The 114,736-nt window shown below is 32.8% G+C and overlaps 1 protein-coding gene and 1 long non-coding RNA gene across 3 annotated transcripts; both read left to right on the top strand.

Annotated features, from left to right (window-relative positions):
• Positions 1-16,174: 16,174 nt before the first annotated feature.
• LOC123674782 (zinc finger protein castor homolog 1-like) lies at positions 16,175-114,534 on the top strand. Of its 2 annotated transcripts, XM_045609863.1 has the most exons (17): positions 16,176-16,504; positions 51,863-51,939; positions 56,614-57,282; positions 83,541-83,863; positions 84,492-84,585; positions 105,351-105,516; positions 105,594-106,009; positions 106,106-106,799; positions 108,635-108,785; positions 108,863-109,066; positions 109,140-109,289; positions 109,469-109,940; positions 110,247-110,339; positions 110,678-110,787; positions 110,843-111,402; positions 111,619-111,842; positions 112,551-114,534. In XM_045609863.1, the coding sequence occupies exons 2-17, from the start codon at positions 51,885-51,887 to the stop codon at positions 112,823-112,825; spliced, it is 4,656 nt and encodes a 1,551-aa protein (XP_045465819.1). In that variant the 5' UTR covers positions 16,176-16,504; positions 51,863-51,884; the 3' UTR covers positions 112,826-114,534. The 2 variants fall into 2 exon arrangements, with proteins under 2 accessions (XP_045465820.1, XP_045465819.1); XM_045609864.1 differs by lacking the exon at positions 110,247-110,339 and having other exon boundaries at positions 16,175-16,504.
• LOC123674783 lies at positions 94,866-97,539 on the top strand. Its single transcript, XR_006746706.1, has 2 exons — positions 94,866-95,083; positions 97,352-97,539. It is a non-coding gene; the product is annotated as an uncharacterized LOC123674783 (long non-coding RNA).
• Positions 114,535-114,736: the final 202 nt, after the last annotated feature.

The following is a 114,736-nucleotide window of genomic DNA, read 5'->3' as shown; positions in this document are numbered from 1 at the left end:
TTATTATATTTTATTTGTTTTTTAACACTTTCGTAATATGTCTTCTTTCTTTCACTCGTCAACAGGACCATCGTAAAAATATAAGTTTTCTTCCAATTTTACTAACAAATATCCAGATATAGCAACGTCGAAATAAAGACGTTACCAATTATTTCACATGGAATAATATACCCCAAAATGTATCCTTATAATATTCCATCATACATCTGTGAAAACCTCAAAATAAATCATATAACATCGAATGTGATTAGTATAATGGGACTATTTGAGTATAATTACCAACTATTGAATCGAAAAATACACGAATTCAATGATTCAGTGACAAGGGTGCAGCGATAGTTGTAATGGATGAAAAAATTATGAAAAGATTCAATCTATTTTAGAATCCGAAAATTTCAAGAGACTACCCAGAGATCCCACTCAGGCATCACAAACAAAATGTAATAAATATATTGAACAACTAGAAAAACTGAAATACCTACATAACAAAAGAACAAATGGAGCAGATGATAACATACAACTCTGTTGCGCCAAGATTTTGCGGGAATCCAAAAGTTCATAAAGATGGTTATCCCAAGAGGCCGATAATATCAAGCATAAATAGTCCAATGAATTCCTTATCTAAATTCATTGCTGACATTTTGAAATCCACTTATGACGAAAGAAACCAATATTATGTCAAAGATACATTCCACTTTGCAACAACAGTCAACAATTTCAAATTACCAGAAAACTACACACTTATCTCCCTAGACGTCATAAATTTTTTTTGTAACCTAGACAAAAATGACATTATTGAAGTCCTAAAACAAAAGTGGGACATAATTAAAGAACATACAAACATCAATACGGAGCTGTTTATAGAAATAATTTTCTCTATTTCAGTATCGTAATAAGTTCATTACAGTTCTAAAAACAGTGCTGTAATGAACTCATTACAGAATTGTTTTTGAGTTATATTTTTCGTTTTTTGGTTGTCTACACAGAAATCCAATCCCACAGAACACTTATATACATCCAATCCTATCAAAATTTAATACACGTCAATTGTCAAGATAATAAAATTTGGATTTAGTGAAATGATTTGCGACATTATTCGCAATTTTTCTTAATTCTGTTAGTGTTTAATCGATTTCATCAGACATAATTCACGAATTTAATGCGTATATAATAAGTCCTAGTTATTTGGATATCGACTTAATTGTGTTTCTCTGCAATAAATGAGGGAAACTACATTTAAAGCCTCTATCACAATTATAAAATAAAACAGAATATCTTTTTGACAATTCTGAAATGTCAGTTATTGACATTCCAGGTAACTAGAAAACTAAAGGAAAGCACACTAATAAAATGTGGTTTTCTTCACACGTATTTATAAATTATTTCAAAATTCGAAATGTACGATTCATATTCAAAATCCGTAAACTGTCAATTTTCGTAACAGTGACACCAACTGCCAAGACACAATACAAATGTCACTAAGATGTAATAGTAGCCAGTAACAGATCCAAGTTCCTCTCCAACGGTAATTAGTAGAATGCATCAGATAATAGTAATAAAAAGCCTCGTGAACGTCAGCTACGACTCGGCTGGGGGGGAGAGCGGCGGCAGCCCCCCAAACACGAAGAAAAAAAAATACATTCAGTCATTTCCTCCCAACTGAAAATTTGTCGAATTGTAGCTAACCCAATATCTACACGAAAACATACAATCAGCTGGCTATAGCATAGTGTCAGCTGGTGCCTCAAACATGAAAAAAAATTTAATTTTCAATTCACATTCATGTGGGAGAAAATGACGTTTCTTTAGTTATTCTTATTATTTCTAAAGATCGAAGCATCACACGCCAGTGTTACATAGAAAATAGTTTGAGAGGATATCATTGAAAATATAATTTTTTTTTCATGTTTGAGACACCAGCTGACGTATAATACACTATGTAATAGCCAGCTGATTGTATGTTTTCGTCTAGATATTGGGTTAGCTACAATTTGACAAATTTTCAGTTGGGAGGATATGACTGAATGTATTTTTTTTTCTTCGTGTTTGGGGGGCTGCCGCCGCTCTTCCCCCCCAGCCGAGTCGTAGCTGACGTTCACGAGGCTTTTCATTACTATTATCTGATGCATCTCACCAAGTATCCCTCGAGAACAAATAATCAACCAAATTTGCACCTGGCTCCCGGACTATAAAGTCTGAATTTTTCATTGAATTTCGACAAAATTTCACAAAACTTGACTGAAATAGATAAAATATCGTCTAATACTCGTTGCAGAAGGCAATTCCAACACTCATGCGTTTAAAAACTTGCATTCGTGTTGAAATAGGAGCCCATTCTGCAACTTGTTTTAGAAAATACTATTGTTTATATTGAATAACAACTATTGCATATTCGAAGAAAAATATTACCTTCAAATATTTGGGTGTGCTATGGGTTTCAAACTAAATCCAAGGCTAGCCCAATATGTCATGGATCACTTAGTAAAATCATGTGTGGAAAAGTTAGCATTCAATATACCTATTTTAAAGAAATTCTTAGACGACTTATAATTATATTATATAATAATATAATTATAGTTCCAAAAACACATATACAGACTACGTTGGAGTGTTTTAACTATTATTCCAAAAACTTTAAATTCATTTGGAAGTAGAAAACTTGGAACAATGTGTACCTTTCCTAGACACAATAGTAGAAAGACAAGATGATGTTGTAAAGTTAAAATGGCATAAAAAAGAAACCCATTCAAACAAAATGATCCATTACAATTCAGACCATAACATAAAAATAAAAATTAACATTTAACAATTTGAAAAAAACTCATCTAAAGAATATTCTCTTCCATTTACCAGCTATAAAATCTTCTTCCAAACTGGAACTCCGATTCTATACTACTCGAATTCCAATTCCATTCTCTTTCCAATTCCAATTCGATCCCCTTTCAAAATTCTGCTCCAAATTCTATCTAAATCCAATTCAACTTTTCTCAAAAAATTTCTGAACTTCTCACATTTTTCTGCTTGACATCTCTCCTCATTTTTTTTTCTCGCTATCGTGGATTTTCAATTTCATTTCTCAATTCGATGATCGTCTATGAACTCAGTAATATCTATGGCACTGTCACTCAATTTCGAATTTTTTTTTTTCTTACTTAACTATTTATCTTTTATAACAAACTTATCACCTACTATTTCTAAATTTGAATATATGGTATGAAACCCAATAATTATCTATGAACTCAACAGAGAATTTTGAATTATTTAATTATATTTGAACATTAAAGACTACTAAATTTTTTTTATATACTTTTTGACCAAAACACAACAATAATTTAACTTACCTAACTAATTAGTTATTCAAACTCATCTTAAATTGTTTGTTATTCAATGTCCTTTTGAATTACGTCGATTGTACCTATTGATTCATTGATTATCCAAAATTTTATTTTCTTTCTCTTGCCTTCAATCAAACACATTATATATATTATATATATTTTCTTTTGTAATGCATTTTTTTTAAGTTTCGGTGTATTTTTTCATATATTTCAATTTTTGTGAGTTTATAGGCTTGGCCTCAACTCTTTACCTTGTAATAATAATAATAATAATAATTATATTCGTCTGCTTCCAGATTTCTATTACACCTATTATTTTTCATTAAATTTCTTCAATTTCCTTTAATTTTTCACAACCTTCAAACTTCTGCTATCCGGTTTTTTAAGCAATTCTTATTCACGTAATTCTTATGCTTTCAATTCACCGCAACTTTCTACTTCTGCCTTTTTTCGATTTTTCTTATTGATGTCGAGTTCGAATGTATTCTCGCCGCAATCGTCAATCGTAAATTTTTTTTCAGCTCTCGATGATCTTCATCTGCGTCATGTCTATGGTAGTCTATGGAATTGCTGTCACTTAAATTTTGGAATTTTCATCAATCAAATCTTCTTTGATGCGTCATACTCAATCAGATGTTTACTATCGAAACTTAATTCTAAATTGATTACAAAAATTTCAACTTTGATGAAATATAATTCGAATTTTTAATTAATGATCATAAATAACATAAAAACATTTTGTGAAGATATGTCCGAATTCAATTATTAAGGGAAATGAATGGCTTCAAAAGTTTCATTCATGTCTATCGATGTGATATAACAAAAAGTTTTTAAATTTAATATATGATTTCTGATGTCTTATTATTTCGAAAAAAGAAATCAGGGCTCCTTGAATCTTTTTCTCCTAGTCTTATTGTTCTCGATATATTCTAGCTCTTAGTATACCCTGTATTATAAAAAATGAATGACCTGTTACCGTCGAAGTTCCTTTGATTAGAAGAAAAAATTTGGACAATCCCTCTAGAGTCTAGAAGATACCGGTTCTTCGGAAATAAAATTTCACTTCAATTATTGCCAGTTCAAGGAATTAATAGGAATTATGTGTTACATCTTCAAACCGAATCGGTAAATCTATTTACACCTACGAATCAATCAGTCCCTGGAACACCTGGCCGCTTAGGTTAACCCCTCTCCTGCTCCGACCTACATCATACATTCTTAGCATATTTTTTAAATTCCGTCATGAGAGTCATCGAATTCTCGGTCTTGTATCCCTTTCAAGCCTCTTTAGTGCAATTTTCCGAAAGCGAATAATATTCAAATTAGTCCCAGAACCATCTCTGGTCGGAGGGCTGATACGACAGCTGTGGTACAACTCCTTCAGTATAGGGGAACCCCGAGGGGATCCCACGATTCCTACGTAATCCGCATTCGTGAAATTTGTACATGAGTTCCCAAAGAGTGCACGATCACTATCGCTAATGACTCTCGTGTCGTCGTTTGATTGATTGGAAAACTGATTCCGATTTTTTTGGGCTATTATTGAGGGCAAATACGAATATTAATATAAAATACGAATACATTGATAACTAACAGCTTTGTTCTTATTTTCCATTTTCTCTGAACGCCTGAAACATATAATGGATCATTTTCAGAGATGTAGATGCTTTGCCAGTAGAAATTTTTGTCAGAGTTCCTAAATTCAGTTCAAAAATATCATAATTTACTTGATAATTCGATTTTTTTCTTCAGTAGAAAGAATCGAGAAAAATCGAATATTCATTCATTTAACCATGAACTGGCATGCCATTTTACAATTATTAGGAAGTATGGAATAAAAATTAACAGAATTTCTTTGAGAAAATAAACAAGTAGAAATAAAACTCAAACCAAAAAAGCTTACAAACTAATGAAACACTTCAAAAAAACGTTTTAGTTGAAAAATTTTAACGTGAAACAAATCTATATCCACCGACCCAGCAGCACGTAGAGCTCTATTAAGTAGGTAGTTCATTAAATAATTTGTTCTTGTGTAATATTGATTTGAATAAAAATTCATCCTACAGCCTTGTATTCGATAGGTACACTGTTGTGTATTCTTCATTGACGACAATGATACACTGTGTAGCCATTGTAGCAATTGAAAATTGAGGAAGTTGCAATAAATCAAATTTTCCATTTTTTTAAAATAATTCTTTCGAACCTTTCAAAAGTATTGAATGAATACCATTCTTGATAATATAATACCTAAACTCAATTGTTCAATTGCGAATTTCTTCAAATCACCAGATTACAAGAACTTGGCAGGAGCTCATATGGGTAAAAAACATACATTTTTGAATTGAATAAAGAATTGAATTCGATCCAACACAGATAAATACGAATATTAATGTTATGGTTGTTAATTCGAAAATCTGGACAAAGGAATATCTACCCATTCTCAAAAGTAGAGAACGTACCCAATAGTATGGAAGATAAGCAATGAGACAAACTTCAAGTTCAATAGCATTATTCACAACATTCTACATCGATACTAAAATGAAGAACATAATAGAACAAACAATTTAGATATTCGTTATTCAGTTTACATTAGACGATATAGCCGAAAACTGTTTATTTTGAATTGTAACAGTAGTCCTTTTTGATGCAAGAATATTCTGTATTTTATTATTTTTCAGCAAAAAAGGAAATACATAGTAGGTATATTCATTATATATCAGGATCAAAGACAAAGAAACAAGAAGACTAACTAACTAACTAACTAACTAACTGCGTAGAGTCGTTTGAAATGTTGATGCTGACGACCCGATTGATATCCATTGGAACAAACGACTTTGATTCGGCGCATTTGTCACCTTACGAAGGATTACCACTACCACTACGTGGCTTTTCGTGAATCAATCAAATTTTGGTATAGTATATCAAAAATCACTTGGAGGAAGCTGAATAATTCGATTATACAAGGGTTGTCCAAGTTTCCAGAAATTCCTTAGGGGCCATTGAATTTATTGCCTAACAATACTTTCAAATGAACCCCAGTATTTAGCAGATCGCGGTATCCAATTCAAAGGGACATCTATGGCCAAGAGTTTTTATGGACTAGTTCAAGTGACTTTGGATATACTATACCCATTAATTTCCCCTCTGGCGCTCCTACGAGGACCAAACTTTTTTTTTTTTGTACGGTGTACAAAGTTGTACATTCACTTCATCTTCTTTCTTTTTTTCAAAGCAAATAATCAGTTCTTTGTACGAAGTACATATCATACAATTTTTTGCGAAAAACGAAAATTTACCAATTATTTTTTCATTCGAAATAAAAATATTCACTTTCTCTTATGCAGATTATAGTTTAAGTAAATTATGTGCAAACACCATAAAAATTTGATTTGTAAAAAGAAATATCTCTATTTTCGTTTTGAACTGAGCAGTCTTGTGGTGGTGTTCCTCATAATCATAATCATAATTCTAAATAATATAACAGTTTGAATGAAAACCTGCACTGAAAATTGTGAAAAACTGTAATATTAATTACCGTTAGGCGTTAATTGAATATTTCAGTGAAGTTATTCAACCAAATTAATAATTTGTAAGTCTTTGCATTCAGTAATAATTCTCAACCAACATTGAAATATTTTTTATAGCACATAATTGAACAAATTGATATTTGTGAACAGAAATTAATGAACTAATTGAATCATATTAGATTTATCATATTGTATCACTCTACTATTGAAGAAGGAAATATTTTTTTCGAGGAATGACAAAAAATAAATAATAATTTCTGTAATTACTAACAACAATCCAGGAAATCGAAGGGTTGATTTAGAATTGGAATCTTCAATTCTTTGGCGAAACTCCAAGCCTTTTGAATTTCGGAACAAAATGAAAAATTGATTTTGCACTGAATAGATCTTTCTTGAAAGTATGTAAGTTGATATCAATAGAACAATATGAAGTGAAATTATAGCTCTGTCTGTTTCACACTTTTTTTTTAATTTTTTTTGCCCTGAGGAGTGAACAATTTCTAACAGCCTTTCCTAGCAGCTGGGCTAGTGATGTAACGCTGCTAGGACTTGTGTGGGGCTCTCACCCACTTAATTCCCACCTCATAAGTATCGTAGGTGCAAAAGACATTGAGTCACTTTTCGGGAAAACATAACTTAAGAAAACGCAAGTCCCTATACATGGCGTTTTTTCAGAAGCAAAGCTCATTGAGTCATTAGCATTTCTTGCAGTGTCTTCTTCAATTAATATTATTTGAGATGAGTTTTTTTTACCTGATCTTTAGTAAAGAAGTAGGCTATCGGTTGTTTTCAAGACTTATGAAGTCCGGATATCATTATAACTAATGAATGATTAACAACTTCTACGAATCGTCCAAGATTTGAGACCAAATCTACATGGTCTACTACTTTACTCAAGGCCTAGTCATAATGTAAATCGTGAGATAAAGACATTTAATCAAACATTGAACAATTTGAGGATCGCACATCGATATTATGTGCAGAAGATTATCGGCAGCGATATATTTCATTAGAAAAATAAAATATATGTTTAATGAGGAAACCAGCTTTGCTCACCTACCATGCTCACTTCCATATCATAGCAACGTATGGGATTCTTTTGTGGAGATCCTGTTCGGAGGCAAACCGAGTACAACAGAAGACAAAAGAAGGCATTAAGATCGATATCCGAAGTGATTCCAAGAGAAAGTCGCAGAAAATTTTTCAAGAGCTATAGAATACTAACTATTCCCTCCTGCTTTATACCTGCATGTTTGGTTCATGTGCATGCAAATCTGCATAATTTTGTACAATACTCAAGTTTACATATGTACTCCACACGTGAAAAGGATCAGCTCGTTCCACGTAAACATAGAATCAGCAAGACACAAAACAACTACAACTACTTGGGAGTGAAAATGTACAATGTCCTACCTACGTGAATGAAGAAATGGAATCGAAAGATCTTCCAGAAGAATGTAAAGTCCATATTAATCGAGAATATATGTTATTCAACCGAATAATTCTTTGAAATCTTTATGTTGGTTCTTCAGCCATGTTGTCGAGTATATTTAATGTGTGTATTTTAGATTTCTGTCGATATTTCTGTAGATGTTTCAAATTGTTAACGTTAAATATTTTTGTTGACGTGCCCTGTAAAATTTTGACGCGGAAAAAATATTCCGACTTTAGCCTATACGCGTAGGATAGGAAAATCTCCTCGCCGTCGGCTTCTCACTTCCCGCTAAGGGCTAAGAAGAACAGGCGAAATAAATATTATTTTTATTTCAAAATGATCAGCCAGTCACCGCTTCTCCTCATTTTGATGAAATACAATAATTGCGCGTTATGTTGATATTCTATGAACTAAGTTAATACCTCATATACCTATCTAGATGGCTTTCCAAACGTTACCTCTAGTTAAATAACGCAGGTCTCATATTGTCCATTCTTCAACTATACGCTTTCTCTCTCCCTTTCTCTATCTCCAAGAAGCAGAAATCTCCAATTTCAGTGTAAACAAAGCAAAGAAGGAAAGAAGGAGAAATATGGAAATATAATAATACAAAATCGAAAGGAAGCCAAATTCTTGGTGTGATTCTGGACGAATATCTGACTTTTACTGGCCAGTGAGGAGAAAATGAACAAATAAAAATAAAGTTATACTACTATCAGATGGCATGGCATAATATGGAAAACTCCAAAAAAATAAAAAAATGCGTTACAAGGTTCAAATATCAAGTCCACCTCACCTAACTATAGAAGATCTTATAAGGGGATTGAGGCTCAGTTGGACCCATATATGTACAGTAATTTTTCGGAGAAAAAAAGTATAAAAGTTGTGAATACTGAAAAAGACAAGCAATTTAAGCATAAACTAAATAAGGTCAAGATTTCTAATTCGGGTTCATTCTCTTTAAATCCTACAACACCGCAGGAAATTATTGAAATCGTGAGATCCCTGAAAAACTCAACAGCTGTGGATTCCTACGGTATGTCAACGCGGATGATAAAAATAATAATCGATGTGATTTCGGAGCCCCTATCATATGTTATCAACATGTGTCTCACTGAAGGAGTATTTCCGTCCTCACAAAAAATTGCCAAGGTGATTCCGATATACAAAAGAGCTGGGGATAAACGGTCACCAGAAAACTACAGACCAATATCAATTTTACCATCGATGTCAAAAATTCTAGAGACTATCATAAAAAGGAAGCTGATTATTTTCTTGGAACGAATTAATTAAAATTAGAATTAATTAGAATGAATTAATATCAAAGGTACAGCATGAGTACAGAAGTAATAGATTAACTATTTCAGCTTTGGATATCGTTGAGCGGATGGTGGAGGCTTTAAATGATCGAAAAAAAAATACAACTGACATTGTGTGATTTATCTAAAGCGTTTGACAATGTTGTCTACTCAATTGTTACACAAAAACTAGAATTTTATAGCATTAGAGGTTTGCCGCTCAGGTTGTTTATTTCATTTCTGAGTAACAGATTTCAGTATACGTGGATTCAGGTAGAAAACAATCATCACTCCAAAGGGTACTCAAAGGAGTTCCACAAGATTCCATTTGGGTCCAATATTGTTCCTCATTTATTTGAATGATCTGCCTGCTAATGTGGTATGCGACTTGATTCGTAACAATGCTGACGATACGTAGTTCTTGAATAGCAGTGAGGATGATGTGACGCCAAGAACAGAAGCGGCTTTTAATGAAGCAGAGGACTGGCTAATGGCGAATAGACTGTTTCTGAATAGAGAGGAAACTGACATTTTATCTATTGACACTGGATTAGAAAGAGGAAGAACGAGAAGTGTGAAATTTCTATACTATCCAAGAAAATTTCAGATTCGATACCCAGGTGGAGAGCGTAGTGAAAAAATTATCTTCGGTGTTATTCCTCATGACCGAGCTTAGGAAGCTTAGGAGCGTGGATGTACCATGCTCAGTGCTTATCATGCTCTTTTCCACAGTAGAATGTCCTATGGCTTTTTGATTTGGGGGAATAGTCCACACTGCCATGATGTGTTCCTGAAGCAGAAGAAATCAGTACGCATAATTGCCGCCATAAGTAGTACAACCTCATGTCGGGACCATTTTCGGAAATTCGGAATTCTTTCATTTTATTCTCAATATATTTATATGTGTTGTTTGTATGTGCATGACTGCATGATAATTATGCGAAATATCTCACTAGTGGAGACCACCATCACTATTTCACTAGAAATCGAAATTCTCTGGAAACGCCCTTTCAGAGATTGAATATCTCCAGGAAAAGTTTTAATTATTGAGGGGTTGCGTTCTATAACCATTTGCCAGGTAGTTTGACAGATGATACTTTTTTCAAGAGAAGTCTTCGAAAATATTGAATCCAAGGAGTTTATTACAGTTCTGATGAATTCCTACTTTGATGAAAGTCACGGATTGATCCAGTACACTCAATGTTATCATGGTGTTGTTTTGTCTCTATTATGATATGTTTCTTTTATTGTGTTGTTGTATACATCAAATTTTTTTAAATTACTGTTACTACTATTTTTATAAATTGACTTTTAAATATTGCCTGCTGTTTGTTATACTTTGTTAAATAAATTAAATGAAAGAAATAGTAAATGAAAAACCATAAGTTTTTTTAGAATTGATGAAAGAGCATAGAATATTGGAAGACCCAGTCAAAAAGACTGACAAAAGAGCAGTCATAAGTGCAAATACCAGTAGAAAACACATAAGATCATAGTTAAGTTTACACCGACAGTAGGTAACTATAGAAGAAAATGCGACGAGAGGCGTAAGAATGGATTTTCGGTCCTCTCCCAAACATTAAGGATCTAGGATCTCCACATAGCGTAGAATAATCCGCGAATATCTAGTTAGTTAGAATAAGGTGAAAACAGACACAGAGCCACCGCCAGGAGCGGCATACCGAAGATTTTGCCAGGGCGCCAAATTCAGTTAATAAAACAAGACTTTTTGCACTTTCAAGACCTAAGTCGTCTGTTTACTATAGACTTATAAATAGAGCGTCGTTCTTTTAAACAATGAAGGACGTTTTTTGATGAAATCGACAAAACGTCGTTTCAAAAATCAGATAAGGTGATTTTATATTCATAAATACAATTTAATATGATATTCAAAAGATGTCTGAGAAGAATAACAGAGGTTCCTTCAAAGAGAGTTCATATAAATTAGCCAACGCAGTGTGGTGAAATTTTATTTCGCCGGGGCGCTAAAATGATTGGTGGCGACCCTGTCCAGACGTGTACATGAATGTACATTAAATTAACAAGCACACTTGAGTTACTTCATGGATTGAATGTACATTTTTCTGGTCATTAAATTATTATCATTTCTTTCACTCCACTTATGATGAAATCGAATACCTAGATATATGTTAGATATAAATAGTTCGGGAGCAAAATCTGAGATCTTATTCGGTTTTCTGTTCCTGTGTTTATAGTTGGAACTTCAAACATCCTACTAATTAATTCCAATCAAAGAAAGAAGAAAGAGTATAAATTGGTATTGAACTGATATGTAGTATGTGAAATCATCAATAGCCACGCCACAAACTATAAATATTCCCCGTTTTATTATTATTCATCGAGCGGCATGAGCACAGGGAATGAAGGAAGTTTGTGAATGCCGCTTTGCATATTTATCGAAAAATATGATGAAACAACAGCTATATTCCATTTGCTAGGTCATTTCCTTCTTTGAACCGATCATTTCCAGTTACTACAAAGGATATTTATCGAAAATAGTTGGTAAAGGTACGTTGAAACGTCTACAGTCTATAACCAAGCGATGCTTGGTCTAGCTACAATTGAAAATAAAAGTCTTCGATTTAGGAATTAAGCTAAGAATTAGAGTCTTAAATATGAGGCAGTGTAGAATGAAAACAATCGCTGACATTTTTTATTATTCTTATTATATCGCTTATTCTATTTTTTTTTCGCTGTCGTTTCCCAACTGCATAATTTAGAATTCTGATCTGGAAATGGACTGACGAGGAATTTGTGGTAAAATTAAATATTTCATGCTCATCGCTCCACCAGAACCAAATAAAACTCAAGAAGAATATAGAAGAAAAATATGTGGAGTTGATACTATGAAATGAGAATTCAATCAAATTCCGGGCCGTTCACATCTTAGAAACATATATCATTCAAAAGAAAAAACTAATATTTCTGTTACGAATGGCCGCAGCCAGTCATTTTAGCGCCCCGGCAAAATAAATTTTCACCGTCCTCCTTGGGCTAATTTATATGGATTTTCTCCAAAGGAGCCTCTGTGGTTCCTCTCAGGCATCTTTTCAATTTCATGTGAAATCATAGTTCGTAATTCGAAATCACCTTTATTAAATTCATCAAAAGACGTTTTTTCGATTTCATCAAAAAACGTCCTGCATTGTTTGAAAGTACGACGCTCTATTTATTAGTCTATAGTAAAAAGACGATGTAATTCTTGGACCTCTCTTTAGCGTTGAGCTAATACCTATGAAGGGTCATAGGGTTTTTCTCTTGTTGTCTCAATTTTCATCTTCAGATGAATTTTTGGAGGTCTCGACGTAAGTTCACTCTTCTGATGATTTTATTACTTCACTTATTCAGTAAGGCTCATTTAAGTCATTCAATCTTCAGTGGTACTTCTGCATCATATTGCATAAGGTTTGCTATGGTCGGACTGGAATGCATCTTTCCAGTACTCTTATGTTTCTCATCCGGGTTTGTTCTCTGATCGTCTCGATCTATAGCCTGTATGTCTCTTTTTGCTCTTTATGACCCCGAGAGACTCAGTGATTTGTTTCAGCATCCTATTTCTAACATTTCTAGAGTGCTCATGTGGAAGTCTATGGTTTGGCCCCAGAGTCGTGCAGTATTATTAGTATAATATATAGTATATTGTTTTGTGATGCGTTATTTCCAGGTTGAGTAGGCCTCGACCTCCTTCGTTCCTTGAGATATACAACCTGTTCACGGATGCGTGTAGTATATATATATATATATATATATATATATATATATATATATATATATATATATATATATATATATATATATATATATATACAGGGTGAGTCTTTGACTTGTACATATATTTCAACCGAAGATTCCTAAGGTCAAAAGAAACACTTTTTTCCTTTACAGTTTTTTCCGATTCGGCCCGGTTACAAAGATACAGGCTGTTGAAAATCGATAAAAAAATGTGATTTTCAGCTATATCTCGTAAATGGTTCTATTGAAAGAAATGATTTTTGGAATATAGCTTTTCCTTGATGTGATACATCTTATCCGAACACAAGATCCCCTACACATCCTTCAGTTTCTTCATTATGAACATTACATCACATAAAAATACCAGAAATTCGAAGAACCCAACTCTTAAAAATAATTTGAACGTTCATTGAACAATATTTGGCTAATTTGAAAAATAAAAGTATTTTTCATATTTTCTCCTACAAAGCGCCGTTTTCGAGTAACTTGATCTTAAAAAAAAAAAATTATCTGTGAAATTCGAAAAATTGGGTACTTTAGCTAAATGCAACTCTGTTCTGTTGTGGAAAAAAAACCACAGAAATGAATATTTACTATGATGTCATGTTCTCAGATTTTAGAATTGAAGTACTAGCCAACTTAGTTTGAAAATGAAGTTATTTGAATAAGCTCACCTCAACTCTTCTATTTGATTACAAATTACTGAACTTTGACACAGCTCTTATAATAAGAAGATACTTTATTAAAATCAACATTCTATTTTGAAAAGTCCAGATTTCCCATAAAGCCCATGTTTAAAAAAGTTTTCACAAAATAGTTCCATTATAATGGCAACAGTCAATATCCCACTAAAGACTGCTGCTATCGAACAATACTGTATTATTCGAGGGTCATTCAAACTCACATCGAAACATACCACTAAGAACATACTAGACAAATTTTCATGTGATTGAGATTAAATACTTTCATTCTTTTGCTTTTCCATAAATTCATCCTAGAGCATATGATTGACATACTTCCAAGAGTGCCATAATTGTTTTAATATGAAAACAAATAGGTGAGTTGAAAGAAACAGGATATTCAACTGTGGATATTTATATTGAATACTTCTCATTTATTTTCAATGGCAAAATCAAGATGAATCAAGTAGTAGAGTTGGCTATAATGTAGGTACATATTATAGAACAAATTTGATTACAAGTGGAGTCTAACATTTTCCATTGATTACAGAGCCATAAAACTTCATTTCCATATTTTCACACTAATGGCTTCAAAAATATTGATGCAGATCATTATTTTTATGAGATAGTTGGAACAAATCAAATGCTTCATTTCATAAAGGAATTACTTTCTATCAGAAGGCACATTTATTCATTTTGTATCCACACAATTATTTTGGAAACTGTTTTTAAATTTCTCGAAAATATGTATGGAACTTCAATATTCTGTTGGGATTCTTCAAATCTTCGATGATTTTCATTGCAAGCTAACATAATAACAAATATCATAATAACAACAACAGTGTAATCTGCAAATGAATATTTTAGGTTAGAACATAGATTATTCGAACTGCTGTGTTTAAATTTGCAACACTCGAAATTTAAGGTTTCAAACTTAAAACCACAGACAACTAGTCTGTGTTAAAAAACTTTTACAGATTATTTGAGAATGTGAGGTTAATTGTACGAATACGAAATGAAATAAACAACGATATACCTATTATAAATGCTATATAATAAATGAATGGATATGAATTATGACTATCAGAGCTAAGCTAATATGGGTGGTAGCGTGCTCAATTCGTTATGATTATCGAAAATGAAATAGACAATCATGAGAAAAATATTTAATCTTTATCGTCAATGAAATTGGAATAATTGTATTATAAATACTACTTTGTTCAACAAATGGAATGTTAAAAGTGAGTTTATGGTGGTTTTCCAATATAGTAGCTTATTTACAAGGTTCAAATTGTATATCTTATACTTGCCTAAACTTCAGTGTTCCGGTACCAGGGGTGAATTAGCTCATTATGAAAATTTAAAATGGCTATATCTTTTTAACAGGGCCGAATCGGAAAAAATGGTGAATGAAAAAAGTGTTTCTTTTGTGTATCTCACCTAAGATACATTTTATTTTGATCAACTTATTTTGTGAAGTAAATTTTAAATGTTTGTGTTTTTTTACAGGCTCAATTTTAATTAATTTAATTAAAATGATTTTTTAAGAATCCACAATTCAAACTATTTCGAACTGATCCTAAACTTCTTTATATTGTAGAATTATGCTGGTTTCTCTATAATTACATACAAAGAAACCATAAAAATTCTACATGAACAACTTGAAATTTCATGGAAATCAAAATTTTTATCCTCCTTATATCGAAATTCTTAACTATAATCGCAAATTCATCAAACTGTTCTATCTTTCGGAATTACTTAGATATCCAACAAAACAAATCAATCAGTCTAATTTCATTTCATGTAAGTTACACGCCCACTTTGTATCCGATTAAATCTTCTCGTCTGATGCCAAACTGTAGCGTCTCCTCGTCATCCATCAAAGAGGAAACGATCAACCTCTTGCCAAGGAATGAACGTATTCCCATGCTATGAATGAATTCATCCATTGAACGATAGAATACACTGATTTTCGCAAACTCTAATAAGATTTAGGCATGAAACGTCAAAAATCGCCCCTTTCTCTCCCCCTACTGGCAGCTTCGACCAACCAGAGCAGATGGTCTGCTCGAAAATCATGCCAGATGAGAGTAGAGGGGATAACACGCAACAGGGTGGGGAGGCATCGTCGTTGATGCTAAACCTTCATGAGATCAGTCGCGCTTAGTGGCTTCATGTGTTTCCTTATACCTGTGGTTGATGTTACGTAACTTTCATCCCCTTGCACGTTAACGAGGCGCTTCAGTACCCGTTTTTGCTGGACTCGCGTTCAGAATATTCACGTGCTTTGTGACGTGTTCCGGCATACTCTGTCGTTTGTTGGAATTTTTTGTGACCAGCCAATCGGGGTGGTTTTTCGCTAGAACTTTGGTGGTTCTGTAGTGAGAGTTCTCAAGGATATTCGTCGGTGTGGATAAAGAGTAACTCTTCGATTGTCCCTGGAGATGCTATATCTCATCAGAACAAATCTTTGAAGGTAGGCGAAACGTTTTAGTTATGTAGGAACACGAAGTGAACCAAAATTGAACTATAATACCAATTCTTCTTTGATTATATCATTTTTCAATTAAAAGAAAAATAATGAGCATATGGAATTTTGGGTTTGAAGATTCTCCGGATGATTGGTTCTTAGTTTTATATAAAATACTCTCTGTGTTACCTCAATATAGTTCCTTTCCCAAACAATTTTCTACAAAATATTCACTTCATGAATTGTCACCAATATGTTTTGACGTACCTACCTACCTACCTCTGTCTGTACCTATGAAGAAGAAAATTATTTCTACTTTGTATTTTTCGTGATGTTTTCGAAAAACTGAAGAAGTTTTGCCTGCTTTGAGACATTTTTGGTATAATTATGAAGTTAGAACTCGATAATGGGTGTATTTTTCTCATAAAAATTTCAATCACGTAAAAATAGTAAGGACCCTCTGTTGATATGAAAAATCAATTTACAATTCTTTCTTTCCAACAAGTAAGTAAGTAACGACGAATGCCAAAAGAAAAGAGGAAAAAAATTGTTATTTCCACTTTGAGTTCATTGGCGTAATACAACACCTAATTAAATTCATTAATCGCATCGTTTTACAGTCGATTACTCGGAAAATTTTTCCAGTGCAAAGTTCAAAACGGTTATTCGATTTCGGCAGTCTTTTTTCTACGAAAAAACTGCTTATTTCTGAGAATTGCAAAATACATTTGCCTGTTGCAAAATTCGATATTTCTGGCGCGTGTAAGGTAAACAAGAATTTGTTGTTTTAAATTCGGATATTATTTGTCAATCGCCTTGGTCCTTCGCTAGTTTATTGCCGGTATGTGCTTATTTCGCGCTTTTATTGATATCTTACGATACCAGTTCATATCGAACAAATAGTGTTCAAATCGTGTTAGAGAAATGAAATAATTTTTTTCGATCGTAGGTAGTTTTAAAAGCGTTTCCACATTGTCTGGCAGCCTTTTATATCAGACATGTCCAAATAAAGAAAACCCTAGTACCTAACTATTAGAAACTAACTTTTTTTTTTTTTTCAAATCACCATATAGGGCAGGTAACTCCTAGTGCCGGGCATTTTTTTTGCCAAAGCGCTTCAGAGGGACGTTGAGAACTTTCTCACAAGCCTCGTGTTTGCGAGGATTACTTCTTTCTGCGCTGTGCTTACAAGCTCTCTATCTAAGCCCAGTCTCAGCGTGTTCTCAATATATATATATATATATATATATATATATATATATATATATATATATATATATATATATATATATATACAATTATACTTTCTTCGATATGTAAAGTTTATTAAGAGAAATATAGACTGGGTCTTTTAGAGAAAATTCATAGGTATCTCTTTTTATTTCTTGAACAAGCTCTCGAATAACACTTTATTCTTCTTCATGGTCTACTACAATAAAAATAGAGTTACAAACATACATGAAATTTTCAATATTTTAAAATACTTGCACAATTGAGGTTTATTACTCCACCTCGATTGTGTATGTTTTTTAAAATAAGATATTGAAAATTTGATCTATGTTTGTAACTCTATTTTATATTTTAGATAGTAAACCCTGAAGAAGAATGAAGTATTATTCGAAAGCTTGGTCTTAAAACTAGAAGAGATATTATTTTGGATTTCTCAAAATTGAATTTTCTAAAATAGATGAGTAGATCCAAACAAATATAAAATTTCCAATTGAAAAAACTCTTGTCTCATTTAGGTTCAGAATAATTCATTTTCTTCTTCAAACAATAACCTTAATCTAATTCTGAACTATCAAACGAAATTCATGCCTAAAATTCAAAATAACTTATCTCAAATACCTACTGAGACTTCAATTCAACCTCCTCACTATTTTCACTTCATGTCCTGTTAGTATTCTATAGACCTATTCCAAATTCGAAACTTCTTCATTTTTTTTTCTCGTTCTCGATAGGTACTCACCATTCAATTGTATTCAAATTTAAATGTTTTTCTGTTTGACTTTCAACAATCTCGAATTTTATTTCTTCATAATAATCAATCTCAAAAAATGAATTTGAGATCGAAAACTCCACTCCTCACTTAATTTTTCAATCTTCGAAGCTCGATGAAACTCGATTCCGACCTCTTCAATTCTTTTTCTACAAATTTCTACTCGACGTCGTCCCTCTAATATTTTCTAATCTTATCATTTAACGGAATAATTTTCTTCCCAAATTACCTAAACCACTGAATAACTAGAGGCACTCTGACTTTAATGATGAAGTGATCGATTTCGCCTCGATTTATCAGTTCGATTATGCAAAAAAAAACTGTTGTAGAAAAATTAACTTAAACCGAGAATAAGTTGCTATACCTATACCTTTCTATTAGAAATGAAAACAGATGATGAAAATGAAATTTTTTATTTCCATTAATGTTTTCTGGTTCGAAAATTTGCCATTGACGTATAATTAATCACGTTTCAATTAATACTCATTCGAGTTGATTATTGGTAATTTCCAAGATCCGATCACAATCGATGTTGATTTAGAATTTTTTCATCATATCCGCCCATTCCACGTGGACTGACGCAAAACCGACTAAGGTTATACCTATAAAAAAAATTGTCAAAATGCACTGCAGACGTTGTTGCGATCACGGAATTCTTACAAATTTCGATCTGTTGTATTTCGAAATATTCAATCAACTCTAATTTTCTCAAAAAACACTTTCCTATCAATCATCGCTCGAAATCAAGGATTTACCCAAGATAATCAACGCTCGATTTCAAAAAACCTATTTATATCACTCGGAAAATTAATATATAAGATTTATGACCCGATCCAAGAATACGATTGTTTTCCATGTGATTTACGCATGAAAATCGTAATAATACCATTTTAATTGGACAAATAACAATAATAATATATTTTATACCTATAGGTATAGTTTGACGCTCTTAATCGCTAAATATTTGCTCATTTAGAACTCACTCATACCTGACATTTTGGAACAGCGCATCATGATCTTTCAGCATTGCATTGATTTTTTGAAATGAAAGTATGTAAATTGTACATAGCCCACCTGCACTTCGGAGTCGGTTATAATATAGGTATCTATTTAGGGCATCGTCATAACATTTCAATATGAGTTGCAGCATGTTACAATTTGAGGTTCAATTTTCACGTCATCATCTAGTTTTCACAAATTGAGGAAATTATAAATATTTCGAAAATAGGTACTACTACTCCAATAGATATAGAATTACTAGCTGCAGAAGTTTGAAAAAAAGTTTCCATTAAATGACGCCAAAGGTTTAAAAATCCAAAGTGGTCTGAGTAGGCCTCTCCAACGTTTCGTTCACTGCTGGTTTAACGAAATCTCCTCGGAAATCTCATAGAATGTGACTTTCTTGAAACCATTTCAGCCTCCCCTCTCCCACTTAATAGTCATTCATAAATATACCAATACCAAGTGGTAAAAATTTACTTACTGTGAAAACTTACGAGTACTCTGAATCAACTGGCATGTCGAATGGAAATTTTATTGCAAAATTGATGAAAATATGTACATAAATCCGAGCATAAATCCATAATCAACATATGGGGATATTAATTCACAAATGATATTTTCCGATCCAATAGTTCATATAAATATAGATCCGTTTTTTCATACCTAGGAATACAGCAGGTTGAAATTTCGACAAATCTTTTTTTGTAAACCTAATGTAGGTAACTCAAGTATTGCCGAGAGTCTCGCCGATAGTGTTGTCGATTTAGTAGAAATATAGGTACCCACCTAGCTTTCACAAAAAAAAAAAATTAATCTTTATTACCTCTAGTTACATGAAAATATCCTCAATACTCAATTTTTTAGCACGGCATTTATTAACATGAAAATACCTTCGATAAAAAGTGATAGATAATTCATTCCTTCTTTCAAACAAATTCTTCCTCTATTATTTAAAAAAAAAATAATTGAACCGTATGCGGTTTTCCCCAGAATACAGCTCGAGTGGTAAATTCTCATTTGAAGGGGGACATCTTGTGATTGCAAATTCATAATATACGATAATTCTCTTCAGCTTAAAAGGGTTAGCAACCCGCTCAAGAATCTTAAATGATTCTGTGGTCAAGTCGAGCGACATATAATTCTAAGGGTTTTGCAATTCAATTTATGAATTTGCTTAAAATCTATTCGGCATGCGTTTGGATACCTATTCACAGCTGGAAGTGATGAATAAAGTCAAGAGCCATTAAGTGATAGAGTTTCTGAACGAAGCCTAAGCAAGTTTTTCAATGTTTTACAAATTTATCAAATGGAATCGAATTTTCGATAAAGACCATGTTGAACAAAGAATATTACCTACCTACTGTATAGAAAGGTAATCAATTCCAAAATTTTATTAATTGAAATTCGTTCAGAATTGCACTTCATTCATCAATTATAACGAAACTTCGAATAAATGAATATCAAACAAACCTTTTTCAACATATTGATAAATAGAATTACCTCGAGAATTACAAAACCTTCGAAATTATTTATTAATAATACTCTGGAATTTGCAATCAATAGATACCCTCCTTAAAATAAAAATTAGCCTGTTTCTGCCATTTCCAAGAATACGTAGGGAAATAACATAACACTATTTATCACATCTATATCTAAATACCTATATTATTGTATGGTGAAATTTGATTTCAGGGTTGTTTCTGAATAAAAAGTGAACAGGGTAAATAATTAAATCAATAATACCTATATTGCTAATCTATTATCTTGAATCAAGATATAAATTTTTCAAATAGATTTTTTACCTTCCAAATAAAAAAGGTATGAAATTCTCAGATGGTCAATTCGTCGAACAATTTTGAAAATTGCTCTTGTGTTTCATGTACCTAGATCACCCGAAATTCAAATATTTATACTGAAAAAAAAAAAACTGTATGGGTAATTTTATACATTCTGTTTTTTCTTTTGAAATGAAAAATTTTAATGATAAAAACTCAAAAATAAGAAAAATACAATAGCCTGGATATGGTAATTAGTAACTTTTTCAAGTTGAAGCGTTGAATAAAGGTAAACGCTCGGGTAAACTGAGTAACCGGGTGACATACTCGTTAGATTTTCAACATATAACGTACCTAATCAATCCACCATGCCCGTAGTTGTGATGTGATTACAATGTAGGTTTCCATTTTGCTTCAGAAAAAACCGAAAGACAAGAGTCGTAATTTATCCGGGGAATTGAATCGTATATACGTTCAACGAGATAAACTAATAAAATAGAGGTAGAATAATAAAACACAACTAGTAACATTAAATCATATTTTCAATAAAATCCATTTTTCTTGGACACAGCGCAAATTTATTACACAAAACCCATAAAAGTTTATATCTGGGAAGATTGTAAATTCTCCATTCAATAAAATATAACATTTCAAACTAGTCGGACCATTAGTCGATACTTATCATCTCGGTACCATTAGTTGATACAGGATTGTGGGGAAATCGGACTGAACCTAAGAAAGATCGAAAAAATCAACCGTTCTCATTGTTTCAACGCTACGTGCCACGAGTAAGTAGGTATCACTTCTATTGGATTTCTTTGTTTGCTGAAGCGAAATAAGTGAATACGAACTTTTTTAATAGCTTCAACAGTGACGTATCCCTCAGGAGCAATGATTCATTGGATATTATTTTGAAAAACTAACTCAGAATAAAAAAATTAAACTATCAAGTCACCAATTATCATGCCCAATAATTGCCTGAAAACTTATGAAACAAATCGAAAATTCATTAATACTCAAAGTTGAATTTTACATATTATGCAAATTCTATGTATAAGTAGGTGTGCCTATATAATAAACAATAAAGCGATAAAAACTAAAGTGCCTCTAAATTTCATACATTTTCTGTCTATTTGTACCCACTTGCTATCTTCGAAAATATAGTGCAACCGACAGTTGAATTAAGATTAGACTCTGTTTCATGGGAGTGAAAGTTATCGCCCTTAGGGTTTCCAACAAGTATTTAATATGGGCCATTGATAATACCTATTTTCACGAAAAAAGTTTAAGAAAAACTCTGACTTGGTGGGGTCAGGACCTATTCTGATGACGCAGTAGTTTTTTTTCAATAGAAGTTGTGATGTTATTAGGAAAACAATATTTCGAACGGCCATGCTCAAGGAACCCTTCGTCGAATTTTGCCTATGAACGAACTTCGAAGTCCGAATCTAGGCTGATAGTTTTTATGGAATTTAAAATTTGAAAACTGTACATAACTCCCTAATCTTGTACCAAATCTGAAAGAGAATAAATTGTCATGTTCCATTCAATGAAAAATGGAAACAACATATCCTATGTGTATATGATTCAATTAGTTTTCAATTACAATTCAATTCTATTACACAGCAATAACCGAAAACAATGCGATGAAAAATTATTTTTATGGAATCCAATTTTTCTAAATAGTAATGTGGATATATTCAGTAGAGAACATTTATCTTAAAAATCATCAAATATTTATCTTATTATCTTTAAGTGACATGATAAGTTTACATAAAACAGGGTAAAAATCACAATTAACTCGAATCTGGTCAGCTTTCAAATTAGTTTTATGTTATAAAAAGCGAGCTCGATAAAGAGCTTAGTTTTCGAAGTGCATTATTATTAATATCTACCTATCATTCACAATTTTGCGCTATAATATTTATAATACATATGAAAACATAACACGTCACTCGATAAGTGGCGGGACAAATGGCCAGTGCTAATTCACTTTTATTTCTCGACTCTCGTTAGTTCGTAGCTCCAAAAGATGCGTGTAGGTAAATTATATATATATCGATGAGTCATAACAATTATCGAAAATCGAGCAGTTCACGGAAACAGCTGGTATAGCGACCGGTCACGTTCAAATTCCATCAATTTAATGTATTAAAACATCGAAATTCATTGGCTAATAGACTGCACAACCATGAGAATTATTCAATTTTGCATTATTATTATTTGAAACACGAGTATGTATATCAAACAATAAAATTCTTTGGCAGATAGTAATTCTAGAAATTGATCGTAACAATACAATTTTCATAATTATTATCGTGACAACGATGAAATATTGTCATTTCTGGGGAAAATTTTATCAACATTTTCGTGAAAAGAAAACCCCTGCATTTTATACCATGATAACATAAGATAACGAATGAGTGTCTGCAAAAAAATTCGGCAATAACATTGAACAACCACTATATTTTGTTGTCTAAAAAAGACATGGGCTCTAAAATGTGTATGTCTCGGGATCTGGAATCAATTTGAACCATTTTGAAATTTATGGTCATGGTGCGGAAGGCTCCCGAAGACAGACTCGTTCCGTCAATTATGATCACACGTTAATAAAACAATTTACAAAATAATGATGCGGCATAGGGGAGGATAGGGTGATGACATGCAAACCAGTCATCAAACATTGGAAGGGCGTCTTCCAACTGAGCCGAAACCTCGGCCGAAACAGATAAAGGTACGTCACCAATATGATCATTGTAACAAAAGTATTAGGAATTGAAAAAGGTAATGTTTCATTTCCTCACTATATTTGCGTCCCTTAGAAGCATCTTCATTAACAGTTAAATAATTTACATACGTCACCTAATTGATATCATTTTCAGAAAACATTGAATAAATATCGAAGATAAATATAAGTTTAGGCATTACCGTGGACACAGTTCGTAATGAATTCAATAAATTTCATCATTTAACCTCGTCTCGATGCCATCAACTATCCTTAATTACAATTATTAACGTTATGAAACTACAGCTCGTCTTAATTTTTTTCACGGTTGGGTGTTTCTCGTTTCTCGCTGAAAATATCATCTCCAACGTTCAATTATCATTTTCTCTCATCAGTATAGTTAACGTCAATCTAATTCCTTGGAATTAAGTTCTCGGGAATTAAAGTGACAAACCTTGGGTGTCACTATACAAGATGAAGAATCGCTGAAAAGACAGTTTGTGTACCTAGGTACTTTGTTTTAAATATATTCAAAATACAATATTCGTTAACGCTGGGTCTAGATAACAATTTTTTATTAATAAATTTTAAAATGCATGATTTGTATTTCAAAACAACACCGAATCTCGCCGCTTTATTTCTGTTTTATTCTTTTCATACCGATAGGTATTCATATAAAATTATAAAAAAGGAAATAATTGACCATAGGGAAAATTCCAACTATTTCAGATTCGAGATAGTCAACGAGATAGGAAGAAATGATTAACTGTTGTTTACAATTGCTTTTTTTTTCAGCTGAAAATATTGACTTTGTTTTGAGTAGTTTCTTGAAATCGTTTCTCAAACAATATCTGATGATTTTCAATCAACATCCATAAAAATATGAAAAGTCCGGCAGTATGAATAGACATCAGACACATGCCTATATGTCACACCAGCTCGCTAACAATTGGATTCGTGTCACAGAACAACCATTAACATCATAACCTCACTTTTCGACAAATGATGCAGAACATTGAACAGAACAATTGAAGTTTTTTATGTCCTGTCTACCATTGTCGAAGGACCAAAAATTCAGCATTCGGATGAATAATTTCCAAGGACGTTTTATCGTTAATGACTGCCGTCCGTAATTTGAAAATATTCCCGGTAATTCTCCGAATGAAATTGATGATTGTGCCCGACGGAGTAAAAATTCATTGTATTTAAATATGTTCGTTTCGAGTTTTCGATTTCGATCATTCGAATATAGGAGGCTGCGGCGCTCGATGATTAATGATATGCAAGCAACAATGACTATAATGCATCTCGCCACGGAACACAGAAGAATCCATTTTCGTTATTTTAATTTTTCCAGTTGGCAGAACTGGACTCGGGGCATAATTAATCCGAGATATTTTAATGATTTTCAATAAATCAAGCGGACTTTGACAATAAACTATTCGTCTTCTGGGGCGGATCCACTAAGGACGATATATCTCCTCTTTTTCTTCGCGAAAGAAAGAATCGCGTTTCGGACGGATATTTATTTCCCTTTACTGGCCGTCTTTCCTGACGATTTGAAGCGTTGAATATATGGTTTCAGGCTCTACGCTTTTTGTTTATTGAATTTCGTTCATTGTTTTCCTCTGAGGGAAGCTAGACGATGAACTGTAGATCATAGATTTGGACGCTACGTGTTCTAATGTCAGATCTTTCGTCATCGTTTAATGTTTGCCGGATGAAAACCGCATCGACCACAGAGTTTAATTATTTATTGTTATCATGTCGTCTTCTTCTTTCTCGAATCAACCTACTACTACCCATAAATTTCGGAACACTTCATTTCCAGTGTTTTGTGTTGAATTTGGTGGTGGATTCGACGTGGTAGAGTCTCTTTTTTCCAATACATGTTTCCATGAAAATTTCCAAGTATAACATGTAACCTATTAATTTATGATAAAATAAAGAGAATAACGGAAATTGATCAGCTAAAATGAACGCAGATATTCGCTAAACACACACAACTTCAATGTTCAGAGTATGAGAGTAATCTATCATTTAATTTACTCACAATACCGTATTCCGTTAACAGGCTAATCGACTTCGAAATTCACTTCCTGATGTAATATAGGAATACTTATAATACGTACTTCCGAAAGAACTGCATCTCTCGGCAAGAAATTCAGTTTCAAGACAAATTTTTTTCAATCTGATTCTACCGCGAAAACGATCGTAGATGTCATTTTGTCAGCATATCTCGTAAAATTTGAATAAACTTTCTCATAACCTTTTATTGTATATTTCGTGTCTACGCTGAACGAAGGAAGTTAACGAAATATAGATAAGTAGTGGATTTTTGGTTCATGCCTCGGTTCATGCTCATCACCAAATCTTAGTAAACCACTTTGAGCAAACCCTCGAGCAAACCTTTTTCAATTCGAATTCTCAATATTTGTTCAATCGTGATCTCATGATTTTATTCGTTTATTCAGTTCATTCGTTGATGTAGTATTTCGAAAGAGGCTTATAGTGAAGCCCATAAAACAAATTTGGATAAATTATTCACATTTTGTTTCACTGATTTATTTCAAGATACTATTTCGATATAGTACTAGATGTCGGATCAAGGTGCGCAATAAAAATTCCATTCAACATCGGTGGAAACAGACGTAATGGGCCGGTCTATAATTGAGAAATTAAACCGACTGAAAGAAACCTGAGAGGTATGAGGCAAAGGAATATTTTCGATTAAAAGCTAATTAGTTGACATTTGAGCTAATTCGAAAATATATCCGAGATCAATAAATATCCCGGCCACCTATGGTACACATCGGCTGGCTGCCGCCCATCTGTTGCCTCTTCTCCTATTTTATAGGTAGCTATCCACTGAGATCTAATCGCCACGATTTACATATAAATGGTACTAGTTTGAAGAATTGCGACGATGGTTTTGGGCAACTTTATCTCATTTAATGTACATTTTACAAGCGGAAAACGGATGAAGCGAGTCTATTATAAAAATATTCATTGGTTGTTCTTTACATAAACTGCTTTGCGAATGCCAATTTTCAGCATTAAATTATCACAGATATTTCAGTTCGATTTTGTAGCCTGTCATCTTCATCTTGTAGTTTAGTCATTCGTGCCAATTTTGGTGCTCTACATCTAGTTCTGCGGCTCTCTTATTCTGAATTCCTTTAGTAACATATTTCATGAGCCTTAGTAATTGAAGTTTTGCTGAATGATCTCTTATGAATCCGAATTTCTCGGGGTATAAGATTTCTGTTTTTCATTTTCCGGTGGTTCCAACATATTCTACTTCCTCTTCTAGACTTCCAATGAAGTCTACAGAGAAGACGATGAAAATTCATCGTATTCGCTGTAGTTCATTCAGGCTTTCATAGCGCTTCATCTTTTTTCAGCTTTGAATATTCCAGTACCTACTATACGTAGCAAATGCTTCGTATAAAGTGATCTATATACAGGGTGAGTCTTTGACTTGTACATATATTTTAACCGAAAATTCCTGAGGTCAAAAGAAACACATTTTTCCTTTATAGTTTTTTCCGATTCGGCCCGGTTACAAAGATACAGGCTGTTGAAAATCGATCAAAAAATATGATTTTCGGCTATATCTCGTAAATGGTTCTATTGAAGGAAATGATTTTTGGAATATAGCTTTTCCTTGATGTGATACAGCTTATCCGAACACAAGATTCCCTACACATCTTTCAGTTTCTTCATTATGAACATTACATCACATAAAAATACCAGAAATTCGAAGAACCCAACTCTCGTACAAAGCGCCGTTTTCAAGTAACATATTCATATTTCAAGGCTATAATGTAGGTACATATTATAGTACAAATTTGATTACAAGTGGAGTCCATTTTCCATTGATTACAGAGCCATAAAACTTCATTTCCATATTTTCACACTGATGGCTTCAAAAATATTGATGCAGATCATTATTTTTATGAGATAGTTGGAACAAATCAAATGCTTCATTTCATAAAGGAATTACTTTCTATCAGAATGCACACTTACTTTTTTTGTATCCACACAATTATTTTGGAAATTGTTTTTAAATTTCTTGGAAATATGTATGAAACTTCAATATTCTGTTGGGTTTCTTCAAATCTTCTATTTCTATTTTCATTTTATGCAAATATTATATCAAATATCATATAACAATAACAGTGTAAACAGTAAATGAATATTTTAGGTTAGAACATAGATTATTCGAACTGCTGTGTTTAAATTTGCAACACTCGAAATTTGAGGTTCAAACAAAGCACAGACTAATAGTCTATGTTAGAATTTTCACAGATGAATATTATTCATTTGAGAATGTAAGGTTAAATGACAATTCTTTTACGAAATGAAATAAATAACGATATATTATAAATGCGATATAATAAAAGATTGGATATGAATTATGAATATCTGAGCTAAGCTAATATGGGTGGTAGCGAGTTCAATTCGTTATGATTATCGAAAATGAAATAGAAAATCAAGAGAAAAATATTTAATCTTTATCGTCAATGAAATTGGGATAACTCATTCATTGTATTATAAATACTACTTTGTTCAACAAATGGAATGTTAAAAGTGAGTTTATGATGGTTTTTCCAATTTAGTAGCTTATTTCCAAGGTTCAAATTGTATATCTTATATTTGCTAAAACTTCAGTGTTCCGTTTACCAGGGGTGAATTAGCTCATTATGAAAGTTTAAAATTTTTTAACAGGGCCGAATCCGAAAAAATGGTAAATGAAAAAAGTGTTCCATTTGACCTAAAGAATCTTTGGTTAAAATATATGTACAAGTCAAAGACTCACCCTGTATATTCTCACGTCGCGACGTAAGCAAATGCTTTATCCACTCTACTAGTATCTAACCCCTTCGGTTTCAACCGTCTTTCTCCAGTTTTCTCAGTGCACCTTTCAGGACTTGGCTGTGTTTATGTAGTTCTTGTATTCTTCTCCATTTGAAGCTCTGTATTATTTTCAATTTCTCTTGATGAGTTCAATTGCTTTTGGGGTTTTACCATGTGGATTCTTCAGAGATTCAAATTCTGCTGCTGCTGGTATTTCTTCGAGGGCTTCTCTCATTTTATTTCCTCTTCTAATTCTTGAGGAGTTCTAATCGGTGGGTTTTCCGAGATTTTCTCTTGAAACGGTTCATTGTTCTAGTTTGCGAAGTTCTTTTATGAAATTCTTCTGTTATCTGTTTGTGTCCCAAACTGAGTTCTATTGAGTTGTGGTCGTCTTAGTAACTTGTGTGCCATCTTCTATGGTGTTGAGGGCGAATACTTGAGAAATGCTAAATGTACTTGAAATGATTTGTAGGGCCACTTATCCTCCTTAGCTGTTTGCTTCATAAGTTCTGTATATTTCATAGTTATGAAATAAAATTAAAACTATTGGTAGATAGTTTTGTCTCTTGAATGACTACAGTAATTAGTCTCAATCAATTGGCTGAATTTCTTTTCCATTTATAACTCTAGAAATTTTATTTTTTTTCTGAAATTATCCAGATCTTCAGTGGTTTCGGTTTGATATTTATATGTTGCTTTTTGTTTTGTTTTCCCATTCACTATTTTTTGAACGGGATTTTTTTGTATGTGGGAATACACGAGTCTTCTCTGTGTCTCCTTTTTCTGAGTGTTTTTTCTTCAAGTATTCTGTACGGATTTGGTTCTTTTTTCTATGGGTGATGACTTTCTATTCACTATATCCCTTGTAGCGGGCTGGGTGTCCTTTCTCACTGCAGAGATCACAAGTGGCATTGTGCAACTCATTTTCTCGTGCCGTCTTTGTTCTGTGGAATGGTACATTGCCTTTCAATTGACCATATCATTGACATATGCAAAACAGTGACTAGGTTCAATTCTCTTATTTTCCGATGCAGTTTATTCCATATTTGCGTTTCACCTCTAAGATGTTTTTATTTTGGATTTTGACCAAAATAAACGTAGTGGCTGATTTGTCTGCTGTACTATCATTCTAATGACATTAGCATCTTGAATTCCTTATACTGCTAGGTCCTCTTGTATCGTACTGTTGTAGGCAACTAGGGGAGATATTTGAGTACAGCATTCTACTTCTAACTGCGCCATGAGGATACAAGACAGAAGGCCTCGACCGAACTGAATGAAACTCTAAATAATGTTGAACTACTGCCCGGATTAGACGTGAATACTCAATGGAATTCCATTAGAGACCATGTAGAGCAGATATGCCATAATGATCTGAGATCGGAGGTAAGACCAAAGAAGAAGAAGTGGATGAACGAGGATATCTTGGAACTTTTCAAACAAAGAAGACTATCGAAGAACAAACCAGAAGTGTATAAGAACATACAAAAAAAGATCAGGAAAGAAATAAAAAGGCCAAAGAAAAATGGATGACTGACAGTAGAGCTGAGATAGAAGAACTGACTGTAAAGCATGACTTTCTAGAAATGCACAAGAAGGCAAAAGAAATAGCTGCTACTTTTCAAAAAAGGGCATATCTATGCTTCACTTAGAGACTCCTCAGACAAACTCATCTTACATCAGGAAAATCAAGAAGAGATATGGGTAGATTACGCCAAGGAGCTCTTTAAAGACACTAGAGAGGACATTATTATGGACGAAACTCTAGATGAAGGACATTATATCTCGGGAATGAAAGAAACGCTGTGGGTCTTGATGAAATTCCTATGGAAATACTGAAACTCATCGACGGGGACAGTGTGGATATAATTGTTGAACTATTCAACAACATACAGGACTGGTGTTATTCCTGACGACTGGCTCAAGTCCAAGTTCATCCCAGTACCGAAGAAAAGTAGACCAGAAAAATGTGGGGATTACAGACTCGTAATGAAGGGTAAAATAGAGAGCCGCAGAGGCGTAGGAAGAAAACAGATCTCCTGGTTGAAGAACATCCGTGAATTGACGGGCATACGCTGCGTCGAACAATTGTTTAGAGAAGCTGAAAGCAGAGATCAACTCGTCATCGTGATTGCCAATGTCAGGGGGATCTGACAGGGCACATTGGAGAAGAAGAAGAAGAAGACGCATCATGAGCCATATGCTGAAAACCTTTCTACGGATCATTCATTCCAGAATTAGAAGAAAGTGTGAAGAGGACATGGATGACTCCCACTTCGGTTTCAGGAGAGGTCTTGGAACTCGGGAAGCGCTGTTTTGCTTAAATGTACTGCTTCAGAAATGCAGAGATCAGAGAAAGGACTTATTCGTCTGCTTTGTCGATTTTGGGAAAGCTTTTGACAAAGTCACCATATTGAAATAATACAAAACAAGAGAGTAGACCGCAGAGATATACAGATTATAAAAAATCTGTACTGGAGACAGAGAGCAAATATCAGGGACGGAAAGAGTGACTTGGAGATTAGTAAAGGGGTCCGTCGGGGCTGCATACTATCGCCTCTTCTATTCAACCTTTTCTCTGATCGTATCTTCAAAATATCTTTCGAGGACATAATGATGGGAGTGAGCATCAATGGAGTACCGATAAATACGATCAGATATGCCGATGATACTGTGCTGCTTGCTGAGTCGGGTGAAGATTTACAGAGCCTCCTCTCTCGCCTGAACGCCATTTGCCGGGAGTTTGGCCTCAGCATCAACCTGAGAAGAACCAAAATGATGTTGTTCGGTAGAATCAAGACATCAGACTAACACTGGACAACCAACCGATTGAGCGTGTTGATCAATACTCCTATCTTGGTTGAAATATAGCGGAAGACACATCTTGCGACAATGAAATTAGATGTCGCATTGATATAGTCCGCTCCAGCTTCAACAATATGAGATATCTCCTATGCTATGACAACCTGAAGCTGAAAGTCCGCCAAAGAATGGTGAAGTACTACATATATGGTCAGTCTTGTTATATGGAGTGGAGACATGGACTCTCAAAATCAACACCCAAACAAACAAAAAAATTGAGGTCCTAAGAAGAGCTAATAGTGATAGGGAACTGTTGAAGAATATCAAACTTAAAAAGATTTCCTATCTGGGTCACGTTCTGAGGAGACGGCAGTATTCGATGCTACACCTTTTAATGAAGGGCAAAGTGGAGGGGCGTTGAGGACCAGGCAGACGTCAAATATCATGGCTGAAGAACATCCGAGATTGGACCGTAATCAGCAGCGTCGAGGAATCGTTCAGATTGGCAGAAGACCGACAAGCACTCGGTGATCGCCAACGTCGGTGGGACCTGATACGGCACTATGAAGAAGAAAAAAAAAGATTCTATTTTTGTCTTCTCTTTGAAGATATATTTCTTTTCGTTTTCTAGTAATTTTGTCATTTTCCATTGATCCTGTAGAATTTCTATGTAACTTTGATTCTGCCTCTCACTATTGTCACTCTTGTGTATTGCATGTTCTTTGCTGATATCGTCTTCGAAATTGCCATCTTGTTCATCTTCTCTTAGTTAAAAAAAAATTTGATCTACCTACATGGGAATATATGTATGGTGTCATCTCTACGTCCTTTGAGACAACCTCTGTTTTCTTTCTTCTTCTGGAATAATCCATCTCTACCGGGATTCTTATGTGTTGTTTTGTGCATGGGCTTCTCTTCGTGGGGGTCATCTCTTCTGTACCAGAACTCTTTCCTTGTGGGACTTTTCATGGACTTTTAGATCTTGAGTTTTCTCTTCTCAAATTATACTATTTCTCGGACATTCTGTGAAATTATTGATCTGCTTCTTGAGTTATTGGTTCTTTTTGACATTTTCGGAAGTATTGTCTTTTGATGAAAATTCCTCTTCGAGTTTCCATTCGTATGCCATCTTTGAACCTATAATTCAAAATTGATCAAGAAAATAATAATATTTTCATGTAAAACCCGGAATCTATTGATGTGGACTCAACACAAGATTTAAGGATATAAACATATCAAGATAAACTTACTCTTTTATGAATTTTGCAATAGGCAACTATAACTAAAATGTTCTGAGAAAAACAAGCTACGATTGTAACTATGGGCTAAAACTCGAAGACGTGTCGACGACGAGCACCCGAAATTCGAGAAATGCAGAAACTTGGCTGCAGGAGATTTACGACCTCGCGTGGGCGTGGATCCAAGCGTAAGCTCGGCATCTGCAAATATCCCTATGTGCCCTTTTTCGCATCTTACCGTAATTTAAAACGGCCTTTGGTCCGTTGCTATTCTGGAGGAAAAAAGGATGAAACCCGATAATTAAACATTTTTAGTGTTGCTGATAATTTCTAATAAATATTAATAGCGTAGTAAGTTATTGTTCTCGATTCTGAGGTGTGGCCGACTTCGATATGTGTTCCATTAACTCGGCAATGTTGTCTTGTATTCTACCTACTGCGGCGATGTCGGATTTATTGGTTAACAAAAAATAGTTCGACTTTGTAGCAAAGATATCTAAGAATTATCTGAAAGAGTATTACAGTATTTTTTCAAGATAATTAGTAAATGATTCTAATAAAAAGTTTTCAGAAAAGCATTGGTACCAGGTCATTAGTAGACAAATTAATTTAAGTGATCTTTCAATCCACTTGCAGGAATCTACAACCTACCTAGGTTATATTTCAAACAGACATCCGATTCAAGTTGTTTCCTTAATTGAATCTCCATGATCACCCAGTTTGATATCATATAATGTCATTCGTAAATAAAGGCGAGATATTTATTCATAACATGGACTAAGAACTCGAATGTAGTTTTCTGGAAAATATTATTCTTCTTTCTGATATATAAAACTAGGTCTTTCTTTCGAAAGTTATCGTGTTTACGGCCGGACGGATGAATTCGCTGTCTCAAATGCTCTGATACTATTATCGAATTCTGCTATTAATTCATGAACCTATAATATCACGTTAATCGAACTGTCGATATCATCTTTATTTTTTGTTATGAATTATGAGGTCTTTTTTTCGGTTTTTGTAAAATTAGAAATCATTCTCATACAAGTACGCCATCAAAAATAAAATACGTGCATAATGCATATGCAACATGTATTTTTGATGAAAACGGTAAGAGTAAGATGCCTAGAAGCCCTGGTGTGTGCAATGATTCGATTTTGTTTCAGACTTTTGGAGATAGACCACTTATTACTGTTGTCCAGAATTCTAGGGGCGGGAAATTCGCCAGGGTATCTATGCATCTTAGCGTCTTGCCATTCTAGCGCTTCGACTTGCAATTTTCCATTCGTAATACAACATTCAAAATATATTATTAGTTGCTCGAATATCATTCAAATTCAATTAATTGAAACTTAGCAACGTAATTATTTGACATTGTTTAAAATAACGAAGTGTTAGTTGCAATTCAATTCGGTAAGGCCATAATAAATCTTGGAAAAATAATAACTGAACATTTATTTCTGATTATCATCCACAGAAAAAACGTTCAAATTCGTTTGAAGGCTAATTATAGACTGAAATACACTTATTATGAGAAATGTGCGTTTCTGTATTAATAGAGCTGGTAGGAAATATAGGGTACCAATTTTCAATTATTTTTTTATCATATTGCAGGTCATAAAAATAGACTAGGCAACCATGTACCTACGTATTCCCTGAGTTTTCGATTAAACTTATGAATTCGTTCAAGAACATACATCTTCCATTCATTCACATTTATATCCACAACGATTGATAAATATAAACTACAACATAGTCTGTGCTGAATAAAATGTCAATTCAACAAATTGTGGCGTCATGTTTAGAAATCAATGAAAAGACGATGAAAAAGTCAAGAAATCAAATGCTCTTTAACAAATACTCATCTGACATTCCCTACTTGAAACCAACGGTTCTATAGTTAATAACACAATCCACTTATCTTTTGACATTTATCGCTTTCGATTTTAAGTAAATATCTTACTGGTCCGAGTTTGCTCAATTTATTAATTAGTTGATGAAAAATCCCCCCAACTGGTGCCGTTTACCAGGAATCTAACGCTGAAGGAGTTTATAGCGTTTAACGTTAGATTATTCACGAATCTAATCCTTTTCTCAGATTCATATTATAAAAAGAAATTTATTAACGGATCGATAATCCCAATTAAGATATAACAGAATCGCATCGACGTTTCATTGTCTTGTCATTTCACGAAATCAACCCATAAAAATCAACATATAGATCAATATTTCCATAGTATTTTTCTTCTGAAACGATATCAGTATTGAAAAAACAACTTGAACATGAACATAAATAACTGTAGGTAGTCTCCAATTTCTGCCATCCTAAGCAGTCTTTGCTATGCATATATAAGGAGTTACCTGATAGATAACCTATGAATACCGATAGAACCAGCATGTCTCCCAGCTATTGGATATCTAAGATGGATTTCTTCAGGTTATACCGGAAAGATTTCACGATACCTGTAAATAGTGTAATCTGTATAGTCTGACAGACATGCCCCCCAATTTTACCTTCTTGAATTGAGGATTGTGGCTTATGATTTATGTATTTATATTTGAGAGTGATCGGTTAAATGAAGTATCCAGTGAAAACTCCTTTGAAAAATGTTGAGCCTCTTCATTTTGTATTCATTACATCTGAATTATGTAGAACTATATGAATTTGATGATAGAGCAAATCTCCATATTTGGATTTTGTTCAAATAGTTTTTTAGACTGAAAATTTGAATTATGTTATATATGAGTAGAGATCAGAGGAAATCCAGTACAGCGACCGCAAGTCGGAAAGACATTGGGATTGCGAACTTTTACCTACCTTGCACCGGTTTCATATAGCTCTTACCTTCAAACCTAAGGGCAGTATATTTTCGAACAGTTTTCACCAGAGGAATCAAGACATGGATCAAGTCACAAGAAAATGAATTTTTCAACAGGGTTAACTTGGTCTAGAACATTTGTTTTGTTGTACTTATTTGTTTTATCTAAATTCATTGGTAGTTGTTTTTTTGGAGTTTATGGTTTTTATATTATTTCCCCACGAACAAGTATATACTTTTGTGGGTTGTAATTTGTTTATTGATGCGTACCTTACGAATTAATTGTATTTCAGAAACTGTTTTTGTTATATTTTTCTGCTTCAATAAACTTATTTATTTATGAATATATTATATAATACTATAACTAGATTGGTAGCAAGGGACATATCAAGAATATGAAATCCATTTCATCGATATCCCCAAGACTACTGCCAATTGCGAAAAAGAGGAATGGCAAAAAAAAAATTGACCATAAGTTGAATGATGAGAGTATCTTGAAAAATTGGCCTATATCGATTCCTAGTATTAAATTGAATATTACAATAATTTAATTATTTATTACTGATCATCAATAGTTTTTATTTACTCTTTACACTTTTTCTTTCCAGATATTCCTCCATTTTAGAGATTATCATTCTTACCTTCATTGAAATTCAGAAGAAATAAACTAAATGAATAATCGATTATAGTTCAATGGTAGTGAGCAGTACCTTTATTCACTAGTAGTGTAAATATTTTCCAATTTTATTTTAGACATGAAAGTAAACATTTTCTTTCTGCTAAATTATTTGGCCCGACCTATCTATTTATCGTTATAGTGTACATACACTGTGTCCGTAAAGTAAGTATCAAATTAATTTTCAGCTAAACAGACCATTTCAAAAATAATCCTGAAACACGTCGATTTTTGATTTAAATGTACCGTATTTTAAAATAATAATCTAATATACAGGGTGAATTACTTTCAAGTAATGACGTCACCGTCATTGTTTTTAAATGGAACACCCTCATTTTGTCTCAATTTTCCGATTACTCTAGCTGAGCTGATTCCACTTGTTGATTCCAATTGGTACAGGGTGGACAAAAATACAGTGGTTTTGTGTGTGCTCATAAAGTAACATTCAGTTCATTTATTTATTAACAATATTATATTTAAATTAAATATTTATTTATTTATTAACAATATTATCGAAAATACTTATTGTCTAGCAGCAATGAACAAATAATGACATTTCACAAAAAAAATAGACGACTATGTTTTTTTTTAAATTGATAAGAAATAATTTCTTTCATATTCTGTGTGCTAGACGACAAGTACCAAACATGTTTGGAAACAGCTCATTTTTATTTATCTAAAAATGTAACAAACTACAGGGTATTACATTCAAACCAATTGCCGCTAGTCAATAAGTATTTTTGATAATATTATTAATTTAACTAATAAAGAATGTTACGCATTACTTTATGAGCACACACAAAACTATTGTATTTTGTCCACCCTGTACCAATTGGAATCAACATGTGATACATTTTTGGAATCAGCTCAGCTAGAGTAATAGGAAAATTGAGACAAAATGGGGATGTGCCATTTAAAAAAAAATGACTGTAATGTCATCACTCGAAAGTAATTCACCCTGTATATTAGATTATTATTTTAAAATACGGTAAATTGAAATAAAAAATCGACGTGTTTCAGGATTATTCCTTAAAAGGGTCAGTTTAGCTAAAAATGAATTTGTTCCATACTTTACGGACACAGTGTATAGTTATAGTAATTAGCTTGGCCGTTTTTCTTAAGAAACTATTCAACTCATAGACAAAGATTTTTGGTAGAATTTTTTTTGAAAGTTTTAAGTGGGGGTTTTCAAGAGATTTTATTTGAAATATTATCGCTATCGTTATTTCAAAATGTACTACGTATTTCCCTTTTCAACCTTGATTCCAAAACGAATAATTGTAGATATTATTATTTATCGAAATAAAACAACAAATTTATTTAAATTATCAACAATGATACGTAGTCACCCACGGTATGCTGCTCCAACAATTCTGTCGATTTGAAATCTCGTCCGAATTCCTAGATTGTTAGAGAGAATAATTAACAATTAAGAGAATCTACTATTTTCAAAATAATTAATTCTAACAAGTCACTTACAACTTATCAATGGCGTTTTAGTTTTTTTTCGATTAGAGACATCCGCATCCCAAGCTGTAGGAGTCTCGTCTTGATAAAATATCTAATTTCCTATTTTGTAGAAAATTTCGGATTGATGTGTCAAATCTACTCCTTTGTTTGTTGCTGGGTTATCTCCATAGGAAATGGAAGCTTCCTGCGTTTGAGCCTCTTTCAGTTCTGACCGTGGAAATTCTCAATATCTCCGATAAAGGTAGAGAAACTTAAATAGACACACCTACAATAATAATACTTTGCATAATGATAACAATAATAACTTTGCATACTTTGCGTAAAGACGAAAAACAAAATCATTATTCGCCAAATCTTCTCCAACCGAACTATCGATGGTAAAAAACTCTCCACAAATTCTAACAAAACCACCTCTTAAAAGAATAACCAAATAAAAAATCCAATTACCGTAGAATGGTGTAAGTAAGGTTTTACAATTTAAGTTTCGCTTCCGTGTATAAATTTAGTACATTCTCTCTTATTCATAGCCATAGTTCTTGGTCCATTCCATGTTTTTCCTCTATTATTCACATCCATAGTTCTTGGTCCATTCCATGTTTTTCCTCTTATATTGATTCCAGTGTCAGTGTTATTCCACGTTTGCCCTGAACTTTCTCTTTGTTTCCTCTTCTGTATTTTGACATTCCATATTTGTTCAACAGTTCTTTCGATGTTCATTCCGCTTGAATATCCCCACCTTCTTAGTTGTCCTTTTTTGTATGAATTCGTGTAAAGTCTTTATTTTTTTCTTTAATCTTCAAAGATAATAATGAAATAACTGAATTAAACATCGGGCAATTTCCGGTTTGGTGTGTCTAAAACGGGTGTTCCTTGTCGACTCGTAATCTACGAATTTTTTTCTATTGTAGGCGAGTAGCGTACGTAGGCGAGTCATGTACAAATGAGTAAGTTTTCCTTTTAAAACATAATTTTCATTTAATTCCTTCACGATTCCAACAATTCATAATTGGGAGCGTACTGAATCCTAAGCGATAAATTATTTATTGGCCAGGCAGCGAAATCTACGTGAACATCATCGTGATGAGCTTTATTTGTTTGTGGAAGTGGCATTTCAGTCACCAGCTACGGTTTTATATCACTTCTGGTATACACAATGTATGTATATTATCTGGACACTTGGAAAATGCTTTCAGCATGTCTGATTTCCTACGATAATGAGAACGCCTGGTTTGCTTTAGTATTAAGTTCCTCGGCAAATCAATAAATAACTGCTTTTATTGTAGGTTCAGTAACGTGTAAAGTGGTACATAGCTCTGATTTTACGTCCACTTAGAACAAAATCATTATTTTGCATATAACTAATCTAACTTAATCTGAACTATTATAAACGAGCCTATTTTACCTGATGTTTTCATTCGAAAAATAAATAATTCGAGTGGTCAATGGTACCTTCCTGTATTAATAGATTTCAACAAGTAATAGATAAACTAGGACCCATCAGATGTTATATCCTGCAACAAATTCGCTTTTAGTTTCGAGTAGAAGTACAATTCACTTTAATTCCAAAGGACAAAGGACCATAATTACATTTGCATTGTTGAAAGAATAAACGCAATATAATATAAAAACTTTTCAGGAATGTGGACAATGTTTTATTTTTTCTCACAAGTTTACTAAACTAATAAACGCAATGTTCATTCTCAGTTAAAATCTCCAAATTTCCTATTATAATGAATTCTGACGCATGAAGAATTCCATATCAAAAATAATAATTTTTGCGTTCTTTAAATTGCAGAGCATTCTTTGTGAACGGATTTTGATCCACCCTCTTTCAATGATCGACAGCCAACATACTATTTATTAAACTGTAGATGTAGATTATCTTCGAGGAATTTACGGTCAGTAATATTTTCTCTGGTTTCTGTTAGTTGTCAGAATTTTCCTGAAAAGGTTGAATCTGAATTGATATGGTTTTTCTGATTTTCATTTTGATTTGCAATTTGTTTTTCGTGGATTTTTCCAATATTTGAATACAAATCCTATAGAAGGATTTATAAATATATAAACTTTCAATTCGGATTTCGGCAGAAATGTTCCCGGATTCGAATGCCGCCTCTAAATTTTCCTTTTTTATATTTATATATATTTTATGTAACACCAACGATCCATGCAAGATCTTCAAGGAATATCGGAGATTTAATCTATGATATCATTATTTTGGCTAATTACATTATGATTACAATTGTTCATTTTGGATTTATGTTTGCTTTTCCGAACGTCTTTTTGCAGTTCCGGAAAATCTTGATCTTAGACAATAATAATAAATTAGACATTCAAACCATTTCGTGGTGAACGGAAAAAAGCGGTTTCCTATTAAATTTCTGTAAATAATGACTTCCCTTCACACAATATGGAGGAGTTTAAACAAGTATCTATCTCAATTCAAATAAAAACGAATCACGGTAGGTAAAAACTAACAGAAACCGAGAAGTGTTTCGCCTTGAAGCATATAAAACCGATCATGAAAAACAATCATTGTTCAAGTATTAAAAGAACGCGTTAATCTCCTTATGGATTTTGCGAAGTTGGTTTATAGTTAAATTCATTCTTTGAAGTTTAACCGTCCGTAGTTCTATTTACTCTTCCGTATTTGCCCAACAGGTTTTCCGGATTTTCCTCGTTAATAACATGTAATAAAACTGGTAGCATTTGGTAATATGCCGCTCAACTATTGGTTGAGGATTAGATGGATCAAATATGTAGGTAGTATCACAACTGACTCGTTATCTGTTAACTTTTTGTTAAGCCCCTTTGTAAATTTCATTTTTACGATTTCTCGATTCCAATCTAGATTTTCGAGAAAAATTCTGTCGGCCCTATTTTATTTCGTAATATCATAGATTCAGTGTTATATCCAACTGCTAATGTCGTGTCGCGGAAAATCATTATTCTCACCGAAGAAAGCTGTGCCGACAATTGATGAAAAGTGCTTCGAAAATTAATGGTGGATTTCATAAAACTTTTATCGTGGTGATTTGGTCGACCAAATCATTTCTGTGTTCAATTACTATTCATTTTCACTTCCATACATTTTGAACTACAGTCAACGAGTTGATCGGCCAATCAAAGTTTTATGAAACCCGTCGTAAGTATAATAAAGTCGTAAGTATAATAAAGCTATACTGAAAAAAAAAACAGAATCTCGAACACTCAGGAAGTAATTGATTTTGGCAAGCAGTAAGTACTTTTCGGAGATCAAAACAATAAATAATCTATTTCGAAATAAAGGACTAATCTTTCATTATCCTGAAAAATTGAAAGCAGCCAAAGATTATTCAAGTACATAATATATCACATCATAATATCATTATTGTATGCATAATAAAACTATGACAATTAATTTAAACATTACATACAAAAATTATTCAAGTATAAAAAAATAGGATATCTTCTGGAGTGAACCATTAATTGTTCAAAATGCGATCTACGATGTATAATCTATGTACCTCTAATATCACGTGCAGACATTGTGACGAAATGAAAAGACCGAATGTCTCCCAGAACGAGCGTTCAAAAGGGGGGATTTATCGTTTTTTCTTAGTTTTAAATAACCTTGTGAATACTGCTTACGAATATTCTCTTCTTGAAAATATTAGCATTTTTTTTTGCAGTTTCTGAACAAAAACCTGACCACATTAAACTCATTCAGTTTTTGTCATATCCTTATATGTATTAACTAATTTAATTTACTATAGATAAAAGGAATGCGGATAAAAAATAATAATCATACTTTGAAATTCACGAACATATGCTAATGGAAATACCCAAAAAAAAAAAAATGTGAGTCATTGTGCGAGTTTTTTAATGGCAAAATTTAGAATTCAACACAGAAAACATTATTATAGTATCTAGGGAAAATATGTTTCATTGATAACGGTAGAGTGAAAATTTTGTTTTTACCTGCCTTTCAAATATCATTAAGAATAAAATAAGATGAGAATAACATGATGTTTTAACAAATATTTATAAATATTTTTCATAGTTATTGTGTGAATATTTTTTCATTGCTTAGATTCTACGCAACCCACTGCCGAATACATAAACCAACTCAAGAATGAATCAAATATGCCTTCATAATTGAGACTAACGTGCGATGCTTTCGTGTTACGACAAGTTCATTTTTCGAGAAGACCTTAGCTTCTTTGTAATTCCAAAAAGTTTCGGAAAATTCTTGAAACACTAAGCACTGTTTCAAAGTAGGGCTTTCGAGAACAGTGCCAAGAATGTTTTCAGGATCACTGAGAATATCGCTTTATGGCAGCTTTGCTACCGAATAAAATTTTTAACCACCCCTAAAATCAACCCTCAGTCAAAAATTTTAATATGAAACTCCGAATGCTGATTTATAGTGGTTCGTATTTCTCCCAACCACCCAAACAAGTTTTCCACCCCGTAAAAAGCACAAATCCTTCAGTTCGATATGTATCACATGCATCTTCTTTGCAATATTCAAATTTCTTTCTATAGGAGAGGGAAGGGGCAGGAGAAATAATGTAAATTTACATACGGCCATCTGTGCGTATCGTACGACCCCCTAAACAAGAAATTATCCCTTTTGGATGAGGAAAGGAACGGAATATCACAATTAAAGACCCCTTTTTATAGTTTTAATGGATTTATCACCCTTTTCAACTATGAAAAATGGAAAGTGTTTTGTTTTATTACAGTCTACCGTTGTGTGTGAACAGTTGGGAAATGACTGGTGTTTTTTGTGCCTTTAATCTGCTTTGATTTAGTAGGCTATAAATGTTGAACTTTAGTGCAGATGCTACGGTTGATTCAGCAAAAGTTTTGAGTATTTTTTAAATTTTATATAATTTTGGTCAATATATATGTATATATCTACTAAGAGATTTCTTCCGTTATACGCATATTTCAAATGAAAAAAATTAATCTAAATGCAATACTGCCAATTAGGTTGGTTCAAGCGATGTTCTTCATTCAACTATTATTACAAAATTCTTCATTTGTCGATTCAGATGTCTCAAATAAATTAGTAAATTATTTCGGAAAATCCCAACAGAACCATTTATTATAATATCTTGATTTCTAGCACTCCCAGATTAACATTGACGTCAAAACATTAAAAATGCTTCCTAATATCGTGATTTTCAACTTCGAAAATTTTTTTTGTTTTTCCTGAATTATTCAACATAAATTGTTCGGAATGGAATTAATTAATTTTTGATTGATGCTAGACTTAAGGAGGAACGAATGTTCCTCCGGTTAATTTAGGTTGTTAAACTGTCGTTTTTAACGTGGAATTTCAGTCTTGATGGATAAGGTTAACGGAAATGTTCAACAGGATGAAAACAAGTTGACCCCAAATCTGCTGATTCCTTCGGATAAAAAAATATACAAAGATTGTGGTCCTTATTTTACATACAAAATAAATGAAAAGAAGTACCAAAGCATTTTTCAATCATGGGATTGAAAAATGCTTTGGTACTTCTTTTCATTTATTTTGTGTTCTTCAATGGGAAGAACTCAAATATTACAGGAAAAATAAAGAAAAATGAAATACTTTCCAGGAAACAGGAAAATCATATATATTTCGTTTCATAAAATAGGTATAGAAGAGTTGAAATCGGGCAGCACGCCTATATTAGGCACGTAAGTACAATGGATTATTTTCGAATGATATTTAGGAAATAATTTATTCCGGATTTTCATTAATAAAGGACGTTTAGGAAACAAAATTTTTCGATCGATAAAATATCCAAAAATATTCCAGATCAAATCCCCAAAATCCGGATTGTGCTGTGGTGTTTTGAGTTGAAAAATATGTTAATTTGAAATACCTCGACGTCTATTTAAAGGTGAAACCCTCGACCAACAGCAACAAATTATGGAATACTGCGTTTAATCCGTAAAAATGCGATACAAATTATGAATTTATGGAAATCTGTATAAAATAATGAATTTCAATATGTTCTCTTAAGAAAGCGATGGAATTAATTTAGGATCAAATTCGAGGAGAAAAGCCTTAGGCGTTCGTCCTGCCCAGAATATATCGCCATAAAGTTCAATTAAAAACAAGTTTTTTTTTGGGATTCCGTTTCATTCATGCATATTATTAGCAGAAACTATGTATGTTTTTGTTATTTACACAAAACCATTTTTTTTTTCAGGAAGTGGTAGTCTCATTATTGTGAAAGACAGGTTTCAAGGGAAAGTGACATTCAAATATTCACCTCTGATATACACTGTTTCGTCCAAAAACAATGGACTCCGCTTTTTTTCACACTCCTCAAGTTATTTAACTCAAACTTATTTAACTTAAAACGAAGTAAACGAAAATTTTCAGAGGTCACATTTTCCTAAACTGAACAGAGCATTCTTATTGAGTCCTATCGAAAAGAATGCTCTGGAGACTCTAAAGACATCCACACACTTTTGACTTTGCCGCTGGCCATACACAACAATTCAATTGGAATAATTATTCGAAATCGATTGGGTGCCAAAAGCTTCAACCATTTTTAGAAATTTTGGAGGTATAAAACCTAAATAATGAAAAAAGGGCATATTTTACAGACTTTTTTTTATGGGACCGCATCCGAACACTTCAAGAATCTCACTACGAGAAACAAATGAGCATAAGTTGAAAACGTAATGAACGGGTGAAGACGATTTCATTCGGCTTTATTCATTTTAAAGAAAAACAAGTTTTTCTTGGAATTTCAAAGAAAATTTTCCATTTTATTGATTTATTGAAACGTATACGTTCTTTCAGTGCTAAGAACACTGAATGAACGTATACGTTTTGAAAGATCACTTGTCGAGAATACGGTGCGATTTCTGAATACGTAGAAATTTTGGGTATTCTTGGGGCAAAATCTGAACATCCGAAGCTGCTTTAATTTCAAACACATCAGGAATTTCACGACGAAAAATAAAATGAATATAAAAGTGAGAAACGTAAAAAACGAGACAAGAAGGTATCATTCGGCTTTTATTACTATATTTACTCCACGGGGTAGTAAAAATGATATTATCGCGGAGATATAAAAAAGTTTAACGCCGTTTCGGTCCCATAAAAGACAATACAACTCCGACTTTTAATTTATAATCTCTCTTGGAAGACCGCGAAACATTGGTCCTTTGATTATCGAATTGAACTGAAGAAAATTATCGGGATACTCTTTCATTTACAGGCGAGTGAGATATTTATCTCACCTGATTAATGTCTACTATTTTTTTGAAGGTATCGCAAGATATGATAATTTTTTGGAGCATTCAAATAAATGCAATAATATTTTTCGATAAAAGCTCTGAACAGGTATTGTGCAGGATTGAATATTTCCTAAGGACCAGTGAATTTATTGCCTAACAATACTTTCAAATAAACCCCGCTATTTAACGTGTCGCGGTATCCACTTCAAAGGGACATCTGACCAAACGTTTTTATAAGACTAGTTCAAGCGACTTTGGATATACTATACTAGAAAAATCCCCGTGGTCCACTAGATATAAGACACATGTGAGCAAAATTCAAGTACAAACTCCTGTTTACACGTAGGCATAGTATTTTCGTTCCACTACCGCCCACTCCCCAACTGCTTGCATCTTGAACATAAACTGCTGTACCTACCTGATTAGAAACAAAACACTTTGATTGTATTATAATTCGATGAATTTCTTCAAATCCATTCTACTTAACCGTGGATAATATTTATGAGAATCTATGATCGTTTACAATTTTGCAATGGAGTAAAGAATGAGGACCAATCCCCTATGGAATACATTATAAATTTTCATTTTATTCAAATTCGCTTACGTAGGTTTCAGCTCGGCTTTACAATGAGATTTAATACCGAGTTCGAATATTTCCTTGTACAATAAACTGGTATGTCGATTTTTTAAGTACGCGACTAGTTTGTATCAATTCGTTGCGGCCTCATTGAAGCGACGTACTGGATTGGCAGTTGTTGCTTTTATCGCTTTAGGTTTTTGGCTCATCATTTCCGATTATGATCCCAATGCAGCCTGCATTGCCGTTCGTACGATAATTATCGTTTCATACGATAATTTTCTGCTCAGTACTATGTACGATAAAAGCGTTTTGTACGATAATTTCAGAGTACCTACCATTTGAGCTAGAGTGTCCCATACTCAGAGGAAAGAAAAGATAGAGGTGCCTTATAGCATTTGTTGACATCGCTATAACATTTTGTTTACAAACACTTATAATGTACTGCGTTGCCATTCTGAGGAAGAAGTAATCTTTTCTCCGTTCTGTGGCATAGATGTTTTGCGAATATTCTGAGGATTTGGCAACACGGTTCTGTTGTTGTTATTGCACGTGTCAACTAGAGGTGCGTTAAGGGTTAACTGTTCATTTTAATTTCACGTTTGTAATCGGCGTTATTTCATACAAGTTTGTGAATTTTAAGTTACATATTGTTAATTTTAATCATGGTAAATACTCGAAAAACATGTATAGTGTGTAAAACATCGGAAATGAAAACCTAACCTATCATAGGTATGTTCACGTTTTGAGTCCATAGGCGTAGAATATATCTCGTCTATGGCGTAGTATTTGTGAGATATCGAAAACTTAATTCAATGCTAACATTTGTAGGTTTCCTTCAAATAGAGAATTTAGCAAAATATGGTGCCACGTATTAATAGGTATTGCAAATGAACAATTTGCCGAAATATGCATATGTTTGTTCCAAACATTTCAGCACCGAAAACTTAATAAGAGGCAGTAAGAGAACCATTGACTACGCCACTGAAATGTTTACCGCCCCTCTAGTTGTCAATTTTGTAGGTTTGTTGTTGCAATTGATTACAATACAACGCTATTAACTTCTAAGAGCACCTCTATCTTTTCTTTCCTCTGAGGTCTCATAGATACCAAAAATATAATGAAACTCAGTATGACCAGATTACTTTTTCAGTAGATTTTTCGCATTTTCATTAAGTTTTTAGTAGGAAGAAATCATTTGGTAGATTTTAGTAGTTTTGAAAAATCTAACCGAGACGGTTGGGAATGTCTCGACTCTAGAATGTTCCGATGAATCAATTCATTGTTCATAGGGGTTCTACGTTCTACGTGAATCTAGAAGAACGAACCTACTTAAACATATTAAAATCATAAAACTTCTTTGGTGGCTGTCGGCTGAAAATGAATACAAAGAATCATGGAATATCCGAAGGGTAGGTACCTCATTAAAAACAGATGGTGTTCAAACTTAAGTTGAAAATATACCATTATCTCACATTTGGTATTCTATTTAGTGAAAAAAAAATTGTTGTAACTGGAATTTCATTGACATCTTTCAGTGGCTGAATATTTCAGATTTTAATATATTCATTTCATATAACAAAATCTTTTCTTTGATGACCTTTATTTTATAGAGAATTTTTACGAAGATATTTCTTCGTATATCCAATCCATTCAATTATTTAGATTCATATTATTTTATAATATGTGGCTATGGTAGCAAATGTTCAATTGTTGAAAGCACATAACAAAGACCATCAAAAATATACTGCCATTTCAATTGAAAAGGGCGTATCTGCAGAAAAGCACATTAGAGATATTCAATTGAATTAATATAAAAAAGAAATACATGACAATGCATGTTAATTAAATTCATTAATTTTAATTCAGAAAGACTATTGAAGTCACTCATATTCAAAGAATTTTTTATTTGGTTATTTTTATTCGGTTTCTTCTACATCTTTGCCAATGATTGCATGTTTTTGGCAATATCCTAAGTTATTTGGGAAAAGAACTTTAATGGAAATGAGTAATTTCTGAAAAAAAAAACAAAAATAACAGAAACAATTTTCACGATGTCATAAGTGAAATTCGATCCATTCTTTCACGATTTCCTTGAAAAATTTCTTGTTTTATTTTCGAATCTGTACGCATCTCTACTATCTATCCTATTCATGAAGTAAAATTTAACCATAAGAGACATGAGAATAAGGTGTTTTCTGAATGAAGTGAAAATACCGACAATTTGTGAATAGGATAATGCAAGTTCTCTGATGTTGTCTCATAATTAATTAATTATTCATTAACCGCTAAATAAAAAATATATTACGTATTCGATATATTGCTCGTTTTTTCATCCTTGTCCAAATTATCATATTCTCGCAAAAAATTCCTTTATTTCGAATGTGTACGATAAAAATCTGTGGAAAACGATAATATGTACAATAAAATACGATAATTTTGAACACGCGGTACGATATTTTGGGTATGTCGACCTGGCAACGCTGAGCAGAAGTCTTTCGTTATCCAATAATCATCTCATTGACCCTTTGTAATTGTGAATGGTCTCGCCATTTTAAATAACTTCGACAATTTTCGAGAAAAGCTCTATACAGTGGACCTATATGGACAAAGTAAATCGCGCAGTAACTTTTAGGTTCGATTTTTGGATTACTCAGGAACCAAAAAAAAAAAAAGATTTTATTCGGAATGCTCATTATGATTTGTTGCTACTAGCGCAGAGTTTTAGCATCTCCTTTTATTCAGTTCGCTCACAGTGTAACATTATGTCAAAGTATATTTTGCTATAATATTTCAATTCTTGAATATAGGTATTGAACAAAGAATTTATCACAAATTATGCATTACAAATGAAATTTTGTGTTCCATAGGTCATGAATTATGTATAAATTGATTTGTCGAAAACATTTAATTTGTAGATAGAAATGTCATATAACACCCATATAACCCAAGGTACCGATGTGGCGTAGTACATACCTAAATAATCGAGGGAGTCTATAGATCTACCTGACAGGTAAATACATAATAGATGTACATAATCGGTCCATCTATGGAGCTGATAATTTTTTGTGTATATAGTTTTCGAGATAGATAATACTTGTTTTGCAATCTAATACATATCGCCAGCTAACACTATAACTAAATGGATAAAATTGATGGAATTGGATAATTTCTCTCGATTTGAATGCATATATTTTTGGAGTTTTGTTCGAAGAATCGCCAACAAAGAAACATTTAGACAAAACTTTGTCCATCGAAAATTTTCCTGTCTGTATATCTGAATTTCTTTGGTCGTCTCCAATTTCTACGAATTACTTGACAAAATACCTGATCCCGATGGAGTTGCTCCATGAATAATTTATCGCCGGGCATTTCTGGAAAAAATTGACCGAACCGTGAGGCCTCTGCGACTACGAAAATTGCAGCGGGTCACAGGCTCCAAGGCGAAGGAGTATTTGAATAACGCTGACTAGAGGCCCGAAACGAATAAATATTGATGCGGAATCGATGTGTAAGTTTTTATTTATCACGAAGTTATTTTATTTCAACCAACTATACTTTTACCGGCGCTTCGCCGTACTCAATTTTTTAAGTAAAACATTAATGTACCTACCTAGTAATGTGAAAGTGAAGATCGATTACTGTTGACATTCGTTGAATTTCTTGACATATAGGACAATACGTAATTAAATCACTAGCAAAAGTCACTATTGTTTTGTTTTCATGTTTTGCTCGCCAAATTATTCTCTTCGTTTGATATCATTACAGTAGCTGTCTTTTATTGACAAATTCCTGGTATTATCTCTTGTAGCATGGAGCTAACAAAATGGTACTACTAGTTGTACATAATGAGATTTTGATCAATAAATTATCCATCTTCAGCCTACTAGCTCAGGAAAAAATACTTCGCTGTCGGCTACTTCACTCCCTGCTAAGAAACATATTCAATCATTCCGAATACGTATTTAAAATATTAGGAAGATGATTCTTAGTTGTGGCCGGTCCTAGTCATCCCCTGGTTCTCGTCGTTGTGTTCCCGCATGTTCTTGGACCTTGTGTTATTATTGTTATTTTGAATATTTTTCCATCGAGAAATTAGGTACATTCTTTATTTTCAACTATTTATTTTGCTAGGGCAATCAATGACACATAAGTAGTCGATCTTTTTCTATTTTAAAACATCTCAAACAAAACTCAAGAAACGATAAAAAAGCATTTTGGATCAAGATGTTTCCTGAATCCGTTCTTGATGTAACACTATATTGATAGAGGAATTAAGTACCCTTGCGTGAATATTTTAATCAACTAGTCCCGTCTAGAAGGTTAACCGTTCGATTGAAATATACCAACATAAATTCCACTTCTATTTACAAGGAAATCCAACTCGGCCAATAATAAGCAACATATCGAATACTATACTCCACTAGGCTCTAATTAAATATCAATAACTCAAAATTTAATTGAAACGGACAATTCCCGAACACACCTACGCTAACCACTCTATTTCGGAAATCGCGTAATACCTGCCAGGCGTTTTCCAAAATTTGGCCAACCTTACAAGCCTCTCATGAATTATCGATATTGCGGCTTTGTACTGACACAAATTGGGGCTTTCGTAAGGATCGATGTGTTCATTAATGCAGAGAAAGATTACTTATCGATATGATCGTCTAGAAAATCGGGTCAGTTATAGATCACGATCCACGATATTCCATTAATCAACAACAATAAGATATTTGGGAAAGTTATAGCGGACATTGACAACGTGAATTCGGAAATCTGTTTTTGTTAGTTCAGCGTATATTTCTATTGAAATATAATTGGAGACCAATTTTTTTTGTAGGTATATAGGTATAATCATTCATTTAATGTACAAAATCTTCAAAATTTGTTGTTTTCCAATAAAGATGACAGCAATCTGCCTGTTTTCCTATTTTCGCATCAAATAAAATATGGACTATCGAAAAATTTCACCCCGTGTCTTGATCAGTGCCAAAAATTGGATGACTTGTAATCGTTCGCTGTTAGTAGTTTCAATTTACTGAGTGTATAATGTTGATTGATAATTATTATTTTTTTCGGTGCAGAAAATTCACTCAGTAAAAAGCTAGCAGTTCATAATCTTATTTCTCCATTGAATGAATCCGACTCCTACATTCAACTAGATATGTGTGGAAAAGTAAATCGAAAGTTCATCTCGCCCCGATATATTACCGTAACCTGCAGCTCTTCTTTCAAGAAGTGAAAACTGGGAATTTAGATCAGAACACAGATAGATTCACGTACTAGTACCTGGATGAATTTTTATATCCGTTTCTCTTGTTTAACTATATTTCTCTTCTTTTCTATATGTCGATTAAATTCTTGATTTCATTTCATTATATACAGAAATTCTCGACTTATGAAAAGAAATATATTTATTTTCAGTACCTACATATATTATTCTATGAGTAGTTTTATTGTTTAGTAGAACATAATCTGTAATAGTTCGAAGAATAAGGCATATATTTTTTTGAGCGATTCAATGAGTGATTCAATAAATGAGAAATAGAAAGTTTGGTATGTTTTCTTTTCGTACGAACCTATAGGTTCATTATTATGAATAAAAAACGAAGAAGAATACAATTTGCCATTTGTGGAAGAATTTCTTGCATCTTCCATGCACACACCAACGTTTTGCTGGAGTCTGAATAATAGGTGAAAACACCGATCTCATTGTTTCCTAAGGTGATTCGACATCAACAACATCATAAACTGTCGTCGAGCGCTCGTAAAACGACGTTTTCATCGCAAATACAATGATTTTAACGCGTTTATGAGAAATTTACACGTCGAAAAAAACCATCCTCATTAAATTTGAAGAAAGTTCAAAGAAATCTTAACGACCGTTTGTGTTATTGGCTTGAATGGGTTCTCGAGTGATCCGATCGGCCAATAATTCATTTAATGCATCTGGATAAGAGATTTTAGTTGAGTTTAATGCCTAGATTGAGTACACATAATTCTAGGAATTACCAATTTCAGATTCAAGTGGGTTCCGTGTAAGTGACTGGTTTCCCTCGTTAACGGCCTGTAATATACCTTTTTGATGGGATTTTTTTTCAAATGATCAGCTCATAATACAGTTTTTAGAGAAAATTGAAAATAATTTCAGCGAATGTATCTTATTTCAAACATCCATTTTTTTTCAGGAATGACTGATCTGGTGCCATCATGGCTACTGTCACTACCGGCTTACTATCACCAAACTCGTATGGACTGAATCCAGGTAAAATAATAAATTTTAATATTGAGACTATGAAAGTGTGTTCATAAAATTTGTGATTCAGACAACTCACAATAACTCTAACCTTTTGATCTTGGATCCCGCATAAATCAATTGATGTAGCACAAAAAATATACGCTTTCAATGAATATTGAAATATACAGGGTGTTTCATGTTATACCGGGCAAGCATATATAGTCACGTAGATGACACCGGGAGAATGATTTTTGCCTTACCTCGTTTTCGAAGCATAAGTGAGATACAGGGTATGCAACGTCATTTCTGACCAATATTCTATTGAGTGTGGTCAGTTATGCATAACCTCTGAAGTTATAATTTTTGGCCAAATCATAGAATTTTTGAGTGCTCAATTCAGAAAAGGTAAAGAACCTTGAAAAAAAAGATCTAAATGGCGGAAAACCTGCAAAGTTTGAATTTTTTTTCCTCGGTGGTCAAATTGAATTTCATTTTCTGAATCAACTGATTTTCCTCAGAACTTCTGTGAGAAATTTTTTTCAAAAATCGCCAAACATTTTTTTTACATGTCTACAGCGAAAAAAAAATTTTATCCGAAATCGATGAAATTTCTCACGATTATACTTTTTTTTATACTTAACACAAATATGAAAACAGAATCGAAAAATATCAAAAGGTTCCTTCTTACAGCCATCCAAATTTCTCCTTCAGTCCTTCAACATAATTGAAAAAAAAAACAACTGGTTGGGCTATAAGAGCCAAAATTTTGAATTGCACTGTCGAAACATTCCAGATGGTAGTATAAAATTATCACAAAAAAAATTTGCTATAATTTCAATGAATCTCTGTGGGGGAGTCGAACTCTCGACCTCGAGGTATTACCTGTGGAATGTAGATTTCAACTGAACCAACGATATTATTTTTCGTAACCAAGCATTGGTAATTAACAAAATTTGACAGTGTAATCGAATTTCACTGAATATTATTTTGCAAGTTCCTTGAAACGAATTTAAAATTGAAGCGAATTCCTCAGAAAGGAAATTGAGGATTATTAGCAGTTGTTGAGTACTTCAATAATCATTTCCCTAGATATTAATGGTATTTTATTATTGGAGACATTTTTAAAAATAATTGCATATTTAACGAACGTGAGAATAAACAGCACATAATCAGAAGAATTTTTCATGTGTTTTTTTCATTTAGTGTGTTTGAATCATTGTGTCAATTAATCTCAAGCGTGTTTCACGATTATTACAATGCAAATAGAATCAGACTTAAATTTCACATAGCAAATGAAATTTCATTTGTCCCTCACAGGTTTTTTTTGTTGTATAAGGACTGTAATTAATAATATTAATAATAATATTTCTCCAATTTCCTACTGTTTTCTATGTAATTAGGAGACTTTTCTCCATTCTGCATGTCAATTTTTGTATTCTATTTGGTTTTTTGAAAGAGCTATTTCCTCTTATCTGTCTTTCTTTAATTTATTTGTAGTATCTTTCTTAATTCTTTATTCTCGTGATCTGTCATCGTCTCTATATTGTCTTGTTTGTTTGTTAACTATTTCCTCAATAGTTTCAATTTTCAATTCTTCTCTGATTTTTTGGTTGCTAATATATCATGGAGATTGGAGCGTCAACCGCTCTTCTGATTACTGTATTCAGAGTACTTTGCAACTGATATTTCTTGCATACGTAATGCTTGCTGTTAGCTCTATTTTTTTATCTTCAGCTTGTTTTCTAAGGGGAGTTTACTTTTTGGGTTGAGCAGCGGGTAGAGCCTCCCGTGCAATTGCCACCCCTTTTTTCTTTTTTTTATCTGTTTGCTAAAGTTCATTCTTTCATCTAGAATGACTCCCTGATATTTCGCTCCCTTTTTCCATTCTATCGTCTGATTTTCTATTTTGATCTAGGTCTTCAGTTTTTCTAATCGTCGACCTGGTACTATCGATATTCGTTCTGAATTTTCTATTTGCCAGATGCGATTGTATTAATTTCATAAGTTCGGTTGAAAATTTCATCAACTTCATTTTTAATGTGAGACCTTGATGTCACATTTTATCAAATACCTTTTCTATTACATTCAATCAGAAATATTCTTCTAATATATATAGGTATATATATATATATATATATATATATATATATATATATTTTTTTTTTAATTCACCGACAAGCGGAATGGATCTAAGACAACCGGGTCACCACAGCGACCAAGGTTGTACTCAGGAGCTACTAAGAAATCGGTATATATATATATATATATATATATATATATATATATATATATATATATATATATATATATATATATATATATATATATATATATATATATATATTAAAAGAATATTTCTGATTGAAATTTTGCACGAAATTTTTATCTTATATACCCAAAATCTGAACTCCAACGTTGTGTGGGACGGAAATATTTGAAAATTTTTTAAATATATTTTTCTTGAATTTTCTACTGTTATAGATTATTATTATACTTTTGGTTGAGCGATAAACATGGATAATACAATTAAAATTTTAATTTTAAATCCAAATACAAATTTTGATGTCATTCGAATTTGTTGTTTTGAAATCATCAAGAACAAGATTTCAAACGGACATTAACGCATTCGAGATCCGAACCTATCCTGAAAATGTTGAGTTTCTTGGTAGTTCCATTCGGGAGTTATCGTTTTTACGGACGGAAAATTTCCAAATTACATACATTACACAAGCATGCTTCTAATTTTTATGACATCAATATTATATTGAATGTAAGATACACAGGCTCCCAGACATTTAGATCTGCAAAAAATCGATTTATAGTTGGACTGGACAACAAATCTTCTGCAGTGGGTATATATCGATCTTTGAAACCCTTTATAATTATTGAAAAACTAACTCATACTTCAAAAACTCGAGTTGGTAATTATTTAGAAATGAATACTTGCTGATTCTCCGGTAATACTAATTAATTATTGTTATTGCCGCTTGCTAATTAACTTAATGGGAAATGCATACAAGAGGAAGTTGATTACTACGACTTTAAGTAGCCAATATAATTCTTCGCCCGCTTAACAATTTTCATTTTGATCCATCATTGACACCAATTTGAGGACACCTAAATTTTCAAATAATAAATACCTAGATCTCATGGATTCATCTTATTATTACGAAGAATCAGTAAAATAAGAAAGATGCTCAGTAGCATTCTTCATGTTTAATGAACACATTTAATGATCGTTGATGGTAATTCGTCTGAATCACTTGTTCGCAGAATATGTATATTGTTTTTTTTTATTCTTTATTTATAAATGCTTATGAAATGCATCAGCAGATAATGACCATCAGAAAATAGTATTTTTAGAATTATAAGTTCTTAGATTGAGGACAACTCTCGGATCGATAAGTTTACGACAAAATGATTCAGAGCATAGTTGCATTGTCGTCACTTCAACCCTCTAGAGTTGAAGAATTATACTTAAAATATTCTTCGAAAAATATAAGGACAATAACTCCTGGAAAAGTCTCATAAATTTCTTCTCTTCTAAATAGGGACTCTCTTTCCCCTCAGCAGATTCGTTTAAAAACAGTCGATCTTGCCCGTGCGCCCAAAAAGTTTCACAATTCTCTTTTCGGTCAGCTTCTAAGAAACGTAAATTTAATTTGCAGGCCATGCGGATTCCTTCCACTTTTTTAAAAATTCTACGGAATCCTGTCACGTCCCTACATTTACAGAAATATTTCTGGCAAAAACGACGCCAGACTGAAGTGAATTTTTGACAGGCGAAAAAACGGACTCGTTCATCTAAAGGCCGGCATTATATACGACGTTGTCGAGTCTCGCTATTGATCAGCAATAATCGCTATCGATCAGCAGATACGCTCTTTTTATTTTCTCGCGATATGATTCACTCTCATTATTATGTGGTTAACCAATCAGGCACTAACGTTATTCGAATTCATTCTGTTCAGATTAGTTATTCTTTTATAAGTGCTATTTAATTCAACTGTAGTTTTCGCTTTGTAGTTTTTCAGTAATTCTCAGTAACAGCTGGCGTTTTTTATTCATCAAATGTTCATTCTCAATAGAATCATTGTAAGAATATTTTCAAATCACGATGAGAGTAACCGAAGTCCTACCTTAAAAGTCACACATGAAAATTGTTCTAAAACGTCTTTTGTATTTAGTCAAAATTGATACATTTCTTATATATTGTATAATTGTATAATGGATCATTATGAACTATGGTAGGTACTTTATTGTTATTTTAATAGTTCATGGATTAAATTTGAATGTCTTGATATAATAAGTATGTGATTTTGTATTGAGCAGGTGTCACCATTTTCTTTCTACACTAAATGTTTGTGATAATAATATACGTTCATTATTTTCAATCATAATTCAATATTTGCAAACGCTCAAGAAAATTTTTTTCACAATCTTTGAAATTTTCACGGTATTGTGTAAAGGTTAATTGAATAAATATAAATATCCATTCCTTATATCTACGCTATCTACGACTCATCGGAAAAAAACACGAAATAAAGAAATCAGCTGACCCACAAAGTAGCTGGAAAACATGATTCATGTTATTTAACGATAAAATTTGCAATGTTTTTGTTTATGTCCATTCAAAATTAAAGTTTGCTACTTGCTTATTTCATTTATAGAAACCTCATTAACTGTTTCGTTTCGTTTCAGATCAGGTTGCGGCGAAGATGGCCGCTCAAAACAGCACCGAGGAAGAATTTGATCACTATGCCACCAGACAATGTTTCGGATCCCAACAGAATTCTTCAGACTCTGAGGATAATTACACGGTCGCAATAAAACAGGAAAGCCCTAAACGTAATAAACGAAAAAACTTCAAACCCAGATGTGCCTCCAACGCCCTCTACAACGATTACCCCGAAAACGATAATGCGTTGAACCTCAGTGAGTACTCGGAGAACAATAACATCATCAACTCAAGAAGGCGGAAGACTCAGAGCACCAGGAGGGTCGTGGTGGATCCTAGGTTTTTTCCGATTGATCTTAGCCAGAAAAACGACAGCTCCGATAGCGAATCTTTCAATGAGTCGAATTCGGTGAAGAACGAATTTGAGGACGACAATCTCAGCTCGGAGAACGACTCGAAGATTCCCTCTAGCTTCTCAATACACAATCTTTCGAAGCCGCATGTACAAAAATATGAAAACCAGAATCTTGGAGGCTTGGGAGATGGCGCCCAAGGATTTCCTTACCCTCAAATAAGCGACATGCGCGAATTCGCTATGAATACCATGCGTGAACTACTTGGAATTTATGGATTAACATCGGATGTCACTGAGAGTATAACTAAGCAGCTACCGATCGCAGCTTTCAACAATGGTGAGTTTAAATTTATCTGGAGCACAATATTCATTGCCTTCCTAATTGAGTTTCTCAAATCGCGACAAGATCTGGTCACGGTTTTTCATACGAAAATTGAAGAAGCTAAATCCTCTTTCGAATGGAACACTTTTCGATAGAAATGTAAATAGGTTTTATTCAAATTCCACAATTTAGTGTTAAATATCGTACAACGTGCATTTCATCGTTATATGTTTTCATCCATTCTTTATCATTATCACTATTTCTACTTCCAATGAGCGCCATCATTCGAAATATTCAATAACATCAAAGTCTAAAGCTTCTTCCTAGACTCATAATTTAATAAGAAGTGAAATTTGTTAAGGTTTCATTAAATGCGGACAACGTTAATCTATATACTCAAATGTGAAAGTTGTCAAGTTTATGACATATGAATTTGTTTGGAATTAATTGCCTTCATTCAAATTAATGCATCAAATTTGCAGACTCGTTTCAGCGATCAGTTAAAAATTAGTACGCTCTATTTTACGCTGGAGACCATCGATTTATATAAGGTTTTCACTGTTATTCATTTTAAAGAGTTCGTTATTGCGGAAATTCGTTATTTATTATTTATTTTTGAAGTTGAAAAAATGAATTAGATGAATTTTTATTGATTGAATAATATATGCATGATATCACTTTCCGAACAAATATATATTTTTTTATGAATTTCCACATAAAAATATTATACAAAAAGTCTTGTTGAAGACTGAAAATGCGGTTGTTCTAAAATTAAAATGAAGACTTAAAAACGTATTTCAAATTCTTGCATGTGGTCAGTAAAACAGAGCAACGTTTGGGATTGTTTCACTCATCCTGAAAAGTGGTAGAATCTTCAAAACGCTGAGGAGGGGAGTAGTCAGATCACGAAAATGCCACGTAGTATAACCTCCTAATTTGTTACAATTTTTTTAACAGGTTATTTAAAAATGGCTCCCATACATTTTGAAAATAACTCTGAGGGCCGATCGAGGTACTTTCGACATTCGAATTTTGACTATGTTATTTATCCATAACCTCTTTTTCTCCATTCTACACAATATTTCATTGCCTTGTTTCAATGTGAAATATTTATTCAAATAAATTTATTCTATCTTTTCAAAAATTCTAAATAGGAAATAAGGATGAATTAATGTAAATTTTGGTTCATCCCAGAAGGGATAAAACGGCTTTGTGATCTAATTAAGGAACTGGATTTGTGGCATCAACGGAATTGTGAGGATACGATTCTTGCCATTCTTTGGAAATTCCATATTGCTTCATTCATTTATCGTCCAGAAATGGACAAATCGGACGATTTTTGAAATATATGTCATCAATTTGTCAGCAAACGAGCGCATCACCAAAAACGCACAAATGTTGAATGAAATTCGTAAGAATAAGTGAATGGAATATGATACTGAACATCTGTTTTAATCCTCAGAGCAAAAACGCCATTATGCATATTTATTAAAAAATGGAATGCGAATATTTCAACCACCAACATTTTTACAGTGGCGTCGACATGAATAAAAATTTTGTGACTGTATCTACGGTTTTCTGGATCTATATTATTCAAAATTTTATTGTATTGCTTCAAAATTCAATTGGAATGGCATTACACCAGTTCCAACCATTACAAAAGAATTAAAAAACCAACAGATTTTTTACCATCACAATAGGTTCATTCTCAGGTAGGTGAGCATGGAACTAAGTTTTAAAAATGGAAATGTGACGATATCATAATGTTAATTCGTTTTAACGATAGCCTGATGTCAGCGATCGAAGAAAAATGTCGTTTTCAGATTGCCGAATCAATACTTTGTTGCCTACCAAACAAATTTTCTATTCTGAACCTTTCATTGGATACTGTAAGATTAACTATGATTCATTCAAATTCTTTTTCTGGAAAACCATAAGTATAGTAGATGAAAATTGAATCGAAAGCAACTAAAACCAATTGTTTTCACAAATGAGATGAATATTAATATTCAAAATAAGTATATCGCCAATACAAATTGCTCGGTTTGGTACCCGTTTTGAGGTGGGTACGTACATTTGGAATCTCCAATTCGCCATGAGAAACGTTATGTCGTAGCTAAAATAACTACACTATAATAATTGAAGACCGTAAAAACTCTGCTTCGATATATATGAATTCTCAAATATTCAATGCTAAAAATTTCGCTTTCATTCGCAAAATATTCAGTTTTCGTAATTTTTTCACAAAATGTTTTGTACAAAATTTCTTCATCACGTTCGAAGTTGTCCAATATATCATATAAATATTAGATACAAGTACCTACCTACAAATGTGAAGATTCAACTCAAAATTATCGAGCTACGCCTGTGTCCTGATGCTGGGCCTTATATTCCTTAAAGGAATTGTATCTTCTCTATCTTCTAATTTATGTAGATGACATTATGACAAATACTTGGGAATAATTGTAGATAGATATCTGAGATGGGACGCGCAGGCAGCCTATATCACAAAAAAAAATGAGACAACTTGTACATAGATTCTATATTTTGAGGGACATTTTAAATAAAAAAAAATTGCTAATGCTTTACAACTCTATAGCCGAATCAGTCCTCAGATACTATATAGTTGTGTGAGGGGTCTATGTGTCTATGCACAGAAAAATCTGCAAACTACACAAAACAGTTCAATCAATATAATTCTCAAAAAAGATAGGCGATATTCAACGAAAGCAATGTATAGAGAGGCCAACCTGCTTAACATCAAAAAATTATTTACTTACCAATCACTACTACATATGTTCTCCAGGACACAACCAAGAAAGTGCAATACAAGATTAGTTGAAAGTGAATCACTTGAGATTCCACTGTTTATGAAAAACGCAGCGTTTTGTATTTTTATCTTGGACCAAAATTTTACAATATGCTTCCTCTCCATCTGAGACAAACAAAAAATAAAAATAAATTTAATAATTTGTTGTGTGGAGATTACATAATTCAAGCACTTCAGTGCTTAGATGTGTTTCCCATCCACGAGATCTTTTATTTGATCAATATGTATGTATTTACGCATTGTATCTAATTTATGTTGGCATAAATTTGATTTATGCTGAACGCTATCTAAATACATTTCCAGTTATTCAACTACCAGTCTTTATTTTATTCTGGCAAATTAGTGGGTATTTTATGCCTCAATTCTAGAATTTATTTCATTGATAAATTATTTAATCCAAATGTCACTGTCAACATTGGTGCTGAAATACCGTTGAAAAAAAGTAGTACAAGAAACAGGATCAAAGTTATTTCCTTCAATACAAATATGTCAGCTTATTTTGTAAACAAATACACCAATCCCTGTACGGGGAGACTGACTTTTTGTTGAGATTTTTATCTGTACTCCTATCATTTCATCTACACAATTTTTTTTTTTTAATTTAAAAAATTTGTGATTGCATCTGAAAATTCGTAACAAACCTTGTGAAATATTCTTCGTTGCTTCGCGCTTCTTTATGTTAACATATTTCTCAGAGATACTTGTCGTAATTCAAGGTTTGGTGCGTTCCATCAAAGGTCCACTTGACGTGAACGATTTAGTGTTTCTTTGGAAAAAAGAAACATCATTCAAATTCTTTGGGTATAGCTATTACTATGTTGTTCCTTCGAGAATCTTAGCGTATCACTGTAAAACCTGTAATTGCCAGTAATCTCACCAAGCCATAAGTTGTAATTTTTCTCGATTTCTCGTTCAGACTGGCATTGTTCGCGTAGGCAGACTAGATACCCAAGAAACAACAAACGCAAACAAATAAATTGCATCAGGTCAAATAAATAGTTCACTTGAATTTATAATTAGGTGGTAGAACCATAATTTACCATAAAACAATTAATGGATATAGAACTAACAGTCACTGGGGTATTTATTGGTACCATTATCTCCGTAGAAAAATTATTAATGTTTTATCGTTACGTAACTCCATAGTGTAATAAATAATTGGAAGCAGAAATTCGACATGATGAAAGAACGGGTGCACGTTTTATAACCCGAAAAAAGAATTATAACAAATTGGAAATTAGAAACTCATATGAATTCAAATCAATATTTCGGGTGATAGTGATGATTTATGAAACGGCAGAATCAATCATTGGAATAATAGAATATTCAATATCGACAACGCATTGTGGCTGTTTGGAACATCCTACAAATTAGAATTGTGGAAACACATTTTCTGTATTAACTACGGGATTGTTTATTTTTCCATCACTTATTTCTGACGTTTTATGTCATTTCGTTCGTACGAACTAATGACTGAGATGCTGTAACTTGACACTTGAATCCTCATAGAACATTTTGTTTCAGGGTGATTGAAAGACAGGAAATATTGAAAAAAGGTTTGTTGAATCGTTTGCATTTCAACGGCTTGAGTTCAATTGAGATCAGGCAATAAATCGACGATCTAACAGTCCAATCATACTCGTCGAAAGAAATATAAAACTAGTTAAAAATCATGATTATAATTTAAATATCGAAGAAAGATTACTTTATGAGCTCACATGAAAATAAAAATGTCTTTAGAATTCAAACCGGGATCTAGAATTCAGATGGTGCAATAGCCCTGACCTTTTGAGTCAGGACATTCGTTTCGAAAATCTATGCTTGGATGTCGATTCATTTCTGTAATCGATCTTGATCTGTGATCTTCGTCAATCAATACCGGTCTGATGACTCGTTAAGTTTCGGTATGTAACCGCCAAACGCAAATTCATCTTTCTGAACGCGAGAAACATTAAGTCTCTCGATAAGTCATAGAAGAAAGACGTATATGGGGGTCAACGTCTTCTTCCTGTAACAATTGTATTTCATGTACCTATGTGTTTGTGCCAATCAAATATTGAATACATTATGTGTAACTAATACAACTATTCTCATTTCTTCGATTGAGAATTTAACATGTGTTCTCTTGTTGTTACGGTGAATATGTAGAGCCGGTTTTACATTTTCCAATAATCAATTCGTTGACGAGGTCGTAGATTTTAATACGATAAAACATAAAATCGGTATATTATTATTTTTCTTGATTCATTCATTTTCTTTCAATTTCGGCAATCGTTTTTCTGCTTCCTCACTTTCGGTTATATCGAAACTAAGTTCGACCCACAGTGTCGATTCAATTTTTGTTACCAGTGGCATTGTTTATAAAAACCGTAAGGATAAGTGTTACCCTTTCAACACTTATAGCAATCATCACTAGAATTCTTCGTGTCCATGATAGTTTGTCGAGCTCGATCACTCTATTCATGGTTTTTGGAGACACCATCCAAGATCCACTTCGACCAAACTTGCTAATAAAAGTAAAAAGAATATTCTTATCGTTGATTGGGTACCTTTATCTATTCATTTGTGTTAGAAATTATTTCAGAATTTACAAAGATACAGTCCACTGCCTTTTTAAAATTTTGTTTTTTTTTTACCTTTTTATTCTTTCACTCTTATTATAATTGAATTAAACCGAACCGCATTTCAGAATTAAAATAACCGAATTCTACCCGAACATAATAATGAACATATACTACATAATGATATTACATATCTTTATACTACATATCAACCCTTCCTAAAATTTTAAAAAGTTTTTGGATTGCAGAATACAAAGTTCGAATGAAAAAATCCTTCCTTCCGCCGTTCAGGGCTTTTCTCAAACTATGATAACTATTCGCATAAGATTTGGCACAACAATCAATTATACCGCATTGATTCATCTAACTCGAAATTATGATCCATGAAATGAGAGTTTAGGTTGAATCTATAAACTCAAAAAATAAAGAAAAATAAAAAACGTTTACATGTGGATACCTAACTGGATATAAATAAAGATATAAACTGAAAAAAAAATATAAATAAACTGAAAAAAAACTACGTGTGGAATAAAGACATACTTTATTCATTGATTTACAAATGTTTCAAGAATCTGGAATGCCGTTGTTCAATGTTTAATCGGCGAAATCCGTTCATTTTGATATCCATAATAATACATATAATACAATAATTCGATTGAGATGGAACTTCTTTGTCTGTAATATGAATTTTTAAACATCTTATTTCTTGAATTTTTGACTTCAAAATTCATAGATCGGAGTCTCGAGCTAGGACGATCAATGCGGTATAACGATTTTTGTGCTAAGCTCTGAACAAGCTTCTCCACAATTGCTCCGAAATGTTATTTGCTACTCAATTAAGATCAAACTTTTCATTAAAATTCTTATTGATCAACGTTATTCCATAAGCTTCAATAAATCATTCAACGTACAAAAAAAGAGAACCTGTCAATACCAACAATGGAAGTAATCATCGAAAATTAAATTGGGCAAAGTTGTACTTCTCGCCATGGATCCCCGGGTACTAACGAAGCCGCACAATAAACCAATAAAATACTAATAAGACCGATACAACGAGGTGAAAACTATGTAAAATCTCCTACGTTCTTACAATCACAAAAGTGAAGAATTCCATAACATGTGGCCCGTTAGGTTTTAATCCATAAAAGATCCATTGTGTAGAACCTCCAGATAGATCTTCTCGCAACGCGAACGACTTGGAGACAAGTACTAATTACAATTATAAAGAACAGCGAGAAAAAATAGATGTTCGCGGCTCCTAAAGTAATTACGATTTACCGTAGGATCGTTTTGAATGGCATTCGGCAATGCCTCGGCGATATTCTGTGATTATTCCTGAATTTCTGTAGTTCTTGATACCGTTATATATAGTCACGTCATAAGAAAGTATATTGCCCTGCAAAATCGAAAAGTAAGGTCTGAACACAATTAATCGAAACAGCAATGAACCTCAAGCATAGGTCACGTTCATTTTTGCAGCTGAATTTATAGAAAAAAAATAGATAAAATTTAGGTATACTTAATTGTTCAATCTCACGATAGCAATAGTATGAATCCGCGAATGAATCTCAAATTCATTTATTTGAAGTGATAATTCCAAAGAATCAAAGCGTATACGAAAATAGCACCAGCACAGAATATCTCTTCTGGGGTCTTCTGGAATACAATATAAACTTACTGAAAGTGAGGTATTATGAGGATTTCTGATCAGATCCAAACTTCGTCTTTAACTTTGAAACGAATAGTGTATATGAAACGTAACGATTCTTATCATAGACTCATAACCAAATCCATATATAGTCCATTCAGGAATTATTGACATCGAAGTAGGTCTTGAACGTCTAGCCGCGGCTCTATTTCTGGTTACAAAAATATCACTAAAAATTGCTGTGGTTCATCATAGAAATAACCAGTATATTATTTTTATCATTTTTGTATCCGAAAGATCCGAAATTTTCGAAAATACGAAGGTACACATAAAGTCATGATTTCATAAATTGGAATTCAGGTTTTATAACGTAAAAATATGGTGAAATGATATCTCATTTCAAGGAAATGCAATGAAGAGTTATCTATTCATTTAAGAGTCGCCCATAAAGGATCCTATTGAAGATCATTAAAATATGCATATTTCTTTTCACCAAAGGCTCTTCAAAAATTGTTGCATTCTTGATGGACACTGGATACCAACATGCTTGCAAAATTCTAATCATATTAACTTTTATGGATCATTTCAACTGTGGTAGCTAAACTGGTGAAGAAAACAGAATAAACTGGTTGATGAATCTAAATAGTGTAGCTAAGTGAATGGAAGAGCCATACCATAATAAGACAGAAATAAAATTTAAAAAATCCATTTATATGAAGAATTTCAACATTGCAGTTGTACTGTAGCTTTCAAAATTTGAACTAATTTCTCAGCCGATGTGTAAAATACTTTCAAAATTCACTATTTATTGAAAATGTTCACTCAAGTTTTCAATCTTGTATCCTATATGGAAATGCTTATACTATTTGCTATTATATAAATTAAATAGAAAATTTTGCCCATAACAGCATAACAGCACTGAGCATTTTTGTATGAAATTATTTTTAATTTGTGAATTTAATTCCATCCTGTTTTTATCTTTGAGTGGTTAAGAGCTGAAGAAATTCTTAATATACTCTTCTAAATAAAGTTCTTGATTAAATTCTCAGTAAAAATTCTATAAAGTAATCAGAGTTTATTAGATTTTTGAATTACTCATAAAAGAACAAAAAAACATATATAAGAATATTTAATTTCAAAATAGACTATAAATAAACATAGATGCTATGCCAGGACTTTGTTTACAGATATTTTTAATTAGCTTGATATCATATAACTTCACTTCACCAAAGAATTTTTGAAATTCATCATTTGAGCTATGAACACATTATTCCAATTATCTGCAGAAAAGGTATTAATTTAACAATCCAATTATGAAATAATTCTTCATTCATACACATATATAATCCTTATGATAATCACTGTTGAAACATCCAGCTAAAAATCAATAATTCGAAATAGGCGAATACAGAGTATATTTGCAACAAAATGTAATATTCATTCATCTGGATGAAACTTTGTTATTTGAAAATGCCACCCTTAGACTGGTTTCTTCGTTTCTTTTGATTACTATAAAATCATTCAATGATTCTTTGAAGGTGAAATCGTATTGCACAGGTTTTCTTCCACTAATAATCCATGCTGTAATGACTTGCCTTCTTCTTTTTTCTAACAGTACTGGGAGAAATACTCGATCAAATTAACTAATCAACGTGTGTTCAAAATTGATAAAACTTTTAAGTTTCACAATTTCTTGGATCAAAACCAATAACTCAAACAAACTGAACAAAATCTAACCTTCTTTCTATCTATGAAATTTCGAATACCAACCCGAAATCTGCAATTCAAAATATTACTGAATGATCCAATTCCAACTTAATTTCTATTTTTCACAGCCACCTGGGATGTCAATAATTCCTGAATGGACTATACATATATTTTTATGTCACAATACTTCAACTAATACTTCTGCCAGACCGAGGCCCAGACTTAGTATAATTCTTCCAACTTCTTAAAACTGTTGGAGCAAGTTATGAATGGTTGTTTTTACGAAGGTGTGTAATTGATATGTGGCAATTAATTTGCATCATTGAATTAAAATTATGCTTGTTCTTGAATTGAAATATACAATGTAGAGCAATTATAAATTATATCAACGGATCACACGGTTTTATCCAGAATGGTTCTTTCCAAATATACCGAAGAGCACCGATATTTCCAAAAATTTGTGATTACCAAAGTACGGTATAATAATCACAGACACACTACGATTTAACATTGAGAAATCGACCATAGAAATGAAATAACGTATGCGATCCTTGATCTCTCTCCTCGCCTTCAATATGTAAATTTCGTATTATTAAATATTATTTCGCATCAAAAATAAATGAGGCTTAAAATCAGACAAATTGTTTTTATCTTGGACACGAAGGTTTCCCAAGTACATGAAATGTTAATGAACAATCCTGAATCATACATTACCATTTTCTGTGCGATGAATGGATTGATAAATATATGATTATGAGCGTAGATAATTCTAGGGAATTTTGGGAATTTATACCTCCGGTTATTCATCGTGAGTTCTGGTCTCAAATGAGGAGAATGATTTGGATTAAAAATATTTTTTTCATTGAGAATTGAATTTAAATATTTTATCAGATACCCCACTTAGATACCTATACAATTTTTGCGCTTCCTATCAATTCCATCTGAAAGAAGTTTAAATATTTCATTCAAAATAGAACGTTAATAACTATCGAGTACAACCGAACGCTACATCTGCTATGTTAACTCACCACATTTTGACCTGTATTTCCCCACTCTATCGATATTAATTCTAATTCCAACATGTCTAACATGCTTCTTCAGAAAAACGAGTCTTTGTTTTTTTTTTAAGCTCAGTCCTCTGCAGTAGGTCATGTTGCGTTATATGAAAGGAATTATAACTGATAACAATAAACAGATGAATTTTTACTATGAGCTATCTCATATATTATATTTCAAATATCGAGATTTCTCAAAATGAATGAGTAACTATTCTGAAATAAATGCTCTCAAGAAATTATCTATCTGAAATTGAACCCGACTTATGGCATATTCGAAATTCGCCTAATTGACATAAATGGACTCTACACTCACGCAGAGTTTGAACGTCATCTATCTTTCATTTTGCATTACAAGCGTATTTTGCAATTCATAAAAATATCGAACTTCTAAAAATCAATAAATCTTATGATCCGTTATTTTATAGTGCGCTAGTGGATAGATGATTCTTGTTTCAAAAGTACCAAATGCATATCCACAATTCTGATGAACAAATAGGAGATAGAAGAATATTAGGGCAAACTAATGACTTCTTTCGGTTTATACAGTAAGTCAGTAGAACGATTAATAATGAACCATAAGATCACGAACCCAGTGTTCCTCTTATTGACTAGCTTTATATTCAATGTATGTAGTTACGAACGATAATTCTGAAGCTCGGCATATTGGAAAAATTCAAGAAATTATAATTTTAAATGTTGCGCGACGTCTCAATATCAGCTCCTTAAAACTAGGAATTTATTGGACCTGAAACCTTGTAAAATTAGAAAAAGTGTCTTATAACATCGAATATATTATAAGTCATTGCGTTGTAACGATTAAATCAAAGCGGCAACGAAATGAGGTAACCAGTAATGCTGTTAATCTCCAATTAAAACAAGAAATTAAATCTGGAAAATTGTATTGGTTTCACTTCAGGTTACCCTAGCGATATTTCAAGTTATAGTGTTTTTTAATAACCCAGTGAGGATACAAAAGTAAATATTCAATAAGAAATCCGTTTCTAATTTTCTTATTTTTTGATCTGGTCATTGCTAATCAACTCCAAATTTGCATAAAATGATCGATGGTTTTAATTAATATTTATCGATTCTGTCGTACCTTATCAATTATATTTTTGTATTTTAATGATTTGCGGGGTCAGGTATCGAGATTAATATTATGAATATAAAGATAAGTTTTGTTTCAGAATGAATTTTTTTGGATATTTTTTTGAAGAAAATTCTACATATCCAAACAAATGCAATATGAAAATGATAAAATCCGTGATGAAATTCAATCATGATATTTCTTAAATGTTGAGAAAACATTGTCATTGAAATAAAGAGGGGCATAGTTTCTTTGATATATTGCTGTTCGACTGGTAATTCCACTAAATTTGTTTTCAATTCAACCTTTCTATTTTTGAATTTTCATGACATGGTTACCGATATTTTCAATGAACTGATTTGATATCAACAGGTGCGTCTAAATTGATACTAAAATCACATGAGATATATACCTATCTTTTTGCACGATCCAGATTTCTTAATTTATTACCATATACCTACCTATCAGCTTAAGGGTTATATTAGGTCTCAATAATAATACATTCACTTCCCGAAGAATTCACACGTGTCTTCTGACTTTTTAGAGATTGTATGAGGAGACAAAAAAAAACTTCTGCTCCATTTGAACGAATTAGATAATATTATAACGAATTTCATTATTCCGATAACCTATAGCTGTATAACAAAGACAGAAAAATGTCTCAACCCTTACCAATAGGAGCTGTCATCAAGCTTAATATCGTAAATCTCTAGAAAATACCGTATCACCCTTGAGAAATATAGATATTACCACATATTAAGAAAAATTACCACAAATATACAGGGATCCACCCCGATACTCACTAAATCATCGATTCAACCAACCTTCCAGCTGAATATTACAGTATCGACGCTTCCCTTACTTTCAAATCACATCTGGTCCACAAGTCAGGTATAAAAAACGTCTAGTGTAAGTTGCACCTTCTATACTGTGTGAAATTCCCATTTTACGGTATTTCAAAGGAGATTTACCCCTAAATAAGGGGTTGCTCAAAAGGAGAGACAACAGCTTGAGTTTCAATTTTTTAACGTTATTTTCGTAAGATGATACCCGGATTTAAAAATTGGGATGTTGCCTTTTTAAATACCATGAGAATTTTTTTGGTCTATGGTAAATTGAACAATTTTTCAGATACTTAGGGTTGTTTGGAGTTATCTATTCCATGGGTCTTTGTTATTGATCCCTTTACTGATTTTTTATGTGAGAAAAAATGAAGACAATTTTAGTACGTGTGCTTAAAGGATGGATGGATCATCCTTTTATTTTCAACTCCCATTCATGAACTCTGTTTTTCCTATAGGATTAGATAAATTTCGGGTATTTGATATATCGCATCTGCTGAAGAATTGTAAATTTTTCTTCAGAATTATATAAAAGATATAATTTTTTGGAGTCATTCTTCACTTATTATTTCTTACTCCATGAACTCTACTTTTTCACAGGAAGACCTAGAGTTTGGAATGCAATTTGCATTTTATATCATAAACAATAACTGCATTTTTAGAAAAGGGGAGCAGTCGTATTGAGAACTTTCAATTCTCGAAATTGAACAAAATATTAATACATACATACACTGAAATCTATAATATGGGAACATCTTATTTTTGTGTGGATCTGGTAGTAAACCAAATTGAATTTATTTAACGACTTCCCAGTTCGAAACATGAAACCTTATAATTTCTGATAAAAGTAACCCAACTTCGGGCTATTTCATATACGGTTGAAGTATATGAAATAGCCCGAATCGCCGAAGAAATCGCTCCTGAACGCCACACCTCGAACGTGATAAAAAAAACATCCGTTATACTTCACACGATATAATTTGGGACTGAGGTTCGACTCTAAAAATATGTAATTTAAAAATTCCTATTTTTCAAGAACAAGGAAACGAAAATTAAACATTTAGATCATTCGATCTCCGGCTTCCAGATTATAATTACCTATACATTAAATGGACAGGCCGATTTTTTGAACCGTTAGAAGTTCGGAGCATCAACAGTGAGACTCCTCGGATGATTATTAAAACGTCAGTTGTAAAGTTGATACTATATTATGAATCATTTTATTGAACAATCACTTCCCGAGTTCCCAACGAAAATGTTTGTACGAATAATTTCACTTGTTTGAATTTCTCTTTTAACCACTCTACCTTTCAATACTTTTATCAGATCATATTTATTTATCATTTTCTCAGATTATATTAAATTAATTGATCTTAGTATTATGTACATAATAGTTATATAATTCGAATATGAAGTTAACATTGTTTTTTATTGTTATTATCTAATAATTCACTTTCCGCATGCATGTGCGTGCGGAAAGTGAAAAGCATGACTTTTTTCCGCACGAATTTAGAAAAGTACTACTTTCCAAACGTCAATGCGTGTGGAAAGAAATACTTCCGAAACGCTAGTAGGAAAAAAATTTTTATGAAAATGGTGGATCTGTAAAAGTTCCATTTCGTAAAATTCGGGATATTTTCGGTCAACATAATCGTCCTTCTAAGACTGCTATCAAGAATTTGGTCAATAAATTTAAGTCGACAGGCTCGGCACATAATGTTCCAACACCAACACGTGTTAGACCGGGTCGTTCAAGTGAAATCATCTCAGCCAAGACCAAAGTCTAGAAGAAGATCCGAATTTGTCAATTCCTCGAAGTTCTCAACAAATTTTCTTTCTATGTGATAATTTTACTTCTTTTCGAAATCTTTCAAGGTATTTTGCGTTCAAAGAGGAAGTTATAAAATATTGTGTAAAATTTATAGTGTCTTTATTGAGAAATCTAGTAACAATTCTAATCATTCTAATCATATGAGTATTTTCGATTGAGTGTTTAATCTATCGAAAGTCTGAATAGAAAATATTGAATAATAGATATGAAAAATACTCGGTTACTATACAATATGCCACATTACCATTTCTACCAGATATACTAATTTAAAAACAATTTTTGGGTGGGCTCCAACAAAAGCAATCACCATCTGAAATAGTCAATAAAGTAGATTAGAACCAATATGTCCTCCGATGAAAGTGAAAGATGGGACCGTTCAATGAACCCAGACAATAATCGGTAGGAAAACAACCCATTCCGCAGCAATGCCAATGCAGGATCCCTGATTTTTTATCCCGACCGATATTGTGATACGTCTAGTATTACCTGCGATCTTTCATCAGAGTTAAAAGGCCATGAAAATCGGTTAACCTTTTCAGTTCCTAGTCGTTTAAACCCTTCGAATTTGGATCCTTCGGTAAATTTAGTGCATCTAAAAAATATTTTGTCCGATCTTGAAAGGATTAGGAAGATTGAGGAAGGTACTTCCGGGGACAATGGTGGGAACCCAAGGAGCACTATGGTTTTTTTTGTCACCTACGTATACGAACGGATTGTTTTCAGAGCTCACCTGGTATTGTCGAGAGGAAGTCTAATGCTTTCATTTCTAGAAACGAATAAGAGAACATATTATTGGTAAAAAATCTAAAGAAGTTGAAAAAATTCTTGGGATTCAATTGAAGTATACCTATTGAAAACTCGTCAAATTATCATGGTCGCACGCTAGACCTCAACATTCATCTGCAAGCAGTTGGAGGAGTGATAAAACAATATTTACCAAAAATATAAAATCCACAGACATGGAAACGTAAAACGACCAATATTATGTTAGCACAGCTGCGTGACGGACATATGTTATTCAAATTAAACGAAAATGACAAGAGAACGGCCGAGAAAAAAGAGAGGTGGGTAGATGTATCTAGAAGAGAAGATTATTGTAATTAAAATTGAACATAATGAAGTGTTAAAATGGTATAGTATTTCTCGACTAGAGAAGCGAACCTGATTGCAATCCAGCAAAGCTTTCTAAATCCAATTTTGTGTGTTTCTGAAAAAGAAACGGATCTAGCTGTATCTAATTGTAATACAAGATCTCAGTGTGGAGAAAATTGTCTCAATGAAACTTTGAAAAAATGGGATTTTCCGAATTTATTGCACTATTTCTGTGAACCCGAATATATGCGCTTGAATCATTCAGCTCCAATTTGTCGCTTTTTGAATCATGACCATTTAATTCCTTGAAACTGATCGAAAAGAAGTTTCTTCATTTACTCGCTCACCGACATTCTCCAATTGATCCCTGAGTCCTTCCCGAACTGCGAGCTCCTGAACACGAGCTATTCGACAATTTGCCGCGTTTCACAGTATACCATCATTTCATGATGCACACGGAATTTAAATTTCCGATACGACCCACAGAGTATTGATGGACAGGCTGAAACAAGTGACGAAGTTTCTATGCCCCGGGTGGCTTTGCCAACATAATAGGAACGCTAAGAACCACCTGTAGTTATCCATCGAACGAGATATTCAAATTTCCAACTAATATTAATCATCGTGTCATATCTCATTATTCAAAAAGTAGAAACAATGGCCAGACTGACGCTTTTGTGAGGGAATTTTTATTTCGGCCGCTGCTCCTTTCGTACGATGTATTCTAGTCTGTTCGTACCGTTCTTTTCCCTTTGTTCGATGACGAAGTCGCTCGACATACGTGGTAGCGCAGAGAATAACATTTCTTCATTAATGATATTCTCATAACTTGAAAAAAGGATTTGAAATTTCACTGTCAAATTGACTTTCTGAACTAAACCTTGCTCATTTTTGTGAATAATATAACAACTTTCCATTTAGTTATTAAATTTCCTGTAGCAAGAAGTCGCTAATCATAGAGATGGTTGCCAATTGCCGATAAGCACACATTTTCAATATAAATCTGAAGAATATGTATCGGTATTTCGACGTTTTATAATATCTATTTATCTTGTGTTGTGTTGCTTTTTCAATCATTTCCTGTTTCAAAATCTAGGTCACGAAACGAGCATACATTAAATGCTACAAGTGATTGATAGGTTGTCAAATTTTAAGTTAATTTCGACTCTGAAGGAAGATAATAAAATACTCTGTGAATAATTAAATGTTATTACTCATCCCGATATTTCGTTACTAAAACATTTAGATGAAAATACTGGTCTAGATTCACGAAACGAATTCATTTTGGCTAAAATATATACTGCCTACTATTAACTTCAAAGGGTTTTGGATTTAATACGAAAAACCTATTTCGAATTGTTATAGCATAAGCGTTTAGTTATATTTGGGCGATATATAATAGTACATAATATTATAAGGATTAAAAGTGCATATTTTTTTTACGAGCAATCTTTGCAGTTGCGAGGCGGAGCGCAGCCGAGCGAATGCAAAATTGCGAGTAAAAATAGGCACTTTTAGTCCGTATGATACATACTATTTTTTCTCAAAAAGTCGAAATTAAAATAAATTTAGTTTTATTCAAAAATCGTTAATAATTTGGTAATAAATTTGAACATCTATTAATTATAACAGCGATAGCAAGTCGGTAGTCATGGATATCTGGTATTGTTGGTAAACATTGATTGCCAAGTAGACGTCAGTAGACGTACTTTTAGTCCTAGGATTGAAAACACTAATTTTAATCCTAGGAGCAAATTTTTGTACGGTAAGGGAATTGATGAATTTTGCACCTGAAAATAGTACAAACATATCAACATTTTTTGATGGTTGGAGAAAAAATATTTTTTTTATGGAAACAATTGAAATACTTTGTACAATCCGAAAATTCTAAAATGGAGAATAACCATCAATATTTCTACAGTTAAACTAATAAGTTGTTCGAAACAATTCGGAGTAGGTATTCTGGTCTGAAAATTTAGTAGTGGAATAATTTTTCGCTTCTCCTATCTTCATTTATATACTATAGACGACCAGGACCGGACGAAACGAATTCTACTAATTCTTTACAAATTTCAAAGAAACAATAACATAGTACTTCAAGTGAAGTGAAGTAACAGATTATACTCTATGAATGTATTACTATGTTCAGAGATATCGGGAAAAGTCAATGAAATACGAAATATGTATTTTCTATCCAAATTTACTGTATGGAGCCTTGGGAGTAGGCCCTCCCTGGAATAATGTACTAATATGTAGTTATAAAAACAAATAATAAAAAATATTATGATTGTTTGTGGAATAAGTTTGCAGTCAAAAATGGGTATCGTGTTGCCAAATATTTTTGTTTACTTTCCTCAAATCTGATCCTGTCGACTAATTAGACAATACTTTCAGCTCTTCGGTCAAGGAAATTCCATTTTCAAAGAAAAATTTAAGACAGTTCTTCTGTTCGATGTTTTCACTCATTGTGAAAATAAAAAATAATAACTTGAACTGGAGTGATGAAGTGAAGCACTGTAAACAATCTAAATAACGTTCAAACAAGGAGGATAATTAATTGTGCCAACTTAGCGGCTAAAAGTATTAGGACAATCCGTTTAAACAGACTTTTTGATTAGTTCCCTGGACTGGACTCTCTTGGCACGATATACATGCATTTTATTTTGTAATTGATTGGTGTCCTCATTCTATTCCTTTTATTATTTATCGTATTAATTTATTGAATTCATTTCGTTGCAGAGGGTGTTGTGAAAATATAATATTGAAGACTATTCTAGGAGAAATGGAATACAATCTAATGAACAATCATGAGTGAACATAATTATTTCCCTTTGTCCCAGGTCTATTCACAAAGAGATGTGAATCTCGTATGGGCCGACCTAGTCCTGCCCCAATAGAAACAATATAATTCGATTTTTATTCATTAGCGGATCCATCTTACCTCTCATCTTCCACATACTCCAGTGGAATCAGCCAGTTATATTTTTAACTCATTGTATATACCCCGTATTAATCATTTCCAACCTTTTATGTCTCCGTCTTCTTCTACCCGCTATGATCGCCCTTCCTCTCCCTCACACCAGCGTTAATCCATCTCTTCGTTCTCTTTGCCGTATCCAGCTTTAATCAAAGAGGTCCGTGAAATTTCATTTGTTTCCAACAATGATAAATGGTTTATTTTCTGTTTTAAATAACTCTTTTTGGCCGAGACCATGAGAGTTTTGAATTTATAAATGATGCGAGAGCGGTATTTCGGATACCATCTCGATTTTCAATGTAACCGGACTGCCTAGGGTTATTTCGTGTTTTAATTATTTCGTTCGATTTTTTGGGCGCAATCATGCTGCGGTAAATCAACCTGAACATCGCATACCTTGGATTTGAGATGCTTTAATCGTTATTTTTAGGGTTGCCTACTAACAAACATTTACGTTTCTTCCTAAAGCATACAAGTTATTCGTATTCCTTCCTTATTCCTTCCAATACGTCAAATACAGCATATTCTACATCATACTTTATTATTTCACAATTTAACAGAATCTTTCAATTAGTATATGAACAAAAATAATAAAAAAGAACATTGCGCTGCGGGTTTCGAACTGGGATATTATTGTTACAAAAGATTGTATTCAATACCCCTTAAGAGGGAACACCACCACGTGAATAATTCGTGATCGGTTATCATTTTCCCAGAGGAAGAGGAAAAAAAATAAAGTTCGGTTATGTGAGAAAGATTGGACGATCATCAGAAAAAGTTAGGAATATTACAATGGTTTTTACTTTCGTCGGAAGGAAGTACCTACTTTACTAGTCCTTCAAAAAATTTTAGTTTTTTGTAATTTTTTTTTTTCACGAATATTCTCAAAATAGAGCAGGGCTTTGTAGGTATACCATACCATCAATTTTCCTGCGAAAAACAGTTTTCAAATTTTTTTTTTCATTCGTAAATAAAAATTTTTGGAATACTACAATGTAGGTTATTGTTCGAAGAAATTATGGGAAACCCCATAAAAATGATTTGTAAGAAAAAATATCTCTTATTTCGTTTCAAACTGAGAAGTCACGTGGTGGTGTTCCCTCTTCATAACTTTTTCAAATTTGTTATTCGTATATCGACAATTTTTCAACTAGTGTAGCTCATTAAATTCCTAACAAGGATTATACTTTCTTAATTTTTAGATATCAATCTTATAAATATACATATCTCTGTCTTAAGCGCAAATTGTATATCTTTATAAATGTTCCAAAGTTTCAAGTGTGTTCACTGGGAACATTTTGGAAAAAACTTTTTCCTCAATGAAATTGATTAAGATTATTTGGAAATGAATATCAGTAATAATTCATTACAAAATTTCGACAACAATATTCTTATTAATAAAACTACAGAACAAATATTTTGCTTTAAATTTTTCATTACAATGTAATGCCGAAGAACAACAAATATTCCATAATTGTGTGGAGAAAACTCTGCAAGAAGATAACGTGCGGTAATGAGTTTCTACAAAACTCTAGAAATATCATTGAAAAATCACCGTATTTCCCTAACATAACTGAGAGGACAAAGTGGACTATTTTGTCCTCTTATCAGAACTAAAATTACCAATTCGACGCTTTCGTTTTCGGTCTACCGTAAATACAAAAAAGTATTTGTGACGGATACGTTGTAAAAAAAATTATAGCGCTTCTAATTATTTGTTGTTGTAATTATTGTATAATATCAAGTTTATATATTTCATCACAACCACCTACACAACAACCCCCATCTTCCCTATTGTAATTCCAGATTGTTTTTCTCAGTAGATCGCAAAATTGAAATTTTCCTTCTGAACTTCTCTCGAAATAAAACATTATTTCCCAGCGATGAAAATAATTTTTTTATTCTTATTAAAAGCATACCATCATGAAAGCATCTATAAGTGTAGGAATGACTTTCAACTTTTAAGAATTCATTTTTCTTGCACCGTCATATCTTTTAAAGTTATTTCAAAAGGGTGTTTATTCTTCAACGTGAAATAACGTTGTTTATTTGAGATAACTACGTTTACAAATATTATAAAATGTATTAATAGGGAGTTCGTCTTCGTCATTATTCTGACTGACAACTGATGTCTTTAGAGAATCACATCTATATGATCAAAGAATGTTAAAATTCTGTAAATATCTAATTGTGAAGAATTTAGAACCTGGCCAAGCTTTCTCAAAACGATTCACCATATTTCCCTTAGATGTCGGACCAACGGTTTTCATTGTTCCAATTTATTGTATTCTAATGTTGAAGTGTCCATAATTTCACTTTTAAATGATCCGAAACGACAAAATATCGATCCTACGCGCTATTTACATGAATTTGTGAAATTTTGGTATAAATTTGAATATCACAAATATAATGTCCCTGATTGTCGGCCAATTTCAGTTTCATCAAAAGAAATGTATCAAGATCCACAGATATTATTATAATTTACTCAACAGAACATTCGGGACCGAAAAATAACGTGGTTTCTTGGTTTCACCGATATCGGACGATGTGTCTCATGAAAAATCATGAAGATAACACTACATTCTTTCTGCGAAGAGTGTATAATATGATTATGTAACTTTTTACTCGACGCTCATTATAAATCACCGAAACCGGGAAGCGAAACAATTAAACGACGCGTCCAGGAATTTTCGACTTTTTGCAGATTAACATTTTGTAAATAGATCGTATCGCACTGGCCAGATCCTGAAATCCAATGAAATATTTTTAATTGCGTTTCTTTGTAATTGTTCCAAATTGCATTTCGCTGTGATTAATCAACATTTGTACAGTTTTGTTAAATAACATTCGTTCAGGAAAAGATATATCTACTGACGTGTCAAAGAACCAGTAATCCGTTTCACGAGGTGAAGTTCAACCATAGTTTTAATATGCGAGTGGAATACTGAGTAAATTCTTTCTCAAATAATAACAATTGTATCTGTTACTTATATAACTAATTCTAGAGCGCTCGAAGTTTTGAATAGGCTGTCCACCATGACGTATATATATCATCAACAATCATACGTGTTCACATAAAGTTTTCTACTATATTCTCTGTGACAAGTTCAGAGAAGCAATGATTGTGGCTTCTTAAATTTCTGTAAATCTCATCATCATTATCTGAACCCATTTGCTCACCTATATGGTAAAATAAAACATAACAGGTCAGACCGATTCTATAGCTTCGTGCAAAGTTAGAGAATAATATCAACAAAAATATGAGGAAAGCACTGACGTCATACTGCAGTTTCGGATTATCAGAAAAACGAAATTTTGAATATTTACGGAACACCTAATCCGATTTTATTCATTAACAAACTCAACCGCGACATACGAGATCTGATGCTACCTTGAAAATGCATAGTCTTTGCATTGGAGAGTTCTGGTGTTTACATAATATAATCCATCAATGGGTGCAACCTTATCGTTCGATACCATTCCTGGCTCAAAGTTATACATACATCGTGACAAAAAAATCCGTTCGGTAAATAATCCTCCACAAAGTTTTTTGGAGCTTATACTGAAGGGAAGAATATTTTGAAAGTTCATTTATTTTCTTTCTATGAATCGGAATTTTTCAACAAATTATGTAATATTTTCCTCACACGTGATTTAATTCATAATGCAAAGTTTAAAACAGCATCTTTGATTAATAAGGCTTATAAAAAGAACAATTCTCGACATTTTCTTGACAAACTGTATGTATTTGGGAATTCTCAATTTGTGGAAATATTCCTCTTATATATTTGAATATCACACAGATCATACTCGTACCTAATGAAATTAAGAAATGAAACAAAACATAATAATACAAAATGCAGAAATCTCGTGAATTCAATGAGAGGCGTCCAGTTCGCTTCTCATTGAATTCATACCGGTTAGTTTTATGGATGAGTTTGATGAGAAACGAGTAACACTTATCGAATGTAATGAAGGAAGAGCAACAAATATCTTATGTGCACAATAACTATTTCTTTATTTAACTGTATCCATTCGAAAGCTGTCACGGAGGTACTCAATATGTTTACTCTAGAACTTGAGTATTTTAACACCTGTCAATTAATTAGATTCGTTCGATCCAACTTTCATGAATCATCATTATTATTCTTCTAGGAGAGGAACGGAAAGAAATTGATTTCATGATGGCGTCACATCTTTCAACGAACCCCGAATATTTAGTTATTAATAGAAACCATACCATTATATTTTTCGCATTGTTTTAGTACTAGAACCATTATAGTAAATTTTGAAGGAAATTAAGGAATTATGTTATCAAAACTGTCAGTTAGTATAATCAGAGATTGAAGAATATTGGTCATAAGAGGCGGTGCCGATATAACGCCCGTCATATTTTACGACTATCTTTAGAAAATAATAAAAATGAAATAATAACTCGCGGTGACCCGTCGAAAATTCCATTTGCGCTGCGTCATTATTGGATATTCGAATGTCTAATTATTTCCCCGATAGAAGGTACCATCTCCTTCTGTTCCCGTTGCCTTCGACTTACGCCATCTTTTTCTCTCTACTGATGCGATCAGGGTTATGATAAATTGGAATATGTTTTTTAATGAGATTCAAATTTACGTACACACGTTTCTAGCTGGCTGGCTGGAAGGCGAAGATAAAATGCGTTCCGAAACAGACGGGTCCCGCGACTTAGACGCCTAGATGCGTGAGGTTTAATTCTCGGAGAACAATGTACGGCGATCCAATATAAAAGGTCAGTGGCAGTCCGTTCGGTTAAGTCACTCGATTCGAAGTTCAGCTTAAGTTCTTCCTTATTATTATGATCCGTTAGGAAAAAGTACGGAACTGCACTCTTAAAAAGCATTTTATAATTTAGACAATATTATATCAAATATATCAATTGAAAATAATATTCCGCTTTTTTTTTAAATAAGCAATATATTATTTCAGAAAACTACCAGAAATTGATCTTTGGGATATTTATACCGCTAAAAGAGATTGTCGAAATTATTTTCGTTAGTAAGCACAACTATCCTCTTATCGTAATCTGTCATAAAGTTTGTTAATACTCCTCAATATTGTGAGTTAATCACAAATGTTTTTGCACAAAACTAAACAGATCCTCAAATAAAAATGTATTCCCTAATACGGCTCTGTTTGCCGTTTTTCCTTCATCAAAAGCTCAAATTACATTTTCGAGTTAATCGTTTTCAGTCGATAAAAAAATAAATTTGCTGCTTTAAGATACTGAAGTAATTCTTGAAAATGTATTCAATATTTTTATGATCGGATTATGAACGAAATTTTATCACTTCGCAAGATGCGTACTTTGAAGGCGATTCAATAAATTTAACTGGTGTTTACTGATCAATTTCCAGTACTTCAATTACAGTATTTTAAGGTTTTCTTCTATCAGTCGAAAAATATCAAATGAAGGAAAAAATAATTCATTATAATGCAGGTTTCCTTATCACTACTTATTCCAAAACAAATGAAGAATATACAGTAACAAAGAAATACACGAGGAAAAAACAGTCCGAAAATATGTCTTAAAAAAACTAAACATTAATTTTGATATAGACTTCTATACTACGCCGCTGACGGTCTGAGAAGCCTCGAGATATACTAGTCGAACGTATTCAGTCCATAGTTAATAGTTTTGTTTCTTCGGTAATAATCACTACTCCCTAACAGGAATTTTTGAATTCTCTGACCTGTTCTGAATGGCTTCTGTTGGACTACTTCTTCGATTCGAATATTTTTGTGGGTTGTTATTCTATTTCTCCATGAATGAAAAATCATTAAACTTCATAATGAGCAATGTTTTTAAGTAATGGTACGATAAAGAGAATAAAAATTGGACACCATACTAGCCAAGAATGTTAAGATATTAGGAGCTATGTAGGTACATACAAGTTGCCTCAAAAAGTTTATATTTAGTGTGTCAATTATTAAAATGTTTATTATTTATTGAAGTATCTACATATAATTTTGGACCATATTTACTATTTTTTTACTATAGTTTAATAGAAAAAACTCTCGTATGATTGTGAAATGTTCCTACCTTAGCTGCACTAATTTAATGGAATGGAAAAATTATTTATGTATTTAATAGATCTAAAATTTCCCTGGCAAAATTGTCAAAAATTTTCGTCCATGCAGTCGTGATTTAACTGCTACGGATTTCTTCCTGTAAGGTAATTTCAAATCCATAACTTATGCCAATGAACTTCAAAAACGTACTTATTCTTGAACTTGATTGAGAAATATGCTTGATCCAAAACAGAATTAAATTTGATACTTATGAATTGAAAATTCCCGAAATCATCACTATTTCGACGAATTTGATATAAAGTACAATATATTTGACTAATTTGATATAAAATACATATTTCATATAAATTAAATACCTTGAACTTAATATTACATTATAATACTTAAACATAATTTGCGAGGACAATATTTGGGTAGGTTGAACTAGGTAGAACTCCACATCATCTACATTCCAAAGAAACAAAATCGTCTCGTAATAATTGAAGCATCCGAGCGGCCTTATCTGCTCCGAAACAATTGAGCGGTCGTTCTTTTGTTTCGTCTACGACGACTTAAATGTCATGTATGAGACCCGGGGAAAGCAAAAAAAGAAAACCAACCAGAACCGGGAACGTGCTGCATATATGAGTTCACATTCAATTGTTTCGATATTAAAAATATCGCGTCTGGCTGGTAATTTCGTATTCATATTCGAGTACAATATGAAAATACAATATGAATACCGTGTTTCATAAATTCCATTATTTTCTTCTTGACACTTATAGGTTAGTTTATATCGGGAGGATATATGCTACATTAAAACCATAAATTATTTCTCATGTCTGCTGGGAAAATTTCGCAATTCAAATTCGGAATGATTTTTTTTTCTTCAGATTCAGATAAAAATATCGATGGAAAATACTCAGTATTCAGGTATATCCCGAGTGCGTGCCAAATATGTACTTCAATATTTTCCGACTGGGGAAAATATTGGATAATTTGGCAAGCACAAGGGGTATAACAACAGTGATTGCACTGATTAGATTTTGTTTTGACAATTTTGAGAATATTACTTGAGCTTCGTTAAGTCGACTGTAAGTAGCTTTATTAACAAATTATGATAGATTCTTGTTGATTCAAATATTTGAATTTTTTCTAGTAAACATTTTGTGAATATTTCACTGCAGATGTACCAAATGGAGATGACTTTCCACTGTTTTCTTCTTGAAATTCCTGAGAAATACAAATATTCGCAAGATGATCATTCCTTACATTTTTCTTCGGACACGATACACTTTAAAATTATACAAGATATAATATAGAAACAACTAGTTCATTAAAATTCACGAAAAAAGATTTTAAAACCTTTAGCGCTATCGTATTATTCGTGTCATTAGTGGATTTTATATTCTCTTCTCCATAATGACATTCTGAACATTCTTCTTAGAACGGGAAGTTAATGAAATACTATTACAAACGTTTATTATACACAGGAAACTGATCCTTGGAGTTCATCTGTTGATTTGATACTTGATACATCAATCAAATTCATATCAAAATCAATGGAAAAAAGATCGAAATGACAAGCATAACATTGCGGCGCCACCATGTAATAACACTTATATTCTCAATTTGGTCGAATGTTATTGTAGGTATTCAAAAATTGACGAGTGCATACACCATGTTTTCAGACATCTTATTCGTGAGCTTATGGGAATATTTTTGTGACGTTTGAAACAATCGTAAACATTCGGCATGGTAGTCAAACATATTTTATTTTCACGCTGCATTGATATCCAAAAATGTTGGTTCGTTTCTAAGTGATTTGTATCATATGCGTTAATATGATTGGTTGTAATTTTTTGAGGGGAATAGTCAAAAATATCGGTTCGTTGCTAAGTGATTTATATTACATACGTTAATATTATTGGTTGAAATTTTTTGAGGGGAATAGTCTAGGATCATTCTGTATATTTACATCCTAAAAATATAAATAATTCTTTTGAATACGATGGAAGTCTGAGAAGAATTGAGTTCCTGAGAAATTCACGAAAGAAACTCTACAATTGCAATCAAAATCAATCTTCTCGTCGCCGTCAAATTATATCCATATCATGCTATCGAAATGTTGGGCGACGGAACAGTTCTCTCTTCTCCTGGATCCGCCGATAAGTCAGGTCACTTCAATTAAATTATAAATTATTGCCTTACGCTATCATTAAAAATTACCGGGGATAAATAATTGAATCATTTCCAAAACTGGCAGAAGGTGTTGATTAATTCTTTGGGGTCTTGTACGAGAAACCTGTTCCTGTCGTATTTTCGATGAATTTATGCTGTGACAACAAGAGTAATGAAAATACTTTTGCAACAGGCGCCTACTCTATCAACATTTAGTTCTTCTCCAATTGTTTTTGGATTTCTTTCTTTTTTCTTGGACCCATAGATTTCATAATTAAAATCTCCTACGGTCCTAAAAAAAAATTTAATGCCAACATTGGCCATATCACTTCGTATGAAGAAATTTCGTAGAATATATCGATAAAAATATTTTCGATTCTGCTGATGAATTTTACAAATTTGTTTTCCTTTCAGGTAAACTCTTCGAGAACTTCAACTTCCACACGCCTTCAGCGGAGAGTATTTCTCCTAACCAACCTCCAACACCACCCAGCACCCCTCTCTCCCCCAAAACGACGGACGTGTCCAATAAATATACCTCAAATTTTTCTAATATACCTAATCTTACCATAACAAGCTCTAGTCAAAACTCTTCCTCAAAATCTCAACTTCAACTTGTGAAAAGATTCAAAGCCCTCAATGGAGAAAGTAAGGCTTTTCCCAATTCTGAGATGACAAATTCTGGCATGGAAATGGGTGAAGATAAGGGAGAAAAAACAACGCAAATAAACTCTAGGGTAGGTACCATGAAACGTTTCAGTTGCAGATGATAATAATACAGAGATGAAACTTCAAAAACTCGCAGTTTCGAGAACAGCGTAGTCCTAGAAAATCTTCATTTCTTCGATTTGAATTAGTATCAACCAACAATTAAAATTCTTTCTATTCACGAAAACAAATCACAACAGCTTTCTGTAACTGAATCCGAGATAATAATATACGTAGGTACATTGTTCACGAAAACAAAAGTATAAAATATTGTGAGAATTAGTTCACAGTTATCTACTAATTTCAACATCTAATTAAACGTAATTTTTCCCAAAATCTAGAAATGATTTAATTTCAGATTACAAAAATAATTCAAGAAGCAGCAGCTGGAATAATAAATGATTCGAACAAATTATTACAGTAATTTTCTTTCGACATTGATAATAATTCATAGAAACAACATTCTGTTTTCACACCAACGTCTCAATGTGTTTTTTAATTGTTCCATTTGTAAGATGCCATTGTTCTTCGGTTTTACAGTTATTTCAATCAGAGGAACCAAAAGTTCGGGGCTGAACGCGAGAACCTGGATGTTTCAATTGAATTTTTTTAGAAAAACGCATATTCTATGTAAAAACTGGTGTTTCTTTTTCGTAGGGCATGTTCTCTGGATATACCTCATCTTTTCCATATGGACAAATTAAGACTGAGAACTCTAGTTCACCACCTTTGGAACAAAGTCCATTGAATGGTAAGTCGCGGACTAAATTAAATTTCAACTTTATATCCTACTCAATTGGCAGTTGAACCTTCTTTTTAAGTTCTAGTTCGCTGAACAGATCGGTCTAAAATTTCGTTACAATATCTCGAATTTTCGAATTTTGAGCCAGAATTGGTCTCATACTATAAGATTCCAGTGACTGATGATGAATTCGTGATCAAATTCAAGAATATGTTCTGAACATGAAGAAGCTGAAATGGCTATCAAATCACAGGATGCGCAGACACGTTTCATACAGACGTTTCACATCACATTGCTTGTCTTGTCTTCGGTAGACTCTAAGAAACTCTTTTTCATCCGGAAATCCAATTTTGAATATAAAATTTCGAGATTTATTTTTCTCATTGAAATTCTCGTGAATAAATATAGATAGCAAAATATCAAATTCAAAATTTATAGACTATGTTATGAAGTGGGAATTCCTCTTTCCAAAGGATACTACGCATCTTGTGTTATTTGAAGTGAACAAAAATGTTGCAACTATACAGGATGTTATGTTTCTTCGATTTCTTGTTCTTACAGCTGATTCATTTTCATTGGCTTTGATTGGTTCCCATAGCAATCCGCTAAATATATTTATGACATGATTGAAATTTCCTCATTTGTTCGAGTTAATTGTAAAGAATATAATAAACAGAACAACCACGGTCGGGGAATACGAGTCTAAATTGGTCGGTTTCGAACTGTACGACCAGCATTTTTATACATTCAAATCTGTCATCTTCAATTTAAGACAATTTGTTTGTGCCAGCATCCTCTGTCGACTCGACAGGGACCTGATTTGGACTGTTCGAAAACTCGTTTTTTTTATTTCACGTTAACGAACGCATCCAAGTTAGAGTTTCTGTAACGTTTTTACATCATTGAGATCAAAGAAGAATAGTAGAATATATAATTATCTGACAATAAATCTGAACCATCCTGTCACTGTCTTGAATTTAGTAATATCGACCTCCTATTACAGATTCTGTTCGCCAGATATGAACCCGTAACTAATTGCTGTGAACAAATCATTTGCTACCCGATATTAGTCATAAAATATAGTTACCTATCTGCTACATAATATTATTGTCTAGATTTTTTTTATATATTTTTTCCATAAAATGGTGAATGCGACGAAGTAGAAATATAATACACTTCCCCCAAAAATTAACGCACCACTAAAAATTAATAAAAATTCAAGATACAGTTTCGTCAAAACTACTTTTTTTTTAATGACAGGTTATTTTCTTCAGAAAATTCATTTTTAAAACGTACGTGTGAATAAAAACCTCTATTTCATAAATACCGCCGGGTGTAGCAATTGTAGCCTGTTTTTTCATCAAATTTGTAACACTCTGTAGAGTATGACAGTTAAATTATCAATATTGTTTTCATTTAGTCTTATCGTTTCAACATTTTCTTTTTGGATTCATTTTATTTTCTTTCTTAATATTCGAGAAACGCCATTTTATAGCTTGACATGATTTTAGTGAATTTAATTAGCATTATCAGCACGGAAGTAGCAGTGTGTATCTAGACTTAGTAGCTGGCTATGAAAAAACAAAGAATAGCAATAATTGTCAAATACAAATACATAGAGTCAGTGTGGTGTCTGTTGCATATTCTTTTATTAACGAATAGGCAACGGGAAACACTAAGTCATACACGCAAAGAATGTGCTCAAACAGAAATATTTTTTGAGGAAGGTTGGAGTTCCAGTCACACAACCGTTTCATTTCTTTGACTGGTCCCACGGAACTTGTGATCATTAATGGAAAACTTACAACTGAAAGAAATATATTGCAGATTTTAAAAGCACACCTAATGCCATTTGCGCCTTATAATATAGGGCAAGGATTTTTATTGATACAATATAATGCCAGGCATCACGCAGCTCGAGTTGTGAGAAATTATCTACGGAAGACGATATCGTTACCAGGGTTTGGCCATCTCGGAGCCCGTATTCAAGTCCCATAGAGAATCTCTGGGCTATTGTTGAGAGAATATTACAAGATAACATAATTTGAATACTTTGGAAGGCGTACGTCTGATTGCAATTTGGGAAGACCTAGACAAAAATTACATATGGTCTCTTATTTTAAGTATGGGCCGTTATTGACAAGAAGTTATTCATGCCAGAGATGGAAATACTCGCTATTGACACTATCTTTCAACTTGTTTCTTTTTATTTTGTTTCGTTGTTAAATTTGGATCTTCATTTTCCATAAAATCATGTTATGCTATAAAATAGTGCTTCTCGAGTGATAAGGAAGATAATGAAGTGAATCAAAAATGGAAATGTTAAAAACAGATGAGGCTAAAGTGTAAGTTTATTTCCAACTTGATAATGTAACTGTTACATTCTACAAAGTAACCAATTTTTTGAAAAAACAGGCAATTTTTAATTATTTATCACCTGTTATTTATGAAAGAGAGATTTTGGTAATCCTGCCGAATAGGTATATGACCTTGGGACCCACAAAAGACGTCCGATTTTGTACGTCAAATGGGCAGCAACGTTGCCAGATGAAGAATTAATCAGGTATTTGAACTATATCATAGAAAATAGAAATATTTTACGATTTCCCGCCATCGGTCGTAACCGTATCTTAAAGTTTGAATTCGAGTGTTACTGATACAATCAGAAATTACATTTTATTGTAGTAAAGTGCGTGTAGTGAACTGATTTACTTGTGGAAGTGATTCAATCATATCATTTGTAAACATAGCATGAAAATATGGAATTGTTGATGCAAGGACAATTCGATGGGCACTAAAAGATTTTCCCTCCAACTAAAAAATTTTTAAGTAGAGATAATTCGAGATTATTATTCCAATACCGAACCTTCAAGACGACATCACACAAAAGCCCCTATCTTCTAATCTCCTTCATGCAGGGAAAAGCAGAAGGAAATAAATCGTTTTGTTGAAAAACCAAATTAAAAATATATTATTTAATTTGTATTGTTTTAATTAACAAACATATCATTGCCCACTGTGGCCTCTGGCCAACTGTCAGTTGAAGTAAGTGGGAATCCCCAATTAAACTTCATTTCTATGATACTAAACGCTTTTTACAATCTGGCAACATAGCTGGCATTTTGACATAAAAGATTCGAGGGTCTCAAGGTCATATAGCTATTCAGCAGGATTACCCAAATCGGACAAGTAGTTTTGATAGAAATGTATCTTGAACTTTTGCCTAATTTTTAGTTATGCTATGTCTGTTTCGGTCTCTACTTGACCGAAATTCATCGTTATATGATTAAAAAGTAAAACACTTTATTTCCTATTAAATTTTTTGATTATACAACAATTGTTTCTTCAACAATTGGTAACTGAAATTACTATACTCACTGATCAAGGTCAAAATGTATTTTGACGAAATAATTGTTGTGTATCTAATCAATAGCTTTCAGCGGAAATAAAGTGTTTTACTTTTTTATTATATTTTAGTGATGCGTTCATTTATTGGAGAAGTGTATATTATTCATCTGCATAAGATTTACCCCGTTTTTCAACTTTTAATAGGAGGGTAGATCCTTTTTCGTTCCTCATAAATGATAATTATCTTCGCACGCATCGGACCTCATAAACTTACAATGTATTTGTATTGGCAAAATACATTATAACGTTTATTGGGTATTTATTCTTATTTATTTAGTGGCATATCTCTACATAAATTACAATTACCTAGTGATCGGCGTACTTTAAGACGGTTTTGCATCATTTTATAGACTTATAAAACTGACATTCTCTCTCGTGAAGAATCGATCGATACTTAATACTATTCAACTCGCAATTTGTTGAGATTTTATGGATAATTCGGAATGAATTGAATCAATAAAATGAGAAAGCACATCAGGGTTCGTGAGGAATATTGTCCTCAGCATTTTTTTATTTCATTAAATTATATAACCGATCAGTCGTAAATCAGGAAATTTAGGTACTGACAAACATTGACTTCCTTGGCTCTGGAATAATCTAGATAAAGAAATTTCTTACGTTCTCTTCGGTTATATAGAGTTTGTCCGATTTCCTTCTTTGAAAGAATATGTTCCACTTATCTCACGCTTTGTAGTTTCAACAACTACCCTGTTCAATATTTAAATTTCATCACTGAATAATATTATAAGCTCCACTTATAGAAGTGAATTCGCAGAATAATGGTTACTGTATATTCAATCTGTCAAAAAGTCGCTTGAATTGTTTATTCAAAATACTTGAAAATCGACATTTTTTTTGTCTGTAATTTGGCAACCGTCCTTCTACTCCGAGATGAACATTATTTGTCATTTAGTATATTACTTTGCTTCATTTTGTCAGTTCAACTATAGTTTGTTTTGGAATTTTCAAAATTGATAGAAATAAAGGAAACATTCTGTTTGCAGAAGTGCTGAAATTTCACTCCATTTGTCGAAAAAGACATAATTTGTGGGAACAAAATTGAAGGATGGTGTTTAGTAAATTTTTGGCCAAAAGTCCAATAAATTTAATTAAAGTACAACCACATTCCCTTCAAAGGACTATGGCTGAAGTTTTCCTTATTTTTAAAATTTCATTTCACATTCAAAAGTAACCAGTTTTCAGTTGATGGTATTTTTCAAGTAATTTGAATTTTGACAATAATAAAAATTTTTATTTTGTGTTAATATACACCATCAGTAAGAAATAAGATTCATCAATTATTTTTATGCATTGTGAGGAAAATATTTCGAGACAAATACCTCTTATTCGTGAAGACAACTCTACAAAGAAAAAAATTAATATTGGTAAGGAGAAACACCCCCAATTGTGACAAGATATGGAAGAGAAGTGAGATCCCCGGCAAGGTTCGAATCAAACATTTATTCTGATGGATGGTCTTCTTCTTCTTTCTCGAACTGTCGAAAAGCTAGTAAAAACATCTCAGTTGACAAGTTTGAAACGAACTCGAAGTGAACAGCTCTATATATCGAACATGTGAATAAACATATCCAAATCTTCTCCATTGATTTCAGAAAAATGGTTAGTTATGTCAATTTTGACCTTTTCAAAACAACTATGATTAAACATTTTCCAACAAATTGATTTCTCAAAGCGTTGGAACAAAAAACGCTGACATATATGACACATATGTATACAGACTCGGTGGGATATATTGTCTCTTAGATATCTTTTTTTTTCGATATTCTGCTTGTACAAATTTTCTATGACTCTGATGGCGATATCCACATAAAATTTCGTACGAATTTTGAAATGGTTATTATATACCTATATCGACGCCAAATCTCAACCTCAACCTAATGGGATGCAATCCACAGAAGTATTAGATATTTCTTTTCCAATATTCTTATCGAATTTTCTATAATTCTGATGATGGGATTTAATTGAAATTCAGCATGGAACTTTATTTTTTTTTATTTCATATCAACAATCAAAATCTCCTACGTTTAATTTTTTTATGTTTCTGTGATGATCATGAAATTTTGCAAGATGTCATTGATATTACATACATCTAAATTATCTCGATCGAATCCAGTTCAGAAATTATTAAGAACACAAAATTTGGAAAAGCTTTTTCACCGAATCCTAGTTTGATTATAGTTACCTGCGGCATGCGAGATCCGATTGTATCCTGAAAATTTCAAGGTCCTTCCTTTTGAAAGTTATCGCGTATACGCCCATCCGGACAGATGGATAGAATCGAATTTGAGAACGGCATCAGTGAGTCGAACCCTATTGTTTGAGACCTTGAGATCGCTCAAAAAAACCCATTGAAAGAAAATTACCTAGCAGTGATTGTAATATTTAAAATTAAATTCAATTGAAATTAATATTTTTCCCACCATAAGATTGAATCTAAACATTCAACGGTCATTCTAATGGACCAGCTAGTCACAGAAACTCATAGAGTTGTGTAGAAGTTATAATGCTCATAAAATTTCGTAACTTTCCAGTTGTTTTGGATCCATTTGAAGCAGCATCCGTGACGCACGGACACACCGAAAAAATAAACAAAACGCCTATTCAAGCCCTCAGAATAGCTGAATAACTTTATGAAATTTTATGAATAATAAAAAGGCCTAAACGAACTAAATTGACGCTCAATTGTCGTGAGACCAGAGAACTGTGGTGATTTTCATTGACTCAATTGTACTGATTGCTCTCTATTTACAGATGGTTGTAGCCATACTTTATGGCTGGTGCACTTGTCTGATTTAGTGTTTCCTTTTGCGAATAAGTTAGCTGGTCGTTTTGAAAACGTGCACCTATGGAAACTCTAGTGGAGGATATACACAGGATTGTCGGGATTGTTAGGATAACCAATAAAACATAAGTTAATTGATGTTATAACATTCTTCTATTATCGAACCAAGTTTTATACTTTCTATGCTTTTACTACCAATGAAGTTGTATATTAACAATTTGAGGATTACATTGTGCAACAGACACTATGATTCAGACTTCTTTCTATGGTTCGCTTGAAGCAATATATATATATATATATATATATATATATATATATACACATTTTTTTTTTTTTTTAAATTCACCCTTATTAGTGGGTTTCGTAGAGTTATCCGGACGCCAAGGCATCAAGGATAACCCTCTTTATATATATATATATATATATATATATATATATATATATATATATATATATATAGGTCAAAAACAGACCTGGAAAGACTGGATAGAAGAGTGAGAGCAATTTTCACGCAGCACGGCATGTTGCACCCAAATTCGGCGATAGAGAGGCTATATATACAACGCAGCGAAGGAGGTCGGGGACTGACTAGCATAGAGATCACCGACCTAAAAGAAAAAAATAACTTAAAACGGTATTTTGGCAACGAGACCTTACCTCTGCACCGGCTGGTATCTGCTATGTTCGATTCTCGCACCCCTAACGCAGCAGAAAGAGCAGAACCTGAAACAGAAGAGCTAGAAGAGAAGTGGAAAAGAAACTGGCAAACGAAACCACTACATGGCCGTTTCTACACAAGCCTCCACCAACCAGAGGTGGACATGAAAAGCTCAAATACTTACCTTACGCAGGGCTACTTGTTCCCCCAAACTGAGGGGACCTTCCTGGCCATACAGGATCAAGTTGTACCAACTCGAGTCTACATTAAACATATAATGAAGCAGCGTGTTGAAACCACAAAGTGTAGACTCTGCAACCAGGAAGAGGAATCAGTGCAGCACCTCTCATCGGGATGCTCAGCGATAGCGGGGACTAAATATCTCAGCCGACACAATAACATGGGCAAGGTGGTGCACCAGCTGCTGGGATTGAAAGAACTCCTCATAAAAAACTTTACTCCACATCATTTGTACAACCCACAGGCACTTCTAGAAAATAGCGATGTCAAAATATACTGGGACATTCCAATTGCGACGGATCAAGGGGTGGAGCACAACAGGCCTGATCTCGTTATTTGGGATAAAAAGAAAAACGAGGCTACCATAATCGATTTCGCGGTGCCTTTTGACCAGAACCTCATGAAGGCTTACAAAGACAAAATAAGCAAATACGAGGCACTAGCGAGACAAATGAAGAGCATGTGGAGGCTGCAGAAGGTGGAAATAAAGCCGATGATAATAAGCTGCAATGGACTCGTCCACAGAAAAACCGTACAACACATACGAGAACTTCAACTCCCCATCAACGCATTATGTTGGATGCAGAAAGCCGTAATACTGGGGACGGTCAACATCATTCGGCAGGTGGTCTATCCTCATTAGGACTCAGAGGATCTCGCCTTGGTGCTAGCACCCGGCGAATCTAATTGAACCCACGAGAGTGTGAAAAAAAAAAAAAAAAAAAAAAAAAAAAAAAAAAAAAAAAAAAAAAATATATATCTTTTTTTTTAATCACCATAAAGGTATTGGTTCTACATCAGCCGGGTCAAGTTTGACCAAGACTAATCTAGATTGTAGTCAGGAACATCCCCACGATCCTTGCTGTCCAGAGAAATACTTCCTTAATTTTTTAATTTTAAGATTGATATAAACTGCAATATCTCCAAGTGTTCGTTTTCCTGAAGGATAGTAAACTGTGCCCAATTTGTAATGTCTCTAGTCGTATTTTCCGGCATGGGCGTTAGTTTGAAAGTCCATAATTATACCGGCACGTGACCAAAGTTAATCAAGAACGAAATAATGACTTGGCAGCGATATTCTCGAAACAATTGTCTGTTGTTTCTGACGCAAAAGATATGGAGAACAGCAAGAAACGTCGAAATATCCACTGTTAGATGTAATGTAATATGCTGGACAGTTAATAAATTCTGTATATTAATACGGATTCAGGCATCGGCCGACAAGAGAGTCGACTGTCATTTGTTTAGGCATTATTTCTGTCGCGAACATTACGGCAGATATACGGCTATATAAATGAATCACGTAGACTTACACAATATCACTGCTGAGAGAAGAGTTTCCGAAAACCGAAAATAGACGCGTCCCTGCGATAGTTTTGTCGGAGACAATGATGGAGAAAAGCAGATCAGATCAGGTATAGGAAATGGCATGGATTCAGGAGCAACACAGGATTGGATCGAGAACATCATATGTGACATGTCCCATAACATAATTAATAATTCATTCTATAGTTTTTCAAATTCATTGTATTAGATTATACTAGTACTAATAAGATCACGGGAGAACTCCTTGTAGAAATTATACTAGTACGCTATACATCTCTATTATCTGTAGATCATCTATCTAGTAGAAAAATTTTTATTTAATTGATAAATATATACCTAGCCAACAGATCTGCCTACTCCGTACATTCATCTAACCTGCGGATCTACTATATAACAATATTCATTTCAATATAAAATCATTCATCATGAAAAAGTACCTATCTAGTAAATAATTATTTTAATGTATATTAATTTCCCTTAATAATTAGACTAAATCAAGTACATAGATGGTAGATCAATTGAACAAAACTTCCTATACTATTTAGACAGAAATGGCTGTGTAGGCTAAAGATGGTTCCTAATCGGGTCTTGTATATCGGGTGAGACATTTAACTTGAAACTTTAAATGATCCCAAAAACTATGTAATTTAGAAAAAAAATGATTCAACTAGAAGTTGTTGGGTTTCAAGGCGGAAAGAAAATGAACATATTTTGTATCAACCTTGACTTTAACTTCAGGGTTATTTCAAGGTTAACTTGATTATTTAAAAGGGAAGGTATATTTCTAGTGCAGATTCTTATTCTTCATAAAAAAAGTAGTAACTCTTATTTGAAACCTTTTTTTCATCGGATTTCATAATATTGAACTAAATTTTATTTAAACGGTTGCAGGAATATCGGTGCAGAAACTTTGAAATTATGTAATGAATCGTTCATCAAAAGAATTGATATATGTGTAAAAGTCCAAGGTAATCATTTCGATCAATTACTGAAATGATTTGAAATTAATGAAGAAATAATCATTATTGAAATCGTTTTTTTTTTTTTAATTTTTCCCAATTGTTTAAATAAGATAAAGTTCAATATTTTGAAATCCGATGAGGAAAATTTCTCACGAAAGTTACTACCTACTTTATTTTATGAAGAATGAGAATCTGCACTGAAAAATCTATCTTTCCATTAAAAAAATTAAGTTGATATTGATATAACCTTGAAGTCAAAGTGGAAGTTACAAAAATATGTTTGTTTTCTATCCCTTTTGATTTTCATTTGAAACATTCTTCTGTAAAGTGCATAGTTTTGGAGATAATTTGCTGCCTCAAGCTAAATGCTGCACACTGTATAATATGATAATTTTTTGATTTTGATTCTGGCGATAACATATATTGAATTTGAAATGATTGAATTAATTACCGTCATTTGATTGTATTTTAAATGTAGTCCTTTCAACAACAACAATCTATGATCCAGAGAGAATTTTGAACATTCAAGGCTTTCATTACATTTATCTGAAGCGAAATAAAAGCTGATGATTACAATTTTCATGAACTTAATTCTTTTATTGCTCTATATTTGGGTCCTACCGACCATGATTACTTGAATTATTGATTCAAAAACATAAGGAAATCAGTTGCAGATGATCACATCATAGCAGCAAGACCTTGAGGCCTAATACACTCCTGGAACAGCTTGAAATGAAATCAGTTCGGACTTGAAATACGCATCGCGAAGTGTTAATACAACTAATTAGAATTACCAGAGTATTTATTAAAGCGGTTCTATTTTCAATACAACGAAAACGCAACTTGGAAATTTTTGTACGACTCGAAATCCTAGACAGCGAATGCCAAAAATTTGGCATTTGAAATTTAAAAATCGTAACTTTGCTTTGGCTTGCTTCAAACATTTTCTCGTCTTTAATTAGATTGAGATGAGATTCATTACGCTGGTTGGCATTTCTAATTAAATTGAGGAAAAGGTTAGACTCCATCCGAGGACAGGTCCTTACTGCTCCCGAGAATACATTCGAATTTCATTTCCTGAACCAGTCCAATGTTTCCAAAACATGTCATGTAGGTACCTACACATTAATTTCTTTGAGCAACAATCTTATATTGTCGTGATACGGTGATTGCCATGATAAAGTCATTAATATGATCAATTTCTGTTGCTTTTTGAACCATCATGCATTTCACACCACAATCAATGACACAACCGGTCAATCAGTTTTGTGAAACCTTTAAATACTGGCGTGTCCATCGTTTAGATGTTTTTTTTTTTTTAATAATTCTACTACTCGAACACCGAATTCCTAGTATCCCAGTACTTTCCTCCTCTTTCGTAGGTGGTGCAATTTTATAAAATGGTCATATTTTCATATTAGTTAAATAAAAAAACATCCATATTTTCATTATGAGGCACTGTGTAATGATATCAGCATATATTCCCATTCAAACAACAGCGGAATTTGAAATAGGAAATGATGCGGAAATCAAGTGAAGTACCGCCAATCTCCTTCAAATCTGAGAAGGCTGTCCCTTTTAAAGTCGCTAGGTTTTAGTTAGTGAACACACCAGTATCTCTAGACATCTTGTAGTTAACTATAATGATTTCCATCGGGTCGAAGTAAGCTTCATGTATACATTGATATGTATGTTCATCTCTGTGATGATGAAGAAGAGGAAAGTTTATTTTGCCTAATAAACTGATTACATCGCTGAGGTATATAATGAAATATCAACATTTTCATCGAATATCCATGTATTGCGATATAGCTTCATCCTTTTCGCATTGTTCAACAGAGAATCGAGAAGAACGCATAAAAGTACACCACTGAATAATAAATCTTCACTCATTTACCGTGAAAAATCGCCATTCCGAGAATGTTCGTTATAGGTCGCGGCTTTTTTTTATGGCAATAAAAATCCACTCGAGGCATTCATATGTGCAAAATCCATATTTTCATGCCGTCTACAATTTTTACGCATGTCGATCGCCTTTTTCGCCGACAGTTAATTCGACTTTCGTCTGGACACAATGGTACACTTCGAGCCGATTGTTCGAATCGTTCTTTTTTTGTTTTGACAGCGAGAAGCCCATAAAAATCCAAACGTTTCGCGGAAAGGCCAGAAGGTGAGGTCTGAGAACCTTGAAGTTCATTCCAGAAACGTTGAATTATATTGATATCAATTAATTAATTCATTTCTACTGAAAATTCATAATTTTCAATAAATTACCCATTTATTGAAACACATTGGCGAAATTATTAATGGTGCGTCATATAGAAGCCTGTAAATTGTAAATCATAATGAGTTGAAAGAAAAATGAATTGAAATAATTTGAAAACGAATTTCAGTTCACAGTAACAGAATGAATTTCCATACATATTTCAATTCAAAAAGAAATTTCCGATTTGAAAATAGAATAGAATAGAAATTCGGTCGATCAGTATAAAAGGATGCAATTCTACATTTCAAAAAGCGCATCTTGGCGATCAACGAATGAAGGCTAACTTCAAAAGAAGAATAAAAATAAAACAGGAGCACCAGTTCAATAACGAATAAATAAAGAGTTAAATGAAATATGGTTTCACATAAATGAAATCCCGACTGCTATTTAAGAAGAGCGGTAAATTGAATTCGAGTTTGCTATTCGCTTACTTATCTTGAAAGATATTCTATATTCACTTCTAATTACTCATGAGTAATTAGAAGTGAATAAAAAATTAAATGTGCACATTTAATTTTTTAACATTATTTTATAATTTTCTTAATAAACCAAACTCAAACTTCTTACGTCTCCCATATTCGAAATATAATCGGATGAAAATAAGCTCGAAAAAGAATATGATAAGATATATAATTCTTAATATGTAGGGGAGACTAGGGATGGTTGATACAAGGGGAGGTTTGATACACGGTCAAATTTCGCGCCTCGGTTCTTCAAAGAAGGCGTTATCGCGTGCAGTGCCTCTATGAGTGTGAAAATAGTGTCAGTAGCAACGATCGCGTCACGAACAAAAGTTTTTAAGCATAAAGTGTGTTTTCTACATATTCGATGTAAGAATTTGCATAACAAACGTAAGGCTTTATCTCTTTGTCAACAAAAACTAACGAAATTCATTACTTTATTCTTGATGCGATTTTCATTGAGAATATATAGGCCAGTACCTAGTACGAACTTCAATCGAATATCATAATATGTTCAAGACATATATTTTCTAAATTTGTATTCTAGGGAGGTTTGATACAGTTTGTGTCGGGAGGGATCATACACGTATTAAACCTCTCTATATATTTCGCTGCAGCAGAAGTTACGAATAGACATTTCAAACATTGCAGGCAACGAATCCGACGAGACACCGAAAATAATGAATTGCACTAGATGCAAGCTGGATCGTCATCTTCATCAGAGAATGGAGTGCCATTCAGCCTGTGCAAGTGTCATTAGTAAAATAAAAATGTTTTCTTGCGAATTATGTAGGAATTAAGTAGTGTTATATATGATAATAAATATTGATTTCTCACTATTGCTTGTACCTTATTTCTTATGGTATCACATCTCCCTTTTAGTGTAGGGAGGTTTGAGACACTCTGCACCAACAATTTCAAGAACTCATAATCAAGGTAGAAATTTCCAATTTCAGTAATTGAATATTGCTAAATGTGTAAGCGAAGTCCTTAAATGTCACTCTGACATAAATGGATTGGTAAATGTTAAACACAATTTTTTTATTAACAATTTTGTAAAAAATGTATCAACCCTCCCCAGTCTACCCTACTGTGTTTCGTCATTGTGATTTTCCGCAAACAAAGAGTAATTTTCGCTTGAAGTTAGATCTGAAAGTTAAGACTTGAGCTGTAACCTGAGGCATACGTGAGGAAAACCAAGGCCTACCGCTAACCCGTTTTGTCAGAACACCCGATAAATTCTACAACAATTTTTGAGATTGTTACTTTTGTTGATGTAATTTTTCAGGTGTATAATAAAGCTTCATACATTATTTGTGTCATTTTGTGTTTGGCTCATTAGTAAAGAAATTTTAAATCAAGACAATATTTCGTACCTACTGATATCAACACGAACAAAACTCAACCTCGATGGGCTTCGTGCCGCTCCATATCGACAATAGCACATCTTCACGCTACTTTTGGGTGTGGTAAAATATTAAGTGGAATTTTTAAATCAAAAATCTCTCGTTTTCGGCTCTTGTTTTATTATAACATCTTCAATTTTTCGCAGTCTCGCAACGACAGCCCAACATTTTTACGTGTATTTAGCATGAAAGAAGCTCCGAATGTGGCCAAAAGAAGATAAAGTGTCGAAGCAAAGCAAACTGGTTTGTCCATATCTAGAAGTGGCAGTGTTAAAATCGTAGAAAGATTATAAATCCGAGAGTTATCATTAGCACTTCACTGGAAAACGAAAAATGAAATTTTACGAGGTGAAAGCCATATGGGTAAAAAAGGGTAGGACGCTGAACTAGTTGATTTCCACTTGAGGATTCAGCTTTAAATTGTTACTGTTTTATCCAATCAAAAAACAAAACTACTTAGAAAATACGTTCCAAATATTCGATAATATAAAATGAGTTGATTTATAATTAATTAAAATAAAATAATAATTAATACTTTACATTTATACAAATATTGGAAAACTCTTGCTTTTTGCAATAATACATTATTCCATTATTATACATTTGATTTTCATGTTCTCTTGAAAAACATTGTTGTTTCAACTCGAAATGTAATTTTATAAAAACATTACATGCATCGAGAGGCGATAATTTTCCATGCTCTATTAGAGGTCATAAAAGTTTGAGGTATATATAAAAAATATGGTAAAAAAAGATTGCACCTTTTGTAGAAAACATTTTTGTTTTAGTTCAAAGTTAATCTAATTACATCCTCAAATAAATAATAATAACATTAATAACTTCAAACAATGAAGCATGTGCAGACAGTTTATTTATTCTTAACTTAACTTATTTTATATTCTACTGATATGTAGCTAGAGTCTTATTTGAATTCATCAGTGACAAAATTACTTGAAATTATTGGTCTCTCTCATAACCAACGACTCCAATATAGATAGGTCTAGATATCTACCAACAAATTTCCCAACGTATCCAAGAAAAAACATTAACATTAGGCAATAAAATTTCAAATTGAAAGCGATTATTTTAACTACCCGCGTTTAATATAGGCGATTCGGGAAATATGTGTGATATATAATTCAAATTTATTCAAATCGCATTATAATTAGTGAAAAACATGAAAGCCTGTGTTTTTCTTCCTCGGAAATTATAAGACGAGGCCGTAAACCTACTAATTTATTCAATATCTTTATCGTTATGTCTTCTTTTATGCTCCCTGCTTTGAATTAATCCTTTTTTTTTCTTCGAAAGGTTTGTGATCGAGAACATTTTTAATGTATTTTCGATGGTTTCATGAGTCCTGGAATGGCCTATTCCAAAGTATCAAATTTCAATTCTACGTTCCCATGAAATGAAAAATATTTCATGGTGCTCATCCCGATTCATATTAAAGTAATTATACGGATAATGCTTTTAATTATGGAAAAAAAACAAAGGAAAGAAACAGTTAACAAAAAAACGATCGGATGTATGTTTCAGTTAGAATGTTCTTCGTTGTATGTTTCGAGAATTTTGAGAACTTTGGATAACAACCCCGAAATGATTGAATATATCAAAGCTCCTTTTAGTTTTCGTAATTATTCTACTCACTTGTTCAATCTCCAAGGCTTTTAATTTCCGTTTCCCGAGGTCTGTTATGTTTCTCGCCATCTGGATGAAGAATGATGTAGAGTTTCTCTTCAGAAACATCATTCTTTTATATCGTGTCTACGATGATTCTTAATAAATAAGATTACAAGTAATTTCACTGGATTTCAGAGAAAATATTTCCCATTATCAATTGTATTGTTTGAAAAAATGGCAGAATAATATTCTCCCAAAATAGATAAAAGGGAATCTAGGATTAGCGAAAGAGTTGGAGAATGTCCAAACTTCGGCAGATCCCTCCAATAGCTCAGTTGATGCTTCCAGAAAGTATGTCTAGAATGTTCAAGTTTCACCGGAAAAGTATAACCCTTTATCATATTAAAATTACCGTAGATCTGTAACAAATTGCTGAACAGGAGTTCAGAAATGGAATCTTGAAATGTCGGTATTGTTTCGTCGAAAATTTAGATTAGAGAAAAATTTAACTCGTTAAAAACTGAAAATAAATGAGATTCCAAAATGTTTCTGCGCAGTTGAAAAATTACTTATATTATATTTCATACGTCAAAGGAATTTCCAACGGATCATCGCAACTTTCGACTTGAATTTGGATTCGATCATTCGTCACGATTTCTACATTTTTATGAGCACATTCCCTAAACAGAACAAAAATGACCAAAATTTCCGTTTCAACAGATCGAATTAGGTTAAAATTTAGTTTGTATAATGTGAAATAATCACTCGAATGTTCATGACGGATTTCAGATGGATCGTATATTATCAAAATTTGTCATTTAGATAATATAACCGGAACAATGATATTTTAATGAATCGCATGTTCTATAAGAGTTCTATGGTCTCCTATAGCCACATGAATGACACCAATAAGAGCATTCTTCAAAATTTTTATTGTGATAATAGTTATGATCTGGCCACATCTGTTTTTATATAATTCGAATGTCAGAATTATAGTCATAATCTATATCATATATCATAAGATAGGACTGAGCCGATTGAGATGTTTTGAAGAAGATCATAGGGGGGACAAATATCTGACTAGAATCAGTGGTTCAAATTTCAATACTTTTCATTACGAACGATATCATGAAACTCGTCACAATCATTTCATTGATTAATCGGTTGTAATTGAATGAAGTAATTTATATACAAAGTTAAAATGAGCACGGCCAAAAAAACGATTGAACAAGTAAAAAAAAACTTCACTGTGCGCTGTTTATAGTTTTGTTTTCATTGCCGCCTCTGAATTCCTTGCTATATTAATAAATCACAGGCTTCGGACAGACGGAAGGACAGTGAATTAATTTGCTCCAATTAACTTGATTGGCTCAATCAATAACAGATTTACCTCGATCGTGTTTCTCAGTTATTGACATAATACTGGTCTCCGGAATGAATGTTGAGAAAGAAGTTATCTGCTCTGGAAAGAATTGATTATGGTTCTGAAAGATATCCAAAAAGTTTCAATCCAGAATAAGGTACAAGGAAAACAAGAACAGTTCTCCTGTCTCATCTCTATATTATTTGAATCAAACGTAAATATTTATGACTTCATTATTATCGTAAAAAAAACTGAAGTAAATAGATTGATATAGTCTATAGTGGTTATATGACAACGTAATTCTTAGTTGAAGGCCAGGAGTTCCAGTCCTAGGACATGCAAGAAATTTTCTGATTATGGTGGAGCATTCGACCATTGGCTGCTGGGTAATAAATTAACAATGATGTGCCTGTAGTGGTGATGGGAATGGGACACAGTAATAAAGCCTATACGGAACACAACTGATTTCCTGAAGTCGTACAAACTCTAAGCTTCTTGGAGGTGTACGGGAGTCGGGATAGAAAACATTAAATTCGTAGCGAAATATTTGTAGAAGTAAAAACTAAAACCTGTCAAATATTGAAGGCTCATCTGAATTCTTGGGGTGCTTACTCTTAATATTAATAATTATCAAATTTTTATTATTTTTTATGATTAATCTATTATATAGAAGATCTCAGTTCATGATAACTAAAGCAGAAACAGAATGTTTTTATTTATAAGCTCATAATTATATCGAACATTCGGATAAAATCAGCTATATACATTTCAATATTTTGGTATAGTCAGTTTCATTCAAAAATTGAATTCATGGACCGTTTTTTTTTAAGCCTTCGTCAAATTTTCAGCCAAATATTTTTTCGAGTTTTTTAAGTTTGCCTCGAATTTTCCTTTGATAATGCAAAATTATTTGATAAAGAGTATAAATATAGGACACAGGAGTTTTTATAAGTGAATATGTTATATGACTATTTATACATTCTTCCACAAATTCAAATCATCATGTAAATGTATGTATATATATAAATACTAATACATAAATGAAAACACTCGTATTTGAGTGATGATATTTGAGATGCTAGCACAACTCATAGTTTCTCAATCAAGAAACTTAATTAATGTTGAGGACTAAAGAGGTGGAAAAAACATTACTCAAAAATTCTATTAATCTTCAGTTATGATTTTTGGACGAGTAGTATTAGTTTATTTTGTCAATCATGAGGAGGAAAGTTCAGGAAAGCATCAACGTAACAGATTTTTAAGTTTGATTTTCCGAAGATCTACCAAAAAATTTCATCAATAGGCTCAGTATAGGAATGAATTAACGCTTTGAAGGGATATTTCAATTATCTTCCCGTGATCTAGCTGGTAGTTCAGAATTTAATCAATCTAAACCGATTTGCGGAAGTGTATCAGAACTTGCAATACATTTCTTCGTTGGAAGAACAATATTTCCCCCAAGGGAAATGAATCTCAAACCGTTTCAAAAATCGGGGTACCTACTCTATTGACTCAAAAGCTCACGTTGAAATCTGAAATTAGATTGAAGATTATTAAAAAAAAATCGGGAGTCTAAACCCTTCAATAATAGCCCTCCCCTACGAATGAAGGCACCCCTATAACAGAAAATTTAAGCCATATTTAAAATAACCCTTATGCCCAAATCTAAATACTACTTTAAAATCTAGTTTTATAGGAGAATCGCCAAGCTGCGCGTTACACACATGAGCGGAATGTGGAAGGCTTCGAGACAACTGGGAAACTACATTAGGCAGACACGACCATCCCAACACTCGGGGTCTTTTCAATGAAGTCCCTCTGCGGAACGCTTGGCCAACTGTACAAATCCTTGTATTTCGTCGACATAAAGGGTTGAAGATACTTTTGTGTGTCGCTCCCTCTTTTTAGTGGAAATTCTGAAATTCTATACCCTTTTATTTTGGTAGGGCCGCCTCAGTTTTTTATTATATTTAAATTAAACACGTGCAAACACGGTGGGTAGGGATTTGGTAGCATATTGATTGAGAGTGTACAAAGGAGCTTTTGGGGATATACGAAACGATTTTATCTTGATTCCTTGAATTATTATTCGACGACGACTCTCAAGGTTTTTTTATGAAATGAATGAAATGAAAACTTTTTTGAAAAGAAATGTTTTGGATATATATAATCTTGTTACTTCACTTAACTTAAGTACTCATGTCAGTAGGGAGTATTTTCAAACTAATGGGAAATATTTCAATTGACAATTTTGATCATTGTTAAATGTTAAACTACCATTTTTGAAGTACATACTATTTTTTTAGATAAGGGGCCAATGCACAAGACCTGTTTGATAGCGAATCAATCTTTGTTCTTCAAAATGGTTTTCATTTTGTGGTGCATAATCATTGTCCACGTTAATTTTCTTTTGGTTGAACGAACTGATATTGATTTTAATCGGTCAATAATTCATTGTCCTAAAATATTTACATACATATTTTCTCCTTTTCTTATATGCTTGACCCCTTTTTGGAGTGCATTTCTGGGATGCATTAAAAAAAATGATGACACAACGATCATACAACAAATTGAAATTTCGCGTATTCTCAAATATAACAATTTTAAACTCGTGTCAAAATTTCGTACTGGTAGCTTCATTGAAATCATAAAATATTCAATGAAAATATCGAAAAAATTAGGGAAAGCTTTGACGTGAAGTCATGAGCTTTTTGGGAATATTTCCCTCCTGTCAAAAATTCTATGTATCTGGAGAACAATTATCGAAAATTACAGCGATAATTGCATTGTAGGAAGCGAAACTGCACTGCGATAATTGTTCTGTTCATAGATGCTTAGTTTCTATGCATCTAACACAGTTCGAATCTATGGCAATTCCATTCTAAATCAGTTTGACAGGTAATGTAACAGTTTATTCGGGAAATATTCCCCCGAATTACACTCGTGCATCAAAATTACCGGATAATTTCGCATTCCAGCGTGTTTTCTTTGAAAAACTGCATTCGGTCATTTTCATTTTTGGAGAAAGAGCCCTCCACCTTCGGTGTCGGGCTCTTTCTCCAAAAATGAAAATGAACTCATGCAGTTTTTATGACAACACGCTGTCATGCAAAATTATCGGTAATTTTGATGCACTTGTGCAATTACCTACGATAATTCGCCAATTGCAGCCTTGGAAACACATATACACCTATGTTATGTGGTCTCTAAGAGCGCCATTAGCGCTTACTTTACGCCAGTGCTTTCATTTTTTTTATAAAATTTTCGATTTTGATCAATTGAGTTGCTCGATTAAGTGAAGAGAACGATCAGTTCAATTTTTCTGATTTTCTCCTAAAAATCGTTAACTTGAAGACAAAAATATATAGAACAGAAAATCTTAATATCTTAAATTTCATTGAAAGCTTATACCTCTTGAAATATTTCCAATCAATTCAGGAACAGCCTGTATATTAAGTTGTACGTATGATGTGTGTTCTTTGGAAAAGAAAAAACTTTCTTCTGACATGAAGAATCTCTAGTTGTCTACTTTCTTTTCTGACTAACCTCTTAAATTCTATGCATCTTTGATCGTATAATTCCGAAAACTATGTAGAACTCCATTACTTCAACATCTTTCCCATTCCCATTTTCTCATTACTGTGACGCAACACATCAACCCGTCTGCATTTCAAGAGTCCAGATGTTTATAAAAAGGGTCAAAAACGAATATGAACCAAAAGTTCAATGAGCCCGCCAACATCCACGTTCGTCTTTTTTCCTTCTTTCTTTATTCCTCCTTATTTATACAAGTGTTGAGTTCATTTTTATTATTTAAAATCCAGACATATCATGCCGAATCATGCCTTGCTCTGAATCATAAATGAGCCTCTTGAAAATCTGTTTAAACGTTCATCATATATTATGAATTACATGGGAAACCCACGCTCGAACTTAGATGTGTAGGGTCCACTTGGTAAGACTGTGATATTTTCGATGATTGGTTGATTATCCCCGATTGCATTCATACGAAGGGTATGATAAAGATTCATAATTTTCATGAGATAATTTGTCATTATGAACGACTGAATACTTCGAGCATTACATAAAATTACTCATCTTAAAAATTGCTACTTTTATTTTTCCCTTATTCTCCTTATTAATGGTTTAGCTTCGTCTAAGTGACAGGTGTTCATGAAATAGACATAAATCACTAGCAATTCTTTTTGTTTTAGATTTTTTCGATAATCAGTTTTTATTCAAATAATAATTTTTTCAGCTATGATTGCTCAATCTCTTTCTGCTACACCTCTAAGAGATACTGTGCCCTCTTCAACTATGTTAATGAACAAAACACCAAATCAATTAGACTATTCCAAATACGTAAAAAAATTCTCATCGGCGCATGAATGCGGTAGCTCATATTGTAAGGACCTTAATTATAGGTAAGAACCGTCAATAGTGATAATTTAAGTGATCCATTCATGAAGAATTTCCCCAATATCATTTGATTCCATTTCAGAGAGCATTTCCACTGTTTGGACTGTAACTCTCGAGTTTTCATCAAGAAGGAAGAAATGATCCGGCACTTCAAGTGGCACAAAAAACGAGACGATTCCCTACAGCACGGTTTCATGAGGTACAGTCCTCTGGACGACTGCAGCGAAAGGTTTGCCAACTGCACACACAACAAGAAGCAAACCCATTACCACTGCATCAAAGAAGGTTGTGATAAAGTCTACATTTCAACCTCTGATGTTCAAATGCACGCGAATTATCATAGAAAAGATTCTGCAATCATCCAAGAAGGTTTCCAGAGGTACAGAGCCACTGAGGAATGCGGCGCTTCTTATTGTGCCTTCTTTGGTCAGAGGACAACCCATTTTCACTGTAGGAGATCTGGATGCAGGTTCACCTTCAAGAACAAGTCGGATATGGGTAAGTTCCCCATATTTGATATTTTTTGTAGAAAAACACAAGAGCTACCATATTAAGACGAACCATAATATATTTTAACTATGATATTTTTTGTAGAAAAACACAAGAGCTACCATATTAAAGACGAACAACTCTCCAGAGACGGATTCAAAAAATTCATGAAAAATGAAGTATGCCCTTTTGAAAACTGCAGATTTTCAAGAGTCTGCAATCATATTCACTGCATAAGGCCCCAGTGCAGCTATGTCTTACACAGTTCCGGACAGTTGTTCTCACACAAACGCAAACATGAAAGGAAAGACTCGGAATTAGCCTACAGAAAGTACAAATTGGCACAAAGTATGATGAAGACGATGAGTGAGGGTAATCTTTCCAACCCTTTCGGTAGGGAATTTGACAATGAGGCTCTCAACATGTCACAACAACAGTTCGAAACTTTAAATTTGAGCAGACAACACTTAGAAAGCATAAATCTGACTCAGGGCTCTCTGGAAACTTTCAATAATTCTATCTATACTCAAGAAGGTACTTCTAACATATCCAACTGCGGGAGTATCAGCGAAGAAAACTCTCCAATGAGTTACGATGATGAGAATTCGGCCATGGATTTGTCAGCGTATGACAATTCCAACCACTACCAGCCAGATGATAGTGGAAATACCAGTTCTGAAGACTTTTGGAGGAAATATATCAAGTCTTATGGGCCAATGGAGAACTGTGAAAGTTCTTGTGAGTTCAATGGTTCTATGCACTATCACTGTATTACAGATGGCTGCCAAATGATCTTGAAGTAAGTATGTTAGAATTTGATAACGTAATATTATGATGTCTACTATTCTTATATTCGTTTATGATTCCTCAAGAATTAATGATTTATGCAAGATTCAATAGATCAAATACTACAACATTATGGTAAAATGGTAATATAAATCCCATCATCCTGCAAAAAAAAAAATTATGAATAGTCGAACAAACACAAAATTGCATATTCCAATATTGAATTACTTTCCGCACTCAACAATTTATTAAAAATAAATACCAGATGATGAAGACTATGGCAAAATCTTTGTAACGCGAGTATATGTAGGAACATTCAGAAGGAAAAATCCTAAAAACCTTGAATATATTAAATTTTTGTATAAATTGATACATTCAAAACTCCTATCATGGGGTGTTCGATTTATGGTAACATCCATTAGCATTACTATTAAGTTAATTACACGACCTCCTTTTCGGAATAAATCTATCATTGCTTAAATTTATTAATCCACTGGTCAGAATATGTTCCGTTGTCCCTGGATAATATTAAATTTTACCAATTGATGGAATTTCGTATAAATAATCAAACAAATCGGATTCTGAGTAAATGAATATACAGGGTGTAACGGAACCCTAAGGGTTAAGACACACACAGCGGTTTCCGCCGAATTGACGTACCGACTCTTCAAAACTGCAATACTGTTTTGAACGCGGCGCCGACATCACTCTTTCGCAAAGTGAGACCTCAGTAGGAAGTATGTTGGTTGGTAAATCGGTTCAAAACAATAGGTTGGTTATTGTGCTATTCATCATTGAAAATGCAGCATTCAATTATTGAAATAGCCATATTATACTCACTATGAAAAGGATAAAAAAAAAAGGAGGTGAATGTGGATTCATCCAATCGTAGAGGAGAGACCATATCATGCATTCCTTCAGAGAAAAAATTAGATATATTGACTGCACATTTGGAATATTGACAAACAAGTTGCGAATTTTTCACAGAGCTATAGATGTTGATTTTGATTTAGCAGAAACACTTAATAAAATTCAATGCAATTTCACAGATAAGCTCATCCACATTATTAAAATATTCACTTTGCAAAATTCCTCTTTGAATTTTAAAACAATTCCATTTTATTCCAACGAGAATGGAAAAATGATTTGTTCCTATGTTGAGGAGTATAATATGAATTATCAAATGACTATCTTTCAGTATTCAAAAGACAATAATTCTCCTCAATGCGAGATTATTTCGAATGAACAATAGAAAGAAAATTAAAAATATTTAGAAATTAGTTTTGACATCGCAAATTTTTTCACCACTAATTGCGGGTTTACTGAATAGATCACTCTATCATTTTGTCGCAGTGTCTGTAATTCCCGAATTTTGAGCCGGAAAAGGTCTCAAACAATAGTTTGACTTAGTTTTGACTTTTCCCATATTAAAAAAAATTACCCTTCTCAAAACTGATCAAATGATCGAAGAAACGAAAACCAAAACAGCTGTGTGTGTCTATACAGATTGAAACAAGTGTAATGATCAGCCGCCCATCGGAAATAAAACAGCTGCGGCGCAACGATAGAATGGCCAAATAGACTTCGGAAGCTATATTTTTAAACGTTTTTATTTCGTTACATAACAATTGAATTCTTTTGTTTGCTACATTCACCACTAGGCTATGGCCAGTCACTCATGTTACACCTTGTAAATATTCATAGAAAAAGAAAATTTAATTCGTGCAACCTAATACGGCGAAAAATCAATCATCTTTCACTTATATTTTTTCTATTCGATAAAAATATCGACCAATTATTTTTCTAATTACTTAGGTACGATCAATCAATCCAAAATTTTCATTTCAGTTCAAAAGAGGGAGTCAGAGAACATGGTAGGAACCACGATCTCCAAGATCAAATAACAGAAAATTTCTTTACTATCATTACTGCTAAAGACGGGGTTTGTGAGGAATCTTGTATATACGGCGATAAAGAAAAGCACTACCATTGCAATTGGGTATGTTGGACATTCGTCAAGGGTCCCTGGGACTTGATTAATTTCGAAATTCCACTAATTTTTTTGTATATTTCCAGGAAAACTGTAAGGAAGTTATTCTTCCATCAGAGAAACCATTCAGACGTTTAGAACATTATAAAATGCATGAATACTCGAAAAAGTTGTCACTTACTAAAGATCCGTTAACCATGACTCATTTGGCAACATCCATTGATGGAATGTTTTGTAGAAAACGAGGAAGGCCACCGAAAAATCGTGTAATCGAAGTCTGGAGTGACTATGTAAGTTTAAAAATAAAGCACCAAATATTTTCGATTTGATTGTTATCAAAATGTTATGATTGTTATTTTTTAGTCGTCTTCTGGAAACCAGAGTATGATGGATTCTCCTCAAGCAATTTTCACTAGTTTCAAATTGCCAAAACCTTTCACAACTCCTTCTGGTAGCAAAGAGTTGGACCAAGTTGATTCTAACGATGAGTGGTCGAATGAACAAAGCAACAGTGTAAGTTGAAATTTACATGTAAATTTAAAATTTCTTTCGAAATTCTGTACCAAATTAAAACTCAAAATCAAAAGTTAGTTTTACTGAAAGTTTTATAATGCCCAAGGTAACATGAGAGGTCTACTGGTTCCATTGTGTGCCATGAAAGAAGCTACATATATATCAATTTTATTTTTCAGATCCAAGAACTAGGTCTTCAAGGCTTTGACATCTTCAACGAGAATACTAAGTGTCCAGATCATTTATGCCCCTATCTAGGTAGCACCCACTATCATTGCAACCAAAATAGATGCCTCTATGTAACTGACAAGGAAGATGTTCTCATAATGCATAGTAAAGACTTTCATGACAATATAGAAATTCTTGATAATTTCGAATTCTACGATAGAAATGTTGATTGCCGTTTATCTGACTGTGCTAGCAACAAGATTAACCGCCATTTTCATTGCACAAGACCAAACTGCAATTATTCTTTTGTGCAATATTCAACAATGGCTATACATAACCAAAAGCATTTGGAAGAAACTCGAAATAAACTAGAAGAAATGAAAATGAAGAGCGAAAACTTAAATGAAGATCACAAAAGTGAAGCTAGTGATTCAGGAATTCAATATAAAGCTATGAATTTGAGTTCTGGAGACAAAGTATCAGGTATGTACAGTTTTTTTGTAGAATTCACTGTATTAATTCAGTTTTCTAAGTATGTTGAAATTTAATGATTTCTAAGCTATTATTTGCTACTTTGAGTACAACTATATTTTCTAAGTTTTAAATATTCATCTTTGGCGATTTGATAAATTAGAGATGAAAAACTTCTAATATGCACTGAAATCAATATGCAATCATATTTCAATATAACAAAAATATATCATTATGTATCCATTGATGTAGTTAGATATAGAAGCACTTTGTAAAATACTCTTGTTTTTCTGTATCTATTTGTCTCTCTCTTTCTAGTGGTGAAGGCTTCTGGGACTTTTTATCCTCTTTCAACATTGCCAACTGAACAAAATAAAAAAACCAACGATTTAAGTAAAAATGTTGATACAGGTACGGAATGTGATTTTTTGACATTCTTGCTGGATAACAGTTTAATGAGAAATTTTAATTCTGTTGATGTTAACCCATTGCGTGCAATAAGAATATTCTCATTTTGTCTGTACTTCACTAGATACTGTATTTATTGACACTTATTATATTCTGACAAAATTTGATTTTTCACCTTAGACATATATTTTCAAAGCAAATTACTTCTAAATTCATCAATAATTTATTTTATATTATTATTTCTATGCTTTATATTTTTCGCATGAATGCTTGAAGCATGAAATTTTCCTGGTATTCTCATTCAGATTTCATCTCTAATCGAAATTCAAAAATTTTTATAGAAACTACATCTCGAGAAAATAACATTTTGTATGGTCCTGAAATCTGCTGCTCCAGACCATTCTGCAAGCTAAAGAGAAAGTATCATTATCATTGCAATGCATGTAATCAGGTAAAATATGCAAAATATCCCTTCTAATCAATATACTAACAGTTCAATATTTTAGGCCTTTTCCGAAATAGAAAAATTAGTTGTTCATACTGCAAAACATAGTACAGGAGCCCTTAATAGCCAAATCCAAGAAGACAACAACAACCAACAGACATCTACCTCCTCAAATAATACTCCTGTTAAAACAGAATCAAAAATTAATGTGGCTCCTCTTCAATCTTTGCAAAACCCAATAACAACCAAACAAGAAACAGAACATCAATACCTTCAGCCAACTTTTGATCCATACTTCTCAAATTTTCCCCCAAATTTGCAGTTTGCATTACTTCAACAGCACCAGAATGCAGCATTCTTACCACAGTCCCTTTATCAAAACCCTTCTCTACCTCAACTCATGTTCCAACATTCTCAGCTGATGCAGTCGCCTCTTTTACCCTCTCCCAGCTCTTATTCAGCAGAGAACTCGATGAGTCCTTTAGCAGCAATGGCTGCAAATTTGAACAAGAGGTCACTGAGTCCTCATGAGATGTCTCAGGAGCAAAAAAAGGTCAGGATTCAGAATTCTATGAGGATATTGAAGGATGAACCAGTACCTGAAGGATATCTACGATTTAGGTGATTATTATATATTTTTTTTCAATTGTAACCAACTCCACTTTAACCCATTGGAGGACTTAAAATATTCCTCACTGTTTTGTTTAGAAAAAACTTCTTTCTAATTTACAACTAGAGGGTACTAAAAAATTAACTAAACACAAATTTGATTATATTGGATGAATAATTGAATTAATCAATCAATCAAATTAGATAAACCATTTTTTTTCTTTTCAGATTCAATGAGGATTGTCACTACCAACATTGCGGTTATAGAGAACATCAAACTCACTTTCATTGTCAACGGCAAGACTGTGGATACAGTTTTTGTGACAAAACTAGATTTGTGCAGCATACAGCTAGACATGAGAGACTTGATACTTTGATGGGAGGTGATTTTCAACAATATAGAGCCAATGTGGCCTGTGGAAGACCAGAATGTTCCTACACAAGTAGTTTAGGTGAGTTGAAAATATAAAAGTTGTCCGGATGAATGGATTATAGGTAAAATATACGATAAATGCTGGGAAAGTCTATATTCAGAAAAGTTCTGTAAAATGATAATTTAAAAAGCATCTTTGTAGAAATTATCCAAATTATTTTTGTTGTTATTTTTTGTGCCTCATTTTTCAGTTCATCTCAATAATGTTCAGGGAATTCACAATCAATAATCGACAAAAAATCTATTTTAAATTAAGCGTTACAAAATAAATTTCATGCACTGAAGTTGTTATATATTTTGTTGTCGTTGAACAAGACTAGATTTGTGTAAAGAAAATTCACTGGAGTGGTTAAGCACTCCACAAATACTTATCACGCTACTAATTTAGACTAACTTTCTTGAAATCGCCACTTGAAGGCGCCCATTTTCAGTCAATAGAAGATGGAAAGACTTCTCTGCGAGAATTGAAATTACTGCTATTCGGATTTCTGAAAATAATTTTGAATGAAGTTTTGATTATTGGATTACAAGTTTTATGTTGCTTATTAATTTGGGAAGCTTCTTCGTCAAAGACAATACAATAAATTAGGATGGATATTTTGTAGTGTCTCACTTTCAACCTCATTGTTTAATACATGCCCGGAATTATCATTTGACAAACTTTTGCCTCATGCAAGTAGTTAATTAACATTTGGATATCAAAATATCGCACTTTTTTTTTTAATAGGATCCACTCAGAACAAAGCCTCTCATTTTCACTGCTTGAAGTGCGACTTCGTTTGTACAGACACCAACAAGGTTGTAGCCCATAGAAGACAACATCAGAAATTAGATTCTATCCAAGCAGCTGGCTTCGAAAAATTCACACCCAGTCAGAACTGCAGGGTGATAAACTGTCAACATAGCGGTAAACAAACACATTATCATTGTCTTCAGTGTCAATATGCAGTCCTTGGACTTGCTCAAATGTCTGCTCATAAATACAGACATTTAGAAAATTGAAACAGTGACATCTGATATTTAATTTTTTGAGTATATAGTGACGATTCAATTCCAATTGTCTGTCATATATTAAAATTCAAAGTCTCGCCTATCTATTCAGAAAGATGACATATGGATCAATCTCTAAATAACATAAATGAATTAGAACATATCGATTGAAATCTTCCTATTTGTCCCAGTCTTCCAATTCAATTGCTATTAAGATTTGTTCATGAAAACAAATCACCCACCTTACCGAATATTTGAGCGAATAGTGATAAAATTAGCAACATGTTTACAAAATTAAGAGATCTTTTGTTTATTAACACTAAGATATATTAATTATCCTTGAGATTACCCAAATAGTTTATAACAATATAGATTATAAAGAAAAAACATTGTTGTGAATTCCAAATGACATGAAAGAAATTCCATTTTAATATCAATGTAAATATTGTACATTCGTAGTTTTGTAATATTTCCTAATTTTTATGTAAAATATTTTCTGTAAATAGTTGAAAGAGCACCTCATTAATTAGTTTAATAGAGGTTATGCATTGGACATGTTCATAAAGTATCCCAAATATCAGGGTAGTAACCCAACTTATTTATTTTTGTTTTTATTTATTTCACAATGGAAATTTGTAAACTTAATTTGCAGTTAAATTTTTTCTAGAAATATTGAAAGATATAATCTATTATTGTTAGAGGAATGTCAGAATCTATTTTTGCTAAAAAATACCATTTATTTCCACATAAAAATTTCATACAACACATCAACTGGATGGATTAACTTGATGTTAATGGAAATTTATTTGAAATGAACAAATTATTTTTTTTGTGGGAATTTATGGGTGGATTTTTCAGTAGGGATCAAATTAAAACAGAAAAAGACAAGAGTAGTATTAGAAAATAGAATTCTTAGATAGAGGCCTTTTGGAATAGCTTAGTGCCTTAGATAAAAGACGGATAATATTTACTGTGCCTTTTTGGCAAATTTTTTGAGATAGAAATTTTATGGTCGTAACTCTGAGCCTTCTAGATCTTAAACAATTATTGTTTAATTAACTGAGAATATTGAAATGGTTTGAAATCAATAGTTCAAAAAGAAATATAATAACTCTTTCCAAAATTAATTTACCTATTCAATGATTCATTGAATATAAAATAAGGTAAAAATACAATAAAGAACGAAGAAATAGAATTAATAAATAAAAATATCATTCCATTAAGTGCCATACTATACAGATCAATGTAGAGTTAGCATAGAATAGACGAGAGGGTTATCATTCTGAATTAACCATTGATAACCGAATTCTAACGTTTTAAAATTTTTTGAATGCAGATTGATAGCCTTCTCAAACACTGTCATATCTTTTCAACTCTTCAATTTAATGGACTTTGAACATTTTCTGATAAGTTTCAACCAGAGAATTGAATTGCCATGAAACATCTTTCATTTTCTTTTCCCCTGGTACCTATTCAAAGCATATTGAGTTCAATTATCTATTGTTTGGTTATGTTCTTCTCATTTTAATTGTTTTCTTTTGTTCATAGCTAGTCTTCTTTGTTTCATATCTCTCTTCTTTCAAATTGTATAAGTATATATTCAGAATTTTAATTATATTTTATTAATTTCAGAAAAATGTATGTATTGTTAGAAAGTATGTGTGTTTACCTTATTTTTGTGATTGTATGTGTTTTTTATAAAAAAGTATTTATATCTTTAATTGTATCATTTTAAAATGAATAATTTACATTTTTAATACCTTGACAAATAATACACTATGCCAAGAAATTACGCACAATCCTAAAATCTCGAATTTCTCTGTGTTGCCAACAAAAGTTGGCACTAAGGTAAAAACTTTAGTGCATTCTTGTTCCATAGGAATAAAGAGCTTGCTCACATGTCTGTAATTTTGAGACGAGAGT

The sequence above is a fragment of the Harmonia axyridis genome, chromosome 3, assembly GCF_914767665.1.
Source record: "Harmonia axyridis chromosome 3, icHarAxyr1.1, whole genome shotgun sequence".
Taxonomy (NCBI): Eukaryota; Metazoa; Arthropoda; class Insecta; order Coleoptera; family Coccinellidae; genus Harmonia; species Harmonia axyridis.
This window is presented reverse-complemented; position numbering and strand designations above follow the sequence as displayed.

Coding starts and splice junctions, on each gene's coding strand:
- LOC123674782 (XM_045609863.1), top strand. CDS start 51,885: ATGGCTACTGTCACTACCGGCTTACTATCACCAAACTCGTATGGACTG. Junction 109,290..109,468: donor CGAATGAACAAAGCAACAGT/GTAAGTTGAAAT, acceptor TTTATTTTTCAG/ATCCAAGAACTAGGTCTTCA. Junction 110,340..110,677: donor AAGTAAAAATGTTGATACAG/GTACGGAATGTG, acceptor AAATTTTTATAG/AAACTACATCTCGAGAAAAT.